Source organism: Mercurialis annua, linkage group LG1-X (assembly GCF_937616625.2).
Source record: "Mercurialis annua linkage group LG1-X, ddMerAnnu1.2, whole genome shotgun sequence".
NCBI lineage: Eukaryota > Viridiplantae > Streptophyta > Magnoliopsida > Malpighiales > Euphorbiaceae > Mercurialis > Mercurialis annua.
In genome coordinates, this window is record NC_065570.1 from 2,458,705 (window position 1) to 2,599,563 (window position 140,859).

General features: G+C 32.4%; 17 protein-coding genes and 2 non-coding genes across 26 annotated transcripts; 11 read left to right on the plus strand and 8 right to left on the minus strand.

The window, feature by feature from the left end:
• The first annotated feature begins 3,140 nt into the window (after positions 1 to 3,140).
• On the plus strand, positions 3,141 to 6,741 carry LOC126678338 (protein argonaute 5-like). The gene is made up of 15 exons (XM_050373243.2): positions 3,141 to 3,408; positions 3,503 to 3,612; positions 3,693 to 3,796; positions 3,884 to 4,016; positions 4,105 to 4,221; positions 4,305 to 4,547; positions 4,623 to 4,773; positions 4,847 to 5,100; positions 5,174 to 5,316; positions 5,408 to 5,470; positions 5,549 to 5,612; positions 5,794 to 5,937; positions 6,062 to 6,156; positions 6,244 to 6,275; positions 6,368 to 6,741. Exons 1-15 carry the CDS (start codon positions 3,285 to 3,287, stop codon positions 6,526 to 6,528), a joined length of 1,938 nt encoding a protein of 645 aa, XP_050229200.1. The 5' UTR covers positions 3,141 to 3,284; the 3' UTR covers positions 6,529 to 6,741.
• A 612-nt stretch (positions 6,742 to 7,353) lies between these two features.
• LOC126671321 (uncharacterized) lies at positions 7,354 to 12,073 on the minus strand. The gene is made up of 14 exons (XM_050365089.2): positions 11,817 to 12,073; positions 11,658 to 11,720; positions 10,959 to 11,014; positions 10,759 to 10,839; positions 10,568 to 10,641; positions 10,317 to 10,399; positions 9,597 to 9,703; positions 9,363 to 9,505; positions 9,239 to 9,286; positions 8,644 to 8,696; positions 8,370 to 8,454; positions 8,221 to 8,287; positions 8,008 to 8,118; positions 7,354 to 7,666 (listed from the first exon to the last, which is right to left on the minus strand). The coding sequence occupies exons 1-14, from the start codon at positions 12,005 to 12,007 to the stop codon at positions 7,572 to 7,574; spliced, it is 1,257 nt and encodes a 418-aa protein (XP_050221046.1). The 5' UTR covers positions 12,008 to 12,073; the 3' UTR covers positions 7,354 to 7,571.
• A 566-nt stretch (positions 12,074 to 12,639) lies between these two features.
• Positions 12,640 to 15,688, minus strand: LOC126666086 (bifunctional riboflavin kinase/FMN phosphatase). The gene is made up of 11 exons (XM_050359045.2): positions 15,581 to 15,688; positions 15,390 to 15,498; positions 15,121 to 15,307; positions 14,676 to 14,806; positions 14,509 to 14,578; positions 14,314 to 14,379; positions 13,817 to 13,971; positions 13,627 to 13,722; positions 13,299 to 13,450; positions 13,138 to 13,221; positions 12,640 to 12,910 (listed from the first exon to the last, which is right to left on the minus strand). Exons 2-11 carry the CDS (start codon positions 15,475 to 15,477, stop codon positions 12,779 to 12,781), a joined length of 1,161 nt encoding a protein of 386 aa, XP_050215002.1. The 5' UTR covers positions 15,478 to 15,498; positions 15,581 to 15,688; the 3' UTR covers positions 12,640 to 12,778.
• Positions 15,689 to 16,463: 775 nt separating this feature from the next.
• On the plus strand, positions 16,464 to 23,222 carry LOC126664491 (anaphase-promoting complex subunit 4). 3 transcript variants are annotated; one of them, XM_050356894.2, is made up of 19 exons: positions 16,464 to 16,656; positions 16,753 to 16,864; positions 16,939 to 17,030; positions 17,163 to 17,246; positions 17,346 to 17,585; positions 18,238 to 18,318; positions 18,407 to 18,558; positions 18,756 to 18,916; positions 19,013 to 19,113; positions 19,215 to 19,421; positions 19,979 to 20,158; positions 20,778 to 20,860; positions 20,946 to 21,038; positions 21,156 to 21,260; positions 21,592 to 21,724; positions 21,823 to 22,053; positions 22,418 to 22,570; positions 22,658 to 22,739; positions 22,849 to 23,222. In XM_050356894.2, the coding sequence occupies exons 1-19, from the start codon at positions 16,585 to 16,587 to the stop codon at positions 22,941 to 22,943; spliced, it is 2,457 nt and encodes an 818-aa protein (XP_050212851.1). In that variant the 5' UTR covers positions 16,464 to 16,584; the 3' UTR covers positions 22,944 to 23,222. The 3 variants fall into 3 exon arrangements, with proteins under 3 accessions (XP_050212851.1, XP_050212853.1, XP_050212852.1); XM_050356895.2 differs by having other exon boundaries at positions 16,465 to 16,656; positions 19,215 to 19,289; XM_050356896.2 differs by lacking the exons at positions 22,658 to 22,739; positions 22,849 to 23,222 and adding an exon at positions 22,198 to 22,272 and having other exon boundaries at positions 22,418 to 22,507.
• Positions 23,223 to 23,415: 193 nt separating this feature from the next.
• Positions 23,416 to 28,580, minus strand: LOC126665064 (calmodulin-binding protein 60 D-like). The gene is made up of 8 exons (XM_050357760.2): positions 28,299 to 28,580; positions 27,751 to 27,826; positions 27,229 to 27,290; positions 25,681 to 26,174; positions 25,197 to 25,357; positions 24,905 to 25,108; positions 24,552 to 24,789; positions 23,416 to 24,410 (listed from the first exon to the last, which is right to left on the minus strand). Exons 1-8 carry the CDS (start codon positions 28,412 to 28,414, stop codon positions 23,863 to 23,865), a joined length of 1,899 nt encoding a protein of 632 aa, XP_050213717.1. The 5' UTR covers positions 28,415 to 28,580; the 3' UTR covers positions 23,416 to 23,862.
• A 9,425-nt stretch (positions 28,581 to 38,005) lies between these two features.
• TRNAG-UCC (transfer RNA glycine (anticodon UCC)) lies at positions 38,006 to 38,077 on the minus strand. Its single transcript has one exon. It is a non-coding gene; the product is annotated as a tRNA-Gly (tRNA).
• Positions 38,078 to 46,078: 8,001 nt separating this feature from the next.
• Positions 46,079 to 48,963, minus strand: LOC126666282 (uncharacterized). The gene is made up of 4 exons (XM_050359300.1): positions 48,707 to 48,963; positions 48,509 to 48,614; positions 47,352 to 47,463; positions 46,079 to 46,590 (listed from the first exon to the last, which is right to left on the minus strand). Exons 1-4 carry the CDS (start codon positions 48,946 to 48,948, stop codon positions 46,337 to 46,339), a joined length of 714 nt encoding a protein of 237 aa, XP_050215257.1. The 5' UTR covers positions 48,949 to 48,963; the 3' UTR covers positions 46,079 to 46,336.
• Positions 48,964 to 50,529: 1,566 nt separating this feature from the next.
• On the plus strand, positions 50,530 to 54,017 carry LOC126665602 (sphingosine kinase 1). 4 transcript variants are annotated; one of them, XM_050358438.1, is made up of 10 exons: positions 50,530 to 50,971; positions 51,202 to 51,324; positions 51,410 to 51,510; positions 51,689 to 51,761; positions 52,271 to 52,357; positions 52,452 to 52,529; positions 52,765 to 52,835; positions 52,961 to 53,233; positions 53,453 to 53,539; positions 53,639 to 54,017. In XM_050358438.1, the coding sequence occupies exons 1-10, from the start codon at positions 50,650 to 50,652 to the stop codon at positions 53,828 to 53,830; spliced, it is 1,407 nt and encodes a 468-aa protein (XP_050214395.1). In that variant the 5' UTR covers positions 50,530 to 50,649; the 3' UTR covers positions 53,831 to 54,017. The 4 variants fall into 4 exon arrangements, with proteins under 4 accessions (XP_050214395.1, XP_050214394.1, XP_050214397.1 ...); XM_050358437.2 differs by having other exon boundaries at positions 50,533 to 50,971; positions 53,417 to 53,539; XM_050358440.1 differs by lacking the exon at positions 50,530 to 50,971 and having other exon boundaries at positions 51,202 to 51,278; positions 51,686 to 51,761; positions 53,417 to 53,539.
• Positions 54,018 to 60,674: 6,657 nt separating this feature from the next.
• LOC126685845 (B3 domain-containing protein Os07g0563300) lies at positions 60,675 to 71,409 on the plus strand. Its single transcript, XM_050379822.2, has 14 exons — positions 60,675 to 60,978; positions 62,143 to 62,224; positions 62,316 to 62,411; positions 64,936 to 65,257; positions 65,406 to 65,739; positions 65,940 to 66,036; positions 66,247 to 66,421; positions 66,731 to 66,810; positions 67,090 to 67,137; positions 67,224 to 67,484; positions 68,093 to 68,142; positions 68,495 to 68,608; positions 69,993 to 70,063; positions 70,302 to 71,409. Exons 1-14 carry the CDS (start codon positions 60,836 to 60,838, stop codon positions 71,048 to 71,050), a joined length of 2,622 nt encoding a protein of 873 aa, XP_050235779.1. The 5' UTR covers positions 60,675 to 60,835; the 3' UTR covers positions 71,051 to 71,409.
• Positions 71,410 to 72,301: 892 nt separating this feature from the next.
• LOC126665096 (syntaxin-124-like) lies at positions 72,302 to 73,549 on the plus strand. Its single transcript, XM_050357795.2, has one exon. The coding sequence runs from the start codon at positions 72,536 to 72,538 to the stop codon at positions 73,448 to 73,450; it is 915 nt and encodes a 304-aa protein (XP_050213752.1). The 5' UTR covers positions 72,302 to 72,535; the 3' UTR covers positions 73,451 to 73,549.
• A 638-nt stretch (positions 73,550 to 74,187) lies between these two features.
• Positions 74,188 to 75,947, minus strand: LOC126665097 (vacuolar protein sorting-associated protein 28 homolog 1). Of its 3 annotated transcripts, none has more exons than XM_050357796.1 (2): positions 75,830 to 75,947; positions 74,188 to 75,074 (listed from the first exon to the last, which is right to left on the minus strand). In XM_050357796.1, exon 2 carries the CDS (start codon positions 74,947 to 74,949, stop codon positions 74,320 to 74,322), a length of 630 nt encoding a protein of 209 aa, XP_050213753.1. In that variant the 5' UTR covers positions 74,950 to 75,074; positions 75,830 to 75,947; the 3' UTR covers positions 74,188 to 74,319. The 3 variants fall into 3 exon arrangements, with proteins under 3 accessions (XP_050213753.1, XP_050213754.1, XP_050213755.1); XM_050357797.2 differs by lacking the exon at positions 75,830 to 75,947 and adding an exon at positions 75,665 to 75,805; XM_050357798.2 differs by lacking the exon at positions 75,830 to 75,947 and adding an exon at positions 75,201 to 75,655.
• A 2,157-nt stretch (positions 75,948 to 78,104) lies between these two features.
• LOC126660839 (uncharacterized) lies at positions 78,105 to 82,903 on the plus strand. The gene is made up of 5 exons (XM_050354532.1): positions 78,105 to 79,718; positions 80,168 to 80,352; positions 80,442 to 80,612; positions 81,627 to 82,079; positions 82,261 to 82,903. The coding sequence occupies exons 1-5, from the start codon at positions 78,233 to 78,235 to the stop codon at positions 82,726 to 82,728; spliced, it is 2,763 nt and encodes a 920-aa protein (XP_050210489.1). The 5' UTR covers positions 78,105 to 78,232; the 3' UTR covers positions 82,729 to 82,903.
• An 8,861-nt stretch (positions 82,904 to 91,764) lies between these two features.
• LOC126665664 (uncharacterized) lies at positions 91,765 to 93,348 on the plus strand. The gene is made up of 2 exons (XM_050358520.1): positions 91,765 to 91,786; positions 92,372 to 93,348. The coding sequence occupies exons 1-2, from the start codon at positions 91,765 to 91,767 to the stop codon at positions 93,346 to 93,348; spliced, it is 999 nt and encodes a 332-aa protein (XP_050214477.1).
• Positions 93,345 to 94,751, plus strand: LOC126681522 (uncharacterized). The gene is made up of 4 exons (XM_050377066.2): positions 93,345 to 94,154; positions 94,247 to 94,334; positions 94,452 to 94,622; positions 94,711 to 94,751. Exons 1-4 carry the CDS (start codon positions 93,345 to 93,347, stop codon positions 94,749 to 94,751), a joined length of 1,110 nt encoding a protein of 369 aa, XP_050233023.2.
• Positions 94,752 to 104,868: 10,117 nt separating this feature from the next.
• On the minus strand, positions 104,869 to 108,180 carry LOC126666245 (uncharacterized). The gene is made up of 3 exons (XM_050359250.2): positions 108,094 to 108,180; positions 105,950 to 106,703; positions 104,869 to 105,543 (listed from the first exon to the last, which is right to left on the minus strand). Exons 1-3 carry the CDS (start codon positions 108,178 to 108,180, stop codon positions 105,143 to 105,145), a joined length of 1,242 nt encoding a protein of 413 aa, XP_050215207.2. The 3' UTR covers positions 104,869 to 105,142.
• Positions 108,181 to 108,702: 522 nt separating this feature from the next.
• On the plus strand, positions 108,703 to 115,039 carry LOC126665705 (uncharacterized). The gene is made up of 4 exons (XM_050358582.1): positions 108,703 to 109,549; positions 109,868 to 109,927; positions 114,797 to 114,885; positions 115,013 to 115,039. The coding sequence occupies exons 1-4, from the start codon at positions 108,703 to 108,705 to the stop codon at positions 115,037 to 115,039; spliced, it is 1,023 nt and encodes a 340-aa protein (XP_050214539.1).
• Positions 115,040 to 115,172: 133 nt separating this feature from the next.
• Positions 115,173 to 116,832, plus strand: LOC126665721 (uncharacterized). Its single transcript, XM_050358601.2, has 2 exons — positions 115,173 to 115,328; positions 115,913 to 116,832. Exon 2 carries the CDS (start codon positions 115,915 to 115,917, stop codon positions 116,830 to 116,832), a length of 918 nt encoding a protein of 305 aa, XP_050214558.1. The 5' UTR covers positions 115,173 to 115,328; positions 115,913 to 115,914.
• A 12,274-nt stretch (positions 116,833 to 129,106) lies between these two features.
• On the plus strand, positions 129,107 to 129,213 carry LOC126666360 (small nucleolar RNA R71). The gene has a single exon (XR_007637864.1). It is a non-coding gene; the product is annotated as a small nucleolar RNA R71 (small nucleolar RNA).
• A 5,070-nt stretch (positions 129,214 to 134,283) lies between these two features.
• Positions 134,284 to 137,451, minus strand: LOC126669221 (uncharacterized). The gene is made up of 9 exons (XM_050362635.2): positions 137,169 to 137,451; positions 136,812 to 136,997; positions 136,148 to 136,277; positions 135,926 to 136,012; positions 135,663 to 135,838; positions 135,139 to 135,234; positions 134,941 to 135,034; positions 134,669 to 134,788; positions 134,284 to 134,550 (listed from the first exon to the last, which is right to left on the minus strand). The coding sequence occupies exons 1-9, from the start codon at positions 137,307 to 137,309 to the stop codon at positions 134,447 to 134,449; spliced, it is 1,134 nt and encodes a 377-aa protein (XP_050218592.1). The 5' UTR covers positions 137,310 to 137,451; the 3' UTR covers positions 134,284 to 134,446.
• Between the last annotated feature and the right edge of the window lie 3,408 nt (positions 137,452 to 140,859).

The window sequence follows — 140,859 nt, forward strand, 5'->3', positions numbered from 1 at the left end:
GTGTATATGTATATCGGGTATCAACATAAATTTAACATTGATTTCACAAATTTAAGCTAGAATTGAAATTTTTAAATTCAATTTAGGGATATAATTGAATCGAAACATTGTCTATGGTCGGATTTGAATTTGGTAAGTTAATTTAAAATAAGTGAAGAGATAATCCGACTTTTAAATTTATGGTTCGATTTTAATGACTCTCTCTTACAGTTATTTTGATCTATTAATGATAATACTCTCTTTTACTAATTAAAGATAAAAATATACAGTATGAACAAAGGGACCAATTTTGTCCTTAATTAATATAAAAATATAGAGTATAGTTAACTAACAAACAAATGAAAGACATTGTTCTTAAATGATTAAAGTAGATGAGATTAGTGAATTATTTAATTGCGGGTTACAAAGCACAGGAGGCTGATCATTTACTCTATTAAAATTTAATTAGTTAAATGAATATATTGAATCTAAATAGAATATAAAATCAATATAAAAAATGAATATTATAAAAAGAATTCCATACAAGATTTAAAGTTTGTATATTATTAGTCGATTAAAAATTGAATTGAGCTTTTTTTATATTAAATATATATAGTTATAAATACTAAAAAGATATATTCCAAATTCGATTAAATTTGAGAGTCAGACGAATTATATATCTTAATATTCATATTCAATTTTCGATAATTGGTTAGAATAAGAGGTATTTAAGATTAATTCAATTAATATCAAACAGATTATTAATTGCAAGAAAGTGATTTGAAAGTGATTTAATTGTTTAGGGTTCTTGTCCCCATACTATATATAGAATGTTGCTTCTAACCAGAAACTTTCTTACATTTGCAAGTGAAGGCAAAATATGTCCATCATTACTAAGTAATTATCTTCATTTAAGTGCATTTTTTTTGACTTATTGATCTTATACCTGAGTATCTGATTTTTTTTATTAATTTACTAATTAATTTTAAAATTTAAGTATTTAATCATTGTTTAAAAATTAGTTCTCACTAACTAATTACTATAGAATTAAGTTATGTTTCAGTTACTAAATATATAGTACAATGAGAATTTGTTTTGGATGAAAAATTAACAAACTTAGCTTGAGTTAAAATAACTTAAAATTATCCAATGTTTTTATAATTTACTAATTAGTTATAGAATAAAAATATATAACTATTTATTTAAAATTAATGGCTTGATACAATAGTAATTACGTTAATATTTAATGTTATAATTATATATAAATCAGCCGGTAATATAAAATAAAAAAAACTTTATCAACTTTACCAAGTATTGATATTATCTTACGAAATTTAAAGTTAGTGACACATATTATGATTATATTTTGAAACTTAGTGATTGATTTGTATACTTATTCATAATTAATTATTACATTTAATCTCTTTTTTACTTTATAAAATACAATTATTGATTTAAAATTTATTAAAATAATTATTAGATTTAGAATACTAATAAACAACTATTTTATTAATTGAGATAATATACTTTTATTAAACTACTACTCTATTAATTGAGATAAACTACTCTTATTAAACTACTTTATTAATTAAAACTAATAATTTATCAAAATAATTGATTCAAAATACTAATTAAAATAAATAACTATTTAATTATTATTTGACGAAGACTACAATGTAGATTAATTATGTTTTCAAAAATAATTTTTAGGAAGATATAATTTAGTTTATGTTTTCTTTGGGTTATTTAAAATGTTAAATTATAAATAAATATTATTAATATCAATAAATTTTAAAAATTAAAAAAAATTGAAGTATTATATTTATTTTTTGATAAATTTAATATTAATTTGAAAATAAATAAATTAATAGATAATAAAAATAATAATAAATTTAATAAAAATAAAAATTGACGAATTATGTTACGAGCAACATGCATAACCATAGGATAAAACTCGTTTCATAAATGGTCGATGATGATGGTATTGATGGTGGTGCTTCGTTATGTCATTTAATTTGAAGACCTCTATCTATTGCACTTTTTATTACAATTGGGTCCAATTCTAATAAATCAAAATGTGTCTATTTTTCTGGCTACAAAAGTTGTCAATTTATTAATGATGAGACCTTAAGGGGGCATGTTTGACCTAAGTACAATTTTAAATATCCTGCCACAAGAAAATTGTGGTCCTTCTAGTCTTTTTTTTTTTGATAATTGGGAGAGGAGAGAACGTTTGTGGAAACAATCGAACTCACGGCCTAACAGTTCGCTGCTCAGCGCTTATACCATTTGAGTTACAGCTCATTGGTTGATCTTTTTTTAATTTTTGTACATTATTATACATAAAATATTCTAACTAGCATATAAATTATAAAAACTAACAAATTGAACCGGCTGGTCCGATTCAGTTCTTGTAAAACTCAAGAATAAAATTTGACTATAAGAAATGACATCAGTGGAAAAGTAAATGGTCAGAAAATCTTGAATGGCAGGTTATGGAGATCTGATATGGCGTCGTTTTTGGATCTGTAAATCACTATTTGTAGCAAACCTATACTTCTTTTATGTGTTGCCTGTTTTTTTGCAAACGATACTTATTTTGTTGCCTGTTTTTTTAGTATTAGTTAAATCTATACTTCTTTTATGTGTTGTAAATTTAATTTATGTTTTAAACATTAAGTAATGAGGAAATACATTGCACGTGGCAGAAAATAAAAAAGAAGCCCCTAGCGTATAGCGATCAAAAATTGAATTAAATTTTTTCATAAAAATCAAGACAATATGTGCTTGTGGAGATTATGAGTAATCAGAAATAAGAAAGAAGATAAAAAAATTTGTGAATCAAAGAGTTAAATAAAGTACTTAAATGTTTAAAATTATAAACTTATCAATTTATATAAATTAAATTCAGGAGCAAAAAAATTTAAAAAATATCTAGATGTTCACTATTAAAAAAAATAAAAATCTATAATAATTAATTTTTATTTTGCTTTGTTTTATTAGTTAACAAGTAATAAATTTATATATTTTAAGCATTTTTTGTGTTAATTTTTTTATTAAAATTAAATATTAATTTGATTCCAATTCTTCTCCATCATGAGTCCCTATTTCGTGTAATACTGACATAGTAGCGCACGTTAGTACTGGCTCTTGCAGTTCTTGATTAATTTGCGCCTCTGCTCTGCTACGTCTACACTCCCTATTTCTTTCTTATTTCTCTTTTATTTTAATCACTCACTTTTATTTCTCTTCAGTTCTTTGTCTTTCATCCCTCCCGTTTTTCATTCTTCTCACCGTTAAACACAATGTTGCCTACTCCTTCACCGGCGCCACCCGCTGCGGCTGCTGGTCTGACATCGGCGTCGAGCTCTGCTTCTGTGCAGAGGCTGAGACTGGAGATGGACCAGCTGGGGCTTTCTCTTAATATGGGTCTGCCTCTTCTTGATCCTTTCAACATTTTTTTATGCAGGTTGTTGTTTACTTCTTCACCCTGAAAGATATTTATCTAATTTTCGTTTCACAGATATGGCGACTAGAGCATTCTCTGAGCCCGTCAGAGTGACAGATTTTGCTGCGAAATTCTTGGGGTTGAGTGATCTGCCACAGACTCTGTCTGATGAAGATCGTCTTAAGGTTTGACTGTCTTGTTTTCCCCCGGAGTTAATTAAGTTCTAGTTTTTCAACTAAATGATTCATTTCCTTTCAATTTCCAGCTTGAAAAAGCTCTGTTATCACTGAAAATCGAAGCAAGCCACAGGGGCTACACAAAAAGTTATAAGATTACTGGGTTATCAGTTAAGCCACTGAATCAAATCTTGTAAGTTATTTTTGGCTGCATTTTATGTTTCATTTCTTGAATTTTGGTTCCAGTTTCATGACTAATTTTATTTATTTTTTTCCCTAGTTTAACCTTTAATGAGGAGGAAATGACAGTTGATCGGTATTTTCATCTTCGATACGGTGCTGATCTTAACTTTACTTCCTTGCCTGCCCTTAAAGTTGGCAGTGATTTGAGACCCGTTTGCTTGCCAATGGAGGTTTTCTTTTAACTTAACTGTTAATTTTGGTAGAACATTAGAAGGTGGTGTTATTTACTTCTGTAATATTCCATTATTTTGATTACAGCTTTGTACGATTGCGGGTGGTCAAAGGTACAGCAAGAAACTTAACCTGACGCAGGTAACAGCGCTGCTCAGAGATACTTGCCAACGCCCTCACGACCGAGAAGAAAGCATTGAACAGGTATTACCTGAAATCTTTACTTCTGTGTGTTTTCTGTTCTGATTCTGGTTTGCGGACCTTCTATTATTTTGTGTGTGTTACAGATGGTTAAGCATAATGGTGATGAACTTGTAAGGGATGAGTTGGGAATTTCAGTTAACGAAGAACTAACTGAAATCAATGCCCGAGTTTCGCCTCCTCCCAAGGTTACTATGCACCATGCTAAATTCATTGATGGTGGGACAGTGGATCGCTGGACATGTGTGAACTTCTCGTCACTCATCAATGGAGATGCGCATGCTGACTTCTGCGGGAAACTGATTCAGATGTGTGTCTGGAAGGGAATGGTACGAGGTGTTATATATCCTGCTCTTCATTTTTTTGTTTAACCTGTGATGTTTGACTATTGGATATGTTGCTAGGTGTTCAACATAAATCCTGTAATTCCAATATTTTCAGCGCCTCCTGAGCAAACTGAGAGGACCCTGCTCGATATTCACGAGCAGTGCACAGAGAAGGCGGCGAAGCTGCAGCTGTTGATTATTATTCTACCTGATGGCAGAGGCTCTTATGGTTGGTAACCAAATCATATTTATAGTTTTCAGTAATAAGTTTCTCACATATGATATGGGTGTCTTCTTTATAGGGAAAATCAAGAGAATCTGTGAAACAGAACTGGGAATTATGTCTCAGTGTTGTATACCAAAACAAAACATTCGGAGTATATCTTTTGAGGGTCTGTCTCTGAAGATTAATGTCAAGGTTGGGGGACGAAACACCCTGTTAAATGATGCTTTGCTAAAGAGGATGCCTCTTGTGTCTGATTGTCCTACGATCATCTTTGGTGCCCATGTAGCTAATCCATCTTCGGGAGATGATTCTAGTCCGTCAAGAGCAGCAGTAAGTCGAGTAGTCTGCTGTCTGTATCTCATTGTTTCTTGTCATTGTCCTAATTCTGGAGTGGCTGCTGCAGGTAGTGGCTTCTACGGACTGGCCTGAGGTAACAACATATAGAGGACTTGTCTCTGCCCAGGCTCACCATGAGAAAACAATCCGTGATCTATATAAATCAAATGTGGATCCGCAGAAGGGAATAACTCATTCTGGAATGGTTAGGTAAGAACTTTTCACAAATGCTTCTAACTTTGTTGTTAAGCCAGACTTCGTAAAATCTGATTTAGGTCCTTATGTTCTTTCTTGTATTCAGGGAGTTGTTGATTGCATTTGAAAATGCAACTGGGCATAAACCTCACAGGATTATATTCTACAGGTATGTTCAGTAGAGGATTTTTAAGCTGTCATATCTTAACAAGGTTCTGATTTTATTTTCTTGAATTTCTCGTGGCAGAAATGGTGGTGGTGAAGGGGAGTTCAGTCAAGTATTGCTGGAGGAGATGGATGCCATTCGAAAGGTATTACGGATTTTTCTTTCTTTTAGTTCCAATTAGAAGCCAAAATGTTTAATGGCCTGGTCCAACTGTTGAGTATAGGATTAGTTGAGCTAGTTTAAAAATCGGATTACTAATTGTTTGTGAAATCTAGTTACTGTTTGAGCTTTCTCAGTTTTAATATGCATACATGTCATCTTTTCAGGCCTGTTCTTCGCTAGAGGCTGGGTATCTTCCGCCCGTAACCTTCATTGTGGTGCAGAAAAAGCACCGGACTAGACTTTTTCCTGTTGAACGTGGTCAGACAGACGAGTTTGACTTCTACCTGAACAGTCATGCCGGAGTACAGGTATTGGAGTGGCAGACTCATTTTATTTATTTAAGTTGAACAAGAACATGCTCGAGTGCTTCCTATGTTTTTTCTGTCCGGTTTACATCATAAAAAAGTCTTGTCGTTTAACTTGTGCGTGCAGGGAACCAGCAGACCGACACATTACCATGTGCTGTATGATGAAAATCGATTCACTGCAGATACCCTACAGAAGCTGACTAACGATCTATGCTACACGTAATATTTTGAAACCTATGTCCTCAACAAGGAACAATTTGAGTTTTTTTTCTTCAAGGCTGACTGTTTTATCTTTTTTTTTTCCAGGAATGTGAGGTGCACTTGTTCTGTGTCGATAGGTTTGCTACCACAGTCCTGTTGCTAAATTTTGAGTTTGCTTATATCTTGCCTATAAGTGCTTATGTTTTTGTATGATATGAATCTTGTGCAGTTCCTCCGGTGTATTATGCTCATTTAGCAGCTTACCGTGCTGGATATTACATAGAGGGTGAAAAATCAGATGGTGGGTTGAACACAACAGGAAGGGTTGGAGAAGTTCAGGCTCTTCCGACCATCAAAGATGATGTTAAAGAATTCATGTTTTACTGCTGAGGTTTTAGGCCTTGTTGGTTGGACTGTTTTTGCACATTTCAAGTGTTGCTACTAATTTTGAGCCTCTAACTTGCTTGATTATTATTTTGCAGCAGAGGCTGTTATTCAGGTTGATTAGAATTTACACTTAGAACTAAACAACATTGGGCTTGCTTCGGAATTTTGCTTAAACTCTTTGTAAATTCTTTGCTTAATGCTCAGCCTTCAAATTTATTCTAATGTCTCATATTTTGTTTGGTGATGTTGATTATTTACGGATTTAAAGATTCATTTTATTTTGAACTACTGAACCTTTTTAAAAACAAAATTTATTCAACTGTAATCAGCAAAGTACTATTTCTAAATTCTTCTTGCCAATTCTATTTATGTAAGGATTATTTTTTAATGATTGATTGGTCAATTTTAGTAATTCTCCTTGTTATAGGATATTTCGTGAATGATCGAAACAAGAAGTTCAAGTCTGTTTCATTCCACACTCTTGAATTAGGCAAGATGTCATAACCTACCTTTTATTTTTTTTTAATTTCTGTGTGAAATTCACCAACTTCAAAAATGATGGATAATTGTAACATAAACTTTTCATTTTGATAATATAAAACATGAAAAATTTATAACTTTTAATACTGAACAATTTCATATGCCGATTGTGAGTGAATGCTTTTATAGTGTATATTCCGGTGTCCATGTGCATTTTTTTGTTTAAACTTTTCCGGTTTTCCAAATTTTAAAAAATTAACAGTTCATATTTTAAATTGCCAAAATTGAAAAGTTACTTTAAAATTACCAAACACGATAAAGTTTGGAATCCATCATCAACAAATGAAGTAGTCAGCTGAGGAGGTAAATATTAATCCTCAAATTCAACATAAAAAGAATCTAAGTTACATACATGTCTAAGCTAGCTAAATTCTTTGAAACATCTCCTTAGTTTGTGTGGAATCACAAATGTACAATGACTAGTAATGTATATGTTTGTTTCTATCAATTACAACAAAGACATTTTCTAATGGAGGAGCTCAAGCATCCTGATGATTCGGATCATTTTATAATTGAGTGTTGAATTCACCGTCATGGATATCGCCATTCTCCATAGCTGAAGCGTAGGAGAAACTCCACACAGATACGCAGTTTTCATCACCTAAGCAAGGAAACAGAAACGAAAGTTTTAGCCATGTAGCACATAAACAAAAAAGCTGAAACAGGAAATGCAGAAGCAGGTAAACAACAAAACTGACATTTTTTCTAAGAATAGATAACAAATATAAAGTTTCATAATTTCAGAACTGTTCCCGGAACGGAAACAAAATCCCAAAACATAGGACGCGGGAAATTTCTGTGCAACCAAGAGCCTTAGACATCAAGAATGCAAAAACTCCTTTTTCGCAAATGTGCAAATATGCATAATAACAGATGGCATAACATTTCGTAAAAACATTTCAGGAAGAAGGGTGGCAAAGCGTTTGAGTTGCTTAAACATACGATTCAGGCATAAGTCTTCAGGCTCATCATCAACAACTTGATATCTTCGATGCCCGGATGAAGAGGCAGCCATAGGCAAGAATGGATGGAAAGAGAAACCGTTAACTGTGTCTGTATGGCACAAAGAATAGAAGTGATTGCGAGATTGATACATCAAGAGAGAGATATAGAAACTAAACCAATACCATTTGAAAGGATGTGGCATATCAATACCTGCAGCAGCCTGAAATCCAGAAGTCCACTGCCCATTTTGTAGATCATAAATATGAACCAGACCATCCTGATTAAATAAGAAAAATCAGCAAATATGCATTAAAAAAGCTTAAATAAAAGTTATAGCATTACCCCAACTATGATAATACCTGACCACCCGTGCCCAGATATCGGCTACCAGGCTCAACATCAAACGATATTCGCTGGTTGGTTGTTTCCGAGGATCTGTATAGCCTGATTATAGACAACATAAATTTATTAATAAATGAGTTACTAGCACTGATGCACTTAATACCAGAATTATATTTGAGAAAAGAATACCGGAAGGATAGAATCTTACACCTAAAACTGCCCACATTCACAAAATTCTCACTTACGAAGGTACTAGTGAGAAAAACAGATCCGACGAGATAAAATACTTACTTATAAACAACTTCAGCAGTTTTGCGCATATCCCAGCACAGTATATATGGATCCTGCAAGGAATATGCATATGATGTCAATTGCATCCATAGCATAAGTTACAAAGATAATTAAATCAAGAAGTATGGCTGTGTTCTGTGTGTGTCCTCATGGGCATGGAGCGGTTTTCAGTATCTTGGTGGCTAAATGTTCCGGTTATATTGACTGAAAACTGTTTTAGTTTTTTATAATGTCTGCAAACTCACAGCACTACACATAAAAAGTGCAATATTTCTGCATCAGAAATGGATAAGGCTTTAAGCAGTGTAATTAGTATAGGGAATGGGTACATTTTCTGTACAATTTAACACAAAAAATCTACTAATATAAATTCATGCAAGCATGAAGTAGGTACGACATATATGAAGATATATTTATTTATGCTGTTCAACATGATAAAGGTCAAAACATGTGAAAATTAAAAAACATTGTTTACTAGCATCGCTAAATAGAATATGAACTTTCTGGTTCTAGCCATCCATCACCCAAGCTACAGAATATAATTAAAAAAAATCAAGAATTCAACGAAACAAAAGAAAATTGTTCAACATTTTACCTTCCGTCCTCCAGTATAAAGGTAGTTTCCATCTCTTGAGAATTGGATCTGAAAGAAAAAAATTGGGCCTTGGCTCATCGATATGATAATCAAAGACAAAAAATAAATATTAATGCTCACTTACATGTGTAATCCCACCTTCTTGACCATGCAAAACATATAAAAGTTCCATATTGTCCTCTCTAAAGATTGCTGCAGTTTGGCTATAAGAGCCAGTGGCTAGTAAGCCACAACGGGTTGGTGAAAAGGCAATTGCAGATATTATACCTGAAGGCACCAGATAAGTTAGAACAGTTCACTCGATCAATTTCTGTTTGCTATGGAATAGTTCATTTGGTAGTCAAGCTAGGAAAATAACCTGTTTGCCCCTCTTTATTTCCTTGAAGAGTAGAATACTGTACAAAATCTCTACCAGGCCGATGTATGTCAAATACTCTTACAGTTTTGTTGTATCCAGCAAACATCCTAACAGACAAAGCATGAAGCCATGAAATGAGGAATACAGTAATAAAGGACTTAAGTGGCAATATGCCCCTTGAACTTGCAAGCAATGGGCAATTAACACATATATTAACTTTGTGGGCAAATCAGTACACGAACTTGATGATTATGGGCAATTTGCCCCATTTTGGCAATTTGCCCTCTTAATTTATAAGTTAATTGTCTCTTAAATTGGCAATTTGCCCCCTTAATTTGTGTTTATTTGTGTGTTAATTGCTCATTGCTTACAAGTTGAAGGGGCAAATTGCTACTTAAGTCCAGTAATAAAGTGACTTGAGCTAACTTAAAAGAATAATACTATAGGGTAGTATAGACAAGCTAGAGAAAACAAACGAAAAGCAACAATCAACAGTCTAACGATGATGCACATCACCGGACTTAAATTTTAAATGTCCAAATAATCTTAAAGACAAGGACATCTTTTCCCCTAGTCATACATCATATGAAAACTAAAGCCCATACATTACAAAGCCTCAAGGCAAAATTTCAACTCTTAAAGCAGCGAACATTTTATATTGTGAAACATGGAAGCTTTAACCAGGAAAATCATAAATCTTTAGAAAAATCATTCTCTTACTTGGTCCCATCAGGATTGAAAGAAATTGAAAAGGCAGCAGTAATTTCATCGACAGCATCATAAGCACGGTATGTGCATCGCAACTGCAATTATAAGTATACATGGTAAATGATCAGATAAACACAAAGAAAGGCTTCTGATTTCTAGTATTTTCTGGTCAAATTGTACCCATAGGCGAAGCTGAGTGTAAAAATGCCATGTTCTATATTAAAATGATAACAGTAACACGACAAAACAATAGAAAGCAGTACCAGGCCAGAACTTGCATCCCAAAGATGAATTGGATGGTCACGAGTACTAGTAGCAAATACGCAACTAACTGGGTCTAAAACACAAAGCAAGTTTCAAGTCAATCATAGACAACGCAATATCATTACTCCTTATAAGCATAGACGACATATTAAGAGTAATTCCACAAAAGTAAAGTTGATCGAAGAAGCACCTGAAGCATTCATATGCGGGTACCAACAGAAGTCATAAACAGACTCTCCTTCCTTCACAATGAGGCTAGCATCATATGAATCTGATATAGCCCAGAATATTAACAAATTAATCACCGCAACACGAAAAAATAAAGAAAGAAACGAACTTTTTCTTCAATGAAATTCAACTGTTTTTGGAGTATATAACATATGAACTCACCTTGATCGGCATCCAAAGAAGTTGCATTAGAATAACCACTGCTTCCATTATCTGGTCTAACCACGGTATATTAGTATAAAAGAAATGAAATTTCTAGCTTCTTTTAGTTGCATACTAGGTGACACGGACACAACCAGACAGTTTGGACACGGACTAGGGGTGAGCAAAACAACCTGCCGGCCAAATTAACCGACAGAACCGATGACTTCTGGTCAGTTCAGTTTTGATATAAAAAAATTTGTTTTTTGGTTATCGGTTTGGTTTGGAATTAAAATATTCAAATTAACCGAACCGACCGAATTAACCAAAAAATTTAATGTTTTTAGTTTTTTTAAATTCTCTCATATTTTTGTCGATTTTAACCGAACTGACCAAATCAGGCGACCTATTCGGTCTGTTCGGTTTCAATTATTTTCCTTTTTTATTAGGTCGATTTGTTTTTTGGATAAAATTTCTTATTCAGGCGGTTTGGTTTTGGCTATTTGGTCAAACGGTTAATTCAGTTAAGGGGTTATCGGTTCGGCTTCAGCCGAACCAACCGGATCTCACCCCTAACACGGACACAGCAACAGTGTTATTTTAAGATTTCCTTAGTAAAAAATGAATTTCGTGTCAGAAACATCAAGCGTGTAACGGGACACAGTTGATCGAATGAAGTATCCGTGCTACCTAAGTTGCATAACAGTATTAATAACTTACAATGAGAAGATATTCAAGGTCTTATCCTCAGAGCTTGTTATAAAACACGACCCATCAGGCGACCTTAAAGTAAAGCAATAATAATATTATCAAATTAAAATAATAATAACAAGAATGGAAAAGAGAAAAATGTGATATGATAACGATAATGAACCAAACCATTTGATTCCTTTGAAGAAATTGTTAGGAATTGGACTCGTTCTGAATCGTTTGTAGAAATGGTGAGTTCTCTGTGGAGGCAAATCGAACCTAATTACAGGCCATGAGTTATCTTGTTCAATGGATTGTGTGGCTTCTGTATCTACTGCTTCCATGTCTGACTCGGGCGCTTGCTCCTGGTTTTCTCCCATTGATGACTCGCTTGGGCAGGGAATCAGGGTTTTGAGGAGGGTTTTCTCCTGCTATATTTTGGAATTTTTCACAATTGGCCATGAACTTAGTGTAAATTTGCAATTTGCACCCTTTTTGGATAGTAAATTAAAAACATAATTTTATTTGATGCTATAATTATGTAGAAAGTGCTTAGCCATAATAGTGTCTGCAAATCACAAATTAGTGCACATTTCTATCTTATTCTAGTATAGAAATTGTTTTCAAATTTATCCTATTGTTTTAGTATTGATTTTAATTTTTCTAATTATTGGAAATTTAAACATTAATTTAATTTATTAAGTATTTTTGTAACTTTTTTACAGTATTTTAATTTTAGTATTATATCTATTGTATTGCAAACATTCAATCATAATGATAATTTGAGGAAAACTTACTTTCGTAATTGTAGAGTTAATTAATAGTATCTTAAAAATTGATCATTATTGATAAAATTGAAAGAAATTGTTATTCAAAATGCTAAATTGAATTGTTTAAAACTGTCTATCTACTATTTTATTTTATATTTTCTGATAATTAGGCGTATAATTTAAAGCAATAACATCAATTTCACTTCAAACTCTTAAGTTAAACCTTTAACATAACATCAAAATGTAGATCAATAATAGTAAAATTTCATTAATCAATGAAATTCTGGTTCCTGCATAATCAATCACAGTAAATCATAAGCAAACTGCACAAAAGCAGAGCTTCTAAGGAATACAATTCATGAAGTTTATGGATTCTTAACATCACAAAGCAGAGCCTTTTAAATATGGATCATCCACAAATTTTGAGTACAATGGAAGATCAAGAGCTCTCTCCGCTACTTTTCTATCCTCGTGAATCTTTGCTATCAAGCTCTCGACTGACGGAAAATTGGCCTATCATCGAAGTTTACGACAAGTAAATACCGGGCATAGAATGAGAAAACGATTGCGGAATAGAGAAATTCTTATATAGACATTGAATGTGCTATAGCTTTAATGAACTAAAATACAGTATTGCCAATGTGTTATAATGTTATTGGCTTTGTCCACGGAAGACGTGGTGGACAAAGTCTACGTAAGAATTTTACTGCATATTGAATAGGGATCAAAATTGACAATACCTCTGGTCGAATATAGCCAACGATAACGAGTCGAAGTTCCTCACCATAAAAATCTTCATCAAAATCGTGAAGTAGCCACGGTTCCTACATAAATCGACTTTAATTAGAAATTACAGCAAAAGAGCATAATTGCCAACCATTTAAGTTAATTGAGCACTCACTATCGTCTTCTCTTTATTGTTAAAATATGGATTCCAACCGATACTCATGACCATTTTGAACACACCACGTGTCGGTAATGCAGCCCAACCAAAATATACGCCAGAGGGATGTTGAGATAGCACCTCTGAATAACCTTCTATTGATAGATTAGCTGAAGTAAAATGACAAATTATTAGAAAATGAAAATAGAACAGCAAAAAAGATGTGAAGAACATCTCTAGATTCTTAAATCTCATTGCAATCATAAAGTCATGTTCAGAGCAATGCAGACAGCTATAAGTATATTGACATTTTAAGGAGGGCAATGGACCGGCTAATTCTTGATACCTGTGGGGATCCCGAGAACCTTTGATCCACGACCAAAGCCCTTGATTACAGGACTGCCTATATGCCATGGTTCAACGGCCAAGGTACCCTCAATCCCTGCAATCAAAGTTTAGTGATGAGAACTGCGGTCAAAAGAAATATGCTAATGTGATAGAAAATGAATACTAATATAAAGATTTGTTGATATTACAATCATCAAATGCAGGTAGGCCCCAATTTTCAAGGTGCAAATCAAGTAGAGAATTTATCACTTCGTCTGCGGCTGTATAAAGATGAGATTGTTTCGGAATTGATGGTACAGCAACTACTTCCATGCCAGCAGCCTTACCACCCATAACACCAGGCCTGACATGTTCAAAATCTTCAACTTTTCATTATAAAGAACTTTGAGATAATGTATCACTTTCTGAATAGCATTTTACAGTAATGACATACTGTAGTTTGTAAAAGAAACATTAATAATAGAAACGAAAAATATCAAGCAGATAGTAGAACTATACTACATTTTGTTTTTCTAAAACAAGGAAGTTAGTTTGCTTCATAGTTGACAGAAGTAAAAAGGCATCGAAGTTAATTTCTACAGTTCAGAATCTGGATAGAAGTAACCTCTTTATGGACCAAGGCGAGAAAATAAATTGAGAACACATTATACGAAAAGAAGTAAAATAGATAGCATGCCATACTTACAAAGAATCTTCAATAACTAGGCAACTGGACGGTTTTATGTTCAGCTTTCTAGCAGCTTCCAAAAATCTGAAACAGTAAAGCTATCATAGTTACATTTACGAACATAACAAAATTTAATCCTCAAACAAATATCATAGTTACATTTAAGAATATGTAGCAAAAGAGGATATTGAGTTGTACGTAGTTCTATCTTACATTTCAGGAGATGGTTTCCCTGATTTTACTTCATCGCCACCAATAATGACGGAGAATGATTCCTTCCAGCCTGCAAATGGGAAAAATGAGCTCAAATTGAATAACACAATCAACAAAATCATCAACAATAAAGCTTATCAACTCGGTTAACTGCCTAATAGACTTACCCTCATGATATGAAATTTTGGATTCCACATTTGCTTTAGGAGAGTTTGAAGCCAATGCCATGGGCACATTGTGAACTCTCAAATGCTTAATTAACCGATTGGCACCTGGAAGCGCTTTAATTTTTCTCCACCTGCAAATAAAGGTTCCAATTACTCCGATTACAGGAAAGTGAATAGTTCAAGAATGTCAAAAGAACATTAAACCAGGACTCAACAAAAGATTATGAGACCACACGGATAATTAGCACGGACACTTCATTCCATCAACATTTCTCATTTCAAAAACATGTCCGAAACTTGGCGTTTCAGACACGAAACTTCATTTTCAACATAGGACACCTTAAAAGAACACGGTAAATGTTCCGTCTTCCGTTCTTCCGTAATTGTGTGTGTGTTACATATGGATGCTAATTAATACGAGTAAGCGTAAAGGAAAGTAAATTACTGATCAGAAAACATAGGTGTGATTTCTGCAATAAACTCCTCAGTGGGACAAGGAAGCTTATAATCTTCAACTATGGCAGCAGCAGCTTCCAAAGGAGTCTTCCCAACTATTCTATTACCTTCTCTCCCATCCCATTGCTTCCCATACTTCACCAAAAACACTTTCAAAACCTCACTCACAATTCCATCTGCCATGAAAATGAATCAAATTATCAGCAGTGTTATGTAATGACATAAATAAACAACAAGAAAGTTCAATTATAAGCTCACCTGTGTTCAAAAGGGTACCATCCAAATCAAGAATAACACCAGAAGCCAATTTCTTTAAAGGGGTTGCCATTGAAATTGCAGAAATCATAGCCTTATCTTAATTGCCCATCTAAAACATAGACACCATTTAAAAAATTTAAAATCAAACCAATTACAAATCTGTGTAGACTGAGAAATCAAGAAATGGTTACGAGTTTTTTTGCCGTTTGGATTTGTCGTTAAAGACTCAAAGCAGTGACGACCAGTTTGTCTTTCGTTTCGTTTTGTTTAGCCAAAGCCAACAACCAACAAGGAGTATATCTTGTTGTATTCTCAGTTCCGAGATAAATAAATGGCAAAACGTAAAAAGAACCTTGAAGTTTCTCTAAAAATATAGATCAGCCCTTAAACTTATTTTGAGTATAAAATCACTCTCACTGTTTATAAATTGAATAAAAAATACCCCTTCCATCCATGACTTTGACAGTCTGTCCGTAACTTGACCAATTTTTTGACATTATTTCACATTCTCTTTTTCCTCATTAACTCTAACTAATTTTCTTAAAACCAATTATTAGTAATATCAAAATTGAATTAAACCTATCAAAATTGTATTAAACCTAATTAAATAAATCAAGTAAATCTAATTATACCTAATTAAACTAATTAAAATCTAATTAAATAAATTAAATCTAATTAAAATATAATTATATTTGAATTTAAAAATCGAACCAACGTCATCCGGTCCTTCCAGAACAAACGACAGTCTAACAAGTCATGGACGGGAAAGTCTTTTTGTTCAATTTAAAAACACGGATGGTATTTATTTTCCCATAAAAAGTTTAAGGAATGATTTATACTTTTGGGAAAATTTTGAGGTTTGTTTTGTACCTTTTGCCTAAATAAATCATTATATAGGGAATTTTTTGAGCAAAGTTCATCCAGGTTCCTGAATTTATACTTCAGTATCAAAGTTCAAGGATCTGATTGCACAAGATTTGAGTCAAAAGGTACAAGTAATTTTTTATCACAAGTTTATGAGCTTATAAGAACCTTTTACCTTCCTTTTTTTAAAAGAGAAAATTAAAAGCCCCGCCGTATATTCTTCTCTTCACTAAATTTGAAAGCAGAACCCGAAATTCAAGAATTAATTTAGCAAAAGCAAAGAGACACTCAAACGACGCCGTTTTTTCCTTCACCGGAGCTGTCTGTTGCTATGGAAACCGACGAGGAGCAGCCGCGTTTGCTTCCATTTCAGCTTCAGTTCGACAAACCAGTCGCCTCTCAGGTTCTAATCAATCTCTAACCTAACATCTCAAATTTTCGCGCGTATTTACATTTTCACTGCGCTGCTGATTTTCAAGTAATTTTTTACTGTTGACAGATTAAAATTGCAGAATGGAATCCAGAGAAGGATTTATTAGCTATGGTAACCGAAGATTCTAAGATTTTACTCCACCGCTTCAATTGGCAGCGGTTATGGACTATTTCTCCCGGTAAATTTTGTTGTTCATGTACAGTACTGCCTTAGCTAATTTGTAGTACTTTTTGATGATTTAAAACTGTATAGGAAGGTGCATTACATCTTTGTGTTGGCGTCCTGATGGTAAGGCATTAGCTGTTGGACTTGATGATGGAATTGTTTCGTTTCATGATGTTGAGGTGAATGTTGATTTTTGTTTTGCTGTTTTAATTGTTTATTGGGTTTTGTACACTATACTGGTTATCAGTATGGAGTAAACATATTTGTTCGGCTTTTAATGCTATTTGTTGCTACTGTATGTCATTGTGTAGAACGGAAAGTTATTGAGACGGTTGGAGCCTCATACTGTTGCAGTTGTGTGTCTTAACTGGGAGGAAGATAGGGAACTTAATAGAGTAAGTGTCTCGCTTTTTATGAATTATGTAATCTCTGATGTGATCGCAGTTGAAAAGAATTTACTATGGTTGCTTTTGATTTTTCAACTTTGGTTTTAGGAGGATTCTAGTGACTGCATTACATTTGAGGATCGTACTCCCCGTTTCTTTCCTGTTGCTCCAACTCCCCCTCGAATGCCTGGTGTGGTGTCAGGAGATACCGGTTTCATCGATGACAGTGAAGATTCTTATCAAGAGTTGTCAAGTTCCTCATACCAAAGATTTAATGTTCTGTGCAGTGCAGACAAAGATGGAAACATTTGCTTTAGTGTATTTGGAATATTTCCAATAGGGAAAATTGTGAGTTATCTATCTCTGTCATTTGGTCTCTTACAACAGCCTGCATTTCAATTACATTCCTACATTTGATCTTAGTGAAGTGTAGCCTAAACTTTATTTGTTTTTACTCATATATTGGAAAATGGTTTGAGATGCTGTTGTAGAGCTGACAATTTGACAAAATAGGACCTCCGCAAATAGGCATGTCCTCATGCTAAATCTTGGATTGCAACTGCTTGATACAGGAAAGCCTAAACACTAGAATAAGGGTTAATCAAAGATGGGCATTTCTGAATTCATTAACTGGCTGGTCCACTTAGACGTAATTTGATAGGAATTGATTATTATGGCAACAGGAATTTTTGTGTTTTCATTTCTCATGTGATTTGACTTTTATTTATTTATTTATTTCTGTTGCTTTTTCTTTGTGTTATAAGAAGCTCATGCTATGATATCCTTGGTATTACTGCAAGTCTGCAACCATAATGCTGTCCAATTATTTTTTTCTATGTTTTCCAAGTATTTTCTCTTACATCAACAAATCATTTTGTTTATCAGCTGACTAAATTGATATGTTTTTCATCTTGACTTTTACTTGTCACTGAATTAGGGTATGCCTTTTTTTCATTAATGTTTATCTAGTGAATTTGCTACTTATGTTTAATTGATGTAGAACATACACAATTTTTCTGTTTCAACTTCACTTGTCGATAAGCAATCAACGTACCAGCTTATGAAGGCCTCCACTTACAAGGTATTATTTGCTCAATGTGGCCACTCTTGAAATTTCAGTTTCTACTAAGGCAAGATGACATTGAAATATACACGTTTGTTGTCATTAGGTTGCTTTGTCAAAAGACCTTTGTCATTTGGCTGTCATGTGCTCAGGAGAATTTAGGGAAAATATGGTTGAATCAAGGGAAAGTCAAATGCCCGGGCATAACATGCATGGTTCACATGTCTTAGTGCTTGATACTTCTATATTTATGAAGAGGTAAGCTGGAAAAAAAAGTGCACTTGCTCACTGGTTATGCAGAACTGCACATTTTGATTTGAGTTCTTGAGACCTTCTCACCTTTATGCTTTCTTGACCACTATTTTATGCATCACCAAATTCCAACATTTGACCTCTACTTGAACAATTGAACTTGATATGAATGTTATATGTTATTAATTTTTCTGCCATTATAGGAAGAATGAACTCCATCAGTTGGCTCAACAAGCTTCTAACATTGAGGAATTAATTGAGGTTATCAGAGCATCATTATCAGTGATGTCAAAGCAGTGGTCAGATGCCATGCACACATTTCAAGAGAAATTTGGTTCTCTATCTACTTTGATTGTCGACCATGGTAATTGCTGATAACAACTAATATATATTAATTTTTATGCTGTGGTTCCTGTTTTGTTTCCTGTCTGATTTACCTGTTTCTACCTCTTTTTTACAGCCCTAGAGTCTTCTCCCCAGGAGGAGTTTCTGAGTCTTTTATGTGGTACTCGAACTAGTCCAGCAGTACATCAATTTCTAGTTAATACACTTGGTGAAGTGGTATAATGCCTTATCTAGAGTTTGTATTGCCTGAGAAGAAATTGTAATTGCAGCACCTGTTCGGTGTCTCTTCAATTATCCTTTTTTTTCTTGGTCGACAGGGTGTCAAGCGTATATCAAAAGTTGTTTGTGGTGCTGGAAAAGAACTTCAGCGTATTGTTATTGATCATATGCAGGTTGCGCTATGGCATTTCTTTTTTGCAGTTAATCCAATATTAGTTAGAAGTTCATTACTTCATATTCATTCTACATTAAGTGAGAGAGCACTTCATATGAGGTGGATCCATAACCAGATTCGTTGTCTTGATGTAAGAAGCTTGCAACATGTATATAAAGCTTGTTGAGTTATAAAGAGTATATATTCATTAATTTGTATCATTAAACTGTTTATCTATTGGGGATGCATTATGGCAATCTGATTCACTTGATTCATAACGAACATGCACACACACACACACACATGTAAGAAATATTTAATTGCCATACAATTTATATGAATTGTTATTTGTGCTTAACCTTTAGGTTTATTCTTTTGTAGTTATCACTACCAACCCTCACAATTTATGATTTCTCTTTTGATTTTAATTCTAACTGTTTTGTTTTTGAAAACATGTATGGAGGCTAAAAGGGCTATTTTCTAGACGCTAAAGCTCTGATATGTTTGCCATTCTGAATCATTTTTCATACCCCATTATAGAACTTTTTGTTTGAAGCATTTATGTTCTTTGTTCAATTTTCTCATCTTTATCTACTTCTTTTACCAGTTGTTTACTAATTTCATTCTGCCTCGTATGGTTTTGTTTTGTTCTGTTTCTTACACCAAGAGGCTTGAGTAAAATCTGAGAGATAATTTTTTATGTCCCAGCCTGCTGCAGAAATGATTGCTTTTAGGATGGGAGAATTAAGAGGTCTTTCAAGATGGAGGGCACGGTACGGAGTTATTGGTTTGGATGAGACGCTCATCAGTAGTGCAACTGAAAAATCTGGCATGATACTAGTACAAATTGAACTATTTATGAGGGTGGTTTCATCTGTGGAGCTACAGGTATTGTGATTTGAGTAATCAAACCTTTATTTATTTTTCTAGAGCTATTTTAGACCAGTAGATTATTTTTCTTCAACTTCAAGAAACAATGAAAATCAGAAGCCCCCAAACTTCTGAATTAGTTAAAGTTAGAATTAAGTTATCTAAACTAGTTTGTATCCAGTTGACAATCCATTCAGTAGACTGTTACAACTGCTATTTTGGCTGTTAATTGCATATTTTTGGTCAAGATATGCTGCCATTCAGTAAACTTCTGCCTTTTCCATAATGGCTTTAATAATGGAAGCTGGATGACTAGAAAGAAAATTTACAGTGGTAAAGATATGCTGCCATATAAGTACCTTAATACGTCAATTAGGATTATATAAGGTTCTTGCTCTTAGCTTGATGGTATATGGCTTCCAGGTACTGATAATTCTGCAAGTGCTGCTTATTCTTGTTATTAAAGACAGGACAAGTACAGTACATGCCTTATTGTCATACAAGCATATCTATGATAAAACATTGCTTGTATACTTGTATTGTCCGCAATGACATAGGGCACTTTTCCTTCCATAAATTTCATGTTTTCTTTGTTTCAGCTTTAATAGCTCTCTTTTTTCTTTCTCTTGTTTGTCAGTTTTCAAATTTCTTCAGCTGGCTTCTTAAATGTATAAAGCTACTTATGCAAGAACCAAGTGATCAGCTTATGCCATACAGCGGGTTTGTCTTTCTTAGATCTTTTATTTCATTTTCAATTTGGTTATATTACGAGTTATGTGGTCAAGCTTTTTTTTACCTTTGACAGTGAACTCGTTATCATATTCTTGAAGTTCTTATATGATCAAGATCCGGTTAAGGAGTTACTATCTGAAGTTGGGCATGATATCGAAGTTGACTTGTAAGCTCTTTGTTCAACTGATTTCTTTTTTTTCTTGTTAAGTTTACATGAATGCGAATCTTATGTTGTTGTTTTTTCGTTTTAGATGCAATTTTTATTCCTTGCTAAATTTTTCAGGGCCGCCGTGCAAAGAGTTAAAGAATTAGTGCTGTTTGGAGGATTTTCAGATTGCGAGTTTCTTCAAAGGACGTTAGCTAAAGAATTTCAAGAAATGGCGTCAAGGTATATTGCCTTATTTTTGAACAAGTAAATGTGATTATTGGGAAGTCCATTGTTTGAGTAAAATAGTATGTTGCAGAGATGTTCCCATGTGGTAATGCATATTTTACTTGTGTTTTAAGACTAGCAAAGGAAAAATAAAATCTTCAAATGTTGATTGTATTTTTAAGCGTTGCAGAGACAAGTGAAATCATTATATGTTTGCAAATTAAACCAAGTGACAAGTACATTTAGCTTAAGCATGCAATCAGTGATTGATTCATGAACTATATATTTGACGGCTCTATTTTCACTTTTTCATACTTACAAATAATAAATTTCTTGCTCCCAATAGCTTCAAGAAGGCGTTTCAGATGCCCTTCATTACAATCTCAAGAAAAATAGTTTGCAAAGGTTTGCTGCCACTGTTTCCACTTCCATCTTCCCCAGCATCCATGCCAGTTCGCATGTCAATATCATACTATGAGGTACTTTATCTTTTTCTTACGGTAAATAAATGACTATGAGCTGCTATTTCTTATGTGAATTAGGAACTTGAATACTTATTTTTTCCTTTATTTTGTAGGATGATTCTCTATCTGTTTCATCTCAACAAAACTGTCAACACGGCCTTGTTGATTACGTGTGCTTCCAAATGCCAAATGAACCTTCATCAGATATTTCAAACCATATAGGCATAGTGAGAGGATTCATGGATAATTCGAGCACTTTAAAGAAGGGATGTAATACTTCACTGGAAGCTGTATTATTGTCTATACCTGCTGGTTACAACTGTGTCGATCTCTCTTTATACAAGGTAAAATGTGAAAACTTAGAACATGCGCATCCTTAAATTTCACCTTTTTTGTATGTTGTTTAACCCAGTGATTGAAGAACCGGACCAGACTGGTCGGTTCAACCGGTTGAACTGTGAACCAGCCAGCTAACATGTCCAATTCAGTCTAACCAGATTGGACCAACAGAACCGGACCGAACTGGAAGGTTTTAAAAATTGGTTGAACCGGCTAATTTTGTGGTATTGTGCAATTTTGATTGAATTTGCTTTAAATTTCCTTGTATTATTTTTTACTCAACTGGTTCAACCAGTGATTGAACCGATAATCGGTGGCCACACTAGTTTGGTTTTTAAGAAACTGGTTTAACCTATATCATTTAAACAGGATACTCAAGTTGTCTTGCTATTAAACAAGACTGAAACATCATCTGAAAGCTCTGGAGAGGCTCGTATGATGGTTGTGCAAGCGAGTGAGCTTCCATTTGCATCTATTTCGAGATCCACTTCTCCAAACATTTGGAAAATGCATCAACTAAAGGTAATTTTACAAAACTTGTATACTAAATTACAATCAACATAATCTGAAAAGAGAGACTCATATCTGCATATCATGAATATTTATTAGGATTCTGCTGTGGAACTGCAAATCGAGAATGAAAAAGTTCGCTGCATACCTCATTCTGTTATTGCTCCCTTGGCAGTTAGTGGTAAGCTCTCATCATTAGTTCAATTACTTTTAGTTGTACTTGTCAAATTAGTGTTACTTAAATTTGTCAAATTAGTGCTAATTAAATTTGTCAAAATTCTTTGCAACAGCATCTAGAGGGGTAGCCTGTGTTTTTGCTGCAAGAAAGCGAGCTTTGGTTTACATCCTGGACGAAGATGAAGACGATGCTCCAGAAACAGAATGACTGCCCCTTTAACGGGTTAAAGTATTCTGCGGTTATCTAATTATAGGCTTTCAACATAATAGTTATCATCGTTTCATTTGTTATATTTTGTTAACTGAACTTCTCTTTTTACATGGGCCAAAAATTGCTTATCTGGCAATATGCATGAAATGATGGTAACGTTTTGTAAAATACTTGTAGTTCGGGGAACGTGAAAAAAAAAAATCCCTCCCATGAATTTTGTCCGCACATCAATTCTGTAAATTGCAGTACATGTAGTTTAGTTGGATTTTTTTTTAAGTGTGGGTATATTACAGGCTTTGGTAAATCAGTAATTTAATACAATGTAAAAATTGTATTTTGATTTATTGGGTGGTTGATCTTCATCTTCAGTTGCTATAAATTTTATTTTTTATAAAAAAAAGTATTTTTTTTACTAATATTAATTAATAATTACCTAAATGAAAGTAGGAACTTACTCTTTATATTCACGTCTCCAAAAAAACAATTTCTTAATTAGAACTGAAAAATAAGATACAGCCATTATTTTAGTGTTACAGCTTAGAAAGGAACAAATAAATACAGGCCATTAGTTTTAAGCTGTACCTTAAAGAAAAGAACACTGAGAATAAAGCCAATTGTGGATAAAATTAGCATCAGATTCTACCCTATCGGCTAACTAATGCATAAACTAAAAAAAGGGCACATGCTAAATTTCCTGTTTCAGAAACGTCCAACTGAAGATAAGATGTTTCTGCACCATCAGAATAGAAAATGCCACCAATTGGATGTCGATTTTCGATCGCTGTTCCTCAAGTGCAGCCAGTAACGGAAGTCGAAAAACCATAGTCTCTAATTGAATTAAAGTCATGAACCAGCAGGCATGGAGGATGCTCACAAACACCAAAACCTGACCGATATTGCTCCGAAGGCCAAACTTTTAAAGATCGTCGAGTTCTATAAGCTGTGCCCGTCTCTCGGCAGCTTTCTTCCTGACAAACATGCCCCATCTTAGAGCAGCCTTAAGCTTTAGCCATCCAACGACTCCTTTTCCAGATGAACGTGACTGATCGTCACCGAAGCTGTAGTTCGGAGACGGGGCAGGCATGTAAGAGGACGCGTAAGGGTATGCATCTTCACCCGACAAGCTGTGAGCTCCCATGTTAAATATACGAAGAAGATGCTGCATATCCTCATTTTCGAGCATCTCGTTGCTTCTCATGCGAATGTCCTCTTCCAGACAGAAGTCGTCGGATCCCCCATATGAAGTAACATTTGGCGTACAACCGCCTTGGAAGCTTGACGTAGATGATTGTGGGGGAACGAGTTCGTGTAAAATTTCACTTTTCGGAAACTGATTTTGCTGTGAGGTATTGGGCAGAGGATTCTGCAAATTCGGTATTGAAGCAGTATCGAACTGGAAAGGTGTGTTCAGATTTTCATGGTGTGATTGCAGTGAGAAACTTGCAGCTGTGCTGTCATTATAACCTGGAGACAGAGAACAGGCGCTCCCAAAATCAGGAACCAAATATATGAAACAGCTTTGTGCCAACAACTCCGCAAAGCTACGATGTGTTGCACGGAAACAGAAATGCTGAAACGAAAACCGAAAATGACAAAACAAAATACCTCCAACTGTTGGACCTGAATCCATAACCGGTTGCTCTGAAGAGACTGGAACTGATAGAGTTGGCAAAGTAACTTGATGCTCATAAGAGTTCAAATAATCTTGTTGACCAGTTGGATTGTCGATTTGGGACGAAATTCCGTTCTCGTCCTGCTTAAAGTCCAGGAGTGTTTTGCTATCATACTCTATGACATGCATCCAATTCTCATATGCCTTCTTCGCCAAGCCATCCACATAGACCTGCATAAGCCAGTTAGTTGAAGAAGTTCTGAATATTAACTAGAGTCGATTTTCCGCAGAAACGACAATAAATATGATGGTTATATCGATCATTGGTAGCGACAAGGTGACCTACCTTCTGATCATCAGAAAGAGATTCTGCCGAGTAATACTGTCCGTTCGCTATCAAGCCGCTAAGCTCGTAGATATCATTAAAAACAACACCGACATTCCGTGCGTCCTCAGGATAGTACACGTACAGCTTCCCGTTCATAGTACAAGTCTTTGCATGCTCAACAAGAACATCCCACATCTTATTTGACATTCCACTTCCAAGAATCTGCACATATTAGATGCAAAAATAATAAATCACATTCAATTATTGATGAACTAGGAATTTGACAGTTACCAAACTACATTAGTCTCACATTTCGCAATCTCTGCGAGTCTCTAACGACAAGTCGTAAGAAGTCTTCAACTGTATATATCCCAGCTTTGCTCAGCCTCTTATGGAAAGATCCGTCCTTGCCGATCTTCTCCAATCTCCAAACCTCATCATGTAATGCAGGTGGATAGTGTTTCTTGTACACTGCAAAAAAAGGTTTCCAGATAGAATAAAGCAAGTAAAAAGGCAGGCTTAAACCAAACTATAGTGTTTTTACAGAACAGTTATCGATTTTCAAATTTTTACATTTTAATACCCAAACTTCGATTTAGTAACATGTCATTGTCCATGTAAGCAGAAATTCACCGAAAATCATTTAGTGACTTTTTAGTTACCAAAATGTAAGAATTTAAAAGTCAGTAATCGTTCTGTAAAAACAGTACTATAGTTTGATAACCGCAAAAATAGTTAACTAAAAGGCAAAACCATGAAATATGGTTTGTTGAATCAAAAAACAGTAAGCTTACATTCTCCTCGATGATCCTTAACAGTGAAAGCATCAGTTTTCGCTTCACGAATGCGAATTCCATCGCAAAATCCCGGAGAGACCTTCAATCCTAGTCTGAATTTTCGGCTTCTTATCCAGCTCGAGTTATCAGTAAATGTCAGTTCACCTACAGTTCCTACACCTTCTTTCAGGATCACTTGGAGATCTCCAGTTAAAAGCGGCCTCTTACCCTCGCGCTCTTTAACTACATGAGAGTCGAAATCTTCTTCGGTCCAATTATCATCATCTTCATTATTAAAGTCACCTTCAAGAACAATGACATCCAGTTTCACTGCAGATTCAGGTCCTGATGTTACGACATGGCCTGTGTTCGAATCGATCAACACGATATGGATTGCGGAACCTTGCTCCCCTTCTACTTTTCCTCCTGTAAAGAGAGGGAGGGACAACCTTGACCTGAAGTGCAGCTGCAAGTTTCTTCCGTCGGGTCCTCCTATACATTTCGGAGAAGACCTGCATTTACATCAATTCAAAATCAATAAACAATCTAGTTAAAACTCAAATAGAGTACAGTAATGTTATTATGATTAAAAATATGGTAAAGGGAAGTAACAAGGAATTTTTTATGGCTATACAGAACGATTATCGACTTTTAAATTCTTACATTTTAGTAATCGAACTTCGATTTTACTATTAACAAGAGGTTACTAAATAAATTCATGCGAATAATACTTAGATATAGCCGATGGAAAAATTCATGTCTTCCTAATTTTACCATGTCATTTAAAAGTTATCCATCTTGAAATAAAGTATATAATAAAATATATGGGGAATATTGTATGTCCGTTGTCGACGTAAAATTCAACGAAAATCATTTAGTGACCCGTCATTGTTCGTAAAATTGAAGTTTCGTAACGAAAATGTAAAAATTTGAAAGTCGGTACGCAAATTCTTTTAAGCGGATTAAAAGTATTGAAAGCCAGCCACAGTGTATCAAGATAATATGTTTCTCAGTGTGCAGTAATGCTAACAATGACATCAAAATACACATAATGCCTAAAAACCGACACTAAATCCGAGTTGATTGCAGTAAGACGGGTAATTGATTTTGGAGGTTACTGTACTTTATAAAAATTACAAAATAGTAACCGAACTTAAAAACATAACAATTTAATTACTAAACTATTTGGTTATGTTAAAATAGAAGGATTTTTGGTCACTGAAAAAAAAATATTTCGAGTCGATTTTTTGTTGATTGTGCGTATATATGAAATATAAGGTATTATTTGTCATAAATAATCAAAATTTTATTACTACATATGTATAATTTGACCGTAAAACACTTAAAAACCACCCAAAATCGCATATTTAAAAGTTTCGTAACCATTTTGTTATGTTTTAAAGTTCGGTCACCATTTTGACATTCTTGAAAAGTATAGTGACTCCTAGAATCAATTACCCGCAGTAAGACAATTGCCCATTCTGACTGTCCAAAATAATTGAATACAGACAAGCCAAATTAGTTTTCAAGTGCAATAGAAACTGTCGGAAAAATAATATAGCATACCGTCCAGCAGTAAGTTTGTTTGAGCCTAATTTTGCTAAAGCACGCTCCACTTCTTCACTAACCTGCTCAATCATTATTCAAAAAAATGATGATGAACAACTCAAAATCTAGATAGCACAGAAACGAAAATGTAATATTGATAATAAAAATTTATGGATAAATTTTAGGTTTTCTACAACTATTTAGTTTTTATTATTTACCGAAACAACCGGAAACGTTTCCAAAGAGTTTTTGGTTTTTGAAACGTTTCCGAAACATAAACACAACTTTGTCAAAGTTTCCGTGCTTCCTAGCTCAAAATATGTAAAAAGTATTTATGCATGAATGTATGAACACAAAAAAGAACAAAAGAAGGAGAAAAAGAGAGATTCTTCTTCACATGCATAGAAAAATAACTATAACAAATGTCTTTTTCAAAACTTTAGAGAAAGAAATAAAAAAAGCAAACTTTAAAGAAAGAAAAAGCTTAACAACCTAAAAAAATTTAAAAAAAAAATGCTGAAGGATGTAAAATTATCTTACAACTCTCCGAAGAATAGGCTCTAATGATGAGCAAAGTTTTTGCAGACTATCCACCTTCAAAGCTTCTACAATTACACTGCAACAATATACAAAATGTAGATTAATCTTAACCCTAGGAACACAACTTTATTTATTTTATGGTCAGCATTGTAGAATCAAACCCAAGTATAACTTAGTATTTTCAGTGCAATTTATATAAACTTTCCTCAAGATATAATAATAAAATTTACCAAAAAAATAATAATAAAAACCATTCTCAATTAAAATACCACCTCATTTTTTAAAAATTTGATAAAGTGACTTAAATGTAGTAATAATATTTCAAATTTGGGTAGATTTCTAGAAACAGAAATGATTTTACAAGTTTCAAAGTTCAAACCTAACTACCCAAGTCAAAGATTCAACTGAAACAACTGACAAAACCCTTCAAACTAACTGATGTTAACTGTCAAAAACATTCTCATCAGAACTGGTTTTAAAAACCTCATGATATCATATATCATATCACAATCATTTCAAGTAAAAATAAAAAAAGATTAGAACAAAACCTGGCTAAAGCAGGTCTTTTTCTATCAGGATGACCTTCATCACCAGAATTTGAATCCAGTCCTCTTTTTTCTCGAGTCATACTACTTGGTTTTTCCAAAAACCTAGCTTGCATCATAACCCACTTCCCTCCCTTTTGTTTGGTTTCCGAGAAAATAATATTTAAGAAAAAAAACCTGCCAACTTTCTCTCACTGTAAGAACTAGACAAACAAACAAACAAACAAAAAACATAAAAAAAATCAAACGTACAAACATGTGTTTATAATCCGTTACTGAACAGTAGTGTCTTATATACTTAAATGAATGATCCTGATTTCCAAACAGTAAGAGCTAAGAGAATCGAATAGAAGGAGAATAAAATAAATTAAAGCTGAAAAAAAAAAATAACTTTATCTTTTCTTTTGTCTGTTAAATTATGAGGAAAAAGACAGAAAAAAAGAGAGAGAATTTGATACCTTGGAAAGAAAATTCCAAATTTATTTTCGCAAAGTTGTTGTAAGAATGTGAGAAATTTCCTCGAAATAACAACGAATTTTCGTCGTTAAAAGAAATGACGAAGTTAATTTGTCGTGTATTTGGGCCATGTCTTTGAAATTTTGGTCGTATTTTCTGGGCCATATCTGTCGCAGTATAATACAGTGACGGCTCTTGGGGTCCCTATAAAGTATGATGACGCTTGAGTTAAAAGAAGCGATAAGGGCAGGTGCATATAGCTTGTTTAAAAATCAAACTACATCTAACCAAATTAAAACTTTATTTTAATTAGATTGAAGTTGTTTAAACAATATAAATTTGTCGTACAAGTTCAAAACATAAATAAAGCGTCTCTCGTCTTAATCTTAAAAATGTACATTAAATATATATATTATTAGAGATTGTGCATCGGTCCGTTCAGTTTGATTTAAAATCAGACAAAATCGACCAAATAAAGTTTGCAAAATTTTTGTAGTGAGCCAAACTAAACTTTAAATTTGGATTACACTCGATTTGAAAATTAAAACCGAACCGAAAACCAAATTACAAACCAAACCATATACCAATTATTATTTAGTTATTTTATTATAATTATAATTTCGGTTCGACTCGATTTCACGGCCTGGTTCAATTTGCGGGTTATTAGCCAAAATGGTATCCAACCTTCGCACCTTGTATCAAAATGGTACCCAACTTTTAATTTGTATCAAAATGGTACCCAATCTTCTAATGTTTGTATCAAAATGGTTTTTTAAACAATTTCTGGTCACTTTTGATGACGTGGCAACCGGAAAAGTAATTTTTTATATTTTTGCCACATCCCATGAGAAATAATATTTTATATAATTTAAAAAATTAAAGCGAACTCTTATTTTACATCAATAAAAAATTATTTTTCCGGTTGCTACGTCATCAAAAGTGATCGAAAAATGTTAAAAAAACTATTTTGATACAAATATTAGAAGGTTGGATACCATTTTAATACAAATTAAAGGTTGGGTACCATTTTAATACAAGATGCAAAGATTAGATACCATTTTGGCTAATAACCCTCAATTTGCACACCCCAATATTTTATTGTGTAGTTCCAGGTATTTGGGGTTTTATATATCCTTATTTATTCATAAGTATACTATCAAATTATTTAGATTTATAAACTGTATAGTACAGTGACGAGTTAATATAGTAACGCTTAAGATAAGAGAAGCGATGGGAGAAGGTGGATATAGGTTGTTTAAAAATCGAACAAAGGGTCAACGCGCACCTTAAATTTGTGTCACGGGGTCATCTAATCCAATTTATACTTTTTTTAGCAAATAATCCCAAAATTCTTCATTTTTGGGTCAAGTAACCCCATAATTGTATTTTTAAAATGCGTAAAATACAAATCGGAGGTGAGGGATGCAAAAAAGTAATTCGACACTTCCCTAATTGTTGCGATAAAATTACACTAAATCTGTTTTTTAAAATAAAAATATAAATTATGGGGTTATTTGACTCAAAAATAAAGAGTTTTGGGGTTATTTGCTCAAAAAGTATAAATTGGGTTAGATGACCCCGTGTCACAAGTTCAGGGGGCGTGTTGATCCTTTGTTCTTTAAAAATCAAACTAAATCTAAACAAATCAAATTTTATTTTAATTAGATTGAAGTTACTTAAAAAATATTAATTTATCATAGCATGCAGTTCGAAACATGAATAAAGTGTCTGCTTCTGAATCAATTTAGTACTTATAAGCACAATTGAAAATGAAAAGTGCGAGATTTGGGTATAATTTACAATTTTGTAACGTTTGGGTGAAATTAAAAAGGACTAGAAGGTCGATAATTTTTTGTTATTATACCAAATTAAAATGACTCAAAGTCCTAAAAAAAAGAGATGCTGAAATCCAAACACAAAAGCTTACATAGGATCTCAAATTTGAGCATTTGCTGACAGTTTATCAGAGTGACTATTTTTTTACAAAAGTAGAAAATATGAAAAGTTGGAGAACGTGGGCAGTTAAAAAAAGTGTCTGACAGTTTTTCTGAAGAAGCATTGTAAAAGGATAAAGAGACGATGGTTAAACACCCTAGCAAAAATCAACCAATAACTCAGAATCTCTAAAAAAAAATGTCAATATCTTAGTTCTTATAATTCTTATGTAATGTCATTTAAGTTTTCTTAGTTCTAACACTATTTTTTAGTATCATTTCAATCGCAATTTTAATTACAGTGTCAATCTCAGTTTTTTAATTTCAAAAGCTTTCTTTTACTTCTAAACGATACTTGTACATTAGTTTTAAGAATTTTTAAAGTTTTTCAGGTTTTGTAAAAACCGTTACAATCGCTTGATTTTATTTCGAAATTTCTGGTTTAAAATATACCTCTAGCAAGTTCACACACAAATACCACCAACCGATTTCTAAAATTTCACAGAAAACACTCATCTGTTGGCATATTAATGTAGTTTTATTGTGGCTAAAAATGTGCATGCTACTGTAACAATACACGTTATTGTGCTATTTGCGCCTAGTAAGGGTTAGCTTTTTTGCTTTGTCACATCTTAAATTTAAAAAAATCTAAATTCTATAGTTTTCATTATCAATTATCCAAGTTGATAGAGTAATCCAACGAACAAAAAGGATCAATTCAACCCCTTAACTTAGCACGAAATATTAAAAAATTTATTTTAAATTTTTTTGAATTAGACTAATCTGCAATTTATATTTTCGTATCAAAAACACTCAAAAAGAGTGGGAATATCACCCCCTAAACTTTGTAAAACATATCAATTCACCCCTCTATTTCCACCGGAAACCGCTCCATTCCACCAACCGCCACACCCATCGAAAACCGCCGCCGATTCCAATATATATCCACCGTATGTATTTGTTTTCTAGCAAACTTTTTTGCAACAAACTATTTTTCGCATTGAGGGTCTGCTCTTGAACATGAGGAACAGACCCATCTGGATCTATTCTTCATCGTTGAAGAACAGAACCAGATAGGTATGTTCTTCAGGCAAAATTTAAAAAAAAATGAATTTTAGGTATTAATTTATAAATTTTTTAAAATAATAAAGACTATTTTAATTTTTTTTTTACAGGAGAGTGTATTTCAAAACCGGGTTGAGAGTGGACGAGGATGAGGGAGAGGCTGATTTAATGTATTTTGACATAGTTTCAGATTTGTATGACCTAAAAACCTCCAAAATGACTCTTTTAATATTTCGTGCCAAGTTGAGTGGGTGAATTAATTCTTTGTTCGTAATCCAACTCTAAAAAGATAATTTTATATCAATGAACTATAAATCAAATGGTATAGGCGCTGAACAACAAACGGTTAATCATGAGTTTGATTTCTCCACAAGAGCTCCCCTTTCTAATTATCAAAAAAAAAAGATGTCTTCAATATATAAATAAATCATAATGTATAAAATAATAACATAGTATTGATTTCAATATATAAATAAATCATATGTATAAATTAATAATATAATATGTATAAATCTTATTGAACCACTTCATAAAAAAAAATCTTATTGAACCAAACTAAAATAACAATAAAATCAAACTTTAATTTTTATTTTTATGCGTGGATCTATATCAATATTTTTCGAATATATGCATGCAGTACTATAAATTGTTAAATTAATAACGATAATTATTATAATTAATTATAACAAGTGCAATAATGAAAACAACTGTTTTTGTTTTCTTGAAGCTCAAGGCACGTGAGTGTTTTTTTAGTTCATCCGTGTGAAGGTCTAAGTCTGTAGAAAACGACTGTACTTAGGGTGTGTATGGCCTGTGGGGCGCTATTGTATTTGTAATATTTCTGTTTGATTATTGGAATATCTACCCTACTTGATCTGTGCGTCAAATTAATTAGTAGAAAATATTAAATTATTCAATGTGTTGATTATCAATGGCGGAATTAGGATTTTTTTTCAGTCCGACTTAAATGATATGGTCCATTTCTACATGCTTCGACAGACTAGGAGTAGTTCCGTTGTTGCCTCCCGATTGTGATTAATATACATACATTTTTGAAAAAGTATATAAGTAGAAGAAAAAAAACATAAAATACTATTATTTGAACAAAAACAGGAATAATATTTTAGTAATTCTAATTTTAAACAATAATTTTGAAAAATTAAATCATTTTTTTAACTCTAAATAACAAATTCAAACCGGTTTTGGTGGAAAATTATTTGAGCAAATTCTTGCATAAACCAAAATCTATACGTGGATCAATACATTATACATATAAATATGGACCGGTTTTTTTTCATAAAATAAGAGATAGATTAGAGAGATTTAGGCGCCATTGTTGCGGATACGAATTTCAAGTACGTTTTTTTAAAATATAGAGTAGTTGAAGTTGGATTGTTGGGTCATTATAGTCCGGATTTTCCAGACATGTGAGTTTTCCGGTCGTCCATGTTCCAAAATTTGATAGCAATTTTGGATTTTGATTTTGGGAAGTGAATCTTCTTCACCAAAAAAAACTTGAAAATATTTATTAATTTTCCTCATGAGATAAACGATGGGCGTCTGTATTAAAATGTCTATCTACCGAGTTGAAAAAATAATTATCAAAAGAGTTTTATAACTGCTAAATATTTTGACAAATATCTCGACTCATCGAATTGGAGCAAATTACAGAATTAATGGATTGTGTTACTCGGATGACATCTCCTTAGATAACTACATATCTCCAAATTAGCTAATATTTTTTATTTACCAAACTGGGATAACAAAATTAAACTAATTTACTAAAAAAAATTAATCAAATTTAACCAAAATAGATTGTTAAAGCGGTTTAATTACCGACCTTTTGCTCAGCACTATTGGCAAGTGTAGTTTAAAAGTGGAAATACAAAAAGGTACTAAATGGTAATATATGATTAAATTAACTTATATTTTTATTATTAATAATATAATTTTAATTATATAAATATGAAACTATTTATTCTGAACATATTAAATTTAATATAAAAAAATATGTTGAAATAATAATTCAAAGTTACCGGCTACTCTAGTTGAAAAAATGATTAGAAAAAAGAAAAGTACTCAATGAGAGGACAATGATTGTGATTGGGATAAGAATGTAAGGAATGGGAGGGATAAGTCTGAACTCTGGACACAATCTGCAAATGAAATTTGTTTGGCAAAAAGCATATTTGGATCACTATACTATTACATTTTTTTAAATTAGGTCCCTTTACTATAATCTATATACACTGAATCCCTAATTTATTAATTTTATAGATAATAGATCCCTCCATCATATAAAATATTAGTGGTGTTAAGTTAAATAAAAAACGATTGAAATACTTACTTTCAGTAAAAATAGAAGAACAAAGATTCAATTTTAAAAAATTAATATAAATAAACGAATAATTTTTAGTTCCAATTATTAACGGCGCGTGAAGTACAACCACTTACTCCCTCCGTTCCACTCACATGATATGGCGTTTAATTATTGGTTTTATATATTTCTAAAAATAGTGATTGAAAAATAAGGGTACGATGGAAAAAAAATGTTTCAATGTATTGAAACTTGAAAACGTCAATTAAATTGGAATTTGTTTTCCACTTAAAATGTCATACAATATAGAATGGTGGAAGTATATAGACAATTTAAAATAGAGAAAATCATAAAAATACAAAAAAAAAGTCCACCATTTCACACTTTATTAAAAAAATTAATTTATTACATCCATACAAGAAACTTTTTAATAGCACCATTATGCTGACATCAAAGTGTGTCACGCTGACATCAGCATGGTGACCCGCGCATGACGCGCGGGTCAATCTCCCTATTTTTTTAAATAATATTAATAATAATTTATTTAAATGCTCATCTAAAAAATATGAATACCTGCCCTTCTTAACCTACTCTCTTCATTTTCGTAAGTTATTTTTTAATATTAACTCTTTAAGTCACTGAATTATTCTAATATTACAAAAAAAGTACTAAATTTCAAATCGTTAATTATTGATCACTAAATTAAATTATTTCACGTGATATCACTCGAGACAAAACACACTAAACTTTTTGTATTTTATCCCAGGTGATATGCCATAGTTACAAAAAGGTGTATAATTCAGTATCATTTTTTAACAAAACGGTATAACTCAGTACCGTTTTATAATTTGCGATAAATTTAATGATCTTCTTTTAAGACGGTGATCTCCCTGAAAAATAATTCGATAATTTAGTGACTATTTTTTTAACGATTTGAAATTTAGTACCCTTTCTATAATATTGGAATAACTCAGTGACTTAAAGAGTTTAATATTCGTTATTTCTAGCATTTTCGATCAATTACAAATCCGCCCTTGTGGCTAGAAATGGAATCTGCCTCAGCTAAACTCCAAACTGAGATTTATTTTTACAAATAGTTACTCTTTTTAATTTTGTATAGTTATATATCTAATATAAGCTCTCCACAATCTAAATTAATTAATAATTAATATAAATATATTAAATTTTAAAAATATAAAAATACACAAATAATATAATTTTATGAACCAATCAAATATATTGTTGATACATACCAAAAACGAGTCTGATGCATAAATGATATATCTATCATATATAAATTATGTATCAGCGATATATTTATTAAGTATATTCAAATATTACATTTTTGAAATAAAAATATAAATTTAAAACAAATATTTAAATTTTAATATAAAAATATATTAATGATACAAATTTACATTTTTAAATCGCAAACAAACATCTTTGATACACATTATATACAAATCAAAAAAATAAAATAGATCTATCGTGTATAAATTATATACTATATGTTAAGTATATTTAAAAAAAATCTATTGTGTATAAATATAAAAAATATATCTATCATGTATAAATTTTGCACTAACGATGTATCTATTAAGTACATTTAAAAATGTATTTATCATGTATAAATTATGTAGCAAAAAAAACGTATATATCATGTATAAATTATATATCGGATGTATCAAATGTATATCGGAGATGTATCAAATATATATCAGAGATGTATCAAATATATATTAAAAAAATATATGTAATAAAATTAAAAAAACGTATAAAAAAAGGGTTCGCACAATTAAATATGTATCAAATATGTATTCGAAATGTATCAAATATGTATTCGAAATGTATCAAATATGTATCATCTGAGATGTATCAAATATGTATCCGAAATATATTAAACATGTATTTGAAATGTATCAAATATATATCGAAGATGTATATGTTATATAAAATTTGACGATGATCTATTTAAATTTATTTTTTCAAGTGCCTTGTTTTATGTTTTATTATCTTTTTAATTTTTTTATGTTAATTAAATTCAATGCATTATTATTATTATTCTTATTATTATTATTATTATTATTATTATTATTATTATTTATAATTAATAATTAATAATTTTGACAATTTAAGATTCGTTCATCAATTCTATTTTTTTAAAGACAGGATTATATATAAATGCTAACAAAGTACATGGGTTGGGCTTTTCATCAATTCCTTAAGTTATTGAGAATTTTGCAAGCTTTAATAGAAATAAAAAAGCAAGAGCATCAGAATTACAGCTGAGGGTAAAACTACATCAAAAGATGGAAAAGCCCTTACTTTCTAGATTACAAAAGTGACCCAAAATGTCAACTAAATTTATTGGACACGTGTAAAATTAAAAATAAAATGGTGGTGGTTGAAAATAAATATAGAATGCCAATGTTTATGAAAAGAAAATGATAACAATGAAAATATTAGAACAAATTACTTTAACACCCCTCACATTTGATATAATTCGTATTTTAGTCACTTTTATTTGAAAATTAAATTATATGACCCCTCACTTTTATTTCTGTCAACGATTTAGTCGTTCCATCCATTTTTGGTGTTAGTCAACAAAGTTAACGAAACTATATGGTCCCCCACTTTTATTTTAGTCAACGGTTTTGTCCCTCATTTTTGTTTTTATCAACGATTTTGTCCTTCATATTTGAAAGTTAATTTATTTCTTAGTCCTTTGACTTCGTTGACTAGCAACAAAAATAGACAGAGGGATTAAACCGTTGACGGAAACAAAAGTGAGGGGCCATATAGTTTAATTTTCAAATAAGAGGGTTTAATGTGTGAATTACAGCAAATGTGAGGGGCCTTACAGTAATTTGCTCAAAATATTATAAGTTAAATTGTAATTGATGAAAAGAGAAGCTATTTTGTTGGGTATTCTTGTTATTTTCTCTTTAAAATTTAGGGATTTAATATTGACAAATAGAAGTGGAGGATTCAATTCTTAAAATTATTATTATAGAGGGACTCATATGTATGTTTTGCTAATTTGTTTGTTAATTAAATGTGATTCTCTGAAAAGAAACAGAAGACATAGACATATCACCACCTTTATGTTTTTGTTATTTTGTGGCTCCCAAGTCCAACTAAATAATGCAATATTCTATAGGTAATTATGTTTCGAGTGAATATATATGGTTTCTAGAACAAACACGTTTTTATTACACACCAAATTCTACTGCTTTCATGCATGCATGTACAGTACTTATTGCAAAATAGCTCTCACGGTTATCAATATAGAAATATAATAACAAACAAAATTTGTTCAAGTGTTAAGCAGTTTGATATCGTTTAAATAATCTCCGCTAGTAAACTTATCCATCATACCAAATGCGCAATGCGGATCAGATCCAGATTAGTCAGGCGAAACCCTGAAAACCGAAAGGGCATAAAAAAGTTTGAAATTGATACAAATTTTCTTTATTTAAACTATAGACAATCAATTACTCTTGCCGTCTCATTTTATTTTTTATAAAATTCATAATGGTATTTGACTAAATAATATGTCTAATACAAGAATCTAGAATGATATATATATATATATATATTATTTAGTCAATAACTAAAAAATAAAATAAAAGACATAATAAAACAATATTATAGTATTTTTTATTATTATTATAATATGTGTAATAATAGATAAAATATAACTAAAAAATAAAATAAAAGATAAAAGTTGATAAGGTGAAATTTGATATATTTAGGTTTTGGAAGTTTGTTTAGAGATTAGAGTAAAAACCCAAGAAATAAAATAAAGAGAAACAACTAGACCTTCTGTCTTTAACACTGCAAATTACAGGCTATACTACTGCCAATGTTTAATGCCACAATCGCTGACAAAATCATAAAAGATTCGAAAAATTATTTTAAAAAATCAAAAAATTGTTTGCGTCTGCCGGGAGTCGAACCCGGGTCTATTGCTTGGAAGGCAATTATCCTAACCGTTGGACTACAAACGCTAGATGCTATTTCTGCGGACATCATAATATAGTATTCACAATTATTACACCATTAAGTTTTCCAGTAATTTATTTTTTTAAAGGAAATTTATAATTTATTCCAAAGACGCGGTTTCATCCATTGATAAAAATTTAACTACAAAAGTCTCAATTTTAATTAGAATAATTTGAATTATATATTGTAAAATATCGGACTATTTAACAATGTGTCATCCAAAATAAAATTACATAAAACTAGATTTAAATATAAATATAGTCATAATTGGCACAGCTTACAAATATAAAAATTACGACAAAAATAATAGAAACCTCAATTCTAGAAAAAAATCTAGGGAATTAGCATTCAAACCGTAAAGATTAGTCTGTAAATTAATCTTTCGGTGGAGATGTAAGAGAATTCAAACTTTAACTGGCATACTTGTTCTGATCGGTTTTCAAACGAAGTACCATTAACAAATAGGCTTATTTACTTAAAAACCACCCACCTTAAACTTTTTTTCATTTATACCCTAACCTGGGAACATATTCATTTATACCCTGACGTATGTGTTTATATTTCACCTCTACCCCGAGACACTAAATTAACCTCTTTTCATTTAAAAAAAAGTTTAAAATAGTCCTTTATTTAGAGAAAAATACAATTCTAATTAAACTCTAATTAGCTTAGGTTAAAATTGAAGAACTATTTTAAACTTTTTTCTTAATGAAAAGAGGTTAATTTAGTGCTTCGGAGTAGAGGTGAAATATAAATACACACGTCAGGGTATAAATGATTTTTTTTCTAAATCAGGATATAAACGAAAAAAAATTCAAGGCGAGTGGTTTTTAAGTAATTAAACCTAAAAAATATCAGATCGCAGAATATTGGAGTAACACGTCCGCATAGCTCTCTATTTGAATTGAAGAAAAGGAAAATTCATAAAAGATTCATGAAACAGACAAAATAAGAACTATTGCAATTAGTAGAAATAGTGATTAAACAACAGCGGGACCTTCTAATAGTATTTGGGAGAAGAAAGATTCCCCCTCTAAATAAATTTATAATTCAAAATTACTTTCTTTTTAATAAATATAAGTCACTAAAGATGAATAAAGCGCATCTATGGAAGTTATATTTATCAACAAATTAACTTTCCAATGCATTTCAAAATTAAATATAGAACTACAAAGATCATAATTAAAAAAAAAGCAAATTATTTAAAAGTTTCTGAGATATACTATAATTAACAGTTTGATACCCTTTGTTTCAAAAGTCTAATTAATAGTCCCTAATTTTAATTCCGTTAACTGAGAGATCCTTCTGTTATTTTGAAGGACTAAATCGTTTAACGGATTAAAACTCGGGTATTAATTCGTTTAAAAATGAGGGACCAAATCGTTTAATAGAATTAAAAGTGAGGGACCAAATCGTTCATAAAACTAAAGGTGGGATATCAAATCGTTTGAAAATAAGTATCGAAATTAACAGAGGGACCTAATAGTTAACGGAATTAAAACTAAAAAACTATTAAGTAGACTTTTGAAACAAGAGGTACTAAACTGTTAATTACGATATACCTCAAGTAGGGATGAGCATTAAACGGTCAAAACCGAATAACCGAACCAAACCGAATCGAATTAATCAAACCGAAATAGAATATGAAAATATGGTTCGGTTACGGTCCGAATTTTTAAAATTTTGACTATTCGGTTCGGTTTACGGTTTTTAAAAAAAAATAACCGTAATAACCGAACCGACCGTATTTAAAAATTACGTTGTTTTAAACTTTCATATACTCACATTTATATATTAAACTTGTTTAATTTTATAGTTTTATAATAAAAAACGATAAATATAGATTTAATTTAAAGCACATGTACTCTCTAGGTTAAATTTTTCCATTTTTTTATTTAGTTTTTTTAAAAACTGTTTTTTTTTTCTTTCTAAAAATTATACAAAAAATATTACGGTTTTCGACCGAACCGAACCGAACCGTAATATTTCGGTTTGGTTAATACGGTTTTGATATAATTTGGTTAATACGGTTCGGTGACCGAAATTTTTAAAAAACCGAACGGTTTTGAATTTTTAGACGGTTCGATGACCGAACCGACCGTTGCTCACCCCTAACCTCAAGGACCTTAGTTTTTAAAAAAATTAAGTGAGAGGAGATAAACAAACCATAGGTCTTGCTAGTATATTTCATATAAGGCTGCAGCAGTGAACATAGTTCATTTAAAGCAATGATTTTGATTAACAATAATAATTGACTAGATTATTGATATATCTTTTTTTTTTAGGAAAGATTATCCATCAGAACTTCATCATCTAATCTTCGTGGGACGATAATTGGACTTCAGTGTTTATAATTTGGGACGACTTTGTGTAGTTACGGAATATGGCCAACTGAAAATTAAAAATTAAAATAAATTGACGATTTTAAAAATTTGGAAAATAACTAAAAAGGATAAAAATGTGAGATATTTTTAAATGATTAAACGTAATTTTAAATATTTACAACTAGTTAAGCATATTTATTGATTTTAGAGCTTAACTTTTTTATAACTATTATATTTAAAATCTAGCACTTAATTTCTTATTTTTATCAAACTTCACCTTAATGTATAAACTAAATAGATAAAAAAATATGTAGACTAGAATGCTACATTATTAGTTATAAAAATTGTACGTGCACCAACTAACTCTTAAATAATTCATCAATGTACAGTGTATGAATAATTTAATTTACATAGTATGAGGGTGGAACCCGCAGTTGATCACGAGCTGCTTATATCAGCCACATTAGTTCTGATGTAATGTAACTCAACAGGCTGATAGAATGGAATCTTTTTGAAATATTGGATTATATGCAATAATTTCGTGCAATAATTAGTACTGAATTAATGACATTGCAATTACTCAAATCATGCATAGTGATCTTCATGGGCCATGCCACCTTTATAGAATCTCTCATGCTAAAGATATTGCGTAAATTGCTGAAAATTAGAGTAAACGACAATGAATTTTAACCATGTGTTAAATACTTCTTATGCAAATTAAAACAATAATTACATTAGGATTCTCTTAATTCTTTTACATTTACCATTTTAATATCTTAACTCCTTTTCTTTTACCACATTGAAGTTTAAAATGATGGTCAATTAGTCTGTATTATAATCATTTTACCACATTGAAATTTTACAAATTAGTCTGTATTTTAATCATTTCTACAATATCGAACACCTTATTTTTAAAATTTATAGAGACTAATAGAATTTAACCCCCTTTAAAATAATTTTTAACTTCGTCCCTGTCCGTTAAGAAGGGTTATTTCTAAGTTAAAAGTAAAGTATTTTATTATTATATAATTACTTGTTTTGCCAAAAAGGAGAGAAACTTCATCCTTCTCTTTCCTTCTTTTACCACATCGCGGCGCAGGGGCGGAATTAAAAATTCGACTATGAAATGGCTAGTTTTTATAAAATAGAATTTGAAAGATCAAAAGTAAAATTTAGGAAGTGGTAGCTACCTCAGCTCAAAAGGCCGCGTCCGCCCCGTCGCCGCGCAGGAGAGACATGAAACATAAAAATGGGAATCTTATCAATTTGTTCTAACCGAATATTATAATTAAGCTTATAAACTTAGTCTTACTTTTACCATTAAGAAAGAAGTTATTCATGGACAAGTTCAACTTATTTGTAACATAACGCCCTCCTTTTTGGAGGTAAAGTATTATCAGACTAAAATACCCAATAAGTATTATCCTTATAAAAATATGAATCATTATCATAAAAAAAATCCTCATCTATTGTGTTTTTTTTTCCTTCAATATAAGCACATTTTACCAAACGTGACACCTTACATCTCAACTTTTTATTTTTGACATAATCCAACTTTTCATTTTTGCCATTTTTATAGCCCAAAATTCTTATCTGATGTTGTTTTAAACACTTATAACAACTAAAGGCGTTGTTTTTTGCAGAAAAAACGCCTAAAACAACATTGATCTATAGGATGAAAAAATTTAAAAAAATTGGAATGTATGTGCCACGTTTGATAAAATATACTTACGTTGGAAAAAAAACATAAAAGATGAGAATTTTTTATGATAGTATCTTAAAAATATTAATCGAGCAATATTATACCTGTAAAAATATTTAGCGTACAAAATTGTATCTCAAAAAGTGAATTAGACAGCTTTTATGTATATGCAGAATTATATATGATAGGAGTATATAATATAGTTATGAAATCCAATTTATAGAATGAGTATATAAAAAAATTAAAATTCAATTTATATAAAAATATTAAGAGAAAAATTGATAACTACCCCACAATAGCAACTTTAATCTCAATAAGATGAGGCTAAGTTTTAAAATTGAAAATTACGGTCTCCACTTTTGTTATAGCAAAACTAACCTTTCATAATTAAAATAATACAATGATTATCAAAAGGTAACAACTAATTGAAGATTCTTTCCAAAATTCTCTCCAATTCACATTTAAAGCATATCAATTAATATCTTTCCAAATTCAGTCAAATTCCTCTCAAATTGAATTTCCACCGCAAGAAAATACAGAGAATTCTAGTTATCGAAGAAAAAAGACGATCATCGTAGCGCAAAAGATTCTTCCCAAGCTCGGATGAATTCAATTGCTATTAGGTGATCTCAAAAACAAAAGAATCTAGAGAAATCGGTACATCAAAGTCACGCAAATCTCCCAAAGATAATCAAATCAAAATCGGGTAATATTTTTGCTCTTAATTTTGTTTTCAAATTCAATTTGGAAAAAAAGATTTGATCTTTAATATTTATCACTGCAATTGGATTATGTTTTTGGAATGATGAACACTATTTAAATGATGAACACTGTTAAATAGCCTAGTTTATTTTCAGTTTTAAGAAATTGTATTGTTTAATATAAATTTTTATTCAAACAGGTCCGTTTAATCTTATTAACTGATTTTAATTGTAGGAATGACAACATTGAAAATACTTACTACAACGGAGTATGTGATTCAATTACTCGAATTACAAAATCAAGGTAATGCTTGTCAAAGAAGATACAAATTTTGAACAATTAAGCAGGATGATATTTAGTATACTGAAAGATACTAGTTGGAAAAGCAAATTAGAAATTAGATATCAATTGAGACCTAATCAGCAGCCGTTGGATGCCGAGGATAATGAAAGCGTACAATGCAACCAATGTGGACAGCGGGGACATAATAAAAAGACTCGTCGCGGTCAACCAAAATAGTAATAGATCTTATGTAATTCAAATTTTTTGGTCTGAGTAGTATGTTTTTTCATTTAATTTCTTTGTGATGTGAAAAGGTTGTCTAATTTGATAGTTGTGGATGATAGTGGCTGTTAGTGGTGGTCTAATTTGATAGTGGTGGATGGCAGTGGTTGTTAGTGGTGGTCTAATTTTGATGTTGCACACTTGGTATTTGAAGAAATGCTTATGAATATCTGTATTGTTTCGAATGTTAGTTAACCAATGGTTAATCTTGGGTAAACCATTGGTTAACTTATAATAAGTTTTATTTTAAATATATCGTTAATAGATCTCTTATAAATCATTGTTCCAGTTTGTTTTGTAGTATACTATTGATCATCACTTGGTAGACCATTAATAGCATGTTCAAAAATGTTAACAGTTGTTATTTTGCTTCTTCTTTTTGACAATTAAAGATAAATAAAAAATAAATTTAGCAATAAATTAAGTGTGTTTGTTATTGAAGATAATTAGTATGAGATGGGTGTTTCTAATTTTAAACTATGTATATACTCTATTAATAAGATAAAATTCAAACACTTCATTATACCAAACAATAACCAACCGTATACTAAAAACATTGTGAATTAATTAACACACAATTTAACTAATTAAAGTTCTCATTTTATGCTACAAACATATAGTTAACAAAATCAAAATATATTGCAATCTGAAACCACACACTGTACTGCAATTTATAGTATAATGGTTAACTAGTAACAAAAAAAATTTCAGCAACAGTTTACTAACCATTTTATTAATAATATATTCAAAATAAAATTTATTACAAGTTAACCAACGGTTTACCTAATATTAACCATTGGTTAACCAATACCTAATATATTACAGACATCAATAGATATTCTCATAAGCATTTCTTCAAACACCAAAAGTGCAGGCTATGCAACACCAAAAAATCAAACCACCACCACATCACCACCGTCGTTCACAAAAGAAAAACAAAAAATGACCGCAACACCAAGATATTTATTACAAGTTAACTAACAGTTAACCCCATGTTAACCACTGGTTAACCAACACCTAAAACATTACACACATTAACGTTCTATTCTCATAAGCATTTCTTTATCTTGATTCAGTAATGACTTTGCTGGTAATACACAAAGCACCTGCCCAAAAAATAATTATACATTAAATTAACACTAAATTTAACCTTGAAACCAGGACATACTGTTGCATACAAAGACAACGTTAGAGTAGAGTTCAAAACTCATTATTTCAGGTAAAACAAACATTATCATAAGCATTTATATTATCACCAGAACACATTAACGTTCTATTCTCATAAGTATTTTTTCATCTTGTTATTGGTTAACCATTTCTTAACCAACATAAAACTTGATCATAACAAGTATAAATCAAAAACTTCCTTCATCACCAAACTATTTGAATTTGTGGCTCATTAACAGCTGCAGCGTAAATAAAGCCACCACACCACACCAGAAGCTCTTCCTCTTCCGCCTTCTTTCTCCGTCGAAGTCACTCCGTTCAATAACATAGCGCCGTCTCCGCCTCCGTAACAACAACGCGCCAACTTCACCTCCATTGCAGAACAGCGACTGATTGGAAAATAGAAGAGAGCAGCAATTGATTTTGATCGATGGCGATGATGATCCATGCCGCCGCTGCTCCTCGATAATCCACGCCGCCGCTGCTCCTAGATTTTTGCGCCGATGAACAAACCCTATTAGTGAACTGTGGAATACAAAAAATGACTGCAACACCGCCACATCACCACCGCTGTTCACAAAAAAGAAACAAAAAATGATTGCAACACCAAAAAATTTATTACAAGTTAACCAATAGTTTATCTAATGTTAACCATTGGCTAACCAACACCTAAAACATTACACACGTTAACGTTCTATTCTCATAAGCATTTCTTCATCTTGATTCAATAATGACTTTGCTGGTAATACTCAAAGCACCTGCCCAAAAAATAAAACAACAGAACAAATCAACCTAAAAGCAAATATATTTAAACACACACATTTGAAATCAAACAAACACAAAATCAAACAAAAACAACCTAAAATATACTAAAAATTATGGAAAATAAAAAAAATACCTTCACTGAGTCATTAGTATGAACATCGTTGTCTTGCTTCTATTAATGATTTCAAAATCTTCAAAATCATTATCTTATTCCTCACGGTTACGAACTCTACAATTCTTAATAGATGACCGACCTTCAACATAATCAACCTTCCTTTTGCTAGTTTGTGCTTTCGATTTAGGAATCAGAAATTTCTTTTTTGGAGATTTCTTTTAGACTGACCTAATTTTGACCATTACAAAATCATATTTTTCAAAAAATAATTAATCAGGAAGTTTGATTAAGGGTTTAAAGTTTAAGAGAGTGGAGAAGATAATGGCGAGAATCCGGATTTCCTTTTAAAAATCAAACTCAATTAAAGACAAGCAAATCAGTGATTTCTCTCTAATCGTATTTTTCAAGTTATGAAAGTTTAATTCTCAAATAATAAAAGTCATAATGGCAAATTAAAAACCCAAAATGATATTATTGCAAAGAGAAAAGCAGGCCCGTGTTTTTGGGAATAAAATGGGTAAAGCCCGTATTTTCTCTAAATTTCTCAAAAAGACCTTTTTATTCTTTTGTGTGGAAGAATTAAGGCATTCTTGGCAATTAACTTCATAAGATCAGCATTTTATCATAAGCACTATATTCATATAAGTTTTTAAAATTCAACAATTAATTTGGACAAAAAAAATCATACATAAAATTAGCAAATTACAAAGAGTTCAAACTTTGCTAGTGCTTTATGCCTATGCAAAAATGTGGTATTGGATCAGTTCAAATATACCATGTTAAGAACACCTTTTGTAAAGCAAGCTTTAGCTAAACCATGCAAGTAAGCCATTTCTCTCCACGGCCAAGAACGCCGATCAGCAATTGTAATTGTGGATGCTACATATCCCCAGCACAAAAGCAATTTCAACCAAATCGCACCCCATTAACGCTTCTTGTTCTTGTTTTTTCCCTTCTTGTCTCTTTTACAGTACGGGCTTGACTTCGACTTGTGCTTTGATACTTTCTTGAATGATTTCTTTTTATTAACAGCCAAGTTGTGCTTCTTCTTCTTATCAACTCCAGCCGAATTTGGCACTGCCGGTTGCATCTTTTCTCTTTGTTCATCCCCATCTTCACGAGAGATTTCGCTAGTTGTCACAGTAACTTTCATGTCTCCATTGTCGTACTCCAATGTTCCTTTAACGAATTTAGCAGCAAAATAAAATTTCAAACAAGTATAAAGCTTAAACTTGTCAGGCATACTTTAGCAGCCATGAGCTAGAGCATTGCCACTCCAAAGAAGTGGTATAAATGCCTAATGGTATTTACAGCCAACATGATTACTAACAATTTCTGTCCGTCACAGTGTCTCGTGAATCAGCATAATCGATAAAATAATTTTTGTTCCATCACAATGTCCATGGGCTTAGCGTAAACTCAACTGAAGAAGCATTCAATATAAAACCAAGGGATAATAAAACTATAGTTCAAGTTTCACTTAACAGGTTACTTTTAGGTGGACTGGTAATTATTAACATGGTATCAAAGCCTCGATAATCGAAAAATTTGAAGGTCGATCACTGGCAATTTCTATTTAATTAACTAAAGTATTGAGCACAAAGTAAAGTGAGTTTGTGTTTATTAACATTTTAAGCCTTAATGAGCATTCGCATGCGGGGGTGTAAGAGATAACAAAATTGTTGTTGGAGTCTCACCTCACGATTTTAATTCGAAGATGGATTAGTTATTTATAACCGAAACATTAAAATCACAATCCACACTGGTCCACCGAAGGGATCACTAACCTTTCCCACTAAACTAAACAACTAGCGGCCAACCTAGTATGACAAAGATATATCCACAACAAGCGGTGCAACAATTTTATGGGCTTAGTAAACTTAAATATTTTCTATAGTATCAATATTATATGCCATCAGCTTCTAGTTTGTGAAAATTACCATTTACTGATGCAACTGTCTTGCTTTCTTCATCAGCCTCAACATCTTCATCATTTTCATCAGATGGCGGTGGAGCTCCTCCATGTAAAATATATTCTCTTTCCAGTTTTTTCTATAACACATGTCATAACACAATTTAGGAGAATGAAACTATAGGAAATGATGTTCAGTTATATTACATGAGAAATCCACAATACAGCCTAACAAACATCGACGGGCAACATAAAAACAGAAGAAGCACCATTCATGATAAACTAGGGGCGTGTAAACGAGTCAAGTCGAGTCAAAACAATGTCAAGCTCGAGCTCGACTCAACTCTAAGATTTGAAACTCAAAACTCTACTAGAACTCGATCGAGTTTCATTTTACGATCTTGATCTCGAACTCGGTAGAATAATTGAGACCCAAACTCAACTCGACTTGACTCGATTATCTATAACAATATTTAAAAAAAATGTATAATTGTAAATATAAAGGTAATTTAACTAAAACTCGATTAGGCTCGCGAGCTCATCGAGCTAAGTATTTCGGAGCTCAAATTCGACTCGGTAATTAACTCGGTAGCTTGAACTCGACTTGATGAATCGAGTCGGTTTCGAGTATTTGTCAAGTCAATCCCCAGTAGCTCTGGCTCAAACCATATTCTATAATGTTGTAATTTTTCTGAACAATATTTCAGCAGCTAAATAACACAATGAAAGTCGTGATGTTTTGGGAGTAATGATATGTCAAAAATCCTAACGAACTAATTTCGAAATCATACAATAGAACAATAGGCAAAAATTGGTGCATTTCTAACTAACCAGTTAGAAGAAGCTAAATGTTATGACTAAAAAAAAAATCCCCTAACTAACATCAGTGCCTCAAAACTCAGATTCTAATCGGAACATCACAAATTTCGACAAATATATACACATGCCAAGGAGGGAGGGGGGCATGGGATGTTCTTGGCCCCCTCAAACTTTCCAAAAATGTTGAAATTAGTACAGGAAATTAAACTTTCTATTACAATTTGCTCCCCCCAGTTTTCAAAATTTACCTCCCCATATATAATGAATATTACAATTTAGCCCCGCTAAGTTAAAATTTCTAGTTCCGACAATATGCAAAACTATGGAAATCAAGCAAAAAAATAAAAAACAATAGAAAAAGACTACCTTCTTACGCTGTTCAATCCGCTTGCGCCGCAAGGCCTCTTCTTGCAATTTTACGGCTTCCTTTCTTCTTTTCTTCTTCCTCTTGTGAAAGCCAGTCAAGAAATCACTGACAATCATACCCAAAACATAATAACTTTAGCTACTGAGCTCACTAATTTATGTAATAAAGTTTAAAACAACAAGAAAATTGAAGAGTACCTGAGATCTTTCTCGTCGAACGATACAGCTAAGGCTTTGTTTTTAAGAGCTCGTTTCTTTATGTGCGGAGTTCGGGTCGGCGCTGCCGGCGATTCTCCGTCGTCGATTTCCATTCCGGTGGTGTTCGTGTTCGCTGTTTTTGTTTCAATTGTTGTTTCGGTGTGCTGCTCCGCCTTTTCTTTCGGGTTTAGCGAATCGGTTTGGGGTTCGGGCTTTTGGATAATGGGTATTGGGTTGAACATTGGGCTTTAGGGTCCATTTTCTTCAGTTATATGCACTGGGCCTGATTGAATTTGATTGCTCTCTCCTCTAAAATTAGGATTTTTTTTTGTTTTTACAAATAAAATTAGGAGTTAAAATACTTCATTATTTAACTCTTTTATATTAATTTATTAGTAGTAATTAAATATTGTAAGTGAGACAAAATTTTATGGTTATGCGGGAGTGGCATGATGAAGGAGTGGTGTACCCGGGAGTAGAATGTAATCGAGTTGAGTCAATTTAATGGGCGTGATTCGAAAAATATTTAAAACTGACCCGTTTAACATTGACTCAAGTTTGAGTTTGAAGCTTTGTTATCGAGTCAGGTTCAAGCATTAAAATATTCACTTTTTAACAAGCTTGCAAGTCTAAACGATTTTTGATTAATTTATTTTCCTAACTTTTATAATTGCATGTTTGTAATAATATTGTACTTTTTATTAAAATTCAATCTTTAATTTTAGATAATTAAGTCAAGTTCGAATGTCAAATATTATTTTGAGCTTGTACTTCTAAAGTAAAATTCTGGTTGATTCATAAATTTTAAAATTGAATCTAGCTAGAACTCTGAGGATTTCTAGTCGAATCCATGGGAGTACATACTTAAGACGAGTGATAGATTGCCTGTCCGTAAACTCTGTGAGTGCAAAATGCACCTTCACATTTCTGTTAGGAATTTGGGTTTTATTGACCTAAAATATTTGAACTTCTATGGAGTAAAAATCATTTGCAGAACTTGTACTTCCTTCAATTTAAAATTAATTTTATAACATTATTATATGAAGAATTTATAACTAATATTTAAAAAGTTCAGAAGAATAAGTTTTTGAATTTTGAAAAAACAATTGTGACTATAATTTTAAATGTCCGGCACACTTGTAGTATTAATTATTACAATGAAAACCGAACTATGAGTTATTTGTATAATAAATTTTGATTTTTCACGTTTGTGGCGATTTGATCGTATTATTTAAAACGTGCTTCACACATTCTAATCTTTTGCGCTTTTATATAGTGTAACTTATAGTTATTTTTTAAATAAAACCAAAACATGTGTATATAATGGTTTTCTTTTCTATAAAATGACGTCACAAAACTATACAATACTAAATATCGAGAGAGAATTGTGTGATACAACGTTTTAACAAATAATCAAGTTATCACAAACATAAAATGTCATGCAAATAACCCGAAAACCAAAGAAATAAAAAAAAAGGTTGATTATAAATTAAATCACGAACTTCAGCATGATTTGCAATTACAACACCTACGAACTTTGAAACTTGATAATCTCGGTAATCAATTTTTATTTTTTGGTAAATTGCTACACAGACCAATCATGCAGCAACACGTAACCTTATATTATAATGTGTACGTTAGTTTTTTTTTAACTCGGCTTCACAATTTATCAAAAAAATAAAAGTTGATTATTGACATTATTAAAATTTTAAAGTTCGTGTTATAATTACGATAAGAGTAAGCAAACAAAGTCCACAGCGAGTCAGCGACGCTAGCGCGTGGGTCCAATCCAGCCTGTTCAGCCATCGTACAATTCGAACACACAACTCTCAAACTCAATTCATCATCGTCATCAAACAAATACATTTGTCGTTACAAAATAAGCCGGTTTTCAAACATAACCCGAACCGAAATTCCAACAACCTTAACAAAACAAACCAGAAATGGAAGAATCCGATACCTCAATAATCATATCGGACCAGGTGACCGTTAACAAAACAACCACTCCGTTAACTCTAACAGCAGACGGCAAACTCCGGTGGACAGATAGAGGTCAAAGATGTTTGACCGTTGAAAAACAGGTCCTTGGATTTGTAATCGAAGGAACTAAAATCAGAATCAAAGCAATTCTTGATAAAGAGGATGTAATCTCCTGTGGTGGGACTACTGATACTCTCATCAGAAACGATTTCGTGTTTCAACCTCAAAATGAAGAATCTCAGCGAGTTTTGTGTCACCATTTACGTGATTATCTTGATTCTTTAGGTAAAATTTAATTTAGCTGTTCTTTTTAATTGAAATCTAGTTAGCACGGACACGGACACGGCAAAACAGTGTTATATTAAGGTTATATTTAGGTTTCCTGTCTAGAAAATGAAGTTTCGTGTCTGAAATGTTAAGTTTTCTGGCGCGTTGATTGAATGAAGTGTCCGTGCTATCTGAAACTGTTATATTTTAGATTATGAATCTTGATTAGTGAAGCTATGTTATAACAGCTAGGCCGAAGAGATTGTTAATATTTGTGAATCCGTTTGGAGGGAAGAAATCTGCGTCGAAGATATTTGTTGATGATGTAAAGCCTTTACTTGAAGATGCTGATGTTCAAATTACTGTGCAAGGTTTTTTGTTATCTGTAATGATTTGTTTTTACTTAATTTTGGGATTGGTGGTGTGAATTTATGTGTTTTTTTGTTTTGTTTTTAGAAACTAAGCATCAATTACATGCGAAGGAAGTGACTCGGGGCTTGGATCTTTCTAAATATGATGGGATTGTTTGTGTTAGTGGAGACGGTGTTCTTGTTGAGGTTAGTTGTATGAACTTTGGAGGACACGTATTTGTAATTGAAGTACTAGAATCTTAGAACTAATGGTTGTTTTTTGATCTTGCGAACTTGTTCTGCATTGTTTGTATAAGTTCAAGTATAAACCATTTAAAGTGATATATTTGTTTCTCCTACTTACTGGTTTTGTCCATTTTAGTAGGTAGTAAATGGACTTTTAGCGAGAGAGGATTGGAGAGACGCGATAAAGATGCCTCTTGGAATGGTTCCTGCAGGTTTTTAATTTTTTTTGCCTCTTCTTGATCCTTTTGCAGCATCAACTCTTTATGAATCATACTTGCTACTTAGGAAATGGCCAGTAAGCATTGGAAATAAACGTTACCTCTATTTGATGAGTTTACCATTAAATTACTGCATTAGTTTCAGATTTTGGGTCTTTAAGTTTCACGAGGGTGGTCTAAGTGCAATGTTACAAAATGGTTTTAGCGGAGACGGGCCATAAAAATAAGCTTATTCACTTATTGCTTCTTTTTACTGAGTAATGTATGGTTGAGGTTTTGTTTTAAAATCATGAAGTGACGAGGCCACAATTTGATTTTGCTTCCTGGGATAATGTGATCTATGTTAATTATAAATACTCTACATCCATAATTATGCTCCTCAAAGGATTTGCGTACATTCATCATGACAATCTTTATGCTGGTTGTGGTTGGTTATTAAATTGCATAATCTAATAGCTTTCTTCTGTTTTTTAAGATATCCCTTGAACTGTATATGTATGCAGGTACGTCAAATGGGATGGCAAAATCTCTTCTAGATTCTGTTGGCGAACCTTGTAAAGCATCCAATGCCGTTCTTTCAATAATACGAGGTCAAACACGGCAGTTTGAGTAACCATTAAATCTTGTGACATTTGCCTTTACCATCAATTGCAACTTAATCTTTATTTCCATTGTTGTGGATAGGTCATAGGCGCTCGTTGGATGTAGCCACTGTCTTGCAAGGAGAAACAAAATTCTTCAGTGTCTTAATGTTTTCATGGGGTACTAAATAATATATTCATTTATGCTAGTCCTTTTGGTTTCAGTTAGAGGCAAACCTCTTATGTTTTTTAGGTAGACTTTTTTGGTTGTTCCTTTGGATTATCTCAGCTTCTATGTTATTAGTATTTTGCATTTGAATTTAAAATTGGTTTCAACAATGACTGTTACCAGCTCGCACCCTTATGCAACCATCAGTCACTATCATTATTTTAATTGCTATTTTATTTTATTGTAGGTATGATAGCAGATATAGATATCGAGTCTGAAAAGTATCGATGGATGGGAAGTGCTCGTATGGATTTCTATGTATGCTCTTTCTTTTTCCCAATATTCTGTTCAATTTGATGGACATATATATGCTTTGTTCATTGTTTCAATGGACTGTGTTAGAAATATGATATTTCTCGTTTCCCCCCCTTGTTCCTGCATAGGCTCTTCAAAGGATAATCCATCTACGGCACTATAATGGTTGCATTGCTTTTGTACCTGCACCTGGCTATGAGTCATATGGGGAACCAATCACTTATAGTAGTGTATCTCCTAGCAACTCGGAGCAGCCTCTTAAGATTCAACATGGTTACCCGGGGCCCGATGTTGACTTAAATAATTTTGATTGGAGAATGATTAGTGGGCCATTTGTTTCAGTCTGGCTTCATAATGTACCTTGGGGTGGCGAGGATGTCATGGCCGCTCCTCATGCAAAGGTCGGTTTATAACTGCTTTATGCTGTAACTTTTTAGGTCGAACTTTGAAAAAGTTTGTCCAATAAAAGTAGACGGTGCTTTCTGTATTGAAGAATCAAAGATGCATATTTGCTTCAAGCACTCTCATTTTGTTACTATTTACCTGTTCAACATTTAACAGTTCCGTTGCCTTCTGTTTTACAGTTTTCAGATGGTTATTTAGACCTGATACTTATGCAGGATTGCCCGAAGCTGTCCTTGCTGGCAATGATGACAGGACTGAAAAATGGAGATCATATAAAATCACCATATGTTATTTACCTCAAGGTTAGGTCGCCAGAGATGACAAAGCTACTGTGAGAACATTCAGCATTGCTTCTCTGTTAAAGAACCTTTATGCGTTTTTCGTTTTATGACAATTCGCAGGTGAAAGCATTCATATTGGAGCCGGGTCCACGTGTTGATGATCCAGCCAAGGGCGGGATCATAGACGTAGACGGTGAGGTCCTCTGCAGAGGGAATGGATCGTACAAATGTGACCAGAAGACGCTGATGAATTACGACAAGCTTCAGTTAACGATTGATCAAGGTTTAGCTACTCTCTTTTCCCCGCTGTGACATTATAAAGGCATCGCTTGTGGACCAGACATCATAGTTTTATACTTTCATTGAACTGTTGCCATGAACCGCAGTTTTCGTTGGTAATTTTTGTTTCAATTTTTACATGTACATTATGATGAAAGGAAAATAATATTGAGATTTTAAGGAAACAACATTCTTTAATTGATTGGTTGGTTATTACTTATTAGTTTGTCAAGAGGAAACCCATGATAAGACCTCAATATGATTGATTGTTTTTTCTTCAGTTTGCACTTTATATCACGAGATTTGAGTTACAAATTAATCCGAAGCCAAGCACTCTAAAGAGAATCCAATCTTGAACTATGCAAGAGTATGATTATGAATTTGATACCATATATCAATTCAATATCATTAACTATTAAATATATGAAGTCGAAACTTTCCGTTACGAATAATTCGCCTAACACGGCAAAATAAAGGGTAAGAGTTGAGATTAAATGTGTTTTGGCAGTCCATTTATGACACGACTTACAACATGGTGTGTCGTCTTTGTGCTACTATATTAGACAATTTATGAGAAATTCTTATGTAGACTCGGTCTCCGTAGACTAACCTATCACATTATGGCATTATTTTAATGACGTGCCATAATGTGATAGGTTTGGTCTACGGATGACGTGGTAGACCGAGTCTACCTAAGAATTTCTCACAATTTAAATAAATGGATTAAATGCATCGTGTTGATAAAACTCATACAATAAATTATCTTTCCATTCATTGCAAAATTTCCATAATTCAACTTATTTATTATAATAAATAGATTAAATATGTTATGTTGATTGATCCATATATCTATTTATAATAGAATAAAGGGTCAACGCGCCTCCTAAACTTACGACACGGTATCATCTAACCCAATTTATACTTTTTTGAGCAATTAACCCCAAAACTCTTCATTTTTGGGTCAAATAACCCAATAATTGTATATTTAAAACGCGTAAAATACAAATTGGAGGTGAGGGATATAAAAAAATAATTAGATACTTCCTTAATTGTTGCGATGTAACTATCCTAAATCCATTTTTTGAAATAAAAATATAATTTACAAAATTATTATAAGAACAGTAAATCTTACATATGATTTACAAAATTATTATCATTCGCTTGTCTTATCCCTCCCAAAAAGGTCTCAACAAAGCATGCAATTCTAACTGGGACAAAAGAACATAAAATGTCAAAACAAGTGCATGTCCTAAAAGTAAACGACATTGCAAATTTAATATAAGTTCCAAAATCATGAAAATTATGTAAAACTTTGATTGATCGATCCACTCGATAATGAACCTTATCTTTGACGTGGCAGTAATCCGTGGCTACACTATGAAATATGAACTTGTCCTAGGAAATTATAGCAATGCCCAATAACAAGAAAAACAACATTGTTAGACTTGGCAAAGATTATCTCTATAAGTTTCTTGCTTCATCAATAGTAATCATTTTGTTTAGTGTTTATCATAAGACTTTGATGTCTTTAACCTAGAGTTGTCTTCTTCACAATTTCAATTTCTTGATGCACTTATGTATTATTTTTTCCTATTATCATCTTGTTTTAAAAATTAAATCGGTGACCGAATCCGTGAAACCACAAAATTATAATTCAACCACTAATTGAACCGGTTAAATAAAAATTTAGATATATTTATATTTTTTTAGAATAAGTCTACATGCATAACTATTAAATAGAGTGAATAAATTAATAAATGAAATTATAATATAAATAAAAATAGAAAAATGAAAGATTTTTGTACTTTAACCGATCTATATTTTTTACATTTTTCTGATTTAAAAAATTGTACTATACATTCAAAAAAAAATGTTTGATGTCACTGTACCTACTAATTCGGACCGAGTTATCGTTAAATAAAATTCATCTATAAATTTCTAAAATTAATCCATACCTAAAGTTTAATCCAAAACCTATAGTTAAGAGGGAACGAGCTTTTGCCGGATATTAAACTTTCTGGGTCACTGAATTTACCTATTATTACAAAAAGGATACTAAACTTTATTTTGTTATAAAAAGGTCACTGAATTATAACTTTTGTTACAAAAAGATTCACCCATATAAAACGGCGTCGTTTTTGCTGACGTGGCAAGCCAAAATTACAAAGATACATAATTTAATGACCTTTTTATAATAGAAGGTATAATCCGGTGACTTTTTTTATAATTAACGAGAAGTTCAGTATCCTTTTGTAACAATATAAATTTTTATGTAATAAAAATATAATTTGGTGACTTTTTTATTTCAAAATAAAGTTTAATATTTTTTTTATAATAATAGGTAAGTTCAGTCACTCAGAGAATTTAATTTCCAGCTCTTGCAACTCCATCCAAATCCCGGTTAATCTAAAACGGCTAATAATCACCCACGGACCCTGACTTTAGGGGTACCTTACGATAAACCCCCTGATAAAAAAAACGATCAGTAAACCCCCTATTCTTTGTGACGGCTGCACGTAAACCCCCTGAGCCCATTTCTCGCCGATATTTTGGCAAAACGATGATGTGGCACGATATATTCACTGACGCCTCTGCAAGTCACTCTGCATGCATGTCAGACATGTGTAAGGCTGTGTAAGGTTGTGTCGGTTGACTTTTTTCAAAAAAAAAATAATAATTTTTACCGCTCGGTTAAAAATCACTTTCTCTCTCTAACATTTTTAACTCTCATCTTCCTTCTCTCTTAGTTTATTTAATTTTATTTCTGTCCCAAAAAAACGTCCTTTCTGTTCTTTTCTTTTCACTAAACATAAAACGTTTTCATCATATAACTTCTCATTTTTGTTACATGAGATGTCATACCATAAATCTTAAATTAATTTTGAGAATTGAAATGTCAGTTTCATCAATTTTAATGAAAAATAATTCTTTCTATATGGCTGAGCAATTTTGTCAATATGTGAATATGATACTAAGATTCTTATGTCACAAGAAAGCATATAATAGTATTGTTAATCAATGAGCTACTTTCATGCCTAACAAATTAATTAATATTAACAGCCAAATAGAACATAAACAAAAGCTTAGACATCACTTCATCAATTTTGCATAATTAGTGTCATCCTTTAATTAACTTTGAATAAAGAGTCACTTCAGTCCCCTAAACTTATGATTTAGAGTCAAATAACTCACTTTCGGCCATTTCGATCTATTAAAGATAACATTCTTTTTTTTTATGAATAACACTCTTTATTTTTAAGTCAATTAAGTATATATATAATACTTTTTAATTTTAGGTCAATTAAGGATAAACTGAATCATCCCGGCCTGTGAACTTGTTCATGTTATATTATTTTATTTTATTTTTGTCAACGATGGTAATCGACTTTTTAAAGTGTCAATTATTAGTTTTTTAATTTACCTAAAAAACAAAAAAATAGTGTTTTTAAAAGATCAAAATGACTAAAAGTGAGTTATTGGACCCCGAATTATATATTTTAAACTTATGAAATAAATTTGCAATTTTGATTTTTCAAGTTTCACAATTGCATGCAATTTCAACTTTAGCCGCCTGATGTTTGTCTGGCCGAAGACTGTAGAGAGGAATTTTCTCATGTTATCTCGACCCTTTTTTCGACCCCACAAGGCCAAATTTGCCTAAGTCTCTTTTCCCATGCCCCCGATCCTAGACTAGTGATTCTTCTATTAAGGAAACATATCACTCTTTTCATACTACATAAATATCATTGGTGTCAAAATGAGTCATTGATACGTGAATAATCCGTTTATAACACGGCTTAAAATATATTTTAAGGTGGAGATATGTAAGTTTTGTCATCCATTTATAACACTGTTTAAAATGTATTAGCGCGATTTAACACATTATCAATTGTATTTTTTTGATAGATTTAAAAAGTTAAGTTAATTATGTATATTTTTATTTTTAAGTTATTTAAATAAATTGTGCATTTATATCTAACTAAATAATTACATTATTCAAGTTATATTTATGTGATTAATTAATAAATATATCGTATTAATGCTATTTAAATTCAACAGATTTAAATTAATGAATTATACGTTTCGTATTGATATGATTTATATTTGATGTGTTTATAGAAAAAAGAGTTAAAAATAGAGTAACTCTAATTTCAAAATATATTAATGTTTAATTTTTTTATCGTGACTTTTATGTTGGAATATAATTTCTAAAAATAAATATATACATTTATTAGAAGTAAATAGAATTTCAATTTTTAAAATTTAAAATTTATAATTTAAAACATTAAAAATAATAAAATCACCTATTAATTTGAAATTAAACAAGTAACTATCATTTCCTAAATATGATCTAAATTTTAACTAAATGGTGGAAAAAGTATACATATAACTACTTTTTCATATAATTGTTGCGGATTGTATTAAGTCATTTGATTATGGTTATTAAGGGCATCATCAATAGCAGAAGGTATAAGGTAAAATAGTGTGAATTTTATAATAAAATTATATTATTACAGTATTTCATTTTTTTAAAAATTGACTATTTTTTATACTAAAAAATTGACTATTTTTTTATACTAAAAAAATATTTTCAGCATATTCTTATCCAATAAATTAATTAAATATTTTACACTTATTCTCATAAATTATTTAATACTTATAAAATACATTCATATATTTATTTATAATAAAATTTATTATTAATTTTAATAATAAATTTTCTAAATATGTTCATACAATTTTAAATATATAAAATCACTATATTTATTAAAAAATAATTTATTAAATAATAAAAAATATTAAAATATACTATATTTATAAATTTTCAAATTAATTAATATAAATCTATTTTGTTTAATGTTATATATTTAAATTTTCGACTAAATCGAACATGCTTGTTTGAACTATATTGTAATAAAAATTAATAAATGTCTAATAATAAAATTTATAATAAAATAAAAAACTAAAAATAAATTAAAATTACTTGATATTCATCTTTAATTGTAGTTTATTTTAAGGTATACTATTATAAAATGACTCTATATATAATACACTATAATATAATTGGATTTAGAGCATTATTCGAGAGGATTTTTACTCAAAAATGATAAAATAGAGGACGATGGCCTAATAACCTCAATAAAGAATTGAATTTGAAAATGAAAACAAAAAAAGGTTTTGGAAGGAAACAAAGTTCATATTTGGAAAGAAAAATAGCAAGCAAAGCGCGTGTGAATGTAACGCAACTTATGCGTTACGTGACTGCATGAGTCTCGCTTTTGTGGGGACCATGCATATAGTGCATCATTCATCACATGACTTGTTTTCTTTCGTAGTGATAAGACTATTACGCCCTTTTTCTACATACCTACTCACGAGACCTCAACGCCAGTCACGTTGGGTATTATCGTCCAACTATGAAGTCCAGCACAAGTCAAACTCACCTAATTTTACAATCAACCCCATTCTTTTTCTTTCTTAACTTTCTTTTCAAAAATAGAATATAGTTGACAAATGGGTGGATAACTTTGTATTGATTTTTATTTTCTAATTTATCCTCTATAAAAATAATAAAACTAATGAGAATCTAGACAAAATTAATTATTAAATTATGTATGGTACGACTTAGCGGATTGCTATTTAGCGTTTATACCGTTTAAATAATAGCTTATTGGTATTTGATTATTTATTTAATTATATGTATTACGTCAAGAGACTTGAAAATTTATGAGTACAAACTATATTGAACGAAAAGTATCTAAAATATAAATATATCAAATAATTGTTGACTTTATTCAAATTCAACAATATTTAAAAGATTAATTGATATATTTATTTATTATAAACAGGTATTCATTTGTGAAACATATGCTGAAAAGCTATATTATTTTAAATTAAAATATTTTTTTACAATATTTATGAATTGTGTGTACAAATAAATGAGACTTCTAAATGGAACGAAGGGAATCTATAGTTTCTTTTATTTATAAAAAGAAAATACAATATTTGCTACGTAAGAATGGTTATACACATTATTATATAAACTTGTCATCTGTTTTTAGGCCTTCTTGGTTCGTTTTATAGCAATTCCCGGGAAGTATAGTTCTTGGGAAGTTAACTTCTCAGCAAGTTGATATATATTGCTTGTTTTGATTTTTACTTTCCGGAAAGTACGAAACTATTTTTAATTAAAAGACAAAAATGTCCTATGATAATTTTTATATAAATTTAAAAAGGAAAAAAAAGTTAAGGTTAAATTAGGAAAATACAACAAAAGTGCTAGGGAAGTTCTACTTCCTTGAGTTTTGCTAGGGAAGTTACTTCCCTAGTGAAAGGGAAGTCAAACATCCAACTTCCCGGAAAGTAGAATGTATAAATTGAACCAAGTAAAAAATATTTGCTACTTTCCGGAAAGTACAACTTCACTAGCCTATTTACCCCTAACCAAGCGAGGTCTTAATGTTGTCAAATTTTATATTCTAACTAAAGAGATAAAAGTGGAAAAAAATTAAATAAGGGCAAAATAAAGTTCAATTTTTTAATTTCTTCTTTTTTTCTCTTACCAAGTCATACTCTCTCATGCCAGTAAATTTTTCCAATGTAACATAATTAATGGCTATTTTGTTAGTAGCAAGAGAGTAAGTAAGCACAAGCAATTAGCAAAATAAATCTACAGGGACCAATTAATTAAAAAACCTATAACATATGAGCCTAACATGAATTTAGCCAAAATAAATTGCGCAGTGGCAAACATAAACTTCCTGAAATAAACAAATACAACCCTTAGCCAAAAAAGAATAAAACTCCCACACGCGCATCCATCGCGTGAACACACACGCCAATATAAATTACAGTACAAAAAACACATTTATTGTTATCCCTCTAATTATTTCTTCCATTTTCATCCTTCAAAAGCCCTCAAAAACTAACAAAAAACACTCATATAATCCCTCAGATCAAGCCCTAACCACTAATTTACTCTCTAATTTCTCATGTTTTAGGTTAAAAAGTGAAGGTTAAGTGTGTTGGTAGCTAGCTATGGCGACCAGTGCTCCTCCGACCTCTTGCTCGGCGTCTCCGACGGCGAAGAAATGCTTCAATTCGGAGTGTTCGGAGTTCAGAATCAGAAAAGGCTGGCGGTTGCGCTCCGGTGACTTCGCTGACCTTTGTGATCGATGCGCGTAAGTTTCACTCACTTGATTTTTAATTCGAGGCTCTATTTTTAGTTTGCGTAAGGAAATTTGGAGTTTATTAATGGATATATGAACTGTTCTATTTTTTTTGAAATTTAAGCTGTGTTTGTAATTATTTGCTAATTTTAGGAAGTTAGTTAGTATTTTTTTTTTCTTGAGCTTGAAATTGGGGTTTTATTGGAGGCTAATTTGGGTAATTCAGCTTTATTTTTGGAAATGAGGTGTCCTTTTTTTAGCTTGCTTATCGGACAGTGTTTTAAATTAAGGTTAATTATTACACAAAATTTCAATTATCTTGACTTTTTTTTGAAATGTACTGTAGAAGTTTTGAACATTTTTGTAATTATAATTAAATTATTGTAACCAGGTATGTCATCGTTGAGATATTTGAAAAAAATTGTTGCTTATATTTGACAATGATTATGTGTGAATTAAAAAAATGAAGCACATTTGTTGAGATAATTGCGAAAAGTTTTACTGTATGGATAATGGGATCATTTAATGTTCTATGATAGTACCAATTATATGCAGAAATAGTAATTTTATCATCTAATTCGAGAGTTCTTTTAATGATGTCGTATTAACTTGAACTAACTCGAGAGCGAGTTATTAATGCTTCCGAGTTAGAAATAATAATATCGTGAAGTGAACGTGCAATTTTGGAACTTAGAGCTATTCATAGTAATTTAGATTGTTATCTACAATTAGACTATTAGAATGTGCCTTGTGTTCAGAAATTGGACACTAGGCACAAAGCAAAAAATACGATGTTAATGTTAAAGCTATTTGTTACCTAGTTTAGAAAATGGGAATAGACTAGTTATATTTTGTTGTGGCCACTTCTTCGTGATGGAAGCAAATTTATTTATTTTTTGATAAATTCGTATGTTTTTGACTTAGATTCTGTCACGATTCTGTATTTGTTATGTACTTTAGATGTACGCGTTGTAAACTTGCAATTGTTTTTATTGCTAATATCTTTAGCAGTCAAGGCTGGACCCGTACTTCATATTTGGAATAGTACATGCTAGCTTTGGCTTGTCTTATATTTTCGCTTTATTTGGTCTATACGTAATGCTCATGTATTTTGAGGATTTGCTGTTTTCTTCTTTCCTTCAGTAATCTTAAAAGTATCCGTGTTTTGTGATTTAGTTCTACTTTTGAGGAGGGGAGATTCTGTGATACGTTTCACCTGAATGCCACAGGTTGGAGGTCTTGTGAATCTTGTGGGAAGGTGAGCAGATTAGTTTCTTAGTTTAGACGCTCTATACTGCCGAGTTATATTGTTTATGTCTGCCATAAAACTGGTCAACTTTCTATTACAGCGAGTTCATTGTGGATGTATTGTTTCAATTCATGCATTTATGCTATTGGATGCTGGAGGGATCGAGTGCATCGGTTGTGCTAGGAAAAGTTTTGTGGTAAGGTTGCTTCTAATCCTTTTATCTGAAGCAGAATGCTTCTGTATTCTTGCTGTTTGTTATGGTTTTTTCTGTTTACATGGGCTGGTAATTATTCCAATAGTAGGTTAACCCATTTCGTTTTCCTGACGTATTTATAACTATTTAGCTGAAGTGACATGTTATATTACTTTTAGTCTCTATTTTAATTGCAGTAAGTAGTGATTCTAAGCTTTATTTGATTCTTTGATTTATGAAATGGTTATGGAACATAATGGAAGAACAAGGGTCTTCACATTGCACACACATGTCATGCATAAAGATGCATGCTCTTATTATGCAAAATTATACAGAATTTTGGATCCTATTGACTTTAATTTCTTTTGTACTGAAGCAGACATGGTAACCTATTTAAGATGACTGTGGTATTGAATGTTTTTTTCTGTGAACATGGTGTTCATACTTTTAAGTGTTATCTGTCTTACTTTTAAGAAACAAATCAGCTCAGTAAATTGCCTATTCTTGCTTTGAATGCAATATCAAACTAAAGATGAAGGAATATTGAAGTGAGATATAACAAAGAAGTAGATTTTAACTGCATCAAAAAGTTTAATTAGGAGAGATGATTTTGCAGCTTTATCTGATCAGTGGTGAATTCTATGATTAACGGGATTTATGGAAATGACAGTTTTTATCAATGCCATATTCAACTAAGTTTCTCTATTCTTTATGTTTGTCGACACTTGACTTTCATGCTGCATTTTTCTTAGTATGTCAGTCTACTTCTTCATCGTAGATAGAGTGTAACTATCTCTGCATGGTCTTCTTTCTCTCATATTAAACCTCATCCCTTCTTCTACGCTTTTATTCACCATTCTAGTCTTCATTTTGCTGTTGAATCTTGATATGTATATTTTTTAAACTAGTTTCGCATTACGTGCTACGCACGTGGCTCGTAATTTGACTCGTCAATTTGTGTCATCAATATTAAATTAACTTTATTATAACAATGTCAATTTATTTAATTTGTCATCAATATTAAATTATTTAGAGTTTTTGATAGAGATAAAGACAATACTTCAATTGATTCATTTTAAAAATTAATTAAATATATATATTTTTAATTTAATAAATATGTTTAATAAATTTTATAGTAGTCATTAGCAAGAGATAACAAAACAATTTTTTTTTTGTTTTTGATACAAATTATGGACTACTTTTTATAAATAAATATTATATAAGTAATAATAATATTTTTTATTAAATAAATTAATAGGGTAATTTTGTAAGTAATTTAAAATAAAATAAAAAAATAACTATTACATTTAAAAATGGAAATTTGTAGATGAAACTATTATTGTTTCAAATAAATTAACATCGAGGCTTTTGTCAAATAAATTAACATCGAGACTTTTGTGTCATAAAAATAAAATATGTTTAATTTTTTTGATTTGCAATGTCCATATTAGAACATTTGTAAGTTGCCGAAAATACAAATACATGTAAGTTATAATGGACCAAAATTATTAAGCTACGTTTTAGAGTCTTGGAGTTTATTACTCCTTCCCGTATCTGTGTAAAAGGTAAAAAATTAGTAAATAAATCAATAAGTCTTTGCTGACTTTAAGGCCCTTTCATGCCTATCAAGTTTTTTCATCACCTTGATGATTGGATGGGTAACACCATTAACCTAGGACTGTTTGATAAAAGAAAACAGAACTGTTCCATTCCATGCGATGGATGAAAGTGTCTCATGCGAAGAGCAACTAGGTTCAAAATGTGGACTAATAATCAAAACCATAAGTTGTAATGATTCGTGTTTGGCCTCAAGTATTTTTCTTTTCTTTTGTGATTAAACCTTCTGCAGTGTAACTGAATAGTGGGCACTGAGTAATGAATTGGCAAACAAACAAATAATACTTTATAAACTCTAAATTTGGTTCCCAGATGCTTATGTTGAGTATATATAGTTAAATTATGATATGGTGATGAATTGACGTGCATGAATTTGGATTAATAGACAAGAAGGAATTTGGATTAATAGTCAATAAGTCTTTCACTTTCCTAGTTTAAATCAAATTTCTTAATTCCTTATTTAAAGCAATTTGACTAATGTAATTACTTAATAAATTAAATTACTATACTACTATTTTAAAATGACCATAAAACCTTTCATTAGATAATCAATTGGTAATAAATTAAAAAGGGCTATTAGGTAAATTTGCCTGTCCCCCCCCCCTCCCCTCCCCCCCAATCCGTGCTTTTATATATATATTATAGATTAATTTATCAGCTAGTATCATTTTGGTTTTTAGAAGACATTTTTTTTTTCAGTTTCTCTTTTTGCTTTATCCTTCTATATTTATGGCAGAACAAGAAATCATATTTTTGCGCAATTTTACAAGCTTTTAACTTTAGTTTTCTACATTTTCACATTAATCTTTCTCTCTGGTGTTGATCCTTACAAGATGAACTACACCTCACATATATTATGCTTCTCATTTGTGCAATCTATTAACTCTTTACGTTACACCTTTTATGCCAGCCACCAAGTACTCCATGGCCACCTCCTTTATATTATAATACTCCTTTGTCGGAGAGATTTAAAGACCTTCATGTCAAAAATTGGACTCAATTAGCTGGATCAGGTCCCGTGCCATGGAGGCAAGCACCCAGTTTGTTTAATTCCTCTGTTTCTCACTGTGAGATGCATCCAAGAACATTATATGAAATGGACAGGCTTGCTGCTGGTGAGAGATCATATCCCCCTTCTCTGGAGAAAGGGAGATTGGATGACTTCTCGGAAAGATTCATAAATGGGAGCCTAAAGCCCGGAAGTCGTGATATACATGAGAAGGGGAATGCAGGTATAAATTCTTTATCCTCAGTTCTTATGCTACTTCAGAGAAATGAATTTTTGTTGGTTTAGGATTTTCCTTTTTCTGTAACTGAGAAAATGTGTTGGAAGCAACATATTTGATGGGTGTTAAACCTAATGTGGTTATTGTGTTACAGGAGCCAACGTTGAGGAGAAAGCTGGTTCATGCTTAAGTGTATCGCACCAGCCTTCTTCTTTAAGGGAGGATCCATCTAATCCTCAAAGAACGGCTATGTCTTTTGCATCTCTGAGTGAACCAAATAATGGGGTATCAGGAACTCCTATAAGGCAACCCGCGCCACCTTCAGTTTCAAAGCCATTTCATGGTAGTTTGCATAATGGAGTTGACTCACCGTCTGAGACTCATATTCGTAATGGAAGGCCTCGAGCAGATGCCCGTGCTAGAAGCCAATTGCTTCCCCGTTATTGGCCGAGGTTTACTGACGAAGAGTTGCAACAGATCTCTGGAAAGTATCCTTTGATGTAAAATAAGATAAAATCAAAGGCCATTGATGTTAATGCACTAGGATCTCTAATCTTCAAATTTGTCATTCTGACTTATGAAGAGCGATGAGAGACTATTGGATCAGCTAACTCTTTTGATTTTAATACCATGATTTCCCTTCTGCTTTCCTTTTATTATGCAATCTAAAACCTTAACCATTTTAAAGTTCAAATTCCGTAATCACCCCTCTGTTCGAGAAAATGTTGAGTGCTAGTGATGCTGGGCGAATTGGGCGCTTAGTGCTGCCAAAAAAATGTGCCGAGGTTTTTTTTAATTCTTTTCGGTTTGAACATATTTCAATTTGAGCATTTCTCTTAGATAATTTGGTACCATCTTGCTACTGGCATAATGCAGAGATCGATAATTTCATACAGCTTAATATGCAATTTTTAGTTTCTTCCTCACCTTTTGAGATTATCATCATTTTGCTCTTTAAGTTTTTTCAGTACTATCATTTTTCATCTTTATGACAGGCTTATTTTCCGCCAATTTCAAATCCTGAAGGATTACCGCTTAAGGTCCAGGATTCTAAAGGCAGAGAATGGATATTTCAGTTTCGCTTCTGGCCAAACAATAATAGCAGAATGTATGTTCTGGAGGGGGTAACCCCATGCATACAGAATATGCGGTTGCAAGCAGGCGATATAGGTAACTACTAAATGAAGAGCCAGAAGTGTTCCTGACTTAAAAAAAATTGAAAGAAAAAATTGTCCGTCTTGTACCAAATTTCTGATTATGAGGTCCTTTGGACGCCATTGAGCTCTGTTACTTGATTTCTTTTAATGATCGATTCTTGCAGTCAAACATGATCTGGCTCTTATTTGGTGTTTTTCTTGTACTTATTTATGCCATAATCTTCAAACTTGTCTTGTAATACAGTGCCAGCTGCATATGAATAACAACAATTTGGCTTCATTTTTATGCTATTACAACTGAACTTCAATTCTTTTTCCTCAGTAACATTTAGTCGATTGGAGCCAGAAGGAAAGTTGGTTATGGGATTTAGAAAGACATCAAATCTTCCATCATCGGATCAGGTATGACTTTGTAAAATAGCCTAGTTCCTTTTTAGGCCATCTATTTTAACATGACAGAGGGCAAAGGTGATAGGAAATCATATATATGCAGAATGGAGACCTCCACTACATTTCACCCTGGATCAATATTTCACCCTTATCAATATTTTAATGTCTATAATATGGTTTCCTGTTGATTTTGTGCTTATTTAAACTCTGATTTCATTCTTCATAATGTGATGTGTTGTATAACACCTTAAGCAATTAGATTAACTCTACCGTATGTTTATTTATATACAGGACAATGATACATGCAAGACTGGTAATGGTGTTTCTACCAATGGAGATGTTAGTATTGTGGGGACTTTTGTGCTGAAGTTGTTCTAACTATTTATGATAAATTTGCAATAATCTGTTTTCCATCAACCAAACAGGCTGAATTGGCTGATTCCACTTCTTGGTCTAAGGCTGATAAGTCAGGATGCACAGCGAAAGAGGTTCTGGAAGCGAAATCTTCAACTAAAAAAAGGAAGAGCAGCACATTAGGCTCAAAGAGTAAGCGATTGAGAATTGAAAATGAAGACATGTTAGAACTGAAGCTGACATGGGAAGAAGCACAAGGGCTCTTGCGACCCCCTCCTGACCATGTTCCTAGTGTTGTGGTGATTGAAGGATTTGAGTTTGAGGAATACGAGGTTTTGATTTACTTCTTACCTCAAACTTTTTCCATTGATGGTTATTCTTTTGTTTTACTTGCCTTAGTTTTGTGAATGTCTTTACAGCCAAAGAGCACTAAATCCCTTGCATTTCATCACTCAGTCATTCTGTAATTTTATTTCTTTATTTATTTCTCATTTTTAGTAGTTCCAGTTATACATAATGTACTCCTCTATGTACCGTGATTTGCTGAAGTGTCTCAAAAATATGAGGTGGTGGAAGCCACTGAATTTTGGTTGTCCTGGTTGATAACCCTGGCAGGTGATAAAGATGTAAGATATAATCTTGGGGGGAGTTGATCTTGTTCTAGTTGGGAAATTGGGGCGTTGGTAAATTTGCCTGCTCTAGGGTGAAATGATTCTGGCAAGCAAGAGTAAAAGGATACTAAAACGTATAAATGGAAGACTGCACTTGCATTCCCAACTCCTGCTAACACCTGCATGCTTATAATCTCTTTAGCATTCAAGAAATATGTTCACTACTCACCAGGGCAGTAATTGAACCTTCCCTAATGTGTGTGTTTTTGGCATGTTCAACCCTGTGTAGCGTCTGTTTTATTTCAATGTTACTGTATCTTCTATGACAGGACGCACCAATAATTGGGAAGCCGACAATTTTTGCTACTGATAATTCAGGGTAAGCTACTTTTGCACATTACACAGTTAGGACACTACATTCATACTTTTGGCTATTTTGCAAATTTGAATTTGAATTTGAATTTTATGATTGTGTATTGTTGTCCAAACTATTGATATAATTTGATTATAGTGATTTGGCATTATATAGCGTTCCCTTTCTGCCTTCGTTTGCTTCTCTTTTGCGGGTATCTGTTGCATCATTGCATGTATTACATAATCTGCTATTAATTTTATAACTGGAAACTCTTTTACTCTGTGGTATTGTGATCATTTTCCTAGACGTAAGTTCACGCTTCTTTTCTCTGAGGTATAAGCAAGGAATATCTTAATATTTCTTTCTTTTTTGTCAGTGAAAAGGTTCAATGGGTGCGGTGTGAGTATTGTTTTAAATGGCGCAAATTGCCTGCCAATGCTGATCTTCCTTTCAAATGGACATGTGCTGGAAACTCTTGGGATCCAGACAGGCATGTTATTTTATTCATGTTGGATGAATTTTGTTCTTCTGTTATCTCTATTAGTTTTTGAGACATGAATGTTGCATGTCCTTAGAGGTCTAAAATTTTGATTTACGTCACGGTGAAAGACTGTCTCATGTCTTATCTCTTCCAAATGTAAACTTTCAATGGGGGCTAAAATGTTAAGTGAACTGACTGTCTCATGGCCTGCTGCTTCTAAGCTGTTGCTGATCACCTTGTTATGTTTGCAATCATGGTGCATTACAATATATATACACATTCTCTCAGTCCCATAAATATAGAAAATATTTCTATTTTGAGCTGTCCCAAATTATAGAAATTCTTTTACTATTTTTTAGCTATATATTAGATGTTCTTATTTATTTATTTTTTGGAAAAGTACCATTACTTATTTTTATGGGTATTAACATTTAAAATTTACCAATATTGACCATACATTTAATATGACTAGTTTCGCATTACGTGCTATGCACGTGGCTCGTAATGTAACTCCTCAATAAACATATTAGTAAATTTATTATAATCATATCAATTTTTTATTTATAATTAATATTAAATTAGTTAAGAATTTTTGTAAATGTAAATATAATATATTCGGTTATTAAATTTTCTTCTTTTGGTTTTATAATAACTATAATTAAATAATTAATTTAATTATATTAATAATATCTTTAAAAATAAATAAGATGAAAATTTAAATAATAATATATTGACCAAATATATTATTTTATTTTGTAGTTTAATCAAACTAAAAGACAGGTATTCCTACTAATTTGGAGACAATATAGCTATTTTTTACATACTAAAATTTAAATTGGAGATAATTTAGCTACCTATTGTAATTAGGACTTTAATTACAATAGTGATTAATTAAATAACTAATTAGTTAATTACTATAAAATCTTTATTTAATAGTAAACTGAAAAGGATTATTCAGTAAATTTGCCTGTCCCCCCCCCATACGTGCTTTTATATATAGTATAGATATAGATATAGATTATAGTTCCAATGGATTCCTTAAGCCTAGCCAATTAAAATAACCTTAATATGTCTAAAATAAAGTAATTTACTAGTGTGTTTATTTTCCTCAGTGAAATAATAATTACTAAAACTTCTCCATTAATGTTATAAATTCTTTGGAATAATTCTAGGGTTATTTGAGGAATATTATAAAAAGAGTATTTAGAATGAATGATATTTCTTAGTCCATGTGCGAATCAAAAAGTATCAAAACATTTCTATATTTATGAGACAGAGGGAGTATATATTTGTAAGGTGGACAGTATAAGTATGAAAAAGTTGGATAATAGCTTGTTACCTGTTATTTAAGCCTGTGAGTGTTGTATAAACATCCTTATTTCTGTATCTGCAGATCATTATGCTCAGCAGGTCAAGAATTGACAACAGAACAGCTTGCAGATCTGCTACCATCTTGCAATTTAGGTATAATTTAGTTGGAACAGCTTTGCAAAATTGTCTTTTTCTCCATGTTCAAGTTCATCCTGATAACTTGGATCAGGTGTGGTACCGAGTACCTATGTACCACAATTATGTTCTATGCTTTAGTATTATTGATGTGTGCATGATGATGATTTTAAACTGGTTTCATGTTTAAATGGTGGGTTTCTTGTTTCCTGCAACTACCCAATTTGCAATTGCTACTATGATTCCGAACTTGTAGCTGGTTCGAAGAAAATGAAGGCTGTTAAACAGGAGACCGAGAATGTCGAAGTGTTAGAGGGGCTGGACGCTCTTGCAAACCTTGCTATTTTGGGAGAGAATGAGGCGTTCCCAACCTCATCACAGGCCACCACAAAGCACCCGCGACATAGACCTGGCTGCTCGTGCATTGTATGCATTCAGCCTCCTAGTGGGAAGGGTCCCAAACACAAGCAGACGTGCACGTGTAATGTCTGCCAAACAGTAAAGCGCCGTTTCAAGACCTTAATGATGAAACGTGAGAAGAAGCAATCGGAGAAAGATGCAGAAACCACAAAGAAAAAGCCGCAGCAATCTCTGCATGAAAAACTGCCGGATGATGAGGCCTCGCCATCAGGTAACAGTAGCAGCCCGAACAAGAAGTTAGTCGGTGAAGGATCAGATGATGATCCGAACAGAATCAAATCTTCGACGTCGCCATTCAAAGGTCAAATCGACCTTAATATACAGCCAGAGCGAGAAGATGAGTTGTCTCCTGGTTCCGATTCCGGAAGCACGATGAAAATGATCCAGGATGCCACAGAGAGGTATCTCAGGCAGCAGAGATTTCTGAGCTCCGACGGTGACAATATTTCAGCAGGTAAACAAACACTGGAAAGTCCGTCAGTGGTTGATAGAATTGATACTATTAATGCACATCAAGATTCTGACAAAGATCGCCCGATAACATTATCCACAAATGTTTCTCCGTCCTCTCCAGCAGCAGGGTAGATGATGCTTCTTTTCCGCAACATACATATTACTGACTATCCAACTTCTGTAGCTGGATTCGAGGACAGTCTGTAAATTTTCACAGCGGCGGGTGCGTCTTGGTCTGTATATAAAATAGAAATAGGAAGCAGGCCAGAATAATTTTGGTGATTCATATAGTATAATGTGTAAATTAGATGGGTGCTGACTAGTTTTAGAGTTGAGATCCTGAATGTGGCAACTTATTAAACTGGGTGGTTGGTTGAAGCTATGTATTTCATTCTTAAGAGCTCACCACTACTCTCATTCAGGATCAAGGACAATGTAACTGTGCCACTCTTTTTTTTTACTTGCTAAAATGAGAGATGTTTTCATGTAAATTCTTTTGTTATGTGTTGATTAGTGATTAATAAATAATTGTCATGTTTTGGCAATTTTATTTTGGATTAGTACATGTTTAATCCAACAAATATGTACTGCTGACATTTTCTCCCCTTTATTCGACTGATGCATCCTTAATATTGATTAGTTAAATATACATATCCACAATTATATCTATTAATTAAGTGATTAATATGTTTTGTTTTCATTATAATTTAACAAATGTCTCATTTTTTATGGGCAAAATATATTCATTGATGGTTTGTTTGTCATATATATGATTTTAAATTTGTCAATTTGGGCCATCTTTTTTTTATTTTTGTCTTTAAAGCTGCCATGACGCAATATAATACACTCACATGTACAAAACTTAGTTTGATACCTTCAACACTACGCCACATATTAAAAATGAATTTATTGGGCAACACCCACTCAAGAAAATAATGAATCAAACTGGCAATTTCAAAATCATGATATTGATAAACGAGTTGTAGGTGTTGTGTTGGTAGATAAATACAAATCGCCTATTTTACAACTCATTCATACTTAATATTAATTTTTGGGTGTAATATATTCGAACCGGATAAACAAAATTCACTATAGAAGAAGAATAGCTACACAGGCATTTTTATTACAAGTAATCTTTTGATCTTAATATGGGGTAAAAAAAACTCTTAATTTTAATATCCAAAACTGGTATTGATAAAAAAAATCTAAAGCTCATAATTATAGCTTAAATTGCGGTTAAACGAAAAGCAAAAGATGACCAAGTCAATTGAAAAACAACATGGAAACGTGTAAGCCACTTATTATTAAATAAAGCTTTAAACCATACTTTATAATCATTCTAAAACAACCTTCAGTTAAGCTTGTCTGGTCCTTAAATCAAACTAACTTAAAGCCTCTCATACCTTAATTTTCATTTCTTAATCTTTACTTATCTCACATTAATTTTCTTGGTGACAGTTTTTTCTGGTTTTTCTCGCTTCCTCCTCATTAGGCTTAGCAATTAATGAAGAGGAAGATGAAATTAACACAAGCTTAACCTAATTAGTATTACATTAATATAATTTATTCATATCAAACAAGAAAACTTGCAACACAAGAAACAAAAAAAAAGACAAGATGAATGATTTATTCTCAAATTCGTTCAAGAAATACACCGATTTGAAACAGCAAGCGTATCTCGATGATATCGAGTCGGGTAAAGAACCGATGAACCTCGATAAATTCTTCGGGGATGTCGAGAATGTCAAGGAGGATATGCAAACTGTTGAGAGGCTGTATAAGAGTTTACAAGAAGCAAATGAAGAAAGCAAAACTGTGCATAATGCGAAAACTATGAAGACTCTTCGGTCTCGAATGGACACGGATGTCGAACAAGTTCTGAAACGAGCCAAAATGATCAAGACAAAACTTGAAGCTTTAGAACGATCAAATGCAGCTGCAAGAAATACTCCAGGTTGCGGTCCGGGATCATCAGCGGATCGAACCAGGACGTCTGTCGTGAGCGGATTGGGTAAAAAACTTAAGGATCTCATGGGCGATTTTCAAGATCTTCGAGCTAAAATATCAGCAGAATATAAAGAAACCGTGGAACGAAGGTATTTCACGATTACCGGAGAGCAGGCGAGCGAAGAGACGATCGAGAATTTGATTTCGAGCGGAGAAAGCGAAAGTTTCTTGCAGAAAGCGATTCAGGAACAAGGAAGAGGTCAGATTCTTGATACGATTTCGGAAATTCAAGAACGACACGATGCGGTGAAGGAGATCGAGAAGAATTTGCTTGAGCTTCATCAGGTTTTCTTGGATATGGCTGCTCTTGTGGAAGCTCAGGGTCATCAGCTTAATGATATTGAGAGTCATGTGGCTCATGCTAGCTCGTTCGTCCGGCGAGGGACCGATCAGCTTCAAGATGCCAGAGAATATCAGAAAAGCTCCAGGAAGTGGACGTGCATTGCCATTTATGGCGGAATTATTGTAGTCTTATTGCTGCTATTGCCATTTATACCAACAATTTTGACTTTTTTAGGACATTAAAAACTAAGTAAAGCCATTTTTCTTCTTGTAACTCCAATTTATGTACATGAATTTCATTGTAATGGGAGATTGTTAGATTATTATGCTACTTTTGGAAAATTAGTTCCACATATCCAGAGATTGATTGCTTGTTTATGGATACTTCATTCAATTAACCTTTTCCGTTTTAGAAATCCGAAAAGTTAGATGTTTCGAACATAAAATTTCATTTTTAACAAAAAAAAATTACATTAACATTCCCATTTTAGGAATCTGAAAGTGATGTTTCGGACATACTCATTTTTAAGATAATAAACCTTCAAGTAACATTGTTTCGACAATGTCCGTATCCATGTCCGTTTTACATTGACAATAACAGAGGCTCTGTTTCAACCAGACCAGAGGATCATGTTAAAACATTGACAATAACAGAGAACCTCTGTTTCTACCAGACCAGAGGATCTTGTTAGTCGGAAACCATAACAATTCTGCATTTTTCGGAATCAACAGAAACGAGCTGAGTTCATAGCAAACCATATTGCACGGAATGACATCTATAGCAAGCTACATATCACACAAACTTATTGAATTTTTTAACTCCAAAACTTTATATTTATAATCTATTCTCGTAAAATCATCAAAATACGCATTTCACCATCTCCGTTTCAGTATAATATAGATGACAAGAGGTAACAATCAAAAGATGAGAAGAGTAATAAGGTACTAAATTGAAGTACAAACAATATACACAATAACCGTAACACAACAAATAATCTCAATTCAGCCATTCACAAAACGTATAGAAGCTGTTACAAAATTAGTAATTCTTCATCTCATTACTGAGAAGTTCAATCAACAACAAGATACTATATTGAATAACTCAAACCAAGTCAAGTACCATCACTAGGCAAAGCTGCCATAAACGAGTTGTAGGAGGACTCGAGATCGAAGTGTAATTGTCGAGCCTGCTGCTCTGTTAACTCATCAGATGCTCCCATCTTAGACAGCCTTAAAATCCACTCTTTCATCTTTATTTTCCCCTCAAAATCTGCTGTTAAGATGCTTAGTTTATTAAGTGAAGCCGAGAGGTCCGAGAGCACAGGGTAAACCTGATCGACCGCCACCATGTTCAGTTTCAATGAATCCATAGCTGTAATGAAGTTCTGCACACATTCCGCCACAATGGCAGCCGATGTAGTCCCTGTAGCCGCTGAAGCAGCTCGGTGTTCTACCGTGGCAGGCACCCCAGAAGTCACCAAACGGTTTATGGCAGCCGGACAATCCATCTTGTACGTGTCTGCAAACCGCTCGATGCTAGGCACTATGTCTTTCAATGTGGAAGCTAGGGTTTTAAAATGAGCGATAAGTTTCTGGCATTCCATTTCGTAATCTGATGAGGAAATGATGTCACGGATATAGGCCTTTTCGAGCTTCTCTGTGGCTTTAATTATGGCATAGAGCTCGGCAAAATTCTCATACATTTCTCTTTCGCGCTTGTCGTTCCATAGCTTGACCTCCATTATATATATATTTAGAAAACAAGAAACAAAATATATCAACCTCTGGCTGTTAGATATACAGTAGGATGTGCTCGGAGGATTGGAGAAGAGAACGGGACACGCGCAAAGAGCACTAGCCTTCTTTGCTGAAAAACAACCAAATAGCAGAAGATGAAACAGTATCAGTCATCTATTAGACAAATAATGCAGGTACCAAAACATAGCACCTACATAACATGAACACGAAAAGGTGATATTTAAAGGTTTCCTACTTCAAAAACGAAGTTTCGTGACCTCGTTTCGGACACGCTTTTGAATGAAATGTTCGTGCTACTTAACATAACACGCAGTCTCAAGTTTACAATCAAAAAATACAATGTTCATCATGTAGTTTACATGAATCTTCCATGTAAATCATAAGATCACCAAATGAACCACTTAATAACTCACAATGGACTGGAAATTAACTCAAAATTCACCAACTAAGCAACAATTAACAAACTAAATAAGCTACAAGTTGAACAAATAAACAAGAAGAAACAAAAACAAAACCCAGCTGTAGAACAAAGTTCTCCATCATCAAAATATATCCAACAGAGCAAAATGTTCAACTCAACCAATCAAAACAAAAACACATACAAACAAACAAAAAGACCACAAAATCAAAAATTAAAAAGAACCCAGAAAAAATTAACCAAAACCCATTTCGATCACCAAACCAAAACCACAACTTTACCTCTAAATCATCTCAAAATGCTTAACCAACCCGAAAAAAAACTAAAAAAACAAAACAAAAACACCCACAAAAAAGCTCTCTCCTTTATTATTATTTTTTGATTTTCAGAATCTTAAAACAACCGGTATGGAAAATATATACGATTTGAAAGAAAAGGGTACTTACAGAAGTGAAAAAACGCGGCTTTGAATAACGTGAAGCCTCTGATTTATGTAATATTTTTTCCTCTGCAAAAAAGTTTTAAAAAAGCAAAAAAAAATGAAATTGTATTATGAGAGAGAGAGGGGTTGCGTGTGGGCTGCCTTATATTATTATTACTGCTTACGGCATCTACGTGTAGCAGTTGAGAGAGATGACCTATGAATTTTATTAATTATTTACAAGCAAATTACTCTAAAATCCTCAATTTTTACCATAATTAACAGTTCGGAATCCTTATTTTAAAAGTCTATTTAATCGTCTCTCAATTTTAATTCTACTAACTAAGAGACTCTTCCGTTAATTTGAAAATCAAATCGTTTAACGGAATTGAAATCGAAATATCAAATCGTTTAACAAAATTAAAATTGAGAAATCAAATCGTTCATTAAATTAAAGGTGGAGTACCAAATCGTTTGAAAATAAATGTCAAAATTAACGGAAGGGTTTAATAGTTAACGAAATTGAAACTGAGTGAACATTAAATAAACTTTTGAAACAAGGGACACCAAACTATTAATTATAATATATCTTAGGGACTTTAGCGTAATTTGGTCTTTTATTAATAAAAGAGTTATTATTATTTATATTTTAATCTTTTTTATTTAAAAATTAGACAATATGGTCTCTTATTTTTATTTGTCAATAGTTTAGTCCCTATATTTTTGTAGGGTTAAATTAATCTCCAAATATGAGAAACGAAATCGTTGACAAAAGAAAACAAATTATTAAAAAAAATAAAAACAAAGGACCAAATAATTTCGTTGACTAGATTGAATGGACTACATTATTGATTGAATAAAAATAAAGAACTATATTATTTACTAATTTTTAAATAAAAATAATAAAAATATAAATTATGATAAATATAAATATTCTCATAGTATTTTGATCTCAATAAAGTATGATGGTCCGTTACGTTGTGTTTTAGGGTGTGCTATGGTGATATGATGTTACATTGGATTTTCATAGGGTTGCAGTAATCGCACGGTCATTTTTGCCTCAATCATTCTTTTCACCTACGGGCAATCCCAATGTGGATTTTTAGCTTTAGGCCCATCTTGTTTCGTTTCTTATAGGGAACCCAAAAATCTATCATCATAAAAATGCTAGATAATATGTACTTTAAATTTTATAAAAATAAATAAAATAAAAATAAACTACTTTTAAATCCTTCACATATGTTATAATTACATTTTGAAACAAGCTTCGTAGTTTTTCTTCCTAAATGCCCAAAATCTGATTCACGTCGAAAAGAAGCCTTTTATAGTTCTTCGAATTCACTTGCTTTTTTTAATATATTTTTGAGAAAGGAAACAGAAATGATCTACTAAAGTTTCTCTTTAAAAAGTTATAAAGCATAAGAGCTGTCGATGTCGATAGAAGGAGATTTAAACCGACATTCCTTCCAAATAATTTGGCGCAAGTCTTTGGTGCAATTCTATTACACTCTTTGTTGGCCACATCATCGGTGAACTGAGCTAATAATATTATAACACGCTATCAAACAATAATAATATTGTAATATACTCTCTTCGTCTTATAAATATAGGTTAAATAGAATTTGCACATAAATTAAGAAATAATAGTTAAAGTAGTTATATTTTATTAACTTCCAATAATAATCTTAATTTAATTATTTAAATATTTTAAATATTAGTAATTTATATTATGGGAGAGATAACAATTGTGTTGGAATTATAATTAAATTTTTAAAAGATAAATTTATTATTAATTTTATATTGTATAAAGTGATAATTAATGATGATTTATAAAATATAACGAAAATGGTTGAAATGAATGAAGGTTAACATTGGTATTATTCAAATTAATATAATAATTTTGCCTATATTTTGAGAGGTCTAAAATAGCTGTTTTGCCTATTTTTTGGAATGGAGGGTATAAATATTACTATATATACATATTTGTTGTAATTTTATTATTATTTTAATAAAATATTATAATGCAATTGAATCAATTCACAAATGACTTAGGGATTGAATCTATTTTTTTTTTCATTTTTTTTATTGTTTAAAATTCAAACTATGCAGTATTATTTTTCATTTTTGTTAATATTTTTTTTCTTTTTTTTTTCTCATCAACTAAATCAAAATTTAACTAGTAAAAAATAAATATTTAAGTTAGTTTTTAAACATGGATCATATAGCTAGTAGAACTATGGGCTAAAACTGTGGCCCAACAAGATAATCAATTTATATTATATCTCCTAATCGAATTCCCCAAAAGATCAGATTCATCATAGAACTGTGGCCCATCTATTTATGTTTCTCTTCCGGCAAATTTATTTATTTCCGATCAGACTCTGGTAGTGGTTTTACTAAATCTTGCGCTTCAAATTTCCCAATACCCATGTCTATACCCAAGGAGCTCTACCCTTCTCAAGAGGATCTCTTGTACGAAGAGGAGCTCCTCAGAAATCCTTTCAGTTTGAAGCTATGGTGGCGCTACCTGGTGGCCCGCCGTGAAGCTCCGTTCAAGAAGCGGTTTGTTATTTATGAGAGGTCACTCAAAGCTCTACCCGGTAGTTATAAGCTTTGGCACGCTTATCTCAAGGAGCGTCTCGAAATTGTAAGAAACTTACCCATTACTCATTCCCAATATGAAACCCTAAATAATACATTTGAAAGAGCTTTGGTTACGATGCATAAAATGCCCAGAATTTGGATTATGTACTTGGAGAGTTTGACGAAGCAGCAGTTGATTACGCGTACTCGGAAAACTTTTGACAGGGCGCTTTGTGCGTTGCCTGTAACACAGCATGACAGGATTTGGGAGCTGTATTTGAAGTTTGTGAGTCAGGAGGGTATGCCGATCGAGACTTCGCTTAGGGTTTACAGGAGATACTTGAAGTATGATCCTAGTCATATTGAGGATTTTATTGAGTTTTTGGTGAATTCGCAGCTTTGGCAAGAGTCGGCTGAGAGGTTAGCTTCTGTACTTAATGATGATCAATTTTATTCGATTAAAAGGAAAACGAAGCATACGCTGTGGTTAGAATTGTGTGAGTTGCTTACTAAGCATGCGAAGGAGGTGTCTGGTTTGAATGTAGATGCTATTATTAGAGGTGGTATTAGGAAGTTTACAGATGAGGTTGGCAGGTTGTGGACGTCGCTTGCTGATTATTACATCCGAAGGGGGTTGTTTGAGAAGGCGAGGGATATTTTTGAGGAGGGTATGACTACTGTGGTTACAGTTAGGGATTTTAGTGTTATTTTTGATGCATATTCACAGTTTGAAGAGAGTATGGTTGCTCATAAGATGGAGCATTTGGATTTGAGTGATGAGGAAGATGATTCCCTTGATGAGAATGATGACGAGAAAGTTGAAGATGTTCGTATGGAAGTAAACTCTAAGTTTGAGAAGATGATACTAAAAGGATTTTGGTTACATGATGATAAAGATGTAGATTTGATGCTGGCCCGGTTGGAATATCTCATGGATAGGAGACCAGAATTGGCTAATAGTGTACTTCTACGGCAAAATCCACATAATGTGGAACAATGGCACAGGAGGGTTAAGCTTTTTGAGGGTAACCCAACTAAGCAGATACTGACTTATACTGAGGCAGTAAGGACAGTTGATCCTATGAAAGCAGTGGGGAAACCCCACACGTTGTGGGTTGCGTTTGCTAAGCTGTATGAAACTCACAATGATCTTGTCAATGCAAGGGTAATTTTTGACAAGGCAGTGCAAGTGAACTATAAAACTGTAGATAATCTAGCTAGCATCTGGTGTGAGTGGACTGAAATGGAACTTAGACACAAAAACTTCAATGGTGCACTAGAGCTGTTGAGACGGGCCACAGCAGAACCATCAGTTGAGGTCAAACGGAGAGGTAATACACTGAGTCTTCCCTTATTTTAATTTTCATTCACTCTGCATTCAATGGCTAGCCAATTCTGTTATTGTCTGCAAACTTAATGTACATGAATAAACTTGCCAGGTTTTCTTACCTTTTTTCGAACTATCCCTATTCCATAGATAGATAAACTCTATGCGGGTGAGATTTCTATGTTTGAAACCGGCTAGTCAATGTTTATCTGTACGGTTTCAGCTTTTAAGAATGACTTGTGCTTGCAAAAGAATTATTTCATAATAACTTGTATGAGTTCAAGCCTGTTGATTTTTTTTCTTTTTCCTAAGGATTTTAAATTTTTACTTGATTTTTAGGTGAATGTAAGAAATTATAAATTGACTAATGCTTAATAAACTTCATAGGGAGGTTTGAAATCTGGAAATTAACTCCTTGACTCCTGACATTTTGCTTATGCTATCTTCCTGCAGTTGCTGCTGATGGCAATGAACCAGTACAGATGAGGCTGCACAAGTGCCTCAGACTCTGGACCTTCTATGTCGATATGGAAGAGGGCCTTGGAGACTTGGAATCCACTCGAGCAGTTTATGAGCGGATTCTGGACCTTAAAATAGCCACACCACAGATTATTATCAATTATGCTTTGCTTCTAGAAGTATGGTCGTATGCAATTCTACTGTAGCATTTGTGTTTTTTGTTGCCTTTATTGGTATGAACTGACATCATATATTGCGGCTTGTGCAGGAACATAAATATTTTGAAGATGCTTTCAAGGTATATGAAAGGGGAGTGAAAATATTCAAATATCCTCACGTGAAAGACTTATGGGTCACATATCTTTCAAAGTTTGTGAAAAGATACGGGAAGACAAAATTGGAACGGGCAAGAGAGTTGTTTGAACATGCTATCAGCATGGTATGCACTTTAATCTTACATTGGATATTAATAAAAACATGAAAGAATTTTAAACTATCTTAAGATATGAAGCTCTCTTATCAAGAGCTCCTGGGTATGCGTAGCTCCCCGTTTGAGCTCAAACAATCACCATAGCTCCACACCACAGTAATCTCTAGAAAAGACAACCTTCAAAAGAAGGTTGTCGCTTTATGACTTGATCCTTGTCTAGGAGTCTTAACATAATGATATTGGATAATGTCTCATGAACTTTCTGCTGTATAGTTGTTTTGAGATTGCTTTTATTGTTAGCTTAAAAGGTGTTGATTATTATGTGCAACTGTTATTCTTGTTGAATATGTGTATTTGAACAATGTTTCTGATGGTTATGTGGAACGGTCTATAGAAGTCTGCATGTGTGCATATTGTGCAACTCTGATCTAAATGAGACCTGTAATCTGTTGTTTAAAGTTTAACCATAACATTTTGTAACTCGTGTCATTAATTTCCTTGCTAGCTAATCATTTTGGTGCGGATTTGATTATTATATGTTTGCTGTAGGAATTCTCTAGGTAATATCTACTTTATGAATTTTGCTTTCAGGAGAGGTTGCTTGTCCACAATCTAGTCGTGCAAACATTTTGAGCTAGGTCTTTGATTATTGAGAATTTATATTGGACTTAGAAATGGCACTATTTGTATCACGATTCACAAGCAAACACATGATTGTGATACAATGAAAACATTTTGGGGTAAGTTCAAGTGAGGGGAGTTTTTCTTTGTAAAATTTAAATATGTATGTATACACTCATTATTTAAGCTTATCATTTTTACCAGATTAACCAATTGGACCAATGCTATGCATTTAACTCTTTGATATGGAAATACAATAATTATTCTAGATTTTTATTTGTCTTTTTAGCTAAATTGTGCTGATACGGTGTTTCTATGCTTTTCTGCATGGGTTATGCTAATTTATCTCTGTTCATAGTATTTGTGTAGACACTGACCTTCTGTGTAATTTACTTTTACCAGGCTCCTGCTGATGCGGTGAAACCTTTGTACCTTCAATATGCGAAGCTGGAAGAAGATTGTGGTTTGGCAAAGCGAGCTATGCAGGTTTATGATCAATCAACTAAAGCTGTCCCTAATAATGAAAAGTTGGGAATGTATGAAATCTATATTGCCCGTGCTGCTGAGATATTTGGTGTCCCCAAGACAAGAGAGATTTATGAGCAAGCCATTGAGGCCGGTCTCCCCGACAAAGATGTAAAAACAATGTGTTTGAAGTATGCCAAGTTGGAAAAGAACTTGGGCGAAATTGATCGTGGGCGTGCCATATATGTATTTGCATCTCAGTTTGCTGATCCACGATCTGATGCCGAATTCTGGAATGAGTGGCATGAATTCGAGGTGCAACATGGCAACGAGGACACGTTTCGAGAAATGTTGCGTATTAAACGAAGTGTTTCTGCAAGCTATAGCCAGGTATGTTTTTTAGTATCACATTCTTACCCACTTCATTAATTAGTATGAAATTTTCTGCGCTCTTGTCAAAGATCAAATGGTTATCTTTGTTTTTGCATCTTTTATTATCTTTGTTTTTGCATCTTTTACCGAATTTGAGTGGTTTAGTTAGTTAACCTTTTATTCTCATTTGTCACCGCAGACACACTTTATCCTGCCGGAGTATTTGATGCAGAAGGATCAAAGGCTAAACATTGATGAGGCTAAAGACAAGTTGAAACAAGCTGGGGTGCCTGAAGATGAAATGGCTGCTCTAGAAAGGCAGTTAACTGCCCCGTTGGCCAACAATACAACTGCAAAAGATAGCGGCAGGAAAGTCGGGTTTGTGAGTGCTGGGGTAGAATCCCAGACTGACGATGGAGTGGTGAAGCTTAATGCAAACCGTGAGGACATCGAAATACCAGAAGAAAGCGACTCTGAAGATGATGATGAAACAGTTGAAATTACGCAAAAAGATGTTCCATCTGCTGTCTTCGGAGGATTGGCTGGGAAGAGGAGCGAGATGGAAAACGATAAAGCCGGAGATGACACCACTGCCGCCGCAAAGGCCAACGATGGCGAAAGCCGTCTTGGTGCGCTTGCCAGACTAAAAAGACAAAGACAAGGCTGAAAGGCGTCTTGGTATTCATTTTCGGGTATTCATTTTCCGATTCTGATAGTTGATAGAATAGCTGATGTACATTCCTTGAATTAAGAGACTGTTACAATTCCTCATCAGTCTGCTATTAGATAATGTCAGTATTTCGATTGATGGTGTTCTCTATGTTAAGGTTATCTTCTTCCTAGTTTTTGTTTGATTGTTTGATTTCTGTTTCGTTTGATGTCTGCTCTTTTAGAGAAATTCTAGCCAGGAAATTTGAACCATGTTTTTGGTCAATTTTATTTGGGTAGTTACAATAGAAATAGTGTAAATAAAAAAGAGTTTAAACAGTTTCTTGATTTGCACCAAAATGGAAGGATTTGATTGTTTCATTTTTACTGCTGTACATATATCAATAATTAATTAATTAAGAACAAAAATAACAACATAGTTGCAAGAGCCATATAACAAACAGAATATGTATTAGTAGTCATTTTTTTGTCTTTTATGTAAGCATTATTCAATAAAATATAGAACAATGTTGTTATGCATCATGCACAGTTTATCATTTTAATGATTTTGGTTGGGATTGGAGGCATGGGCAAATCTGATGTTTAAACTTGCTTTATGACACTAATTTTTTCTTCTAATAATCATGGTAACGAACAGTGCAGGCTCCGGTGCCTAGCAAGAAGTTTAGAGTAATTTCTTTAAAAAATATGATAGTACTGTGAATAAAAAAGTTATGTATTTTTATGTAATTGAGATATATTATTTTTTATACATTATACATTATGCATTATGTGATATGAATTAGTATATTATTATTTATTAACTTCTCTTATGTGTTTTTTTTATTTGTAGTTTATGATTTCAACAATGTCTTTAGTGAGAAGTTTAGTGTACCGTTTTATTTAAAAAAACTAGTTTCGCATTACGTGCTATGCACGTGGCTCCTAACGTAATTTGTCGATGAACATATTAGTAAATTTATTATAATTATATCAATTTTTTATTCATAAGTAATATTAAATTAGTTAAAAAAATTGTAAAAATAAATATAATATATTCGGTTATTAAATTTTTTTCCATGCTGAATTTATTCTTATTTTGGTTTTATAATAATCATAATTAAATGATTAACTTAATTTTATTAATAATATTTTTAAAAATAATAAGATAGAAGTTTAAATAATAATATATTGACCAAAGACAGTATTTTAATTTTGTAGTTCAATCAAACTAAAAGACAGGTATTCCTACTGATTTGGAGACAATTTAGTTATTTTTTACATAATAAAAGTTAAATTGGAGATAATTTAGCAACCTATTCTAATTAGGACTTTAATTACAATAATGATTAATTAAATAACTAATTAGTTAATGACTATAAAACCTTTATTTAGTAGTAAACTGAAAAGGATTATTCAGTAAATTTGTCTGTCCCCCCCCCCCTCCATCCGTGCTTTTATATATAGTATAGATGTATCCAAGTTGTCTGAGAAATGTATACAAAATGTATCCAAGTTGTTTTTAAAATTTAATTTTTATATGTATACAAATTACAAATTTTTCTATTTTATATTCAAGATTATTATCTAAGAGTTTGTTATATTTTCATCTTAACTTTATATAAATTTTGAAGATGTAGAGGAAGAGACTGAAACTTTCAAAAAGGCTAATTATTAGGTGCTAGCAGCCAAAAGAATTGTAAAAATTCGTTGCAATCGAACCTCATCAACCCCGTCATCCAATCCATTTGCTGGAAGTGCATAATTTAATAGAGTTTAATCCAATTTATTTCAATTCTTAACAATAAAGTTTAATTCAATTTTTATTAAAAAAAATGATAATGCATTTCTTTAGAAAATATGATAGCACTGCGAATGAAAAAGTGATGTATTATTTATGTATTTCAGATGTATCATTTGTTTATATTATTTAATGTGTTATTTTTTACCTTTTTACGTATTATTTGATATGGATTAGTATATTATTATTTGCTAACTTCTCTTATGTGTTTTTTTATTTATAGTTTATGGTTTCAACAATGTCTTTAGTGATAACTTTAGTAAACTGTTTTTTTAAAAAAATATTTAAGTTGTATCTGAGATGTATACAAAATATATTCAAGTTGTTTTTTAAATTTAATTTTTATTTGTATGTAAATTACAAATATTTCTTTTTTATATATAAGATTTATTATCTAAGAGTTTAACCTTTGGCTTAATGGCGTAAAAATCATAAATTTTAGTGTGTTTTATAAATTTAACATAAACTTTCAATTTTGACAAATTAATACACAAACTTTTGATTTTTTTTTTCAATTTTAGCACCAATCAATTTTCCTTCAAAAAAATAGAGAAAAATGCTGACGTGGACGCCGAAATAGTGGTTATTCCGGTGTTTTTTCACGGAAAATTGATCGGTGCTAAAATTGCAAAAAATCAAAAGTTTATGTATTAATTTGCCAAAATTGAAAGTTTATATTAAATTTGCAAAACACGCTAAAGTTTGTGATTTTTTACGCAATTAAGCCTTTACCTTGTCATGTTAATTTTATATATTTTGATTAATGATGTGTAATAAAACAGATTGGCAATGTAATGCTTTCGGTAACAAATGAACTTGTTATTACGTTCCAAAAAATGTTAGGAAATGAGATCATCGATAAAACATCCCCAGTTATGATACATTATAGACTGATATTTTTAAAAATTATAAACGTTTTTTTTATAGAATAAGTGTTAAGTTATCATATATTATAGATTCATTTCTTTATATACAATTTATACATTATAATATTTATATTATTAAAATTAGGGTTAATTGCACCAAAAACCACTAACTTCTGCGTGTTTTTGGTATAACATAATCTTTTTTTCTTGGCATAAAAAATCATCAACTTTTATTTTTTGGCATATTCGTCCACATTCCGTTTCTTTTGAAAAATTAAGCGCAAAACGACGTCGTTTTAGCGCAAAACGTCGTCATTTTACATTCAAAACGGTGCCGTTTCACATCCCGTGGACAAATATGCCAAAAAATGAAAGTTGGTGATTTTTTATGCCAAGAAAAAAGATTATGTTAAATACCAAAAACACGCGAAAGTTGGTGATATTTTTATGCAATTAAGCCTTAAAATTTATATATGTATCAAAGATGCATTATTAAAATTGTATTTGATATATATTTGTATATTTTAAGATGTATTATGTATAAATAGTGTATAAAAAACGTGTCATTTGTGTATTTTGTATATATATATTACATCATACATATTTTCATAATATATAATTTATATATTTTTATAACATTTAAAACATATTTTTGATATGATATATATACACACATCATACATACTTTCATAATATATAATTTATATATTTTTATAACATTTAAAACATATTTTTTGATATGATATATATACACGTCATCTATTTTGATAGATATATAGGAAAAACAATGCTTAAAATATGTTTCATATACATAAAAGATACACATAGTTATTTAATGCTTTTGATAAGTATATTTAAGATGTATCGTATGTATCGATAAGTATCTGAGATATATAAATTACGCATTTGAAATACTAATACTAATACACCTCTAATACATCATAAATACACCACTGGTACATCTTCTATAGTTCGAATCATCCAAGTATAATAATTTGAAGAGCTCATTGTGACAAAACCACATCCTCGACTAATTTAAGTTTTTGGGTTCTTTGAGACATGCAACAGATTCATCTAACAATAAAATTAAGTACAATTGTCTAATTATTGAAATTGATTCATTAATTAACCAAATAAAATCATAAAAATTGAAATTGAGCTGCAGTTATGTTCTGATACAATTGTAATACATAAAAGATACATATTCAAATATTTTCGAAACGTTGACCTATGTTGATGCGTGATTGACGCACGTATCAGACGCGCTTTTAATGCGTTTTGACAGCTGTTTGACGCGTTTTAACAGCTGCTGACACGTTTTTTGTGCCTTTTTTTGTTATTTGAGTAAGACATGTGTCTCTTATTTAGTGGTTGGATATAAAATGTAAACTTTTTAAATTTTTAGGGGCTAGTGTAATAAATGAGTTTAGTTAATATTTTCATAAATTTTATTAATATTTTGTGTAACTTTGTAATCTTTCTAAAAAAAATTGTGAGATAGGTTTATGTTATGAACTGCCACAATTTTTTAGGCATAAAGTTGCGTTTGGTAAGTTGTATATTTGGTTGAATCAAAAGAATTATATTTCAGTCAAATCAGACAAATTTGATTGATTGATACTTAATCGGACTTTAATTTACTTGATAAATTAGTAAGTAACATAATTTATTAAAAAATTTATATAAATACTAACAATAATTTTTTTTAAAATAATTGCCAAAATGATTAGTACTTATGTTAATTATTCATACGGTATAAGTTGAGGAAAATTTAATGGTGCGGAGCATGTAAAATTGCATTAGTTGGACTGAACGCAACCCTGCACTGGTATGACCCATCACAAAAGACTTAGGTGCATTTGGATGTTTAATTTTGAATTTTGAATTCATAAATTTATATTTATAGGCATAATTATTTATATTTTTTTATTATATTTTTATTTATGGCATCACCTCTCAAAATCTTCATCTTTAGCCTATTTTTTTGGCCTAATTACTTAAAAACCACTCAGCTTGTAACTTTCTTTCATTTATACCACGACCTAGGAAAATTTTCAATTGTACCATATTTTCGATTTTTATGTTTCGTTTGTACCCCAAGAGTAATTTTTTTGATAATTTAATTAATTTAAAGATGAAAATATTAAAAACAAGATACATAAATGATTAACATTAACGTTTTATTAGAATATAGGTTAAAAATAAATGACTAATTTAAACTTTTTTTTAAAAGAAAATAGGTCAATTCAACTCATTAGGGTAGAGATGAAACATAAAAATCAAAAATAGGGTACAATTGAAAATTTTCATAGGTCATGGTATAAATGAAAAAAAGTTACAAGGTGGGTGGTTTTTAAGTAATTAACCCTTTTTTTCTTGGATTAATTCCATAAAAAATCACGAACTTTATACGAAATTTCATTTTAATCACTACTTTTAAAAGTTGTCATATAAAACCATGATCTTTTATTCTTTTTCAAATCTATCACCGATTATTTTTCGGTGTATTTTTACCTTTCATTTTTTTCAAATCAGCCTAGTTGCCACGTCAGCAAAAACACAATGAAAATTAATTTGGTGATAAATTTGAAAAAAAAATAAAAATTCATGGTTTTATATGACAACTTTTAAAAGTCGTGATTAAAATGAAATTTCGTGTAAAGGTCATGATTTTTTATGGAATTAATTCTTTTTTTCTTTTATAACCTCAACTCTCAGAATCTTCAATTTTATCCCAAACACCAATCTCATTCTATATACATTTCACAAAGTTAGGATGACTAATGTCACAAATTTTATATGGGACATAAATTTCATTCTAACATACGTTTCATCCTAAAATATAAGTTTGAAATTGCTTGCTAGTCCAAATTTGTTAATATCGGTTATGTAATACAATTTATTTTAAAAAAAATATATGAATTAATGAAGTATTGGAGGGAACTAATTTTATAATTAATAAGAGAATAAAGTATTTTACATAATGATAGAGCTATAGAATGTTTGAGTATTAAATCATCTTCCTCCATGAGGTTAACATTGTCATCAGTAATGCTATTCCACTTTGGTTCTATGAACAGTATGTGGACGGACATATTCATTGCATGATGTTGCACTACAAGAAAAGTGAATTTTAGAACGGTCTATTATAACGACCATTAAAATCGTTATAATACATATACTTTTTATAACAATTATTTTAATGTCGTTTCTAAATATAATTATTTTACAACGCCTAATAAAATCGTTATTAAAAGTTATACTTTTAGCAACTACTTAATTTATATCGTTTTTAAAGATAATTATTTTACAACGACTAATCATGTCATTGTAAATTATTTGCTTTACCAACGATTTAATATGTGTCGTTTTTAAATATTATCATTTCACAACGACAAATAATTTTGTTGCTAAAAAAAAGAAGCAATAGTTAAAATCCCACATTGAAAATAAGTGAAATGAGAATGATGCATTCTCACAATAAAAGAAACCCACCCTTCACTATAAAAATAATTTTTACTTTTGTTGTAATATATCAATCAAAAAATAAAAAATATTAAATTTTAATAATAATTGTATTTTAAATTATAAAAATTATAAAATTATTTAACATATTAAAATAAAAATTAATATTATAATGTTTTGACAACGACTTTTCATAGTTACTAATAACTTTTAACAACCAATTTTATAGATTTTGTAAAACCATAGCAACGACCATTATTTAGAAAAGTCGTTATAAAAAACATTACATTACGCCAACACGCACAACCACATTTGTCGTTGTTAAAATCTTTTAACAACCATATTTTAGGTTTTCACAACGACAACTTACGTTTCCAAAAATCAAGTTTCTTGTAGTGTTGGATATTATATAAATAGTTTTATGATTCGAAAATTTATGGGATTGTTCAATTAATAATTTTTATTTATTTATACGAACTTGAACCTTAGTATAATGTATTTTGGTTGTATAATCAGCCTAATCAAATAAAATTAGACTTGTTTCTTTAAGAATTTAAATATTAATTTATTTTTTAAATTTGCATGTGAAAAATAATTAGAACTATTTCTTTACCAATAAATTATATAACTCAAACGATATAAGCGTTAGGCAGCAATTCTACTAGATTTTAAGTTATATTTTTTCCACAGGCGCCTCATCCCCCATCCCAAACCCAATTATTAAAAAAATTGAGTTTTTTTAAATTATATAAATATTAATATTTTGATTAATTCAAAATTTAAGATAATCAGTAAGAATAAATTTAAAAATTAATTGTCAAAAATTAGTTTTAATATTAATTATTCATATACTAGTCTTATACCCACGCGGTAGAACAAAATCACTATGATCTTTTATTTTTAAAAGTTTTTTTTTATAAAAATTCTAATTTAAAATTAATAAAATATATACATTTATTTACTTATTACTAATAGTTATAATTAAGAAATAATAAAAATAAAAATATTATATATTAAAAACTTAAAATACTTTAAAGAGGTATTTAAATAAATTTTTATTTTTATTTTCATTTTTATAATAATTATTATTAAAAAAAAGATATTAAGTAAATTGTTAATAGAAATAAAAAATTAACAAAAATTATCTATTAATAATAATAGTTAGAAAATAAATAAATAATTAATTTAATTGAATTTGATATCCAATCATTTGTACCTACTATTGGATTTGAACCAATGACTCCCGCCGTATGAAAACAATACTCTAACCACTGAGTTAAGTAGGTTATTTATCAGCCAAAAAATAATAATTGTCGGATCCTAAGTTTTTATAAATTCCTTCTTTGTTACCGGGGTCAAAGTTCGCAAGAGCTTTTTTTAAGGATTAGTTGAGTTTTTTAGTGGTAGTAAAGCTTTCCAGGCCAGTTGTTTAAAATTTGGTGTTTTAGTAAATGATGCAGAGAAGGGTAGTAATATTGATCAACAAAAAAATAATTAATTAATTTAAATTTAGAACTTACAGAAATGCTAATTCAGTATAAATATTTTATCTAAATTGAAATATTAATAAAAGTTATTTATCAATAATATATTTTAAAGATTAATTGTGTGTGTTTTGACACTAAATATGTGTTTTATTTAAGTTGAAAACTCATAATATTCTTTCAATTATGTAAATATATAAATAGTACAAGTTAAGAAACATTTAGTGATGGGGAGTATATAAAAGTACATTAGTTGAAAAGAAAAGAAACCACTTCACTAAAACATTTAGAAGGATTTAAATTCACTCAAATTTATTTTAGTTTGAAGGGTAAAATTCAATGAATCTGCACCATTTATTATCAAATGAATGGTGCAAATTAAAAAAAGTATAATTTTAACTAAATTAATCTACACTATTCATTTCTTGATCACATCAGATACAAATAAATTTAGAATCTTAATCCAATTTAAAATGTATTTGATTGTATAATCTTGAATTTCACACTTGTATTTCAAATTTTTTATTTTTTACTTGAAAATCATCTCTTTATTTTATTTGAGTTTAGATTTGACATTCCAAATACTAATATAATATTTAAGTAACAATTAATTATAAGTTTAAGCTTTAAATTAACTTTATAATTAAATTTATTTTTTTGAAGTAGGTTTTAAAATAAATTAAGATTTTAAACACTACATTTTAAAGTCCAAGCAACAATTCATCCTAAAATATAAATTTGAAACTGCTTACTATAGTCTAAATCTGTTAAGATTACTTATTTCAATATAATTTATTTTTTGATATATATATATATATATATATTAAATTATATATAATTTTATATAAAGATAGTATCATAGATATAAATATTTTGTGTTAACAAATATATGAGATAAGTTTTAGAATTTTCTTCAAGGGTATTATAATAACTAATGATATTACCACTAGATCATGCAACAAATAATAGATATCTAGCAAAATCCATATTGACTGTACAAAGTGAGGAAAATTTAATGATACGGCGTATGTAAAATTGCATTAGTTGAATTGAAAACAGAGAAAAAATTAGAATTGCCTATACGGTGGCAAAATAATCCCACAAATACCCGTTGACCATTCCTTGTTGATTGATTACTGCGCTGACCTTTATTTAGTTAATAACTAAACTTCTTGAATTGAGAAATACGGTTACATGCAAACTGATCTTCAAACAGATCTTTTCCAATTCAAATAATTTGAAAGAACAAAAAATCGTATATATTTGATTCTTATCTCTTCTATTCTCATATCTTCGACTCTGTATAAAATTCTTAGCAAAAACGAAGAGCATTAAATAGAGCTCAGATCACGATCAACTGCGAAAATTGAAGCAAAAATCGAAGAAACAAAAACGCGAAGACATTGAAATTCTATCAAAAATTAAAGATTCGTCAAATCATGAGCTTAATCACCAATTCTGGTGAGTTGATTACTTTAACTCAGCTTTCTTACAATCGTTTGAAGCAATAATCGTAGAATATCAATTATCTCAGAAAAAATTGAATTATAGGGCAAATATTTGATGGTAATTTAAACAAACTGTGATTTTAGGTTTGCTATTGGTTGTTTATACTGAGTAGATATGTTTTATTGAAGACTCGTCAAATTCAATATGTTATGAATCCTTTAATTTGCTATGACAACTACTTAATTAATGTAGTTTACTATATGTTTTATATATGTGTAATTGTGATTTAATCTGCAATAAAACTAGAAATCAGTTGCTGAGTTAATATAACTGAACTGACAATTGAAACAATTTGATTGAATTTGATGTAAGTGATAATTGAAACAATCTGCTATAATTAATTAGTTATGTTTGTAGTTTACTATATGTTTTATATATGTTTAAGTGTGATTTAATATGTAATGAAACTCGAAATCAATTGATGAGTTAATATAATTGACAATTGAACTATTTGATTGAATTTGTCCTGTTTTAGGTTTACTAATAGTTTTATATCATCTACTATGTTAGTATTGATTTTAAAATGATGGTTTGCAGGAAATAACACACTGAAGGCTCTCATATACTATAATGGAAAATGGGATGCAAATTTTAATTACTCAGACTACATAATGAAAGGAATTATAATACCAGATGACACAAATTTTGAAAACCTCCGGTCAATGATAGCAAATATACTGCAAGTTAACTACTGGGAAACCAACATGGAGATCAAATATCAGTTGGAGAACAACGGTCAAACTTTAAAAGTTGAAGACGACAACAGCCTCATATTTTACCTTGAAATGAGAAAGAGTGACTCTATGATAACAAAGTTTCCGCTTTGCATTTCAACCAAAAAATCTGAAGAACAGCCCCAACTACCGATGATTAACAGCAACTCTTCGACGACAGTGAATGAAGAGCAAACAGAAAATGTAGTATCCAAAGACTCACCCATGGATTTTGTAGAATATGCTGATTTTTTCAGAAAACAGATCAATATAGAAGTTGAAGAAGCTGAAAGTAAACTAGAAGACTACCGAATTATAACTGATCCAAATCAAAAAGAAGTCTATGTTGGGCAAATCTTTAAAGATAAAACGATCATGAAGACATGTTTGAGTTTATATGCAATTGCTAACAACTTTCAGTTTAAAGTGATTAAATCATGCACAATTGAGTATGTACTTTGTTTGGATAGAAATTGCAAATGGAGTTTAAGGGCTTCAAGAGATGGAAGGACAAGCATGTTTCTTATTAGAAGACTCAACAACATTTACACATGCTCAGTAGACATTAGAATGGAAGAAAAAAGGCAGGCAACATCTTCAATTGTAGCAGAGGTGATAAAATCAAAGTTTTTGAATGTCAAAACAATTTACACACCTGGAGACATAATTTTAGACTTTCAAAAGGAATATGGTGTGATTTTGAATTACAATAAAGCTTGGAGAGCGAAGGAAAAGGCGCTTGGACGATTAGAGGTAATCCGCGTGACTCTTATGGTGTTTTGCCTAGTTACTTTCACATGATTTTGGAAACAAATCCCGGATCAGTAGTAGACATTCAAACTGCAGAAGGCAATAGATTTCTATATGCTTTTATGGCGCTCGATGCTTCGATAAAGGGCTGGAAATATTGCAGACCAGTGGTTGTAACAGATGGTACTTTTTTAAAATCAAATTATGGTGGAACTCTATTGACAGCATGCACACAAGATGGAAACGGTAAAATTTTTCCTCTAGCATTTGCTATTGTCGACTCTGAGAATGACGCTTCATGGGAATACTTCTTTCGAAAGTTCAAAGAAGCTTTTGGTGAAAAGGATGGACTTTGTATCGTATCAGATAGATGTGAAAGCATTTCTAAGGGAAAAAACAAGCTATTTCCTCAAGCAAGTCACGGGATATGTATGTTTCATCTTCTGAATAATCTGAAATCTAAATTCAAGAATAAAGATAATAAGGTTAAAGAATGTTTTTATGCTGCTGCAAAGTCATACATAGTTATGAAGTTTGACTACCACATGAAGGAGCTTGATAACATAAATGTACAAATTCGACCCTACCTAATGAAAATCGGAAAAGAAAAATGGGCAAGGGTGTACTCAAAATTCCCAAGGTACTCAACAATGACATCAAATATTGCTGAGTCTATGAATGCAGCTAACAAAGCAGCTAGAGATTTACCGGTAACAACACTTCTAGAATATTTGAGGAGTTTGATTCAAAATTGGAGTTACACAAATAGGACTATTGCAGCATCTACATTTACAAAGCTGACAAATAGAGCAGAAGAGCAGCTCAGAGAAAACTACTCATATTCTTTAAGAATGAAGGTAAACAAAAATTTTACCTTTATATATTTTTATTGGTTTACTAACTGGTTTCTAATGGTTTATCTCACATATCATTTGTTTTTTTTAAATAGTTCACACCATCAATGACAGCTTTATACAGTGTGCAAGATGGAACTAACACATACATAGTCAAGCTAAAGGAAAAGACATGCACATGCAGTAGATTTTAAATGGATGAAATGCCATGTGCCCATGCACTTACAGTATTGAGCTAATTATACCAAGATCCATATCAGTATTGCTCAACTTTTTTCAGCAAAGAAAACTTGGTTGCAGTTTATGAGGGTGTTGTCTATCCAATGCCAAGCAAAAACAATTGGGATATATCTGCTGAAATTGAAGGAATGACAGTTCATCCACCTATAGCACTAGTACCAGCTGGAAGACCAAGAAAACAAAGAATAAAGTCATCAGCGGAAGGGAAACAGAAAAACAAATGTGGAAGATGTGAAAAGAGGGGACATAACAAAAAGACGTGCCGAAATCCACCAATTTTCTAAGTATTGGTGATACATATTGCTGTTTATGTTTTCAGTAATTGACATTATACACAGAGTATTCATTGATTGTTTCTAGTCAGCTAGTTTACCAAACATTACCTATCAGTTTGCAAAAAAGTCTATTATGGTTTACCAAATGTTTACCTAACGTTGCATTTTAGTTTACCAAAATGTTTACCTAATGTTTATATGATGTCTTCAATAATAATTCAATATAGTATGTTTTCAAAAGGTTTACCAAGAATTTCTTAATATTTAACAAAAGGTTTACCAAACGTTTACTAACACTTAACTAAAGGATCACCAATTCATAAAGACATGAGAAAATAAATTCTGTAAGAGGAAAAAGACATCATTGATAGAATGAAAAAAGCTATATACAAGACCATAAAAAGTTCTGTTATTTAAATAATGATTTAGCAATAGTTTACTATTATAAATGGTTTACCAAAGTGTTACTGAAAGTTGCCTATCCGTTTATCTAGATTATAATTGTACTAAAACTTTTCATTGCAATTGCAATATGCATATAGATCATGTAAAAGAAGCAAAAAAAAAGTTACTGCATGAAAGTTTAATATCATATTTCATGATAAATAATAAATTACACATAAAAAATATCTAAAAGGGATGATCAAAGGTTTACTACATATGTTTTAAAGGTTATTTGATGATTTATATGATGTCTTAAATAATAAAATCAATATAGTATGTTTTTCAAAAGGTTTAACAAAGGATCATCAAATTTATACAACAGTGTATGATAAGAAATATAACATTTACAAAAAAAGGTTCACCAAACGTTTACTAACACTTAACGAAAGGTTCACCAATTCATAAAGACATAAGAAAATAAAGCAGTCAGTTAAGCTTTCAAAAAACATACAAAAAACCTAAAAAGAAACTAAAATTAACAAGTCTGATCAGACTAACAACAAATCCATAATGAATACATTCATTATTCTGCAATCTTTTTCTTCCCACGTCTTTTCAATTCCCGATTCATGTTCTTGGGCTCAACTTCTTCACCACTGTCAATGTTCTCAGTCATTTTCTTCATGCCATATTCATAAAGCAAAAACGAAATGCGATCACGATGATGGACTATATTCAAATCAGATGGGATAGGTCTCTTTTGTATCAAATACTCCGCAAAGGCTAAAACATATGCTCCACAATCACTATAACAAATAAAAAATTTGATTTAATAAAAAGAACATAGAGATATATAATAATCAAAAGTTAAATGAACTTACTTCTCTGACTGGCTTGGAAGACCAGTTACAACTTTAACACGAAAAGCATCAGTTGGTTTTTTATCTCGATAAGCAGGAGATGTCATATCAATGTCACTTCGAAGCGCAAACAAATCCAAAGAAGCAAAAAATAGTGGTAATAAAACTGCATATTTGTCGGCCGCTTCTAATCCATTTTTCCTTGCTAAAGCAGAATCCAAAGAGTTATACAAGTAGATACATCTATCCTTGAAAACCAACCGACCCAAAATCCAATGTTTATGTTTACCAAGATTCATCGGAATAAGAACTTCATCCACATCCTTCCAATGAGTATTGCACAGAATTTTTTTTCCACAAATAAAATCAGGTCCAGCATTGCGCAAACTTTATCATGACACATCATGATTCTTCTTAACATATTGTTGCCATAACGCACTGATTTTGTCATCAAATAGGCAGTCAGTAGTAGTAATACGCGGACCATCAACTGGGAAATACTTGGCCTTTTTGCGTAAATAATACATAACAATATTGATATGCTGCAAAAAAGTTCAAATAAGTAAACCAAATAAACACTGAAAGTCAACTGCAAGTAAACTAGAAAAAATAATTTAGAATCAAACAAAATAAGTACTTACAGAGTCATATAAAAATTGATCATTAAAATACAATTGATAAAGGGTTTTTGACATATTTGCGTCTCATAGACACATAAATTCCGGTTTTGTGCCTCCCACCCCCAGCCCGCTATCTGAGATAGCGGGCTGCACACCAGTCCGCCATATGAGATGGCGGGCTGGTGCTAATTTGGGTGATTAAACCTAATCACCCAAATTAGCACCAGCCCGCTATCTCATATAGCGGGCTGGTCCCTCCCCAATGATTGGGGAGAGAGTAATTTACTCTCTCCCCAATCATTGGGGCAGATTATATTTTTTTTTTTAAAATCTATTATATATAATAAATCGTAGTTCAAGCTAGTTATTTTCGGGCTAGTTTCGGACGCTTTCGAGCATTAATTTTTAAAAAAATTCTAAACAAATATTGTAGGTGACCATTCATACTAATGGATATATGACACTTTAGGTTCGAAGGGTCCAATATAAAAAAAATTATAACGTTAAGTATCTCCATAATTTTTTTTATCAAAGTCCAAATTCAAAACCGAATCAAACGTGAACGTCCAATTTATACATTACTAGTTTCGCATTACGTGCTATACTCGTGGCTCGTAACGTAACTCGTCAATGAACATATTAGTAAAAATATTATAATTATATCAATTTTTTATTTATAATTAATATTAAATTAGTTAAGAATTTTTGTAAAAGTCATACTGAATTTATTCTTTTTTTGGTTTTATAATAACCATAATTAAATCATTAACTTAATTTTATTAATAATATCTTTAAAAATAATAAGATTGAAATTTAAATAATATTATATTGACCAAATATTGTATTTTAATTTCGTAATTCAATCAAACTAAAAGATAGGTATTCCTACTAATTTGGAGATAATTTAGTTATTTTTTACATATTAAAAACTAAAGGTATAATAATATATTAAATCATGATTTAGTCATGTACTACTATTTTATTAATTTCATGCTGCTAAGAAAAAAGTGAAATTTGTTGTTTTCTTTTTATATCTATTTTTGTGTTCATGATTTGATTGTATTGAATTTTAAATTAATGCAGTAAATGGAAGCCAACGTGACAGTCAATTGTGTACATCCAGAAACTACGATTTATTATATATAATATATTTTTTTAAAAAAAAATAATCTGCCCCAATGATTGGGGAGAGAGTAAATTACTCTCTCCCCAATCATTGGGGAGGGACCAGCCCGCTATATGAGATAGTGGGCTGGTGCTAATTTGGGTGATTAGGTTTAATCACCCAAATTAGCACCAGCCCGCCATCTCATATGGCGGACTGGTGTGCAGCCCGCTATCTCAGATAGCGGGCTGGGGTGGGAGGCATAAAACCGGAATTTTTATGTCTATGAGACACAAATATGTCAAAAACCCATTGATAAAACCATAGCTTCTCCACAATGACTTGAACTCCAAAATTCATCCCAACTGGTATGATGTTGTCCTTATCCGCATACATTTTTTGCCTAAAAATAAAAAAAATCATGATTAATGTACATTACAGAAAAAACAAGCACAAAAATTAAGTAATTTAATGCAATAACTTATTTATATTTCTTGCCCCTACATCCATCTTCAAGCCAAGTATAGAAAGTATCTTGTCCAAAATAGGTGTAAAATTGACCGAGCTTATCATCGAAAGGAGTCAGTCCCTTCACAATATTCATATAAATATTCGGCTCACTGGATTCCGGCGGAACATAAGGAAGCTCTTTGTCACTCTTCTCAGCATACTCAGCAGCAATCTTCATTATTTGCTATATTTTATTAATTAAAATGGTAAAACTATTAATAATTTATTTAAAAACTGTTAGTAAAAACATTGTAATAGCCAGTGAAAAATAACATAAAAACATAGTTAAACTATAGTAAACATAAAATAAAATACCTCAGAAGGACTGGAATGAAAAATAATAACATCCTTAACAGCTGCCTGTTATTAGTAAATAGTTGGATATCTCTTAGTAAGCTATTAGTAACTGTATATCGAAATAGTAAACCTAATGTAAACTACTAGTAAACATTAAAATATACCTTGGGGGATTTGTCAGTAATGCTTGTAGAATCCTTAACACAAACCTGCAGAAAAAATACAATTAGTAAAATTATCAAATATATAATAATAATTATTTATAAACTATAAAAGAATGTATGCAAAATAAATAAATTGTCACCTTAGAATCTGATGCTAATGCAGCTTCTTTTTCAATTATGTCAACAGCTTGACAACAAGCACTAAGATCAATACCATCAAAAGGTGAAACATATGCAGGAGAATCCTCATTATTTCCAACCTCGTTCGCAACAAGCGGACAATCAACATCATCAGCCTAATAAAATAGAATACAATATATATTTTATTAAAAAAACTAAAAACAGATAAAAATATACCAACAGATAAGGACCATGTTTTATTAAAAAAACTAAAAACACTAAAACAGATAATAATATACCTCTCGGCCCTCGTTTTTCTCGACATCATCATCGCCCTTTCGACTCTCTTCCCCATTTTTCTCAACATTATCATCGGCCTTTTTATTCTCCTCCTCATTTTTCTCAACGCCGTTTTCAGCCTCTGCCATCTCACTACCATCGACATTTGCAGTGGAATCTTGGCCAGCCTACTCCTCAATTGGACCATCTTCATCATCACCATCTTTTGTTTCATCAAAATGAGCACCGCCTTTGTCATTGCCATTGTCATCATCATCGCTTTCATCCTCATCATCGCCTTTTTTATCGCCACTGTCATTGCCAGTGCGACGATCACTCATAGTCTCTTCAGAAGAAGATGCATCACCAACCGGATCCAGCTAACAAAAAAAAGAAAACATTTACTAAAATATACTTAAAAATTAAAGTATCAAAAAGAGTTTACTATGTATTTACTAACAGTTTACTTAAAAATTACCTTATCATCAGTTTGCATGGTAGCAGTGGACATTATGCTCTTCAGTTCAGCCAAATTTTTTAAAATCTCTGAAAACTGAGTTTCAGAAAAAGATTTGTAATTTGCAAAATCATTAGCCAACTTTCTTTGATTCAAAACCAGTTTATCGATTTTCGTCTTCGAACCAACTACATTAAAGGAATCCTCATCAACAACATCTTCATAAACTTTTTCCTTCCCTTTCTCAAAAAAACCCTCCAAATTCAATTCCAGCCTCTCCTCCGTGGTGGGTTGTATATTGCATAATTGCAACTAAATCAAATACAAAAACAGAAAGTATTATCACAAATACATAACGATAAACAAAAAATAAATAGAATACAATAAATACAAGTAAGAAAAAGCAATATAAAAAAAACATGTAATTTTGGTTTAATAAAAGTTTACTAATAGTATTTCAACATATTTCTAACATATAAAAAAACCAAAAAAATATAAACATATATTACAGTTTACTAACAGTTAAATAAAAGTATATTATAAGAATAAAAAAGGTACCTGTTTTGCTGACTGACTGAAGATTGTACGGGTCAAATACTGCCGATCTCTAAGAATTGACGACTTCCACCGCAAAATGCGAGGCACTTGTGTGCCCATACAGGATGCAACTGTGTCTTTGGCGACAGGACAACACTCTAAAAACCATGTTTGAAAAGACAAGGGGAAATCGTATCGTAAACTTGTAGGAGGTTCAGATTTTTTATTTTTTTTCAAATAATCACATTTTTTCAGCGAACTCAGTTTACTTTTCAGAAACTCTAATGTTATATGAAACAAGTCCTTACCCCAAGCAAAATTCTCAAACTCCCCACTACTAACAAGATAAAAATGTTCATTGGGAACATTACACTCAGTTTTGTTGTTATACAAAAAGTGTTCAATAAAATACAAAACTGCCATTTTAAAAGCATCATCTTCATTGTCCCAACGCTTCAATAGAAAACAGTCCTCGACACATTTCTTTGAAATCTTAGTTATATTCCCAAAACATCTTTCTTTCAAATCAGAACTAAGATTCCTATATTGCTTCTTATCAACATTCCCTTGACATTTCAAACCAGTTATAAGAGCAAACTCATCAAGTGAAAATTTCAAAAAACTACCAGACACTTTCAGCCATAATTCATAAAAAACTGGTTGCTTAACCTCCATTAAAAGCAAATGGTGAATAAGCTGAGGTTGCAACTTGTACTCCTCTTGCATGCCTAAAAATTTGCAGAAGCAGCTTTTTGAAAATCTGTCAAGCGTTTCCGTAGACAAATTCTTCTTCAAGTTGGCAATCACATTTCCACCAACATGATGGCCAATTTTTAGAGAAAAATGATCTTCAGCCCTAATAAAGTAATTCCAGTCCTAATGAACAACAAAGAAAACAAGTCAGCAAGTAAAAATAGTAATTGACATTGAAGAATCAGCAAACCCTTAGTAAATACATAGTAAACCACAACATCTACTAATATGAATTAATAAAAAATAAATAAACAAAATACATGGATAAAATATTTTTATGCACATAGATCATAAAAAGAAGTAAACAAATAAAAAACTACTGGTAAACCAAAAACACAACCTTAAACTATAATTTATTACAAAAAAATAACAGGCAATAAAACTACAATTAAACTAATAGAAAACCTATATAAAATTCAAATATTAAAACAGAACAACTATAACATTGAGAAACAATATGACAGTTAAAAATAGTAAACCATAAACAAACATAAATAAAACCTTAATAAAACTACAGTTAAGGTTAAAACCATTAAAAGAACACAATGAACCACAATCTAAAATTAATTTTAAAATCTAAACTATTAAAAACAATAAAGAACACATCTAATATAAAATGAAAATAAATCTGAATAACATATAAACTAAAACCTAATTTCCTAATAACTAATATTAAAAAATAAAATAAATTCTCAAAATAAATACCTTAACAGTTTGACAATCACTAACAACAGCCTTATCCTTCCGGATTTTAGAGACATGAACATCCTCAAAGTCATCATCAGAATCAGTTGGCTTAATAGCTCTCATTTTTTTTGAAGATGATGGATCCTTCCTCATTACACCGGTGGCGGGAAAATCAATTTTTCTTTTCGTACCAGTTTTCTTTCCTTTGGCCATTTCTTGTTTAGACTTAGGAGAGTTTTTGGTAACAGACCTAGTGGTTACCATTGAAGAGAAAATTCGTGATAGTGTGAAAATAAGAAAAACAAAAACAAATTAAAAAGAAAATCAAAGAACAGTTGAAATCAAAATCGGTTTATTTTCTAAGAAATACGTGAGATATGGAGAAGTTATGGAAAGATTGTGAGAGAATTAAGGAAAATTTGAATTTCAATGACATGCAAGCCTAGATTCTAGGGAAAGATTAGAGAAAATAAACCACCGTATTATTAATGACAGTTAACGGTAATTTAGAAGAACGATAAAGTAATATTAGGAGGAGATGAAAGTTTTCAGTATTTATGAAGGGCAACAGGCCTGGCCGTATTTTAGGGATTATTTAGGGCTTCAACAGTGCTGGGCCTAAATTCCTCTTGAAAACAACCCTGCAATAGTATGACCCATCACAAAAGACTTTATGTGCATTTGGATCTATACTTTTGCATTTCAAATTTATATTTTAAATTCATAATTATTTAAAGAATAATAAATTATACATTTAAGCTTTAAAATAATTTTAATTATTTTAAGTAGTTTTAAACAAAATAAAAAATAAAAACTTAATTTTACAAATATCATTTTAAATCCAAACACGGATCTATCCATTTCAAAAACTTGGGATGATCAATTTCACAAATTTTACGGGGGACATAAATTTCATTCTACATAAATTTCATCTTAAAATTTAAATTTAAAATTGCTTGTTATAATTCAAAGTTGATAATATTAGTTATGTAATACAATTTAAATTTTAAAAATATATATGATTTGATGAAATATTGAAGGGAACTAATTTTATAATTAAAAAGAGAATAAAATACTTTACATAATCATAATGCCACTGAATATGATGAGTATTAATCTTTATCTACGACATCGACAGCGTCTGTGGTTCTACTCTAATTGTGTAATTTTATTATAAAAATAAAAAATAGATTATAGGGTTTCCAAAAGCGATATGTACGATAACCCACCGTGCTTCTTGTTCCATATTGGTTCTGTGAATAAAATGTGAATTAAAGTTTGTAATGATATAGACGAGCTAGAAATCTCATGATGTTAAAAAGTTACATAAATGGTTTTATATATGTTTTGAAAATTTATGGAGATGTTCAATTAATAATAATTTTTAAAAGAAAAACAAACAAATTACAAACTATAAATAAGTTGTATATATAAACTTAAAACTAAGTATGATGTATCTTGGTTGTATTAGAAAAATTATATTTTAGCCTGACAAATAAATTCCTTAAGAACTTAAATATAAATTTATCTTTTACATTTGTATTTGAAAATTAAGTCTTTTTGATTTTCTAAATTACATAAAAAATTGACATTTTGATTAATATTACTAAAATTTAGGATATTTGGTAATAATAAAAAAATTTAAAAATTAAGTATTATTAGATGTAGTAATATAACAAAAATATAATATTTATATATTATAAACTTAAAAAAGTTCAAATTTATGGAATTTAAATAAAATTTCATTTTTATTTAATAATAATTACTATTAATAAAAATATATTAAGTAAATGGTTAATAGAAATTGAAAATTATGTATTAATAGTAAATTTTATAAATTAAATAAGAATTTTATTCAAATTGAGAAACTAATAAAAATTATCTATTAATAATAATATTTAGAAATTAAATAAATATTTTATTTGAATTTAAGACTCATGAAAAATACTCATTTAATATAAATATTTTATCCAAGTAGGAAAATCAATAAGAATTATCTATTGATAATATTTTTTACTAAATAATTAAGCGTTTTATCTAATTTTAAAACTCATAAAAATATTTTTCTTAATACTTTCGATTATATAAGTCCGTAGATAGTACATGTTGTGCAATATTTAGTGATGCGTATGAAAGTGCATTAGTTGAACATAACCCACTTCACCAAAAAATTTAGAGTGCATTTGGATGTATAATTTTGAATTTCAAACTTGGATTTTAAATTTTATATTTCAAATTCTATATTTACAATTCATATTTTTATTTTATTTGAGTTTAGATTTGAAATTTCAAATACTAATATAATATTTGAGTAATAACTAATAATAAGTTTAAGCTTTAAATTAACTTTATAATTATGTTTATTTATTTTAAAGTGGGTTTTAAAATAAATTAAGATTTTAAACACTACATTTTTAAACATTTTTTTTAGGCTTAATGGCAAAAAAAACCCAAACCTTTACGACTTGTTGCAATTATATCCAAACCTTTTAATTTTTGCAATAATATCCAAATTGCATTATTTTGTTGCAATAATATCCAAATTGCACTTTTTATGTGAATTTTTTTGAATTTTTTGCCATTTTTGGGGACTTTTACTATATTATTATACATCAAAACATAATAATATCCTAATATCTTAATTGAAAACAACAAATTTAGCCATTAATTTGACTATTATTGCTACAAAAAATGCAATTTGAATATTATTGCAACAAAAAAATACAATTTGGATATTATTGCAAAAATTAAAAGGTTTGGATATAATTGCAACAATTCGTAAAGGTTTGGGTTTTTTTTGCCATTAGGCCTTTTTTTTAAAGCTAAAACAACAATTTCACTCTATATATATTTCACAAACTTGAGATGATTATTGTCACAAACTTTATATGGAACATAAATTTCATTCTATGTACATTTCATCCTAAAATATAAACTTAAAATTGCTTACTTTGTTCCAAATTCGTTAAAATTACTTATTTCAGTATAATTTATTTTTCACTATATATATGAAATATTGGAGGAAAACTAACTTTTATAATTAGAAAGAAAATAGAATTTACACGTAATTAGTTATAAAAATAGTATTATATATATAAATTTTGTGTGTAGTATGAACCAAGTTGTAGGATTTTCTTCAACGGTATTGTAAAAATACTACCTCTAGATCATGGAACAAACAATAAATATCTAGCAAGATCGATATTGATTATTATGCTCATCCTACATCGGATTGTTCAACCTACACCATCTCCGAGTGGACGCAATAATATTTAAATAGTAATTTTGCCTTGCGGGTACTGTCACACTGTTATAATCAATGATTAGGTCTTTTTTTAATTAAGTCTTGAAATTCTAATGATGTTACAAAAATAATGATTATTGTTTCTTTTATAAAAAAAAATAAACATTTCTTTCAAGAAATTAACATTTCACTTAAACTATTCATTAAATATGAAAAAATTGAATCCAAATATGTTTTTCTTTACAGACACTTATGATTAATAAAATAGAATATCTATTTCTATTTGTATAACAAAAGTCCGTCCCACATCTAAAAGCCCATCTCACTCCTAAGGCCCATCAAACTAATTTTCCAAAAGCAAATTAACAAAACAAATTCATCAAATAATTTTCTTTTCAGTTTGTTTTAAAAAAGAAAAAAAAAACTATATTTCAAATAATTTAAGATTAACTAATCAAATTAATGGCTTCCACGGCTAATCATTTCCTTATACTGATTCAAAGACTCTTGCCTCTGCATTCTCATCTCCTCGTTAAACTTATTAATAAACGCTTCAACTCGTCTGTTCAACTCGTCCTGACCCAGTGACGGCTCTTTTTTCAGCTTACCATCACCACCGGAAGAAGAGTATCCGTTGTTGACAGGTGTCGCCTGATAATTGGTTCTATCCTTGAACGTCTCTGATTTCTTCGGTGCATGTGAGTTCAAATCAGATCCGTTAACCGGACGGCCATAATCAAACGTGTCTGATTTTTTCAAGTGCCTAGTTAACGGCATTGCTCTTCCTTCCGTTATCGTTTTCCACGTGTTTTCTAACGTCTCCTGCCGTTTTGGCTTGGCCACTCTCAACGCTCTTCCACCTACAAAATTTGAAAAATAAAAACAAATTTATTGATTATTAAATTACTGAATTGTCCTAACAACACTACCTTAAAGAAGCGTAGACCTGGGGGCAATTTTGAATTATTATCACTTAAAAGCGTCGACTATAATTTGACTTCTATTTTGTCGTGCTAAATTCAAATTCAAGTGTAGTGTTAGATAAAACGACGACATTTCAAATCAAGAAGAACAAATAAGACATAACTAAACTATAATTTTGAAATACGGCGCCGGAATTTTTTCAATTGACCGACGCCGACCAAAGAAAACGCCGTGTGATTTTGAACTTTGACGACCTAAATTTCTAGCCGTTAAGACTATTTTACTACTCTAACAGTGTTTTTGAAAATATAGAACAAAAAATTAGGCACAATCAATGCATACCTTCAGGACTGCCTTTGACAGGTTTCCGATGACCGAAACGAGAAGAAACGAGAGGTTTCTCAGCCGGAATAAGAAGCTCAGGCAGATTTTCCGATGACTGAATCTTCTTCGAAGGAATCCACGTAGATTGAGAGATTGTAAAGTCATATTCATCTTCTTTCTTAACACTGTTCTCCGCCACAAAAACAGTCCGCTTATCTTCAAAAACGCTAGCAATAACCATCTCCTCCATCTCTCGTTTCTCGTAAACTTCCGGCAGCGCCTCAGTCAGCTCCAGACCTAAACCGCCGTAATCAGATCTAATCTCTTCCGCCACCGCCGCCGCCGTAGTAGAAATCTTCATATCGTAGTCATGAAACTGAAGATCCGTTTCATTTACAGTAATCTCCGGAGTAGGTACTTTCTCCTGCTGCCGGTGCTGATCTTGATCGTCTCCATGGCTATGATGAAACCTTGAAGAAGCAGCAATGGTGATGATTATACAGTTAAGAACAACGTAAAGATACGGTGGTTTAAGCCACGAACAGAACGAACTCCATAAATTCAGAGCTTGATAGTTAACGGAGAAATCCATAACTAACGGCGCCGTTACTCTAAAAAGCAAAGCCAGCGATAAGATTCCACTGGAAATGAATACAATTTGAAGTGATGAGAGTGAGAGTAAACCCATTTTTTTTTGTTTGCTTACCTTTGGGAAATGGAGAGGATTATTAGTGTGGATGGATATGGAGTAACGGTGGGGAAGCGGTGGTGGTTATATAGAGGTGGAGTGTGGGGACAGGGTTTTTGGGGGATTTTAGATCGTTGGATTCACGCGGGAGTGGGTGTGGACGGTTGTGATTTGCGGAAGGTGTTTGTGGGTGTATAGGGGGGAGGAGGTGACGTACTCGTGTGGTGTGGGATCTTCTATAGTATTGTGTACTTGGTTTGTTTTTCTTATGTTTAATACTTTTATTTAAAGAGTTTCAAAAAAAAAATACTTTAATTTAAAGATAATGGTGGAGCCTCTATTATATTTTTTTTATATATACAATGGTTGTGATTTTATTTATTTTAAATCTCTCTTTTTGATAATATATATCAATTGGAAAAAATATAAGATAACATATATGTTATATTTTACTTTATTTTTGTAAAGACAAAAAAATATAATGATATATATATATATATATATATTTTTTTTTTTTTAACAGATATATATATATATATATACTCCAAAGTAAAATAGAGTTACAAAAATTGCTATGTGCTCTATCATATAATTCTATGCTTCATTAACCCAAAGTCACTCTAAAAAATTTATATACAAGAATAATCTTTCTATGTTTTAATTTAATTAATAATATATTTAATTTACTATCTAAAAAGCTATATATATATATATTTATATTTTAAATATATTAAATACACCATATTTTCTATTTATTTTTCTAATAAGAGGATAAAAAAAATTATCAATTACAATAAAATTATTTAAAAATATGTATTCTCTGTAGCCACATGCACAATGATAGTAGATATACACAAGTAATTTTGAAAGAACTTTTGTATCTGAATCTCGCTTTTCCAATCCGATTATCAAAATTATAAATTATTTTTATTTAGATTAAAACAATAATAACTTAAATAGAGAGAGTATTGTATATATTTAATTTACACTCTCCATCCTCCCCATTTCATTATGTAGATATTCTTATTTAATTTAAAATTTCATTTCATACTATTAATGACGCTAAAAATGCATGTATGAAATAATTACTTTGGATTTCATAATTCACAATTATTTTAGCATTCATAAATTTAAAATTGATAATATTTTAAATAATTATTTTGGATAGAAATAATTCATAACATTGCATGTGTTATTCAAGAAAGAGATCTTTCCTAGAGACCTTTTTGGTGTCATCTTTTATTTCTTGAAAGTGTGTATAAAGAAACACAAAAATGAAGCATTTCGGAGTGTAATTGAGTAGTGGCCGGCTAATTATAGTCTTTTTACATGTCAGAAACAAATTAAATATTTAAATGTATCAAAACCTCAACGGTCATATTATTGACCGTTACTCACGGAGTTTGTATCAAGATCCCTTGGCGCTGATCCAGTGGGTGCGGGCTGGCTAGCCATTGGCACGTGACCAGCTTACTGGTGGGTACAGCCCGAACCGACCATCTTTTTCCACACTACTACTTGTTAGTTCCAAAAATATTGCAATTGGCAATAAAGCTACCATTGGTATGGGCTAGTTGAGTTATGAGTGCATTTTCGTCATCCAAATAAAATAAATTCAATTAATTGTAACTGATTTTTTTTAATCCAATCATAATCAAAATTTAAAAATAAATTGTAATTAAATTAAAATTATTATTTGTTTGACCGGTCATTTTAGTTACTCTAATGATTAATAAATATAATTAATTTTTATAATTTTAGTGTTAATTTTTAATTTTATATGTTTGTGTGTGTGTTGGGGTGGGGGCACATTGATATGTTAGTTTTGTAAAAAAAATGATGCTATTTCTTTTATAAAAAAATTGAACTGAATTAATTAAAATATTTAAAGTTTTATTCAGAATATTTTAATTAATAATAATGATATTTGGAAAGGTATCTTTTAATTAAAGTTAAAAACTATAATTATTTCATTATTATTAAAACTCTGATAATGATGCATCTCTCCCACATTTGGAAAGGTATCTTTTATTCTTGTGTTAATAATAATGATATTTGGTCGTGTTTTAAAAATTCGGCAACAATGGTCTTGGGTAATGGCAATGATATTCGGTTCTGGAAAGATAATTGGACGACAGGCCCTCTTAATCTTTCATACCCAGATCTCTTTCATCTTTGCCGCAACAAAGATGCTTCTGTTTCTGATATTTTTAATTCAGACCTTCAGCATTTCATGAGGTTTTGTTGGGCGCGTCGTCTTCGTATTGGCGAGCAGCAACGGTTGAGGAACCTAGTTCAGCAGCTTCCGGTTATCTCAGAGCTGCAGTCCACGCAAGACAAACCTGCATGGCTGAGGGATAGGCAATACAGCTCGGCTTCCATGTCCAAGCTGCTTCACGCCAATACTTCTTACCGGCCTTCTTCTTTCCTCCTGCAGCGAATATGGAAGGAGGTTCTCCCGCCTAGGATTCAATTTTTCGGTTGGTTATTAGCTAGAGATCGTATCTCTTCTAAAGCTACTTTGGTAAGGAGAGGGATTTTGCATCATGATTTATCTTCTTGTTCTATTTGTTCAGAGGTAGAATCGAGCATTCATATTGTTTTGCATTGTCATTTTGCTTGGCAATTTTGGTCTACTTTATTATCGAGGTGCAACGTTAGCTGGGTATCTCCGGGGTCTTTGGATGAATTCTTTACTCAATGGATCTCATTGTCAGACGGAAGACATCGCAAGCTTTGGAAGCTTTTTTGGTTTTATGGTATTTGGCATTTATGGAAGGCTAGAAACAAACGGGTTTTTGAGGATGAACCATCAGATGCGATATCTTTGGTTTTTTGGACCGTTTGTAAGGCAGTTGATTTTCACAGATCGCATAATCGAGGATTTTCATACACGAGCAGTGATGTTTTTAGAAGCATAGAGTTATTCTGTAATTTTTATTAACATTGTCCTATTTTGCCTCTCTTTTGCCATCCATCATTTTGGATGAGCTAATTCATTGATCATTTATCCAAAAAAAAATTAAAAACTAAACTAAATATAAATTTGAGTTTTATTTATTCAGGTTTAGTATAAATGAATACTGCACACTAATGTCAGTATGGGCTATAAATTTATGAAGGTCCTGAAATAATCCCATCGCCCATTATTTGGTCAAAAGATATGAATTGTGAAATAGCCATCAATTTAGACTATATATAATTAATTAGCTCCCACTTCACTATTATTTTTAAAATTTAATAAACAGATACTTCATGCACTTCACTTGCTCATGATCTCATGAATATACTCAGAATAATGTACATATGTATAACTCAAATAATTATTTCATACATTTATTATATCATGTCATTCTTATATAAAATATAAGATATGAAATATTAAAATATATTTTATAATAAATTTTTTATTGTTAAAAATATTATTATTCTATTAATTTGCTATACAAATAACTTATAACACAACGAATGTTTGGACCTTTTTTATATAATTTAATTCCAAACTTACATTTAAATAAAAACTGGAAATTGTCTATTTTTAGTAATATTTTACATAAATTAATAAATATAATAAGTAATGATTCAAATTATTCGTATAACTAGATCTAATGACATAATTTTTTTAGGTATACTCAGTCCATCACATTATCCGTATACTAAGCCTATCGCATTATGACACATCATCAAAATAGTGGCACTATCGTAATTATCTATCTTAATGACAATATATATCCATTTCAAGATAATCAAACATATAACTAATTATATGTGATAATATAATATAAATGGAATAGCTACGAGTCACCTAGAAACCAATAAATAAATTTCATCGAAAAAATTTCATACCAAATAACTATAGCTCAAAAAACAGAGATAATACAGAGTCGAGCTAACACCAAATTAAGATGATTAAAGAACAACATAATCGACTTAACATAAGAAATAACATAGCCGAACTATAACTAAAGAGCAATATAGTTGAGTTAAGACAAAAAAAATAACATAACCAAGCTAAGATAAGATATAGCATAACCTATGAGAGCAATATAGCTGAACTATGACTAGAAAAACACGACCAAGACGATACAAAAACAACATAGCCGAGCTATAGTTGGAAATAGACTAACCGAAAGATCAAGAGGAGGGAACCACAAAAGTTTTCTAAAAATAGAACATCTAACACCATGATCTTGACGTATTCTTCTAAAAAGAATAACAAATTTGTACACATCATCCCACCTCTAATAAATTTATCCACGGCAGTATTTCATTTATGTACACAACTTCAGGTAAACTGTAAAAGTTAATATTTTTTTCTCATACTCTTTATATAATTCTATCTGTATTCCTTTCTCTCACTCAAATACTAATTTGCTCGTCGGAGTGAATAATATTGAATCTTTTTTCGGCATTCTTCTGATCTATTTGTTTGTGTTTTTATGTGGATTTTAAGAGACTTGGACCGTAGATTATTCTTTGATTTGTCGATATATCAAATTTGAAAATATAGTTCAATAACTATCATCCACATTATCTACTTTTTAATCTTTCATAACGTATATGATCTTAATTTGGATTTTTATTGTTTAAGAAAAAGAAGAAGTAATGTGAACATTTATTAATAGGCTTAATACATAGTTTGACTTCTGAACTTGTACCCTTTTACCCATCTAACCCCTAAACTTAACGTCTCACCTATCGAACCTATGAACTTGTTAAATAATCCGATTTGACCCCTGAACTTGATAAATATGCAAATATTGAACCCTTCGTGTCCACCTGTCACTTGAAACGTTCTAGAAGAAATTGTGTACGGAGGGGTTCAATGTTTACGTATTTATCAAGTTCGGGGGTCAAATCGGGTTATTTAACAATTTCAGGGGTTCGATAGGTGAGACGTTAAGTTTGGAGGTTAGATGGGTAAAAGGGTACAAGTTCAGGGGTCAAACTATGTATTAAGCCTTTATTAATACGTCTGGTTAGCGATGATATATACATAACACTTGCGTTCCTTAGGTAAAGGACACGAATGAGAGTAATATAGATTAGTATGATGCATTCGTTGACTTAATTGGAGATAGATTGACTATTAACAAACGATTAAATAAATTATAGATCAATTCAACATTTAATCATTTTTCTAATTGATTTTTCCTTGATAAAATTTCGTGGACCTTTCTTATAGGTAAAGTCTCCTAAAGTCAACATGGTTTTGTAGTGGCTTTATTTAGTTTCTAGATTACTTTTAATCACTTCGACTAAATATATAAATTTCAAATTAATTATTGATAGGATAAAAAAGTTATAAATTTATAAAATTGTCCTTACAAAAACCATTTAAATTGTATTTTCTAAATGAAAAATTTACATTTATATTTCTTTTAAATTTATTTATATTTATATTTAAATCAAATAGTGAGATCTTTAAATCTATTCATTTTATTATTTTTAATTTAAAATTTTAAAATCTTCAATTTAAATTGTAAATATCAAAATTAATTTACTAAATTTGGAGTAAGATGCCATCCTATCCGGTGGATCTATCTTAATACACGTTTTGCTCTTAAAATTCAACCTTGTATTACAATTTAGGAGATGCGAGTGAATACACGTACCATAATAAAATTATATAATAAGATGTAGGTAGCCATCGGAATCAAACAGATAGTTATAACAAATAAAAAAATCTAATCAATCAACATAAATTAAATCCAGCAAAAAGATAGAAAGCTTTTGAGGGTGTCATATGCCATTAGCTTTGAGTTAGTAAAATATTGCTAGCATTTTAAAATTTGATTTAGGAGGAAATTTTTATTGTATTTTTCAACATTTTTAAGAAATGCAAAATTTAACTCTTAATTAAAAACAAATTTAGAAATAAAAATCCAATATACTTTTATTTATCTTTCAATGGTTAAAATTTAAAAAATTAAAATTAAAATTCAAAGTTAAAATAAAATAAAAGACAAATGGATAGATTATACAAAGATAAAAAAATTGGATAAATTAAATTAACTACAAAATTAGATAAATTTGCAACGACATTATCAAATTAAAATAAATTTATAAATTTTAAAAACTTGAAATAAAAATATAAAAGGAAAAATTGCTTAATCTTTTACATTTTTTAAGCCATTTTGAATTCAAGCAATCAGAATCAATAAATAATGTGATAAATACTTACTTGAAGCAAAATAAATTTTTTTTCTTTCGAGCAAACTTTTTGTGTAATCGAAAGTTAATTAAGCATTTATTATAAAAAATTAAATTTACATATTAACTACTCCCTCCGTCCCGTTTAAGAAGTCCCATATTCTATTTTGGGATGTCCCATTTGAAAAGTCCCATTACTATTTTTAGAATGCTTTTCTATTGAATACCCTATTTTACCCCCTCTTTTAGTTATCTTAAAATAGTTATATGAAAATTCCACTATCATTAATAGGGGCAAAACATGAAAAAACATGAAAGACAAAGATAATTAATATTTTCTTAATCTGTGTGTAAAGTCAAATGGGACTTTTAAAGTGGGACAGAGGGAATATCCGTTAAATTTGTGGGGCAAACCATGACCTTGTGAAAAAAGAATACAGTATGTAAGAAAATTGTGGCTAGAATTAATACATAATTTAAGAGGTGTGAACGTTTGAATGTTCATGTCTAATCAATAACTAGAAAATCCTCCATATTTAAATTAAGAGTCAGTTATTGGCAGTTAAACTGATCTAATCGTCGGTTCATATTATGACACAACATTTGTTTGACTAGTAATATCTATATCTATACTTCTATATCTATATCTATATCTATATCTATATATATACTATATATAAAAGCACGGAGGGGGGGACAAGCACTTTTACTAAAAAAACCCTTACTAATTGATTATATAATTAAAGGCTCTATAGTAATTTACTAATTATTTATAACTACATATAGAATTAAAATAATTATTTAATTAGTATAGAATTCTATTGCAATAAGGATAGAACGTATAATGACTACTATTTATAACTATAATACTATAAACTTAGAAATATGATAAGGTAAAATAAAAAGATATTACGACAATTTTTAATGAAAATTGTAAAACAAGAATCTGAATTTGGTAAAGTTTTTTTCTTTTTGGTAATACTTGATTCTCAAAATCTTTAGTTTAAAGCTTTATTTTAAATAAAAATTAGATTAATTTTTAATTAAACTAATAATATTGAATTAGATTTATAAAGACATTAGCATTTTGTTATGAACTAATTTTTTTTATGAATAAGACATTAACACGTAAAATCTGAATTTAATTAATATAAAAAACTTGACGAGTTATATTACGAGCCACGTGCGTAGCACGTAATTCAAAACTAGTACTTATAAAAAGTAAATAAATTTTTGTGTCGAAGGATTCTGCTATATGAAATTATAAATTAAAGAAGATTATATTTTTGTGTTGAAAGATGATTATTCTGCTTCTTCAAGTAATTGAAACCCAAATTACTCAACAGATCAATGGACGGTTTATTCAAATACGAGCAAGCGGGAAAAGTCAACAGATCGGAAAGTCCCGATCAGTTAATTTTCTCCATTTAGAGTTCATATTGATAAACTATACGGACTTGCATATATATATATATATAGAGAGAGAGAGAGAGAGAGAGAGAGAGAGAGAGAGAGAGTAAAAATTAATTATTTTATATTAACTGATAAGAAATGTAGAAAAAGAATCCAAATTACCAAAGAAAATTTTCAAATTAATATCAGCATGATGATCAATGAAATTGTAATAATTAAGCATAAAGTGTTAATTTATCATTAACAAATTAACGATGTGATAACATTGTACGTTTGCTTGGTTTGACTATATGAATGGTCAAGTCAACTATAGGATTAAGTATATGGAAAATTATGCATGTGCATACACGTAGCTGTTCATTCATGTTAATTGTAGTATCGTCAATTTTTTTATTAATAAGACTAGCAATTTTAATTAATAAGACTAATGATCTGTAAAATGTAAATTATACTTAACTCTTACGGGAATCTAGCAAGATATTCAAACTAAAGCATTTGATTAGGCCACATATGCCATAGTTGATGGGTTAATGACATGTTTATCTCACAAATTAATAAAATTTCTCATATTAGCCCGTGTTTAATTTTTTTTCTCAAATTGTGCTTTCTAGACCGCGGAACACTTAAGCGGTTTGGAGTAAACCGCGGAAGTGTTCCGCGGTCTGCAGACGTGGCTCCATCTGGACGCAGATGGAGCCACGTCAGTGTAAACCGCGGAAGAGTTCCGCGGTTTACAGTGACACGTCACTGTAAACCGCGGAACACTTCCGCGGTTTACAGAGGGAATTTATTCCCTCTGTCAGGGAATAAATTCTCTGGCTGAGTAGTTGGCAGCCAGGGAATTTATTCCCTGACTGAGTAGTTGTAGACCGCGGAACATTTCCGCGGTCTACAACTACTATATAAGGGGGAATCCGTTCCCCCTTATCTCACAACCCATAGAGAGAAAATCTTAATTTTAGAGAGATAGAGATAGAGAGAGAGAGAAAAAATTGTTAGAGAGATAGAGAGAGAAAAATTTATTAAATCGGGGAATTATTGTGGAGAAGATTTTGCGGAGTCGGTTTTCGTGGTGGAATATTATTTTTCGTGGCGGAATATTATTTTTTGGCGTAGAATATTAATTTTTGGCGGAATTATCGGGTGAGTTTTTTAAATTTATGTTATTTTTAATTATTGAATGTAGTTAGATTTAAATGATGTTTGAAATGTAATTAGATTAAAATAATGTTTGAAATGTAGTTAGTTAAATAAATATAGTTAGATTTAGTTAATTTTTTTAAAAATATATATTATAAAATAAATTAGATTAATGTGTAAATAAAATTAGAATAATGTGTATAAAATTTATATAAATGTAAAATAGAGTAAATTAAAATTAGAAAATCGAATATATGAAATTTTTAGAATATTTTTATATTAGGTTGGAATTAGTGAAAATATTAAAATTTATGTTTTATATTATATTAATAGATTCGATACTAAAAAATTAAATATAATAGGTATTTGTTTTTAACAGTATTTAGAGAAAATATAATTTTTCTATAACTGTAGGTTTGTGAAAAAAGTTAACATAAAATATTCATATTTACATTTAAATCGGCTAATTATTAAAAATTTGAACTTGACATGTAGAATATTTGAATTATATTTTAAATGAGAGTAACCCTCTTTTTAATGAGCTGCCAGCCCTAAAAATGTAGTTAAAATTATATTTTTTAATGTAGTAATGACGACAAATGAGCTGCCAGCCCTAAAAATTTATTGGGATGGTACAATATTATCGACTCCGGGTGGAGTTGATTATGGTTATGGTAAATCAGAACTGGTTCAGCTGACGAGTGTAGTGAATTTTGCACAACTACAAGTCGTAATTAGAAGGGTAATTGGGCTGAAGGATGGTGACGAGATAGTGAAGATTTATCTACGAGTGCCTCGGTTCGATGAACATGGAAGATTTCAAAAATATGATGGTTTTCCTATGGAGACAGATGTTCATATGCAAGCAATGTGGCGTAATGTTTCGCGGACGCCACAAATGAGGGTACTTGAGTTTTATATTGTGTACAATCCGTTATCTCAAGTACGTGCGGATGGAGACGACTGTGCGGATGTAGACGACTCTGTGGATGTAGACGATTGTGCGGATGTAGACGACTGTGCGGATGTAGACGATGGTGATGATTTTAGTGATGAGGATGAGGAAGAAGAACACTTCTACGGGGCCGTTGCTGATGACAACGAGGATGATGATGATGATGACATCGGTGGTGATAATGGAGATGGCACCCATGGTGAGAATGTCGGTGGTCGGTCGGAACAAAATACAAATCATTTTGAGTCGCGCCTTCCTCATGAGTACACGCATCAGAATGTTGACGACATGTGTGTCAATATGAATCTGTGGCCTAAAGAAAATGCAATATGGGAAGCAGGCAAAGAGTTTGAATTGGGGATGGTTTTTAGTTCGAGGTATGCTGTCCAGACATGCGCGGCGAGTTATCACATTGCAGCTAATAAAGAATACAAGAGCAGTGTAACAACTGGTAAAACAATAGTTCTTGTGTGTGTGAACAATGGCACTTGCATGGAGGTTGCGTGCGTCGCTTTTAAAAGGCGAGTCAGACTGGATAATAACAAGATATAACGGCCCCCACCAATGAAGCGGCCAATCAATGAACCAAGACCATCGCAATTTAAGAGCGCGACAGATAGCTGAACACATCGACACGCAATTGCATCTGCAACGTGACATTAGGATTAAAACGCTTCAAGAGGGCATTTTTCAAAAACTGCGAGTTAGGCCCGGATACAAAAAAACTTGGTATGCCAAGGAAAAGGCCATTGCAAACAGGTTCGGACAATGGGACGACTCTTACAAGGAGAATTTGTTACCCCGCCACCAGCAACGACGAGTACGGCCATTCCCCAGGACCAGCAGGGTGACGACGGAGCCGACGACGAGGACGCCGATGCAGGAGAGGGAGATGGTGATGGTCGCCCAGGTCGACGTTACCTCACCATCAGTACAGGCCGTCGGGCGAACCGTAACAGAAACAACTTGCGCTCGAACCTCCCGGTCACTAGCAGATATAACGATAGGACTCCTAGGTGATTTCTTTTTTGTACTTTGTACATTATTATGTAATGTAGTAATTTTTTTAATTTGTAATTTTTAGTTTATTAAATATGTTATTGTTATGAAGTATAAATTATATTTGAATATTTGTTAATATAATTATTTTGTAGTATTTTATAAATTTATTTTTGTAGAATATTAAAAAAATTAACTAATTCAAACGTTTTAAATTTAAAAAATTCAACAATTAAAACGTACAATTTTTTTAACCAAAGATTTTTTCATTTTCAAATAAATAAAATATATTAATATATTTTTTTTTTAAATGATTGGGATTTCTCCCAATCAGTGCAGCCAGGGAATTAATTCCCTGGCTGCACAAAAGCAAACCGCATAAGTGTTACGCGGTTTGTCACGTTGGCAATGCAAACCGCGTAAGAGTTACGCGGTTTGCTTTTGCCTATGTGGCTCCTCCCTGATTGGCCAGCGAGGAGCCACGTAGGCCAGACCGCGGAACAGTTCCGCGGTCTATAAAGTATAAAATGGTAATTTAAATTTTTTTGGGTCTAATTTCAGAAATAATTAACAAATAAGTAATTTAATGGTCATTAACCCATAGTTGATAAGTCAGTAGTTGAGATAAAAAAAGTTAATTAATTTTAGATTAACATGTCGAGTTCACCTTTTTATTTATGCAGTTGAATCTAGATAAATTACTTTTTGAGTTTTTGTGTAATTTTTGGTACAATTTAAATGATTTAGGTAACTGATTGCTTCCAATCTTGCATTTGGCTAGTTAAGTAGAAATAATGTTTGTGTTGTGCCTACTTAAATTTAAGCAAGTATTGTCATTATAATTGTATATAATAGGTGATTTTCTATATAAATAATACTCAATCCGTCTCAAATAAATAGTTAATATTTTTTACTTTTTTTATTTTAAATTATAGACAGTCATTTATTATTAAAATAATAAATTATCATATTTACTCTCACTAAAAATAATATAATATATCATAAAAATTAAAAACCATTAAAAGATAAAAGATTAATACTAATGAATCACAAAACGGACCCGATCTTTGGGACATCTGCACACACTAGTAAACAGAGGTCAAAAAAAATTCTGGTGGGTCAGAAGGAGCTCAGGTGGGGGGTCACCGGAATTTCGCTCTAACATTCAAATAAAAACTTTAATATAGAAAAAGAAAAAAAGAAGAAGAAGAAATATTGTAGAAAAAATAATAATTATCCTAGAGTTCGGACGTAAAGTTGTTTTTATAGTGAAACCTGTACAAACCATGTTGCGTTGTCCTCTTCTCCTTCTTCTGGTCTCCAATTTCTGTTATGCTTACGTGGCATGTTCTTTCGTGGTTTGTTAGGTGCGTCTAACGCAATGAACAATATTTTTATACTTGTCCGAAGATCTTTTGTGGTCTCCAGAATCAGTTACACGTGAGTGTTAATATCCGAAATACATTAGGCGCCTTATCTCGTTTACGGGTGGCACGAGGTCCGGCTTGGTGGCGTTAGTTGTTGATAATTTTACTCACCAACTTGTAATAGAGTGGACCTAAGTCCGAGTTATCGATCCCACAAGGAGTGAATTCAAGAGTGATTATCGATGAGAATGAACTTAGTTGCTATTCAATTCGTTTAGCAAGAGAATAAGTATTTTTCTTAACTAACCAATCAACCAACTACTAAAAACTTATGCTAATTTAGGAATTAACAAATTACTAATTTAAAGAACCGAGTAAATGCTATAATAAATAACGAAATTCAAGTGATAAAGAGGTTTGGGAGCTAATAATCCTCTTAGGTCATGCAATCAAGGGTATCGGGTTTAGGGTTCTAAACGAGGGCCGAGCGTTCTAAGATCGCAACTCCCGCTCCCTCGAGCCTCTAAGAGCTACAAAACCACAACTAATCGAGCTCAACCTACTCTCGTAGCACTAAACGCAATTAGAGGCAATTAACAAATAAATCACAACTCATAGGCCACCTAATTACTAACCCACTCTCATGGTGTTACTAATTAAGTCTCTAATTAATCAAATCCAACTAATAAACCCTCTCTCAAGGTGAGAATTAATTTAAGAACAATACTTAGGTAGCTAATCTAAGCAAGCTTTAGGTTCCTTAATTAGAACAATCAACACAACCCCAAAACCCTAACCCAATCATACACAACTAAGATTCAAATTAACCCCCAAACATGGGGTTTAGCCAACCATGGTGAAGATAACAGAAATTACTAATTTATCAACAAACATTAAACATCTATTGCTATTCATAATGAGTAAAAGACAATTACCTTAAGTAGAGCTTGTGTGTAAATAATAGTATTCACTAGATAATGAAGCTTGAAATAATAATAAGACTTGTAGAAGAAGAAAAATCATAAAGAAAACTAAAATCTGGAAATTACTTCATAAGAACAATAAGAACAATTGTAGATCTACAAAAGGAAATAAAAAGTACTATATTTGGATTGAGGCTAAAAGTGTAGAATGTTTTACCCTAAAAACATAAAAGGCCTTATATAGCCAAGCCAAAAGAGGCTAAATGACAAATCTACTAGTACAAAGGTTTGACCAAAAGGGGAAAATGGGCCCACTAGCACACTGACCCACAAAGATTTTCTTCTCCAGGTTTCCTTCATGTCTCGATCGAGAAGCCTTTGTAAGGATGCTTCTCGATCGAGACCCTATTTTTAGGTAGCTCTCGGCTTCTTTTGGAGACCTTGGTCTCGATCGAGAAGCTTAGAATAGGGGTCTTCTCGATCGAGACCTGCATAAAAAGTGGCTTCTCGATTTGAAAACCTTTGTCTCGATAGAGACCTTGGTAAACCTTGGGTCTCTTTCAATCTTGCGTCCTAGCTTCCGTCTTCTAGATTTCTTTGATACTTCGCCCTTTATTGATCAAAAACCTTCATAATCGCTCCGATTACCTGAAATTGCACGCACACGTAATAAGGCATACAATTGCTTTAAAAACGCATATAAAACGTTCGAAGCGATGCTAAAAAGACTCGAACCGATAGGAGTATTCCACTCCTATCAAACCTCCTCACACTAAACTCTTGCTTGTCCTCAAGTAAGAAGAATTTCTCACTTAACAACTACGGAACACAATCTTAGCAACAACTATACTCCCAATTTATGAACACGCAAATGCAACATCTAGTGTCAACAACTCACGAATCATGCAAACAAATGAGGAATGCAATAGCCAAGACATGAGGAATATGGCACTTTGAACAATTCAAAAAGTTTAATAAATCTTTCAATTGGCACTTACGAGAGCACTATCATTTAAGGGACATGCGATATGTTGGTCAACTTAAAACATGAGCACCAAGTCAATCACCCAAGAGCATTAAACACGAGCACAATTATTTCTCACATGATTTCTCTCTTTCGCACAAGTGTTTAAGGTAAGAAAATGCAACACACAATCACGGAATTCCCATAAGTTTGCTCATAGTCCTAGACTCCACTACTAGCTCGGTAATTTGATAATTATCATATGGACTTGTAAGGGTTGTAACGTGGCCAAGGTTCGGGGACGGTTTAAGTTGATATGTAGGCTAAAAAACTTGACTTGAAACTAGGTGATACTCTATCATCGGCCTTAGGTTAGCTTGGAATTTTAGCACATATGAACTCTTATTGTCCTCTAATGCCCTTATTTCTTTTCTCTTCTTGCTTTTCTATCTCTTTTTTTTTTTTTTTTTTTTTTATAAACTTAATTTATTCTTTCTTTGTTTTGTTTTCTCTTTTCTTCCTTATTCTTTCTTTGTTTTGTTTTCTCTTTTCTTCTTAGGCATAGACTTTCGGCTTTTAAACTCGAGTTCAATCTATCTTGTTTCGTCAAGCTTCTATATTAACCTCCTCACACTAGTTTTCCAAGTCAAGTTTTGGGTGTTTTTAAGCGGAAATGGAGAATAGGATTGCTTAGGTGACAATGATGATATCAACAAAAACAAGGTTTTAGGCTCAAGCTTGTGTTTCTAGAGGTACAATGGTAGGCTTTTAAAGTGGGCTCTAAAACAATGGTTACTCCTAATGCCATATTCATCTAATCATCAATTACTCAACATTGCAATTTTGAATGGACACCGAGCAAATTCTAGGAATTCTCGGCAAAAAGACACTCACAATAATCTATTAGGCTCAAAAGTGCTCACATACAAAGTGGTGTTGTGCTCAAATGCTTAAATCAAATGAATTCATGCCAATGTATGTTCATGTTCAAAGCGACACAACAATATTCCAATCAAGGTCACACATCATGAATCCGCATCAAGTATCTCGGTCATGCCTAAAGATCATACAATTGTAAAACTTGCCCTAATGCCAACTCAACATGTCTAATTCCATTGCATTTCATTAAACAAGCATGAACCGTAAATTGTTTAATTAGATAAAAACATTTAAACATTCATAAACCGGGAGATAATACTTGCTTAGACGAATTTTCTAAATTTGCACGGATTCTCATTCCATAATCGAGATTTCAAACAAGAGATCACGGAGGTGACTCACAAACTAAAACAACTAGACTCACAAGACTCGACATAAAGCGATAAAAGCAATAAAATAAAACACACTAAAACGAGATACAATCTTTGCCAACCCTCCTCACACTATTTCAAGCTTAGCCCCTAAGCAAGAAATAAAACAAAAACAAGCAAAATTGTATGAGTTGAGTTAGAAGGATGCAAATCTCGATTTAGTCGAACTCCGGAGGCTCGGGAGAAGGTGAAGGAGTATCAATCCAAATGTCGCCCGTGCCGTTCACATAGTCACGGAAATCGCGCCCATGGCGGTTCACTTTCGCTTTCAAACGCTCGTGATAATACTCCATCTTGCGCCACATTTTCCTTTGATCCTCCATAAACTGAGTTTGCGTCGCCATGAATTGGCGTTGTTCTTCATAGAACCCCATTGGTGGACCGTGACCCATTTGTGCATCCGCCGGAACCCCTTCGCCTTGGTTGCTTGATTCGACCGGTTCTTTCCCCGCTCTTCTCGATCTCGGAGGTGGTTGTGGTGGCTCCGGTGGTGCCTCTCCCGGATATTCCGCCTCTTCCCCAAATTGCGCTTTGTAAGCCGCCACAACTCCATGCTCCTTTATCCATTTCTTTCTTTGATAGTAAGGCAACATGTTGTCTTCCTTTGCATAACCGGCTTTCTCCAAGTGATCGGAGTCGAGCTTCCTAGCCGGAATCGGAGTGAAGTTCGCAAAGGCTTCATCGGAAACCCCCAACATTAAAGCAATCCGAGTTACCAACCAACCAAAACCAAGTTTGGTATCATCATTCGGCACATCCCTCAAATTCATGATCAACCGACACGCCATATTCAACTTGTAGGCCTCCACTTCCGGATGCATAATCGCATTCATCATAAGAACTTCGGTTTCTCCTATCTTGTTGTACTCATGCCTTCCGCCAAAAGTGTGCCCCACCCATTTCAAAATAATCACAAGGATAGAATCCTTCACATCAACCATTTTGGCCGTTTTGGCCTTGTAGCCCTCCATTCCCGACGCTTCCAACCAAACGTCTCCATAGCTAAATTCCTTTGGATTGTCTTTGAGTCCCGTAGTTGGCAACCCAAACTCCGCTTGTAGCATCTCCATTGTCAACACATACTCCACACCTAGGAGCCGAAAATGGAGTGTCAAATTGTCTTCACCTTGAGCTCGAAGCGTGGTGAAGAATTCCCATGTTAACTCTTCGTATCCGGTGGTTGTGCATTCCGCCAATTTGTACAATCCAAGAATTTCAAAATATTGTCTAACCCGAGTGCGTATCTCTAGCACAAGCATGGAATGCCAATCAATGATGAACGGAATGGCAAAGACCCGCTCCTTGATTTTCTTGAATCGCTCTCCTTCCTCCACCGAATGGATTTGGAATGGAGAATCGTATTGTCTTGTGAGGGCCGCCGGAGTGGTAGTACCGACAACTCTTGACCCGGAAGCGGTTGTCTTCTTCCTTGAACGGATTGGTTGATGGCGTGGTGGTGGTGGTGGTGGTGGTTCAAGTTCCTTGGTGGGGAGATTAGCGGAGCTCTTTTTCGACGTTCCGGTTTTTCCCATGTTGATTTGTTGCACAAAGGGTGTTTGAATATGTTTTTACTTTGATTTTTGGTGGTGGTTTGAGTGGTGTTCTTGTGGTGGCCGAATTTTTCAAGAGAGGAAGAATGGTGGATATGGTTTTTGTTAAAAGAGGAAGGCTTTTTAAAGAAGATGGAGAGGTGGGTGTGTATTTATGGCAAAGTCATTTGTTTGAAATGGATGTGTGGGATTTTGACAACTCATCAATCCATGTACTTTGTGCTTCTTGTGAATGGCCGAGATCATGCCACCTCAGCAATCCATGTGCTTCTCTTGGAAATTGCATACTTTGACTGAAGTCAAAAGGGCTTCTCGATCGAGACCTACCTGGGAAAGGAGTCTCGATCGAGACCCTATTTTTGGCATGCTCTCGGCTTCTCAAAGGGAGTAAGGTCTCGATCGAGAAGCCTAATCCCATGAGCTTCTCGATCGAGACCAGGGCAAAATCTGGGCCATGGTTTCTCAATTCAATCCTACACACCACAACGAAAAACAAATACCCCGGCATTATCTTGAATATAAAACGATAACTGACGAAGAAACTAACAAAAACAAAACTAAATTTAATTTAAACAAGGAAAATGAATAAACACAAATAAAACTAACCTCTCGGGAATGCCTCCCGAGTGCGCTTTTTAAGGTCGAAAGCTTGACCGTCAAACAATGAACTCAAGTAGGAGTAGTGAAAGATATCTCATCTTCCACTCGGTTCGTTAAGGGCCCGAGATACGGCTTACACCGGTGCCCGTTAACTTTGAAGGTCTCGCCTTTAGAGTTCTCCAATTCGACCGCTCCATGACTCGCCACATGCTTGATTTTGAATGGACCACTCCATCGGGATTTGAGCTTACCCGGAAACAACCGCAAACGAGAGTTATAGAGAAGGACAAATGCACCAACCTCGAGCACCTTGGGGGCAATATGGGCGTCATGCCATTGCTTCGTTTTTTCTTTGTAAAGCTTGGCATTTTCATATGCCATGAATCGGAATTCATCCAACTCATTCAATTGAAGCAATCTCTTTTCCCCCGCCTTCTTGAAGTTAAAGTTTAACTTCTTAATAGCCCAATACGCTCTATGCTCGAGCTCTAGAGGAAGATGACACGCCTTCCCATAAACAATACGGAATGGTGACATACCGAGTGGAGTCTTGTAGGCCGTCCGATATGCCCACAATGCGTCATCCAACTTCAAGGACCAATCTTTCCGGGATCCATTCACCGTCTTCTCGAGAATTCTTTTCAACTCACGGTTCGAAACCTCAACTTGGCCACTCGTTTGGGGGTGATAAGGTGTGGCGACCCGGTGATGCACATTATACTTCCTCATAAGAGCTTGAAATTGCCGATTGCAAAAATGCGAACCACCGTCACTAATAACCACTCTAGGAGTCCCAAACCGATTCACTAGCCGCTTAAGAAAACTCAACACCACTTTAGCATCATTAGTGGGCAAAGCCTCCGCTTCTACCCATTTCGAAACATAATCCACACATACCAAAATGTATTGGTTTTTGAATGAAACCGGAAAAGGCCCCATGAAATCTATACCCCATACATCAAATATTTCCACTTCTTGAACCGAGGTCAAAGGCATCTCATCTCTCTTCGAGATGTTGCCTACACGTTGGCACCGATCACAATGGTCAACAAACTCCTTGGCATCACGAAACAAAGTTGGCCAAAAGAACCCGCTCTCAAGCACTCTAGCGGCGGTTCTTGCCGAACCATAATGTCCGGTCTCATGACATGAACTCAAAATGGGCATCATTTCTCCCAAAGCCACACATCGTCTCAACATCCCGTCCCCACAAATTTTAAACAAGTAGGGTTCATTCCATAAATACCTCTTAACATCGGATAGAAACTTCTTCCGTTGATGCGATGTCAAGTCCGGAGGCATGACTTCCGATGAGAGATAATTGGCGAAATCGGCATACCACGGCGTTTCTACTTCCCGAATCATCATAAGTGTTTCATCCGGAAACCGCTCATTAATCTCCATACCGATAGGAATCGGCTCCGGGTTTTCAAATCTTGACAAGTGGTCCGCTACCACATTCTCCGTGCCCTTTTTATCCCGGATTTCTATGTCAAACTCTTGCATCAAAAGTATCCAGCGAATAAGTCTTGGCTTGGCGTCTTGCTTAGTAAAAAGATATCTCAAAGCGGCATGGTCGGTGTAAATGATGGACTTTGATCCGAGCAAGTATTGCCGAAATTTATCCAAGGCAAACACTACCGCTAACATCTCTTTTTCGGTAGTAGTGTAGTTGAGTTGTGCCCCCGCCATCGTCCGGCTAGCGTAGTAAATCACATGCACCCGCTTGTCCTTTCTTTGCCCCAACACGCAACCCAATGCTTGGTCACTAGCATCACACATTAGCTCAAAAGGCAAACTCCAATCCGGAGATGAAATAATGGGAGCGGTCACAAGTGCCGATTTTAGCTTCTCAAAAGCATCTTGACAATCCTTTGTGAAGTCAAACGACGCATCTTTTACTAGCAAACTTGTCAATGGTCGAGCAATCGACGAGAAATCTTTAATGAAGCGCCGGTAAAAACCCGCGTGGCCCAAAAATGCCCGAACTCCTTTGACCGTAGTCGGAGCGACTAATTTTTCAATAACCGCCGTTTTTGCCCTATCCACTTCAATTCCCGCCTCCGATATCCTATGCCCGAGTACAATGCCTTCATCCACCATGAAGTGGCACTTTTCCCAATTTAGCACTAAATTTGTCTCCACACATCGTGCTAAAACCCGCCTTAGATTCGCTAAACAACCATCGAACGAATCGCCAAACACGGAGAAGTCATCCATGAACACCTCCATAATATCTTCAATCATATCGTTGAAGATTGAGGTCATACATCTTTGAAATGTGGCGGGTGCGTTGCATAGTCCGAAGGGCATCCGCCGGTATGCAAAAGTACCGTAGGGGCATGTGAAGGTCGTCTTCTCTTGATCTTCCGGGAGGATTAATATTTGATTGTAACCGGAGTACCCATCAAGGAAACAATAAAACTTGTGTCCCGCTACCCTTTCCAACATTTGATCGATAAATGGTAGCGGAAAATGATCTTTTCGGGTTACCTCATTGAGCTTCCGATAATCGATGCATACACGCCAACCGGTTACCGTCCTTGTGGAGATTTGCTCTCCTTTTTCACCTTCCACCATCGTCATACCGCCCTTTTTAGGAACACATTGAATGGGACTAACCCACTCACTATCCGAAATTGGGTAGATTATTCCGGCGTCGAGGAGCTTGACGATCTCTTTGTGCACTACCTCCTTCATATTCGGATTCAATCTTCGTTGCCTTTGAGCCGACTTCTTTGACTCGTCTTCGAGATTAATCTTATGCATCACAATTTGAGGACTTATTCCTCGAATGTCGGAGATTTGCCAACCCATTGCTAACATGTGCTCTTTCACCACTTGCACAACCTTCCTTTCTTGATCTTTAGAGAGCTTGTTCGAGATGATTATCGGCAAGGTCTCGTTCTCCCCAATAAAAGTATACCGGAGGTGCGGCGGTAGCGGCTTCATTTCAACTTTCGGGGGCGACTCCGAGGATGGTGGAGTCACACCATTCTTTTTGTTCAAATTTTCCGGCTTAGGTTCCTCTTCCTCGGTGTATTCATCATCCATAACCCCGGAATGAAACGTGACACTAGCAACACTTGGAAGTTCTGCTTTCATAATCTCAGAGGAGGTCTTGATCGAGACACAGGAGTCTCTATCGAGACCAGGCATAATTTTGCCTTGTCTCGATAGAGAAGCTTCAGTCTCGATCGAGACCAGTGGTCCTCTGAGATACCGAGAGCAGCTCTTTTTTGGGTCTTGATCGAGAAGCATAGATGGTGGGGCTTCTCGATCGAGACCTGCCTCTGAATACCCAAAATCATCGAATTTCCTTGTAACTCCCCGGTTTAATGAATCCATATTTTCCTTCAACTGATCCTTCACAATTTCATCAACCAAATCAACCCTCATGCAATCTTCCTCCTCGATGGCATTCCGCATCACTCTCTTCATATCAAACTCCACACTTTCCTCATCAATTCTTAAGGTGAGCTTTCCGGCATGAACATCGATGAGAGCACGCCCGGTGTTCATGAAAGGGCGACCAAGGATCATAGGGCACTCTTTATCTACCGCATAGTCTAGGATCACAAAATCCACCGGAAAGATGAATTTGTCCACCTTGACGAGTACATCTTCCACTATCCCATACGGCTTCTTAAGAGAGTGATCGGCAAGTTGCAATACCATCGAGGTGTGTTTCACCGGTTGATCACCAAACAAAGACCTAAAAAGGAACAATGGCATCAAATTAATACTTGCCCCAAGATCACACAAACGATTTATAGCATTCATAGTTCCTATGGTACAAGGTATAGAAAAACTCCCTGGATCCTTAAGCTTTGTTGGTAGGTTGCTTTGGATTATAGAACTACAATTTTCCGTGAGCGGTATTGTTCCACCTTGCTCCCAACTACGCTTGTTCATAATTATGTCTTTCAAGAATTTTGCATATTGGGGCATCTCCCTTAGTGCGTCCGCCAAGCTTAGATTAATTTGCAACTTCTTGAAAATCTCAAGGAACTTATGAAACTTTTCGTTCCCTTGAGATTTCCTTAACCGGCTTGGAAACGGAACCGGTGGTACAAACGGTGGCGGCGGCGGTGGCCTCACATAAGGCTCTTCCACCTCGATAACCACCTCCTCACATTCCTTTGGCAACTCTTGACTTGAACTTGCTATGTCAATCACAACTTGAGGCTCATCCTCCTCAACAACTTGTCTCTTTCCATTGGCTTTCTCAAGGTTTCTCCCGCTTCGGAGCTCTACCGCCTTAACATGCTCTCTAGGATTGTTCTCCGTAGTAGACGGCAATCCCCCTTGTTGTCTACCTTGAAGCGAAATCGCCATTTGAGAAATTTGAGTTTCCAAATGATGAATGGTAGAAGCTTGATTCTTCTCCCTTTGCTCCATTTTTTCTAGCTTCTCTAGCACCTTGGAAAGCACATTTCCCTCATCCGTATTCTTTTGTTGTTGGAATCCCGGAGGGTGTTGAGGTCTACCACCATAGTTGTTTCCTTGCCCTTGATGGTTAGGATAAGGGCCTTGATAAGGACCTTGTTGTTGGGGCCTATTTCCTTCTTGGAAACTAGGACCCGCTTGTTGATTTGCTTGCACATTGCCTTGGCCATCTTGATTCCTCCATCCGAAGTTAGGATGGTTTCTCCACCCCGGATTATAGGTGTTCGAGTAAGGATCATTCCCTTGGCGTTGACCTCCCACATAATTCACTTGTTCGCTCCAAGTTTGACCCGTGGCATAGCACTCATTACCTCCATGATTGAAATCTCCACAATGCTCACAACCTACTTGAACATATGCAACCGGAGCATTCCGTGGACCCACTTGCTTCTTCAAGGCATCAACTTGACTTTGTAAAGAGGCATTCATGGCTTTCATCGCTTCAAACTCCTTGGATTGGTCAAGTGTCATTAATGCCTTTTGAGCCGGTGGTCTTCTCCTTTCCGAGGACCAAGTGCTACTCACCATAGCCAATTTTTCAATCAACTCATTAGCCTCATCAAGCGTCTTTTGCATCAAAGAACCTCCCGCGGCCGAATCAATAGTAGACCTTGTGATCTCACCCAAACCATTATAGAATATTTGAAGCACATGTTCCCTTACAAGCCGATGATGAGGTACGTGCCTTTGGAGATCCTTGAACCTCTCCCAAGTTTCATAGAGAGATTCCCCCTCATATTGGTAATAATCAATGATGTCCTTTGTCAACTTCGCGGTTCTCCCCATCGGAAAGTACTTGTGAAGGAAAGCTTGAGCGAGATCCCGCCAATTGTGGATAGATGCATTAGGAAGTGATCGAAGCCACAAGCTAGCCTTGTCTCTTAGTGAGAACGGAAACATTCGAAGCTTGATTTGGTCGGAGGTGACATTATGGAGCTTGAATGTGTCCAACACTCCCAAGAACTTGGCTATGTGTTCATTCGGATCCTCACTTGGTAACCCAAAGAATTGGCACCGATTCTCTAGGAGTTGAATCGTGCTAGGCTTGATCTCAAAGGTAGCCGCGGTGACCGGCCTTGCAAAACACCCATAGGTAGCATTATCCACATCCGGGAGGAAGAAATCCCCCAAAGTTTGTCTTTGTGCTTGATGGCCTTGAACTTGAGGGTGATTGTCCCCTTGTTGCTCTTCCTCATAGTTATCATCCCCACGTTCCATGATAACGGGTATACGATTTTCCTTTCTCACACTTCTTTCAAATCTCCCGAGGTTGTCTTGAAACGGTTCTAGTGGAAGATTGGCCCTTCGTGTATTGTGCATACACTATAGTTGATCTCCTACACAAACAACAACAAGCAAACCACGCGTAAATCCGGAAAGAAGCAAAAACAACAAAAGTGATAAAAAAAAACAGAAAATAAAGCTAACTCGACCGAACAATAACTAATTTCAATCAATCAATAAACACTCGTCACTCCCCGGCAACGGCGCCAAAAACTTGTTGATAATTTTACTCACCAACTTGTAATAGAGTGGACCTAAGTCCGAGTTATCGATCCCACAAGGAGTGAATTCAAGAGTGATTATCGATGAAAATGAACTTAGTTGCTATTCAATTCGTTTAGCAAGAGAATAAGTATTTTTCTTAACTAACCAATCAACCAACTACTAAAAACTTATGCTAATTTAGGAATTAACAAATTACTAATTTAAAGAACCGAGTAAATGCTATAATAAATAACGAAATTCAAGTGATAAAGAGGTTTGGGAGCTAATAATCCTCTTAGGTCATGCAATCAAGGGTATCGGGTTTAGGGTTCTAAACGAGGGCCGAGCGTTCTAAGATCGCAACTCCCGCTCCCTCGAGCCTCTAAGAGCTACAAAACCACAACTAATCGAGCTCAACCTACTCTCGTAGCACTAAACGCAATTAGAGGCAATTAACAAATAAATCACAACTCATAGGCCACCTAATTACTAACCCACTCTCATGGTGTTACTAATTAAGTCTCTAATTAATCAAATCCAACTAATAAACCCTCTCTCAAGGTGAGAATTAATTTAAGAACAATACTTAGGTAGCTAATCTAAGCAAGCTTTAGGTTCCTTAATTAGAACAATCAACACAACCCCAAAACCCTAACCCAATCATACACAACTAAGATTCAAATTAACCCCCAAACATGGGGTTTAGCCAACCATGGTGAAGATAACAGAAATTACTAATTTATCAACAAACATTAAACATCTATTGCTATTCATAATGAGTAAAAGACAATTACCTTAAGTAGAGCTTGTGTGTAAATAATAGTATTCACTAGATAATGAAGCTTGAAATAATAATAAGACTTGTAGAAGAAGAAAAATCATAAAGAAAACTAAAATCTGGAAATTACTTCATAAGAACAATAAGAACAATTGTAGATCTACAAAAGGAAATAAAAAGTACTATATTTGGATTGAGGCTAAAAGTGTAGAATGTTTTACCCTAAAAACATAAAAGGCCTTATATAGCCAAGCCAAAAGAGGCTAAATGACAAATCTACTAGTACAAAGGTTTGACCAAAAGGGGAAAATGGGCCCACTAGCACACTGACCCACAAAGATTTTCTTCTCCAGGTTTCCTTCATGTCTCGATCGAGAAGCCTTTGTAAGGATGCTTCTCGATCGAGACCCTATTTTTAGGTAGCTCTCGGCTTCTTTTGGAGACCTTGGTCTCGATCGAGAAGCTTAGAATAGGGGTCTTCTCGATCGAGACCTGCATAAAAAGTGGCTTCTCGATTTGAAAACCTTTGTCTCGATAGAGACCTTGGTAAACCTTGGGTCTCTTTCAATCTTGCGTCCTAGCTTCCGTCTTCTAGATTTCTTTGATACTTCGCCCTTTATTGATCAAAAACCTTCATAATCGCTCCGATTACCTGAAATTGCACGCACACGTAATAAGGCATACAATTGCTTTAAAAACGCATATAAAACGTTCGAAGCGATGCTAAAAAGACTCGAACCGATAGGAGTATTCCACTCCTATCATTAGTTTACCGAGCTGTGATGTCGACCATCATAGCTCGGGAAGCTCTCGCTTTGACGAACTGCGTCAGGTGTTTGTCCAAAGTCTGACTTTGTTTCTTGTAGCTCAGTGACCCCCAGGTACTAGGTCAATAAATTGCTTGACTTAGTAGTATTTACTCTTGGCGAGGCTGCTTTGTGCCTACGAGGTGTTATCACTACATTATCAACTACTATATTAAATAAAAATAAGTGTGATTTTTTTATAATTTTTTTTATTGAAATATTATAAACCTTTTAATATTTATTTTTGCCTAAATTGTTTATCGATATGGAACTAACGAAGTACTCTATATAATATATGACATACAAATAGTGGCGGGTAGGGTCAGCAGTTAACGTATATAACTAACCACTGGTGTGAATATACGATTTGCAAATTAAGAAACAACCTCGAAATATCGATCCATATAGTATTATTTATTCAGTTATGTCAAATTAATGCATCCCATCATCCCATACTGTGTAGCTCAACGATATTCATTATTCAATGTCTGAAACTGAAACTGAAAAGGGTTTTGCCATGCCAACTTCATTATTTCTTACCACAATTCATTTTCTTTACTATTGGAATTTCATCTTCTTTTAATTTCACCACAACATATAAAATATTAAATTTTTTATCGAAAGATGGTTTAAATCATTTTATTGATAAATTTTAATTATAAAAGTTTCAAATCTAGCCACAGTACTAATTGGACTAGTTACTATTACAACAATTCAGGCTCCTTCGCAACATGAACATCGCAAGGTTAGATCTAAAAATAAATCTAATCTCATCACGTGAACACAAAATTTACAAATTCACATAATTACAACAAAAAAAGTCTAAATATATAACACATCTAGTAATGGTATTCAAGCCGAAAAAAATCTTTTAAATGCGATCACAAAATCCGAGCTTTGAAAACACATTTACGTCGATCGATTTCTAAACAAAGTACACTTTTATTAGAAGACATTATCCATCACCGAACCACTTTTATATTTTATAGGAAAAAGACACTTATTATATAGATGGATGATGTCCATTGAGATGTCGATGGGTACGTACGATGATAACAGGCAAATTTCAAAGACAAAAAAATTAGTCAAAACGAGTATGCTTAATATATATGAGGATAAGGAGACGACGAGACATGTTTTACTCTTTCATACCATAAAAGTCTGAATCCTGTTACCAATTTAGCACCGCCCATATCTCTACCACCACAATTATTTAATCTTTTTTCATGCAAATTTTACGTCTTTTTTTTTTCTTTACTCGACTTTCATAATTTTCAACGTAGTTTGTGAAAGGTAATTCCAAAAGAATATTCTTTTTTTTTCTCTTTACACTTTTAGGTTACGTAGAATCACAGATTATGTGGAGATATAAAATTTAAGAAATTTCCAAGTAGGTCTTGCTTGGATTGGAGCCAGCAAGTTGATTAAAAAAAGTAAAATTAAATATTTTTGGCCAAATAATTTTAAAAGGTCAAAAGTTTAGCGAAAGTTTTTATTATATTCTAATCTTTAAAATCGAGAGTAGTCGTTGAGGGGGAGTGTTAGAAAAGGCACCAACATACTCTCCAATGCAAAGGGGAAGGAGCGAAAAGAGCGGCAACGGCGGCTCCGGAAAGATTTTTTAAAAAAATTAAAAAAAAAGGTTTTATTATATTTGTTTTTTTAAAATAAGATGGTATTTTTGCACTATTAATAACATTAATATCTAATTAGAATATAGGTTAAAAATGAAGTATTCTTTTAAATTCTTTTTTAAATGAAAAGAGTACAATTTAATATTTTTGGGTATGGATGAAACTTAAAATGTTGTTTTTACAAGGTCAGGATATAAATGAAAAAAAAAGTGTAAGGTGAGTTTTTTAAGGAATTAAACCTATTTAATAATCGAGAAATTCTTATGTAGACTCAGTCTACCATGTCATCTATGGACTAAGCAATCATATCATAACATCTCATGAAATGAGGGTATTTTTGTAATTTTGTTTGTGATTTGCATACACTTTTAAATAATGATATTATAAGAATATCCTCATTTTAATGAGGTGTTATAATATGATTGGTTTAGTCCACGGATGACGTGGTGGACTAAGTCTATCTAAGAATTTCTCTTAATAATCTTGTCCACGTGTGATAATATCTTTATGCATGTGCTTGGTGCCATTGATAGGAAAAAAATTTAATTAATGAAATTTTTTTATGTAGACTCAGTCCATTATGTCATCCGTAGACTAAACCTATTATATTACGATAGGTCATTAAAATAATGGCACTATTGTAATATTATTATTCAAAAGTGTAAGTAAGTAATAAACAAAATTATGATACTGCCATTATTTTAATGACGTGTCATAATGTGATAGGCTAATTCACGGATGACGTGGTAGAGTGAGTCTACCTAAGAATCTCTCTTAATTCAATCGAACCTTTCAATTTCCTTTAAGTTTGAATAATTTTTTTAATTTGTTTGATTGATTCAATTCGATTAATCAAGTAATTTATTCGGTTAAAATCTGCTAATTTTTCTATTAATTTGATTACTTTTACAATTAAATTTTTTTAAATTTTGATCAACTAAATTGACCAACTCAGTTTGGTTTTATATTTTCAAAATTTTAATTATTAAGTCTATTGATTTAGTTAAGTTAATAGATTCAGTTAATTTAGTTTTAGTTAAATTATTCAAATTTTAATTGAACCGGCCGCCTGCTCAGCCTGCCAATTCTAACTTCCTAGAGACCAAAATCATTAGTGAAAACATGAAATAAGTGCTAAATATATAATTTTACCTTCAGAAAAAAGATAATTATTTTAATAATTAACTTTTAACCAAACAATAAGCAAAATTGTTAATTTTCTCAATACAAAATTACAAATCCCATCTTCAATAATCCTTTGCTTGCTGCCACATTCTGTGGAGATGGGCAAAAAATAATCAAGAGAGTTCAGTAATTACACGTTCACATTTGTCTTCCAAAACCTTGACAGCTTCAGTAAATAGTTCTTCAGGAGGCAATGCTCCAGTTGATTCAATAGTAACTACCCAGGAAAAAAAACAGGCAGATATCTAAATAAGATTCTCTTACTTGCATATGAAGTCAATAAATGCATATCGGATTAATTATTAACTAATGGATTGCATGTTCATGTTACTTACAAATGAAATGATCTTTAACACGCCGTAATGCCACGCGCTTCTCCCATTCTTCTCCCCCTCTGATGCATTCCCTACACAGTGTGCAGGATCGTGGTCGAGCAACGGTTGCCCTTTTCTTACCTGCTCATCAATATCCAGAAACATTAGTCCATAGAAAAAGTAATCTCAGGAGGTTACCATTTGTTTATTTTTATAAATAATTATAAATACGCAAATATGGAAGGTTATTCAGAAAACACTCTTAGTTTCCTAAAGAAATAAAATCATTTTACCATTGCCGATATCTTCAATATCAAATACATTGATGGGGCATTTCTTCTTAAGTTCTTCAGCAACCTCGTCTTCAACGTCTTCTAGCAATACAACCTACACGGAATGATGTAGAGGATGACAGAATATTATATTATGATTAAGACATCAGAAGAAAATTACATTATCTAGAAGAAAGAGGGAAGAGAGATTTTGTTTACTTCAGGAAGCATCCGATACCAAGCAGTAGCGACGGGGGACCATTTTGCATGTGTTTTACCCATTCCTTTAACAGCATGAGCTTCGAGTTCAATTTCCTGTAGAGTAAGAATGCATTCAATAACGACAAAACCTGACACCAATTGGAGAATGCCAATTTTCAGAAAGCATGTATACTTTGTTCTTATAGGATTCCTTATCATAGTCATATACTGGAACTGTCGGCTCATCGTATGGGGTTTTTAGTTCCCTATATCAACTTAATTAGCAAATATTAATCTTTATACTATGGAATTTTCTTCATTTATTCCTACACAATTATCAACACAACCCTTTTGTGTATATTTAATAAGTGAACCACTGAAGACGACAATGTTTCAAATGTACACGAGAGTTGGGACAAAGTAGGAATTAAGCATCATACCTTTTTTTTACCCTCTCTTTTTCTTTTTTTCTTCAATGCAAGACAGTTTTCTAAAAAGCAATGATGAAGAATGACCAAAAAAAAATCAGCAGAATTCTTTACCTGACCAGGACCAAGTTTAGCAAGTATGATCTTGTCTTCTGATGGGCTAATTGGCTTTAGCACAAAATCTTGTTTGGCAGTAAATGAAGTATAGGTACTCGGTTTTGAATCAGCCTTTGCTGTTTCCTTTAGTAATTCGCTACCTCCTGGTAACCACTTCAACTCTTCGGAATATACTGTAGCATAATTTAATGATGAATAAATTGAAACACAAAGAAAAATTATTAATTTTAAATATAACCAGAAAATAGCTAAAACTCTACCTGTAAGACGGGGTTCGCCGGACTTGCGCTTGCAAGAAGCATGAAGTTTGAAAACAATGGTGTTCTTTTCATTTGCCGTATCATTTGCTACAATTAAGAAAGGAAAGAGGGAAATATAGGATTAATTTAGCTCCCCAAAAAGTGAAGCAGCTAGGGGTGTTTGTATTTGTTTATCAATCTCCGAGAAGATGTTAGGGGAACTGTAGAATGTATAAGTCAAACCTGAGAGATATTCAAACAGCCTAGGATCAGCATTGATTGGAATGAGACCCAGGCGGTGGGCAAGGACTTCATCTTGAATAAGAGATGTATTATTTGCAATAAGGACTTTTTCGATAGCCATCGTGGGAAGCTACATATGAAACAATGCAAAAATTGTATCAAAACTTATCAAGTCTGCCAACAAAAATCACATAAAGGCACACCCCAGCCAAAGACACCAATCGATGAGACTGCTAAATACAGCGATTTTAACAAATAAAACTGAGATAAATTCCTCCTTCAGCATCTACCATAAACATTTATGCCAGGAAACAACCATGTAATACAATGAAAGAAAACACAAATTGTAGAATTGAACAAAGTACAAAAGAGCGTGAGTTCAGCAATATTTAGGTTAACCTGAGCAGTGATTAACATACACGTAAGCCTAATCTTTCACTCCAGTGCTCATAGAATAACACAGCCCCAATAATATTTTGAACAACATCAATTGAATATCAAATTTGGAGCCAACTTCAGAACAGAAAAATGTGAAAACATAGAAGTAGAATAGAGCACAAAATAAGAAAGAATTCCGACTCACATAGCTATCAATAGATTAAATCAAGGATTAAGAGATAATACTAAACTATGTAATCCCGAAAACAAGAGATCACAGACGCACCTCAGAAATGAGTATCCTTCGGAAGGCATTAGCAATTGCTGCATCAATGCCAATCATATCAAACTCCATATCATCCTTAGTTAGTCGAATAACTTCAACTCTGAAGTTGTCACGGAAATTATCTAACTGCAAGCTATTATCAACTCCCATTGAGGCATAGGCACCCGAATATATTATATTATCAGTCTGCACATACCAAAATCCAACATCATAATTAACCAAAACGATCAATTGGGTATATCTCAAAACTCAAATTAACAAAATGGCAAGAGATTAAACATCCGCAAATGCTCAAAGACTACAACTTTATCATTGGTTTCAAATTAAACACTAAAATGAAGAGAAGAAGTAAATTACATGAATAGGAGCATCGGCTTTGCAAACGACGCGAGTTCTCTGGAGCTGAAGATGAGGTGGAAGCTGACCCATTGGGACATCCGGCAAATCCCAAATTGAAAATTCCTTCTTTTCTTCTTCTTGCTTAATTCTACTGCTCATTTTCTACTGATTCTTTTTTTGTTTGATTAATTGATATGATTGTTTGTAAAGTCTTTTAATTCTTTTCAATTTTTTGGAGCTCTGTTTTTTTTGACATTAGAGAGAATTAGGGTTTAGGGTTTAAGAATTGGGCGACAGCGAAGAACTCAAAACTAAAATTAATGGATTTAAATAGCAATTTGCCCCCTCAACTTGTAAGCAATGAGCAATTAACACACAAATTAATTTTGTGGGCAAATTAGTCATGAACTTGCATATTATGAGCCCCAATTTGGCAATTTGCCCCAATTTGGCAATTTACCCCCTAAATTTGTAAGTTATTTGTCCCTCAATTGGCAATTTGTCCCATCAAATTTTAAGCTATTTTTTCAAAATGGGGCTAATTGTCCATAATTAGCAAGTTCATGATTAATTTGCCCATAAAATTAATTTATATGTTAATTGCCCATTGATTACAAGTTGAGGGGGCAAATTGTTATTTAAGTCAAAATTAATGTGACCAGTTAATAAAACGCCTCTTTAAATAAATACTTTTATAAATATTCTCAAAAAGACATTTTTGGAAATAAAGTTATCTAACGCCTTACTATGTGTAATTTTACTTCATGTTTTGACCATTGTGCTATTTTTTTATGGCAAAAGGTATAAAAAAAATCCTCGCAGTTTCTGTAGAAGTATAGATTAGCCATTTTACTTTTTTCGGTATAATTAAGCCCTCTTTATTTTCAAAAAGAACAAATAACTACTTTCGTCCAACACTATTAGAAACACTTGTTAATGGCTGATATGTCTCTCGTAGTAATATAGGAAAAGAGTTCAAAAATAATTTTAATGTTTAAAATATTTATCAAAAATTTGAGGGTGTAAGTTCTCAAAATTAAACTAAAAAGGTTTATTTGTTTGATTTTAAAAAACGAGGATTTAATTGTTCAATTTTAAAAACACGAGGGCTTAATTGTGCTTCCAAAAAATAAAAAAACTGATATGTACTTTAAAAAAAATTAGGGTTTTTTATACTTTCTGCCTTTTTCTAATTAAAAGTGAATTTTTTTTAAAATTTTATACTACTAGATTAGAGTTTTATAAGTCATATGGTAAAAGTAAATAATGTGGGACCTATTCATTATAGGCTTAATACATAGTTTGACCCCTGAACTTGTACCCTTTTACCCATCTAACCCCCAAACTTAACGTCTCACCTATCGAACCCCTGAACTTGTTAAATAATCCGATTTGACCCCCATATTTGATAAATACGTAAACATTGAACCCCTCCGTACACAATTTCTTCTAGAATGTTTCAAGTGACAGGTGGACACGAAGGGTTTAATATTTACATATTTATCAAGTTCAGGGGTCAAATCAGATTATTTAACAAGTTCAGAGGTTCGATAGGTGAGACGTTAAGTTTAGAGGTTAGATGGGTAAAAGGGTACAAATTCAGGGGTCAAGCTATGTATTAAGCCATTCATTATACTTTTAAAAGTATAATTGATAGTGGAGAAAAGTGTAATGAAGGAGAGTATAATAAAATGATGATGTGGCATGCTATTACACTCATTAGTGTAAACCTTTGTGGATGCTCTAAGTCTTTATGCCACATAAAATGCTTTTTCACAAGTGATAAATAATGACAACTTTCGCTAAATATTTGTTTTTTTTAAGAACATTTGACCATTGTTCTTTGTTCGGTTCATTTTATGCATTTATTTTTCAGAATCCTATTTGATCAAAAAAATAACTTCTTCGGAAAAATTTAGGTAAACTAAATTTTGCATAGGTAGTTAATAGATAGTATAATAGCAATATTTTTGAAATTTTAATGTTATGGTTTCGTAGAAAATTAATTATTCTAATTATTCAGTTCAAATTTGGTTTGTGATACAGGTCGATCTTTAGAGGGTCGCCCGTACTGTTTTTCCTGCACAAGTAACAAATATAAGCTCAAAGGACCTCAGGCTTGCTCAGCCTGAAAGCCACTCCGATGCTTAAGTCAGAGAGGGTTTTTTGGTAGGTAAATGAATGTAAGAGTATTTAAGTCTGATTTTGCTTACCCTTCTCAGCATTCGGTGGCTTCCTTTTATAATGAGTTTAAGGCGGTGGTTATCTGGTAAATCGTGGGTTTGCCCCACGATTATTGATAATGGTGAAGGCACGTTCCCGATTATCCCGGGTAGTGGGTGTCAGGGAACAGAGTGGATGAGGTCGCCTAGATGGCAGACCTGGATGAGTCCGCCCGAGACAGACATGGGCGATGGGAGATTTGGAGACCCGTTGGGCGAGCATAGCATTCGTTAGGCGATGCTTGGAGTTCGAATATTATTAGGTCGGTATCAGATGTCCCCCCCTTATAATCTTGCTAAGTCAAAGACTTGAAGCGCCAATTTTCAAAATTCGAATTTCCGAAATTTTCGAAACAATTTGAATTTCAAACGTTTCCTTCAACGGTTACGAATCTGAAGCGTTTTTTGACTATAAAAGAACGCGACTTTTGGTTTTCCATTGATTATTTCGAGGAGTTTCCTGCTGTCAGGCATTCGAGTGTATAAAAGAGGTACATATTCTTTAATTAAAAGTTTTTTACTCTTAATTTTTCTCTCTGATTCTCTGTTAATTTTTCTCTCTGATTCTGTATTTCTGTTGACGTATTTCTCCAGCCAGGTTTTCTTCGAGTTACATAGCACCAGACTTTCTCTTTTAATCAGTAAGTGGCTTAGCTATTTTTGTTTGTCTTCTTGTTTCCTTCTTCTTGTTTGCCTTCAGATAGTATATTTTTAGGATGTCTACATTAAGGATTTCAGTGTCTTCCCCTTCTTCTTCCTCTTCTTCTGAGAGTTCTGCCAGTGACCCTACTTACCCTGCTCCTCTTGCCACCCTCGTTGAGTTGTCATCTGACGAGGAAGGGTTGTCTCAGAAGGTGATCCCTGATAGTGAGGAGGGTGTTGATGACAGAGGGCCAGAGGGCGAGGCTCCCCTTGAGGACGTTGGTGGAGATGAGGGCGGAGATGGTGAACTGGGTGATGACGAAGGAGACGAGGAGGATTTTGTTTTTAAAAGACGTAAAGTCTCCTCTGGGACATCTTCTAGTAATAAAAAACCCTTGTCTGAGTGGACCATCGATCTGGGTCAAGAGGCCCTTGTATGGATTAGGGCGAGGTACGAAATTCCTCCCTTCATTGGCCTTCGGATTCCATCTGAGGGTTCGGCTGTTAGCCAGGTCTTGAAGGATGATGAACAGTTGCTCTTTGTTGAAGATTTGGAGGCGGGTTTAAGGCTACCACTCGATCTCTTCACCCAAGAAGTGTTCGATAATTTTAAGATCCCCCTAGGTCAACTCCATCCTAACGCCCACCGTCACTTGACAGGAGTTTTTATTCGTGGGCTCCAACTGAAGAGACAGGTGGGCTACGAGATTGTTAGGGCGATCTATTCTTTGGGGAGGAAGAAAAGCGATGAGTTCTTCTACTTGCAACCCGGAAGATCTCCCTTCACTGGCCTTCCCAATTCTTTGAAGCGGTGGAAGGGTTCCTTTGTCATCGCCAAGAAGGAA

Excerpts from the sequence above, each read along its gene's own strand:
- LOC126665721 (XM_050358601.2), top strand. The coding sequence starts at position 115,915 with ATGACGACAAATGAGCTGCCAGCCCTAAAAATTTATTGGGATGGTACA.
- LOC126665602 (XM_050358437.2), top strand. The coding sequence starts at position 50,650 with ATGGAAGAATCCGATACCTCAATAATCATATCGGACCAGGTGACCGTT. Across the intron at positions 52,530-52,764 it reads TGTCTTAATGTTTTCATGGG|GTATGATAGCAGATATAGAT; the intron begins GTACTAAATAAT and ends ATTTTATTGTAG. Across the intron at positions 53,540-53,638 it reads CATATGTTATTTACCTCAAG|GTGAAAGCATTCATATTGGA; the intron begins GTTAGGTCGCCA and ends GACAATTCGCAG.
- LOC126685845 (XM_050379822.2), top strand. The coding sequence starts at position 60,836 with ATGGCGACCAGTGCTCCTCCGACCTCTTGCTCGGCGTCTCCGACGGCG. Across the intron at positions 60,979-62,142 it reads GACCTTTGTGATCGATGCGC|TTCTACTTTTGAGGAGGGGA; the intron begins GTAAGTTTCACT and ends TTTGTGATTTAG. Across the intron at positions 66,037-66,246 it reads TGCCAAAAAAATGTGCCGAG|GCTTATTTTCCGCCAATTTC; the intron begins GTTTTTTTTAAT and ends TCTTTATGACAG.
- LOC126665705 (XM_050358582.1), top strand. The coding sequence starts at position 108,703 with ATGGTCTTGGGTAATGGCAATGATATTCGGTTCTGGAAAGATAATTGG. Across the intron at positions 109,550-109,867 it reads TAGAAGCATAGAGTTATTCT|ATACTTCATGCACTTCACTT; the intron begins GTAATTTTTATT and ends TTTAATAAACAG. Across the intron at positions 114,886-115,012 it reads CTGGACGCAGATGGAGCCAC|TTGGCAGCCAGGGAATTTAT; the intron begins GTCAGTGTAAAC and ends CTGGCTGAGTAG.
- LOC126669221 (XM_050362635.2), bottom strand. The coding sequence starts at position 137,309 with ATGAGCAGTAGAATTAAGCAAGAAGAAGAAAAGAAGGAATTTTCAATT. Across the intron at positions 136,013-136,147 it reads GCTGTTTGAATATCTCTCAG|CAAATGATACGGCAAATGAA; the intron begins GTTTGACTTATA and ends TCTTAATTGTAG. Across the intron at positions 135,035-135,138 it reads GGTATCGGATGCTTCCTGAA|GTTGTATTGCTAGAAGACGT; the intron begins GTAAACAAAATC and ends CATTCCGTGTAG.
- LOC126681522 (XM_050377066.2), top strand. The coding sequence starts at position 93,345 with ATGATTTTGGAAACAAATCCCGGATCAGTAGTAGACATTCAAACTGCA. Across the intron at positions 94,335-94,451 it reads GGAAAAGACATGCACATGCA|TTTATGAGGGTGTTGTCTAT; the intron begins GTAGATTTTAAA and ends ACTTGGTTGCAG. Across the intron at positions 94,623-94,710 it reads GAAAAACAAATGTGGAAGAT|TAATTGACATTATACACAGA; the intron begins GTGAAAAGAGGG and ends TTATGTTTTCAG.
- LOC126666245 (XM_050359250.2), bottom strand. The coding sequence starts at position 108,180 with ATGGTAGCTTTATTGCCAATTGCAATATTTTTGGAACTAACAAGTAGT. Across the intron at positions 106,704-108,093 it reads GGTTCGGGCTGTACCCACCA|CCACCACCGCTTCCCCACCG; the intron begins GTAAGCTGGTCA and ends ACCTCTATATAA. Across the intron at positions 105,544-105,949 it reads TGTCAAAGGCAGTCCTGAAG|GTGGAAGAGCGTTGAGAGTG; the intron begins GTATGCATTGAT and ends CAAATTTTGTAG.
- LOC126660839 (XM_050354532.1), top strand. The coding sequence starts at position 78,233 with ATGTCTATACCCAAGGAGCTCTACCCTTCTCAAGAGGATCTCTTGTAC. Across the intron at positions 79,719-80,167 it reads AGTTGAGGTCAAACGGAGAG|TTGCTGCTGATGGCAATGAA; the intron begins GTAATACACTGA and ends ATCTTCCTGCAG. Across the intron at positions 82,080-82,260 it reads TTTCTGCAAGCTATAGCCAG|ACACACTTTATCCTGCCGGA; the intron begins GTATGTTTTTTA and ends TTGTCACCGCAG.
- LOC126665097 (XM_050357796.1), bottom strand. The coding sequence starts at position 74,949 with ATGGAGGTCAAGCTATGGAACGACAAGCGCGAAAGAGAAATGTATGAG.
- LOC126666282 (XM_050359300.1), bottom strand. The coding sequence starts at position 48,948 with ATGTTCAACCCAATACCCATTATCCAAAAGCCCGAACCCCAAACCGAT. Across the intron at positions 48,615-48,706 it reads TTCGACGAGAAAGATCTCAG|TGATTTCTTGACTGGCTTTC; the intron begins GTACTCTTCAAT and ends TATGATTGTCAG. Across the intron at positions 47,464-48,508 it reads GGATTGAACAGCGTAAGAAG|AAAAAACTGGAAAGAGAATA; the intron begins GTAGTCTTTTTC and ends CATGTGTTATAG.
- LOC126665096 (XM_050357795.2), top strand. The coding sequence starts at position 72,536 with ATGAATGATTTATTCTCAAATTCGTTCAAGAAATACACCGATTTGAAA.
- LOC126665664 (XM_050358520.1), top strand. The coding sequence starts at position 91,765 with ATGAGCTTAATCACCAATTCTG. Across the intron at positions 91,787-92,371 it reads GAGCTTAATCACCAATTCTG|GAAATAACACACTGAAGGCT; the intron begins GTGAGTTGATTA and ends GATGGTTTGCAG.
- LOC126664491 (XM_050356894.2), top strand. The coding sequence starts at position 16,585 with ATGGAAACCGACGAGGAGCAGCCGCGTTTGCTTCCATTTCAGCTTCAG. Across the intron at positions 22,054-22,417 it reads TCGATCTCTCTTTATACAAG|GATACTCAAGTTGTCTTGCT; the intron begins GTAAAATGTGAA and ends TCATTTAAACAG. Across the intron at positions 22,740-22,848 it reads TGCTCCCTTGGCAGTTAGTG|CATCTAGAGGGGTAGCCTGT; the intron begins GTAAGCTCTCAT and ends TCTTTGCAACAG.
- LOC126666086 (XM_050359045.2), bottom strand. The coding sequence starts at position 15,477 with ATGATTTCTGCAATTTCAATGGCAACCCCTTTAAAGAAATTGGCTTCT. Across the intron at positions 15,308-15,389 it reads TGGTACCCTTTTGAACACAG|ATGGAATTGTGAGTGAGGTT; the intron begins GTGAGCTTATAA and ends TTTTCATGGCAG. Across the intron at positions 14,579-14,675 it reads CAAAATTTCATATCATGAGG|GCTGGAAGGAATCATTCTCC; the intron begins GTAAGTCTATTA and ends TCCCATTTGCAG.
- LOC126671321 (XM_050365089.2), bottom strand. The coding sequence starts at position 12,007 with ATGGGAGAAAACCAGGAGCAAGCGCCCGAGTCAGACATGGAAGCAGTA. Across the intron at positions 9,506-9,596 it reads AAATAAAGAGGGGCAAACAG|GTATAATATCTGCAATTGCC; the intron begins GTTATTTTCCTA and ends TGGTGCCTTCAG. Across the intron at positions 8,697-9,238 it reads TTTATACTGGAGGACGGAAG|GATCCATATATACTGTGCTG; the intron begins GTAAAATGTTGA and ends TATTCCTTGCAG.
- LOC126665064 (XM_050357760.2), bottom strand. The coding sequence starts at position 28,414 with ATGATGCAAGCTAGGTTTTTGGAAAAACCAAGTAGTATGACTCGAGAA. Across the intron at positions 27,827-28,298 it reads AAAAGACCTGCTTTAGCCAG|TGTAATTGTAGAAGCTTTGA; the intron begins GTTTTGTTCTAA and ends ATATTGTTGCAG. Across the intron at positions 25,358-25,680 it reads TAAGGATCATCGAGGAGAAT|TGTACAAGAAACACTATCCA; the intron begins GTAAGCTTACTG and ends CTTTTTTTGCAG.
- LOC126678338 (XM_050373243.2), top strand. The coding sequence starts at position 3,285 with ATGTTGCCTACTCCTTCACCGGCGCCACCCGCTGCGGCTGCTGGTCTG. Across the intron at positions 5,938-6,061 it reads ACAGTCATGCCGGAGTACAG|GGAACCAGCAGACCGACACA; the intron begins GTATTGGAGTGG and ends TTGTGCGTGCAG. Across the intron at positions 6,276-6,367 it reads CACTTGTTCTGTGTCGATAG|TTCCTCCGGTGTATTATGCT; the intron begins GTTTGCTACCAC and ends AATCTTGTGCAG.